We start from the raw sequence: 144179 nt of genomic DNA on the forward strand, positions 1-144179 counted from the left end.
TGAACTGCACAAGCTGGGGAGACTGCAAATCCAGAAGCCAGAAAGGGAGGGGGCAGCACCCTGGAGACACAGAGGACTCGCCATAGGCGTTCGTGTGATGTAAACAGCCCTCCATTTGCTATGAGGGAGGTAGAAGAGGTAGAAGAGGTAGAAGAAGGAGGGCAGGAGGACGGCTCAGTTGGACTTCAGGCTGAGAGTCCTCCTCTCTGCTCTGAATAATTCTCCTTTCCCAACTGCAACTCAAGGAAACTTGCAGGATGGCTGCCAGCGTGCAAAGACACTTTGAGTACTATGTCTGACACGGGCATTTTGACAAATGGTTATCCTTTAAAAATGACCCCCAAATACTCTTCTAATAGAATCAAAGAGATCAATAGATATATAATAGATTTCTTTCTTTTTCTTTTTCTTTTTCTTTTTCTTTTTTTGTTTTTGTTTTTTCAAGACAGGGTTTCTCTGTGTAGCTTTGCGTCTGTCCTAGAACTCGCTTTGAAGACCAGGCTGGCCTCGAACTCACAGAGATCTGCCTGGCTCTGCCTCCCGAGTGCTGGGATTAAAGGCGTGTGCCACCACCACCCAGCTAGATTTTTTTTGCAAGTGTGTGTGTGTGTGTTGGCCCAGAGTAGAGTACAGACTGGAGGTACGAAGCAGTGTTCTGTGGGTTGTCAGCCAAGACCATCGTCACCCCATTTGATGTTGGTAGTTGAAGTTCCACAGTTTCTGAAACAGAAGCCCCAAGATTCTCTGTCCTCTTGCTTACGTTCCTTCATTTGAAGAGCCGCTGAGACCTTGAGGTTTCAGTCATGAGGCAATGCAGTAGTTCTGGAGCTGGAGGAGATTTTGTTGGCGTTTTATCAATGGAAACACAGTCAAGTACAGCTTGCCAGTGTGCAGACATCATTTATGGAAGTCAGAAGACTATTGTTGACCTATCACCATGAAAACTTTCTCTAAAAACGATGTGCGTTCCGTATTCCAGAGACTGGGTCATTTCAGGCAGACATATTTTAGGCACCAACGATGACTCTGAATCATGTTAGACAGAATGGTGTCAAATGGCGTTTTTCCTGGAACTTACATTTGGAGTCTCTGGAGAACCAAGTCTTTTGTGGGGTTTTACACAAGTAACTTTAAGATCCTCTAAGTTCAAGGTTGCTTTGATTCTGATGGCATGAGGGGACAGGTGTGTTCACTCATCTTGCCAAGCATGGAGGAAGGGAAAACAAGGTGTTCTTCTGAGGTGGAATCACCAAATTTGATGACTTAGCCTCAGTAATTCAATGGGCATCTACTGAATTTGTGCTGAATACAACATTTTCAATTAAAAGCATACCTTTTCAATTTTTTCCCCATATTATGAGCTCTTGATCTATTTACTGGAATACTTCACTCGGATCTGCATTTGGACTAAAACAAAACAAAGAAGAAGAGGAGGAGGAAGAGGAGGAAGGAGAAAAGGAAGAAGAAAAACCCAGTTGACAAGAAGTGTCAACAAAACTGTTTATAGGCCACATGAAGGACCTCTCTAAGTATATTCCACAGAAAAGTCAATTCTCAGTTATCTATGGAGTGATTTCCAAACCCAGACTCAAAAGTAGGGCAAGTGCACGGTTCACAGTAAACACCAAATATTTGTTTGGCGTTACCTACGGACTGGATTAATGGGAGCCTTGGCAGAACATAAGAACTTGCTGACAGTGCAGAACCAGCTCTTACTGTTCCTGGGAAACGTGACAAATTTTGTTTTCTCCTCAAACAAAACAAAACAACCAAGTTCAAATCTGTTCCTAGAGGAATTTTTAGTGTTTTAGAAATGAGTGCTTCTTTTGAAAATGAATTATTTACAAGAGTTTTAAATGTTCTGATGTCTCAACTTTATTGCAGTGGGATTTGATTCTTCCCTTTCAGAAACAAATTTGTTGCTATGGAAGTTGCTCCTAAAAATACAACTAAGGGAGAAATGTCATTGGGGTCCACATTGTAAATCTGGCTGTCTATGGACAGATACGAGAGCTACTGCTAAAATGCCAGGCTTGATTGCTGTCCCCTCCCCCAACACTGGTTATGATCAACCATTTCAATGTTTGCTCTGTCTGGAAGATTTTTGCAAACTCTGGCTATTCTTTTGGGAGATCTGAGCCTTGAATCCACCAGGCACCAGAATTTAGTTCATTTTAAACCGATTATTGAAGGCTTGCTTACACGTCTCTGCTAAGTGTCCTTCAGCTACAGAAGGACTGACTCAGTTTCCAGAGTTTGCCTCCTAGCGTGCAGCACAACCCCCAGCATAGGGTCAATCCCAGTGAATCAGGAAGTTCAGCGTGACTCAGTGGCCAGATTTAGTTCCAACTTCTAGAGTCTGACACAGGACAGTTTATCTTAGGTATGCTTAAGTACAATACCATTTGGTAAAAAGTTTTCTGGTATAACACAATCCCATGTGCACAATAAAGCTTAAGGCATACTTACATCGAAACTCTTTTCAAAGTCCATGCCACCTCTGCCATGAAGATGGGTTCTATAGGTAGATTACATGTGTGATCTAAAGGACATGGAGGAGGATCTGGTATGGTCTCAGTCATACTGATAGTGCAAAGGTCACCAGGCTAGTAACTACCTCTGGTTCTGTTTGTCAGGGTCTGGGGAACAAGGGCAGGTATGGCCTGGCTCTACAGATAGCGCAGAGGTCACCTAGGCTATTAATCACCTATCGTCCTATTTATGGGAGCCTTGGAGAGCCAGATGTGGCCTGATCCAACAGACAGCACAGAGGTCACCAGGCTATTAACTACCTCCATTCTGGGCAGAAAACACATTATACATTTCTTCCTTTTAAGAGACAACCCTGTGTGTTTAACATCCTTGGTTTCTCTAGTGCTTATCAGTGAGCACAAGGACCTCTGTGTCCCCGACACATGCTGAGTCCCCAGTCTTCCTCAGAATTCCCTGTTCTTTTTCTCATGTCTACATCCTTGTGTCTATTAACCCTCCCCCACCCCGCTGCCTTTCAAGGCTGGAGATGTAGCTCAGGGGTAGAGTGCTTGCTCCCATGCACAAGGCCTTGGGTTCAGTCCTGAGCCCTACAAGAATAAATAAAAACCAAATAAATAAACAAACAAACAAAAATTAAACTCCTCCATAACTGCCAAGAGCCACCCGACATAGACTCTGTCCTGTAACCCTTCCCACCTATGACTCCCCCAAGCTACTGACAATATGGAGGCACTCTCTATATATAATTTTTGTGCTATCCTTAGAGCTAGTACTATCCGTGAGGGCAATGACCTTTGGCACTGACCAACTGTCCTTGTTCTTGATGCAAAAGATACCTTCAAAAAGTATTTTTAGAACACTAAGTCATTTTCAATATAGTCCAGCAAATTCAGTCAATAACCCAAATCCAATCTTTCTCAGGCATGTCCCACCTGCACCCCAGGATAGACATGGATGTGGCCTAATAAAAGATTATAAACTTACTTAAACAATTATGAGATTTTTTTTGGTGGGTGTAGTTTTCTTTTCTTTTGTAACTTACTACACAGTTCTTGAGGGTGAAGTTGGTAGATCATGCTGTGTCACAGTGTCCAAGGTTTAGATGTACCTAAAACCTGGAGTGAGGGATATGTGATGGTACTTAATACACATAAGTGGCATGGCGAGCCTACACTGGCCCACACAGGGAAACTGAACCACTGTGTTCGGCAGTGGGTGCATTCAGAGCCCTACGATGCAGCCAAAATGCAAAAGACAGCACATGGTGCCCAGTGCTTGCTTCTTCTGTTACCCTTCTTTCTGTGTTCCTGCCTCACTCCCCGTGACTTTACACCCACAGCGTCACCTGCAGATGTCCCCTGGAGAGCCAGCGCTTTCTTATTATAGCATATACTAACCATATAGGAGAGTTTCTCCTTTTCCATGTCAGTCAACTCCCATGACATGGGAGGAACCAATTAGACCCCATAACTTAAGTAGGTGATAGATAGTTGAGCAGGAATGAGCTCAGCCTTCTAAATAAATGTCTTTCAAATATTACTAATTAATGTAAACTCTAGCCACTGGAATATGCTAAAGCGAGATTCTTACTGGTAGACCTCCTAGAAGTCACTTGATCCTCTGGGGTCACAAGATACTCCCAGTCATAGACGGCACAATGAAGACGAAAGTGTCAATGACGTGTCCCTGCTTTTCTGAAAGGTGCCGATGGCAGGCCTCTGCAGGGATTTCCCATGGTGCCTTCCCTGAGGGATCAGTGCTCGGGTCCTAGTCGCCTAGTACATACTGAAACAAAATCACCAAAAGACACAAAAAGCAGGCGAAGGGGAATAAAATGCTGAGACCAAGTTGGTAGATAAGAAAGGATGCTACTTCACCATAGAAGATTCCGCCCTCAGGATGGCACTTGACCCTGGTACAGAAAGGTCTGCAGAAAGAATCAGAAGAGCACTCATCCCGGCAACTTTTCCATTAAAATGGCTCCACTGAAAGCTGCGTACGCCACACCACACTTGCCAGAAAGTGAAAACAGTTTAAAAACCACACAGGAGTGAGCGGGTCGGAGCACTGCAGGCACTTGGCCTGGGGAAATGACAAAAGCCGAGATGAGTCTGCTCTGCTCTGCATTAGTTCCCATCCTCAATTTGATCTCATTTCCAGGGCGGCCACCATTCCTCTGACAGCCGCATGTGCTGAGATCAAAGGGGGCGGCAGTGACCGCACACAGGAGTGCCTTAGGAGAGGGAGTGGAGAGGGCGCAGACTTCACTGTACCAGAGGGTAATTTTGAGAAATAAAAACCACTTTTCAGAGGAAGCTGAAACCCAAAATAGTTGCAACCTTAAACTTCATCTTAAGAGTTTGGGGGATGTTACATTCTTCCACGTGGTTGCCTAGGGAACAGGATTCATTTATCACTCGCTGTCCGATAATTTCTAAGAAGTCGCTATCTACATTCTATCTCTGGATGTTAAATTCACTCTAAGTGGAAAGAGCTTTCCAAAATATGCAGTTTAAATTATAGTAAAGAAATTGTCAGGGAAAAAAAATGTCACAGAAAGCCTAATCTCCTTTAATATATTTTGCTATCTCAATAAATTAGCATTCTTCCATCTTGATTAAAAGTACTTAGCACATAAAAAGACCCACATAAGGATATTCTAGCTGAACTAGACTTATTATTCTGAATTTCCTCCAAACACTCAAGAAAGAATACCACTGATAACAGAATGTGGAAGAAGCAAGAGAAAGAATTCAACATCCTTCCCATGACACATTTTCTTTAACTCTTGCCTGTGATAAACCCAGTCATGAGGAAAGAGTTCAGGTGACTCTTGGAGGGAAGGTACCCAGATGCGCTGTCAGTGACATTAGCATGCTTGGGCATGCATGTCCACACATGTGCGTGTGTGTTCCAGTGTGTGTGAGCATGTGTGCGCGTGGTGTGTATGCGTGGTGTGTGTGTGTGTGTATGTGTGTGTGTGTGTGTGTGTGTGTGTGTACATGTTGATTAAGAACAGCACCGCTAGCCAACTTCCTATCTTTCCTGCTTCCTGTGACTTTTTTCAGCCAAGGTAATGATTTCATGAGCATGCTAAGTCTTTCATCTCTGGCTCCCTTGTGCTTAAAGAGTGCAGGGCACCCCAAGGGCCAGCTCTTTGGCAGGTAGAATATTCTTTTGCTTCTGTTCCTTGCTGGTCCTTTTGGCTTTTCTACACTGTATAACTCTTTACAAGGAAGCTGGGAGGTGCTAAACTTGATCTCTGTATGTTCCTCTTAGAAACATCATGTGCTAAAACCTACGTGATGGAAAGACTGGGAACTATCTAGGGAGTCGCAGTGGTTGGTGCCTTTAATTTCTGTGAAATGTTAAGAGCTTGGACTATGCCTGAGACCACTTTGTCCCTCAAACTCATGTCCTCGACAGACCATCTGTCAGTCTCAGTTAACTAGAATACAACCATAAGAGAAAAATTCCTACTTGTTATAAAACACTGTCCTGGGTACTGGGGGACTTTTTAAAAATGCCAAAATATTTTCTTCTGGAAAGTTTCTGGGCCAGTGAGATGGCTCAGAGGGTGAAGACACATGCTACCAAGCCTGATGACCCGAGCTTGATCCTTACTACTCAGGTGAAAGAAGTGAACTATCTCCCCAGGACCTCCACATGAGCCTCTAGACAGGCCATGACACTCACAAACCCTAACACACACACACACACACACACACACACACACACACACACACACACGCATGCACATACACACACATGTAACTTTAAAAGTAAAATGTTTGCAAAGCAGGACCTCATTTAGGCACATGGCATGTTTGTCTTGGGTGACTCTTAAGTCACCATAAGCACGAAGCTCAGGATGACTGTTCAGGGTTGTGGAATACTTCACTCTCTTCACCTTTTTATTCACGACAACGTATGGATGATTGCCTTTGGCTTCCACAAAGACTGCAAAGAGGTGTTTGTTTGAACACAGAAGTGGTTAACGGTGAAAAAGAAGTTACTCTACACAGTTTTATCAGTGTTTTAAACTGTAGGAAGTGGCCACTTATTTATTTAAGAATATTTAGTTCTACAGAAGACAGAGACAGCAAATGGAAAATACAAAGTTTACAACTTATGTCTTGTATAGTCAACAAGTAACTTAAGAGCCATTTGTTAGGGCTACAGCCTGGGCCTTGTCAGCCAGGACAAGTCAGCCTGGACCACCCGTGGCCATGTTGGGGAAAGGAAGAGAAGCCCAGTGACCCCTTCAAGCTCGTCTTCAGAGTCCTGGCATAAGGCTTCGGTTTAAACAGAAGTAAAGAGGCATGCACAGCTAAACAGTCCTAGTCCAGTGTGGTCCTATTTTTGTCTGTGCTCCAGTCTCCCACAATTTTCTGACAAGTTATGAATCTTTCTGGGAGACCGCTCTGCTCTGCTCTGGTAGGCACCAGGCTCCTCCCAGGCTTTCCCCTCTCCCAGCAAGAGATTCCTGGGAGAATTACCGTTCCTTTGGGGTCCGTTGTCTCAACAGTCTGGTAGGCAAAGGGAAGGGTACAAGTGTCCTGTTAGAACATCCTCACACTACCAAGCTGGTTACAGAATGTATGTGTGCTAAGAATTAGAAAGGGACCGAAATGTTCATTAAACATTCAGGTGGATAATAAGCATTAAGTGTGCGTGAGTCGATCAGTATTCATGAAGTCATCAATTACCAACTAAATAAGTGAGCTCACGGCTGTGACAAAAAACACCTCTGCCTGCATCTCTGTGAAGGAGTCTCCTTGCTCCCAACCTTAATTCTGGTCCTCACTCCTCCACCATTGCAGGGAAGGCTGATGAGAGAGAGCTCAGGGAGGGGAGAAGGTACAGGGAGGGAGAGGGAAGGGGAAGAGGGAGGCTGGCGGCTGATTAGGATTCATGCAGAATGGTTCTTCTACATGAATGTACTCCACCTCCCTCCCCTTACTTCCCACTGTGTGTTTTTAATTGATTCAATAAACCATGTAACTCAGGCCTCTTAATTTGTGATCCATAACCTCTGGGATAGCTCACCTCGCTCATGGTCTATGCAGAGGCTATTTACATCAAGGTAATTTCCCACATGACAAAATTCATCAGTGTTTCTTACCTCCGCATTGACTGCTAATTGTCTGCCGCCAGGAGCCAAGAGAAGAAAAATAAATGACAAGTGGCAACTAATTATTAATGAGGAAGCCAGAAACAGTCAACATTGCTCAGTTCTGCAACTTGGTTACCCAACTTTATGATATATACTTATGTATAAGTACTTTTATATATGTGTAAAATTGCCTTAGCTCAATTATTAGACGTTGGTATTTCATGAGGGTCTACAGAGTGTAGTTTATAGTGATCTACAAACAGAGCTATCTCAGGACATTCAGCTGGATAGATTGCATTACCATCATTTTAGAAAGATGTTCACTCACTGTGTGAAATGATTCACTGCAGCTCTGTGTTGAAGCAGAGAAAGGAAGCAAGTACAACAGTCACTGTCTCTGACACTGCGAAGTGTCTAATGTGTATACATTATCATTTATATAGCTAGAGATGCAATAAGGACTCAGGGATGTAAGATGGGCCTCTACTGCTCTTCTCTGATGGTGGAAGAAACCCCAGCTAGCTTTCATATCATAGATATGCAAATGAAGTTGCATGGGAATCCAAAGTCATAAACAATCACATTCACTGGAAGATCTCAGTCAAAAAAAAAAAAAAAAAATAGTGCAAAATCTCTTGAGGGTAATTTTAGTGAGATCTACAAAAAGGCTACTACTATAAGGTGTATGGTAGCCCAAAACTTGAAGTAGCCTATCTCCACATCAATTGAGAAGTGATCCCATACATTATAGTGCAATTATTCACTAGAATATATGTAGCCATCAAAGATTATACTGTAGATAAATAAATATTTAGTACCATTATATGGAAATGTCCATAAAACACAGATTTTAAAATGTCCAAACCCCTCAAAATGTCAATGAAATATCTTTTTCCTACCCCAGAGTCCCCCCTATCTTCATGCTAAATACTCAAAATATCCATTTATCCAAGGGTATCCAAAGGCAGTACCTTTACCTAAAGAATCCCCAATATGCTTACATAAAGGCCTCTGTTTAAAAGCACATATGCAAGCATGGAACTGTTGCAGACTTATTTTTATTCAAGTTGTGGGTGTCTCAGTATACCCCCACATCTGGCACTTTGCTTTCAATTTTTAACAATTTGGCTCAGATATTTTCCACATTAGCAAAGCACAGATATATGGTAGTTATTTTAATAGTCACTGAATATTTATCATATGGGCTTTGGCAACTTTTGTTTATTCCATCCTTCAACAAGGTAATTGTGTTGTTTCCAGATTTTTGCTATTACCCATGATACTACCATATCCCTAAATGAAATACTTAATGAACACGGAAATGTTCAAGGTATTTTAAGTGCAAAGAAAATTGGTTATAAAATAACATATATAGTAGGATAGTGGTCATTTTGTTAAAATGCGTAACTATAGGAAAGAAAAATCTGGAATGAAGGACTGCATATCTCAGTAGCAGGTGTCACAGTGGCAGAATTAACTGTAACTTCAATAGTACCCCTTTTCCCTCCTGTGTTCTCTGTCACCTACATTTGTGACAGTGAACATGCATCGTTCATGCAGCAAAAGCTACATGGCTGGAAGAAAGGCTTTGTGGGAGAAATGACATTTGGAATAGGATCTGAAAGATGAGTGAAGTGATTTTTCATTGTTCAAACACAGGAATAAATATTAGAAAGAGAAGAAATCATCATCAACGCTGCATAGAATGGAAGGATCTGGGCAAATTGGAAGCAAAGCCATCCAGTCAGGCGATGGGACATCTGGGGCCAGAGTAGTTCAGTTAGTAGGATGTTTGCCTAGCATGGACAAGGTCCTGGGTCCACCCCAGCACTACATAGATTATACATTGTAGTGTACACCCAAAAAGCTCAAGGTCATCCTTGTAGCCAAACACAGTGAGTTCAAGGCCAGCTTGTAACATGTGAGACCCTGCTTCAAAAGAAAAAAAAAGTCTAAGTATCTGTAAGGATATAGTAGGGAAATTTAACAGGTTAGGGATTGAATTCAGAGTCTGGAAAGATGGCTCAGTGGGCAAAGCACTTGCCACACAAGCAGCACAGGATCTGAGTTCGGATCCCCAGCCAGGCAAGGTGGTGCATGCTGGGACGGGTAGAGACAGGCAACCCAGAGGCTCGACTGCCAGCCCGTCCAGTCGATCTTCAAACTCCAGGCTTCGTGAAAGATTCTGCTTCAAAAAAATAAAATGGTGATAGATATCAGATATCAATCTCTGGTACACACACACACACACACACACACACATACACACACACACATACAATGAATTCAGACCTTTCCTATCACGTGAGATGTTTTTATTTAACACAGCTAAGTGGCACAGCATGGGAATGATGATAGGGATACCAAACTCTCTGATTCAGTCAGATAATTCAAGCTATCCTGAGAATTCCAGAATTCTAAATTTAGTACTATACTTGATATAGCTCTCAAAAGGTGTCAAAGTTCTGTAACAGGGGACTTCAGACAGGTTACAAAGACAGAGAATGGGTGGTGGAGGGGACTAGAGGAAATGAATGGCGTGGGGCAAGAACAGTGGCAAGTACAGCCCCCTGCTGTGTTAAACACCATCAAAGATGTCAATAGAACCCAGACCATTTCGCATCAGTGTTCCAGGAGATGCCCAAGGGAAGCTCATGGTTACAAGATTTCTTCCAACATCATGAAGCAGACAGCTGATCCAGAGCACACACCAATTATGCCTATATCACCACAGCAAAATCAGTCTCAAGGATACTGAAGGGATGCTTGGACCTCAGATCTGCACTGTTTCTGTTCCAAATACTTCCAAGATCCAATCTAGAATACCAATCCACCTCCCCCTTTAATAGTATCTGAGTAAATGACCTAAAAGCAATCCTCCATGATCATTAAGAAGTAAAAGAGCCAGGTGGTGGTGATGCACACCTGTAATCCCAGCACTCGGGAGGCAGAGCCAGGCAGATCTCTGTGAGTTCGAGGCCAGCCTGGTCTACAGAGCTAGTCCAGGACAGGCTCCAAAGCTACAGAGAAATCCTGTCTCAAAAAAACAAAAAAGTAAAAGAGCAATGAAATGCACTGTCAGGCACACCATAACATGCCATCTCAACATTAGAGCAGGGTCCGAAGGGCGTTATATCAATCTAAACCAGTGGACAGTCCTACAGGGGGCAAACGGTGCTGTGACCACGCTTTACAGACTTCTGTCTTTAATCCCTCAGCTGTCTTGCCTGGAAAGAGTTGTCCTCATTCTGCAGAAATGATGCAATGTGGCCCTGAGGGCTTCATTTGTGCTCATCACACAGCTGATAGCTGGTTGGGGCCTCTCTGGGGGTTTTGTGTTGTTGTTTATTTTAGCTGCAGGGGTGGGGAGGTACTAGAGATCAAACCCAGGGCCTCAAGCACACTAGGAAAGTGTTCTAGTGCTGAGCTGAAGCCCAAGCCTACATTTTGGTCCCCTTGATTGAAAGGCAGCAGCATCTTTACAGGTACTGTGTGGTCCACCTTGTGCTAACTGTTCCAGAGGCGTCCTGACAACATCATCAATGTGACTCTCTCATGTCAATATCAAGACCAGAGCAACCTGGAAGAATTCAGAAGCCCCATTAGATAGATAACCAATATATTCAGGTAATTGGAATGGCAACAGCGTGGTAAATGCATAGAATAAAATTTTCTAAGGAAAGAGCTGAGCCAAATGTTTCTGTGACCAGCCTCTTTCTTTGTCTCTATTGCTAACAACGATGACAAAATTTAGAATATTAACTGCATCCTCTACTACCTTTGGAAGCAAAGAAACATGATTCTTTTATAAAACTAAGAACAAGAAGTTAAGTCTCTACTATAATGTCTATATATTCTTAATATGTGAAGTTCTCTTGATGTCTCAAGACTGAAGCTTCAATTTAAAATAGCTATAAACAGCATGTAATTAAGCAAACTATTACTGATGTAAGCCAAATGAGAAAATAACCAACAGGCCTCTCTGCTCTTCATAGAGCAATTCCTTAGGGAGCTGGAGAGTGGAGGCAATTTTCCAAGAAAAGAAAGAGCAGTCTCTCCCTGCTATCCCCTCGCTTCTTAACATCATCTCACATCTACAAGCAGCTTCCTCCTCACGCCCGCAAGGCAAGGGAGGGGCTTCACTGGTAGAAATAGCTCTACGTCTAAATATTCGATGAAGCATAGAATAAGAAAAAGAACCTAACTGAAAACAGGTTAGAGCTACAGAGATCTATAGGAATGACCACGGGAAAGGCGGGGCCCCTTAGTAACCTCTCCAACCATTCTCTGGCACTATTCCTGGATAGCAGGAAGGAGACGCTCCAAAGAGGCTGAATCACCAAAGGTGGGGATGGCCCCTTTACCCACCCATACTTACCCAGTTCTTACTGTGGCCTGGCCACCTGGAGCACAAGAGAGTCTACACAGAGAGTTCCAGGACAGTCAGGGCTACATAGAAAGACACTATCTCAAAAAAATTTTTAAATAAACAAATAAAAAAGGAAGGACATTTTGATAATGTAAAGCATGTCAATCTACAATGTGAAGGAACCCTGAGAATGTATGTGGTGTTTTAAGTGAGAAATGTATACCTCATAGGCATTGAATACTTGCCCGCAGCTGATGGTGTGTTGTTTGGGGGAGGTGTAGGAAGTCTGGCCTAGCTGGAAGAAGTACATCCCTTGAGCTGGCCTCACAAGTCCACAGCTGTGCTGTACTCCAGTTTGCTCTCTTTGCTTTGTCCGTGGGGCTGAAGAGTCGAGCTTTCGGCTTTCTGTTCCTGCTGCCATGCCTGCTGCTGGCTGCCAGGCTTCCCTGCATGACGGACTCTTATCCCTCTGGAACCATAAGCCTAAATAAACTCCTTCTTACACAGTCATTTGTGGTCATGGTGTTTGATCGCAGCAACAGAGAAGTAACTAATATAACAAACATGTTAAGTGAAATAAGCCAGATACAAATGAGGACAGACATTGTGAGAGGGTCCACTTGTGTGAGCTGCCTAGAATAGGCGATTCACAAAGACAGCGAGTAGATGAACAGTTACTACTGGGAGTCAGGACATGGAGGAAAGGGGAGCTATTGCCTAATGGGCATCGGCTTTCTGATTTGCATTATAAAAAGTTTGGAGAGCAGACACACGGCATCATTGGGCTTAGCACTACTGAGCCAGTTAGGATGGTTAAACTAGCAAGTCTTATTCTTGAACACAATTGAAAATAGCAAGGCTAGGCATAGCTGCACGTGGCTGCAATCCCAGCACCCTAGAGGAACTGGCAGTAAGACTGTTATGAGTTCAAGGCCAGCCTGGCCTATGCTACAGGCCAGCAGGGCTAGAATATGAAACCCTGTCTTGAAAATCCAAAAATAGAAAATAATAAACTAAATACTAAAAGATGACCTATTTATTAGTACCTATTATTTAAATTAATTCTCTCTATAAACACACAATTCTCTCTCTTGTTTTCTTTTTCTCTTACATCATACCAAAATCCAACCTATCTTTTGGCTTAGATGATATTAAAATGGAGAAAAGCTACTTTCAGTCACCTCTGCCCCTTCATCTGACAGGATGTAGACTTCCGTTTACACTGACAGTGTCAGCCGCCAAGCAGGGTGAGTTGCACGCTCACTAAGCAGCCCCCTCTGGAGCACTGCTCACCAAGGCTGCGGTGTGCAATAAACAGCAGGCCGAGAGGAAAACCTCCATTCTCTGGCTCTGAAATGTAGGCATGTGCTATAAAACTAAATTGACATCTGTTAGCAGGCTTGTCACATGGGCGTTTTTTTCCTACAGAATCTGGAATAAATTAAATCTTAAAATAAAACTTGGAACAGGAAGGCTGCTTTGCATAATTCCTCCTAATGGTGTGCTGTGTACCCATCACACTGATTTTAAAGAGAAGTTCTAGTGAGAAAAGTTTCATTATCATTTTAATTGCAAAACTGTTGAATGCCACTCCATGCTGGGAAATCTGTGGGTTGTTTTTTTTTTAAGGGTCTTTATGTTTTTAACTAAATCGTAGCAAATAAAACTTCCTTTCCTGGTATTTTCACTGGGTGAAAAAGAAACCAGATTTTATGTTCAAATACAACTTTTCCCACCCCTTCTCAAACACCTGGAGCCTAGCTCATGGGCCCTGCTCTGCCCTGGCTGAGCTCCAGAGGCAAAAGAGGGCAGTACAGGTGTGACCTGGAAGAATTTGCTCAGGACCCAGGGCAGGCTCAGCAGTGAACTTGCTCATCAAGTCAGCCTGGCTACCAGTGTTTCATCCCCAAAACTCACTTGAATGTGGAAAGAGAAAACCATCCCCAAACAGCTGTCCTCTGACCTCCTACACACACACACACACACACACACACACACACACACACACACACACACACTCATACATGCATGCACACACACACTCACATGCACGCATGCACACACACACATACACACATGTACACACACAGACATGAATACATGCATGCACACTCACACACACAGGAGCACACTAACAACAAAGAAATAAGTAAATAAATAAAATGTAAAACCTTAGCACTTGCTCAGGGGTACACGCCCTCAGAGGATTTGCAAACGCTCTGCTTTCTACTGTCAAAGGCTGTATGCTTTTATTAAAGACACATAAAGCAAGTGCAGAGTCACATGACTCTCCACGTTGAAGCTGCACAGCGGACCCATCGTCTCTCTCAGAAGCGGACAGCATACAAAGGGAACTTCTGGAGCACCTCTAATCCCTCCAGGTGCATTTGGTTCCCACTCTGCAAACCATGTCAAAACGGCAAGACGGAGACAAATCCACCCACTCCTGGAACACAGAAACACAGGAGAACAAGGAGGACACACCTGGAGGCTCACTCCCACCACACATGAAATCTTTCTTTTGTAAGAAGACTGGACCCCTCCACATTCCCAGAGCCTTGGTCCTTACTCTCCATGAAGAGTAATCTCAGTGTGTCTCAGACTCCCCCGGGTTCCATGTTCTCCCTAGTGTGAGTTCATTTGCTACACCACATTCTCCAGTGGTGTCTATCTCCTAAGACATAGGATGACAGGATCTGTCTTACAATAGGGAAACTGAGGCACAGCTGACTCAGCGACTCAGTGAGGAAGCAGAGGGGATGCTGCAGGAGCTGACTGGCAGGTTCCTGATCTTCCTGCTTCCAGGGCCTTCTTCACAGCAGGCAGTGGGAAGCTACAGGTAAAAGCCTGAGACTCTCAAGTGCTCTCTGTACACAGAGGCTGCTCCAAGGGTCACAAACATGCTCTGTGCTGGGACAAAATACTGGACATGATCGAGTTAAAAGGAAAAAAAAAAAAGGATTGATTTTGGCTCAGAGGTCTGTGACAGGGTTTACAGAGTGGGACCCAAATGAACCTGGAGGGATTACAGGCGCTCCAGAAGTTTCCCTCATTTCTCTTTGTATGCCATTCGCTTCTGAGGGAGATTCAGCTTATAGTGGAATTTACTTACTCTGTGGTGGCTGGGGAAAGAGAGCATTGCAATAACCCCTTCAAGGTATTCCCAGGGACCCAACTTCCTTCCCCTCTCTAGGGTTGGTCCTGGCTTGCCATTTCAGTCCAGTGCCTTGGGGGAGGGGGAGTTGGGATTATTTGATTACTATGTACTTTGCTACTGTTTGGGCTGATTTCCTGCTATGTCCGATTATGACAGTAGAATCTGTAGACCTCTTGGCCCCATACAGGTGGCAGCAAATCCCCAGATCCACACAAGCTTGTCTGTCAGCTTCTGCTCCCAGAACACAGTCAGGGGAACACAGTCAAGCCAGCCACAGCTTAATCCAATGCCCTTAGTCCTGTCCCTGGAGGCTCTTCTAGTCTTTTGTAAGTCTGTGTCATGAGTTAAACACAGGATGGTCTGAAAACAGTAAAAGGCAAGGCATTGTGCCCACAGGGAAGAACTCGTGATTATAGATGAGTGAGCAAAACTAAAGAAAAAGAAAAGGAAAGGAAAGAAAAAAGAAAAAACTCCTTTATGTGAAATCCAAAGTTCTGGACTCCTGTTCCAAGATGCCTTTTCCACGGGGTCCACTGCAGACCGATGGAAATGGAAAGACAGTTCTGTTTTCCAATTGCAATTCAGAGCCTGGAATGACTCATTACTGCTAAATCACCACCGGCTGATTTCACAGAAACACAGACCCTTCATGATTAAATAGTAATTCCACAAGCTGAAGCTGCCTTCAAACGTACTGAATGATAAATGACATGCAGCTCCCTTTGAAAAAGGAATGTAAGAGAATTTAGATCGAAGATTGCATTTGAGCCTAAAATAGCCTTTACAGCACCATGCCTGGCTTTCGGTAAGCTCTCTCGCCAAAAGCTCATCTGAGACATTAGTAATCTCCATAGAGACCCGCATGCTTGCGCCCAGTGCTTATCAATGCTGTACTTGCTAGGACTGCACTAGGTTGTGTCAAAAGATAAGGTATTGAAGTCCTAGTGCCCTACACATCCGGCTTAGCAATGGTGCTGGGGAGAACACAGGTTGGCAAGCTTCCTAGGCTTTCCACAGTGCTTTGTCAGGTATGTGGAGTGGGGGATCCTAAGATAAGGGTTCTACTGGTCCGCAGCATGGCTCACTTGGGAAGATATGTCTCAGACCAAGGTTTTAGCTCAAGGGTAAATCAATAGTCACCTAGAACTCAGGTGTGCCTGGGTCTTGAGCTGATGTGGAAGGCCAACTGGGGAGAATTTATCCCAGGATGGCAGCTTAAATAGAAACCTGGTGTCAAAAGCTACAGGTAGAAAAAATGACCTATGGCACAGCATCTGTCCTTCGTCCCACCTTGACAAGAACTTTCACTGAGTCTGGAAGAAGACATGAACAGGGCTATGTGGCTCAGTGCTCAGGCTCTGGAGAACATCATTCAGGTTGAAGTCCCAGGATTGTCCATTACTATTAAGGATCCTCAGGTCCTGTGTTTTGCTAAGTGTGCTACAGACCTTGCTACAGAAAGTAGACTTTCCCAACTAGGAGCCCCAGCATCATCTCAGAACATGCTAGAAATATAGACCTCAGGCCCTCCTCTGATCTCCTCCACCATCATCATTTTAATTAGATTCCAGGCAGTTAGCACATACATTACGTTGAGAAAGCATGATATGGAATATGATTTGTAGGCAATGTAAACTGCTGTTCAGCTTTCTACTATCTCATGTTGGGTGCCAAAATGTTGTTGATTTTCTTTTTCCTTTGACTCTCTTGGGGACCCACCACCCAGCTCCCAAATAAATCACACACAGAGGCCTAGTCTTAGTTATAAATGCCCAGCCTCAGCTTGGCTTGTTTTTTGCCAGCTTTACTTAACTTTAAATTATCTCATCTACCTTTTGCTGCTGGGCTTTTACTTTTATCTTTATTCTCTTGATCCTTTTGTTTTCTCCTCCTAGATTTCTCCTTCTATTTATTCACTCTGCATGCCAGCCCCACTTATCATTCCTCCTGCCTTGCTCTTGGCCATTCAGTTCTTTATCAGACCATCAGGTATTTTAGACAGGCACAGTACCACAGATTCACAGAGTTAAACAAATGCAACATAAAGGAATGCAACACATCTTTTCATCAGTAAACAAATGTTTCACAGCATAAACAAAAGTAACACATCTTAAAATAATATTCTACAACAGTAAACATCTCAAAATCATTCATTCCTGGTATTTTAAATATGTGTTAGGAAAAATAACCAGTGAAGCTGATCCATGGGCATAATCTAGATGACTCCAAGAAGGTTGAATTTATTTAAAGCACACTTGAATGAAAATATAAAAGTGAAATATACTCCTGCCCCATGCCATTCACAAAGCAAAAAGGAGTGAGATACTTGAAGAAGAGAAAAGGAAAGAACAAATGAGAGTTTGAAACCAAGAAGAGCATCTCTTTGACTCCTTCCGGTCTCATCTCACTGACGTCATAAGCAGGACTGAGGGAAGGGTCTGTTGCCTTCCAGGCTCATCTCACTGACATCATAAGCAGGACTGAGGGCAGGGTCCGCTGCCTTCTGGTCTCATCTCACTGACGTCATAAGCAGGACTGAGGGCAGAGTCTACTGCCTTCCGTTTTCAAGCAGTGGTGTTGGGGCTGCATCTTCTATGCAGAGTAGGAGCCAAGGCAGGGCCTCCAAGACAAAAGCCAGAGCCTCTGACACTGATTAAAGCCAGGGCTAGGGTGGAGCTCCCCAACTACAGAAAAGAGTCTGAAATAAATTTCCAAATACCGCTGGCTGAAGATCTGCCTTAAAGCTAACCATTGCCCTAAGGAGAACTGAGGAGAAGAAAGACACCCTAGTAAACCGCAAATGAGGTGGACTTCAGATGGTTCAGGGATGGAATATTCCCAGCATCCCTGAGGGGAGCAGAAGCCCCTCAATGTTTACAAAAGACCAGGTCCTGGAAGCCGCTCCAAAAGCACTAGGCAGAGAAGGGTGAGCCAATAAGGAAAGAAAAAGGGAAAGCCGAACCAAAAACCTTCCACTGAAAATGAGTCAGCAAATCAAAATTCCAAATTACACACAAGAGTCAAAGGATAAGAGCAAAGCCAACCTCAACAACAAATGGATTGTTATTCGTTCCAAGATTAATTGTATTGAACAGCCTGGCTATAATTGGTGTCTTTAGGATGCTTAGAGGACTTGAAAATAAGATCTGCTTTCACAAGCTGTAGGCAGTGGCAATACATTTTTAAATAAAACATGCACAACTAAAAAAGAACAGATGGACAGGAAAGATCCCAATTAAAATCTTGAAAATAAAAAGTTATTTTTCCTAGTTAAAAAAAAAAACATTAATAAATGGTGTAAACTTTGCACAGGACACAGTTTCAAAAGAAAGAGTTGGAAGCTAAGACTAAGGAATTCACTCAAGGCATGCTAATAAATGACATTTTAAAATATGAAAAAGCAACCAAGGGAGAAAGAGAGTAGACTGGAAGTCTCCAGAATGCTATAATCTCTGTGAGTAGCTCCAGAGGTAGAACTAAAGGAAATGCAGAAGTACGTTAGTTATCATTCTGGGACAAAACTCCCAAGACAAAAGACTGAGAACGAGGAGAGGCTGTTTGAGCTCACAGTTTCAAGAGTTCTCATGTATGGTTGGTTGATTCCATTGCTTTTAGGCCTATAGTAAGACAGAACTTCATGGAAAACCATGGAGCTGAAAAGGCTGCCTTGTGATAGCCAGAGAAAGAAACGGACAAGGGTCCTAATAGACCTTCAAGAGACAGGTCCTATAGTGATATTTTATTTGTATTGGAATGTGATTTTATTTTGTATGTTAATGAAGTTGCCTTGAGGTCAGAGCAAGCCAGAGCAGAAGCTGGGCAGTAGTGGTGCATGCCTTTAATCCCAGCACTTGGGAGGCAGAGCTAGGTAGATCTCTGTGTGTTCAAGGACACAGCCAGCATGGCAGACACACGCCTTTAATCTCAATACCAACCATAGAAGACCTGGAGGTCTGACAGACAGGCAGTGACGAGGAGGTCATGTGGCTGGGTTTACAACCAATGAGAAAACAGAACAGAAAGTCTTTAAATAGACAGGACACACAGAGGTAGGTCTCTTGTGGAGAGGAAGGACAGCAGAAGCAGAGAAGGGTAAGGTTTTCCCCTCTTGCTCTGACCTCGTGGCTTTTAACTCTGCAATTGGTTCTGTGTTTCTTATTTAACAAGACAGTTACATCTACAAGGTCCCAGTGGTTTAACTTCCTTCTACTAGGCAGCACCTCTCAAAGTTCAAGCTGAGGATCAAGCAGTAAGGACACGCCCCAGTAGTGTCCTGCTGAGGACCAAGGCTTCAGTACATGAGTCTTTGGGACAACATCAAGATCTAAACCACAGCAAGAAGCAATTGAATGTATTTTAACGTCTTAAATATTCACAAGGTACAAAATCCAAAGGTTGCAGCATAGAGCCTCTTCCTCAGTGATCTATTCTACCTGGAGGCAAAATACCTCCCCAGGTTTTCATTTCTTTCATGGGAAGGCTAGAAAAACAAAACCTACTGTGTGAACAGTGGAATGGTGAAAACCTACAAATTTTTCTGTACTTTTCCTTTCTTAGGGTATAATTAATATAAAATAAAGTCATACATTTCAAGTGTACAACCCGAAGACTTGTGACATTCATGAATAACCAAGTAAGCCATCAACACACTCCAACACAGAGCATTCACACACCCCAGAGTCCCCTATCATCCCCTCTGCCCATCTCTGGTCCTTTATCAATGGCTCTAGGACATGGCTGGTCAGCTTTCTACCAATAGCTAATAAGGGTTTTCTTTTCTTAAATCCGAATGAATAGGCATAGTGTACCCTTTTATCCAGTATGGAGTCTGCAAAATGGATTCATGTTCTACAAACTACTAAGCTTATTCCTTTGTTTATTTCTGAGCTGTAGTCAGCCTATATGGATGGTATGGCATATGCCATATTTTAATGTATTCAAATTGTAACCTATTTATTCAGAAGTTGTATTAGTTGCTTTTCTTGTTGCTGTTATGAAATATCTACCAAGAGGGAACTTCATAGAGAAAGTGTTTCTGGCTTATAGTAGTAGCAAGTTCAGTCCATCGTGGTAGGGAGGGCATGATGGTGGAACCGTAGGCTGCTTGCTCATATCTGGGACAGGTCAGAAAGAGAGCGGCATGCTTGCGTTCATTTGGCTTCCTACTTTATCTGCTTGTATTCCATCTGGGTCTCCATCACATGGGATGGTGCCACCCACATCAGGGTAGGCCTTTCCTCCTGAAAAGATGTCAAAGGTATGTCTACTACATGACTTTAAATCAACTCAGATTTATAATAAAGATTAAACACCACCCCTGTTAATACACATCTGAACTGCCTCAGTTAGGGGTTATTATGAATACAGCTGACATGGGCTTTCAAGCACAAGTCATCGTGTGGACATATGTGCTCACTTCTCTTGCATCAACACCTAGCAGGGGGCTTCTAGGTCTATTAGTAAATATATGCTCAACCGTGTCATCAGCTTTCCATGACTGTTACAAACATCGGAGATAGTCACCTTTATAAAGAAGAAAGGTTTGTTTCATGCAGTGTTGATTGGCCTCTTTGGGGCCTGTAGTTAGCATATCATTGGCAGGTGAGGCTGCTTACTTCACAGCCAGAGCATGAAAGAGGAAGAAGAGTCTGGGGTTCCAGCAGCACCTCCAAACACCCTAGAGACCTCCCACTAGGCATCATCTTCTAATAGTACCACGGGCTGAAGGCCAAGTCGTAATACCTGGACCTTGGGGTAACATTCCAGATGTAAGCTGTAGCACTAACACGAAACTGCCAAAGTCTTCCAAAGCGGTCACATTTCCACCAAGAATGCCTGAGAGTTTCACTTATCTCAAACCCTCATTACTGCTTCTTGCCAATCTCTTCCTTTTGTAACTTTTGGTGGCTGTTTGGTGGTTGGTAGATGTTAAAGTAACATCTATTTTAACTCTGACTCTCATTCCCCTGGGGGCTAATGGTGTTGAGCATCGTCTGTGTTTTTCCCCCTCCATATCGTCTTTGGGAAAGTGTCTGTTCAGATCTTTTGCCCCGCTCTGCACTGAGCTGCTGCCCACTCCCACCCCACCCCGACTTTCAGTGTAAAAATTCTTTGTACATTCTGGATGAAAGTTTTTAAAACTGACATATTGTACGGAATATTTTATCTCAGGTTTAATATTCTTAACCACATCATTGGATGAGTAGAATATTTTATCTTGATGAAGTACTATCTTTTTTAAGTGTCTTATTGGTTTTCTTTTTTTTAAATCTTAAGAAATATTTACCTGAGATGGCTCAGTGTTTAAGAGAACTGGATGCTCTCTAGAGGATGTAGGTTCAATTCCCAGCACCCACATGGCCTATCATAACCACCAACCCTAGGGATCTGACACCTTCTCCACGGTGCACAGACATACACGCAGGCAAAAACACAGACACAAAAATCTTTTAAAGAAATATTTGCCTAGCTAAACATGGTAGTGCATGCCTTTAATCCCAATATTCAAGAGACAAAGGCAAGCAGATTTCCATGAGTTCAAGGCCCGCCTGATCTACAAAGAGACAGCTACACAGAGAAACTCTATCATGAAAAACCATAAATAAATAAATAAATAAATAAATAAATAAATAAATAAATAAAAGACAAGAAAGGCCTTGAACATTTCCTTCAAAATTTTCATAAGTTTTCCTTCCACATTTAGGGCTATCTTATTTTAATTAATGTCTCAACTTTGGCTAGAGAAACCTCCTTTCACAATAGGTGAAGGCTAATACAGACCCATAATTGGTCAGAGTGTCAAGTATAAGCAACTAATGAGTGCTTGGCTGAGGATGAATCATCTCCATTAACCTCCCTGCATCCAAGGCTCAGGGAACATCATGGACGTGCAGACACGGAACAGCTGGCTGATGAGGAGCAGAGCTGTGAAATCCTGACTTCTGCGCATGACATCGCTTTGTACCCTCAACTCACAGCAATTGTGGCTAGCTGCGTAGTATCAAGCCAGTCAAGATTCTAACTCAAGGGAGGGAGGGTCCACCAAGGCTCTACTCCTGGTAGACAATCTATGGAGAGTGGATGGCTGCTGAGGAGGGAAAAGTCACTCTCCTTTGGGGACATGCTTGCCAGTGGTTTGCCCATGCTTCTGTGAGTGGCCCCACACTGTGTGATGGGCAGCATTAGTGGGACTCAGGAGGTTACCAACAATTAAAAATATAGTTGGAAGAAATATCCAGATTTGCTGTAAATATTATCATTTCACTGTTGGTATGTTAGCACTTTACCAAAGTTCGTGTGTGTGTGTGTGTGTGTGTGTGTGTGTGTGTGTGTGTGCACGTGCATTTATTTGCAAGTTCTCTTGACATTCCAATTATATTTATCCATCTATCCTTAAATCAATACAATACTATTTTGATGGAAACAACTTAAATTTTAGAATTGACTAGTGTAATCCCTTTAAATTTGCTCTTTTCCAAAACTGGCGGTTTCTTTGCTTTGTGACATATATATATACACATACATACATATACATATATATCAGTCACATAAAGATTTGCTCTGTCCTTTTTCACTGGGCCATCATAAGGAGTCCATGAAAAGATATACAGCATTTCACTAAACCACTCCCACAGGGTGGAATTGCCCATACACAATGCGGCAGTTGACCTTGCTCATGCATGTGATTTCACACATGTGGGAAAGGAGTACAGAGACTCACAGAGCATCGCAGGCTCCCTCTTGCCAATCTCAGTGCAGAAAGGCTGAACCAATTCATGCTCCTGCTGCTTTTTAGCTGGTGACCTGATCACACACACACATAGGTGTGGTTGTGTTTTGCATTTCTCTTACTATGAACAAGCTTGAGTAGTTTTTCATGAATCTTCTGAACCTTTTCTTTCCTGTGAACTGTTTCTCATCAGCTGTTTTCTGTATTATTTTTTGTTTTTATGCCCACCCACCAATGGATTGAATCTGGAGCCTTAAACATACTTGGTAAGCTCTTCACACTACCTATACTAACCCTTCAAATGTTTCTTTATCTCATTTTTTAAATCTAAAAAATATTACACACCAACAAAGTCCAGGTCCAAGGTCTATTTACATCACTGAACCTCGACACAGTCCTTGCAGCCATTCAGAAGCTGAGTACAGAGCACAAAGGAAAACAGGAGAATTACTGTTAGGTTTCAGAGCCCATATTCTCTCAAACAGCACAAAGCATCAGAAGAAACTGATGTTCTAGAGTGAATAACAAGCTCCTAGTTCAGGGGGGCAGAAACTAAAATTCTCTTTAGTCCAAGAGGACACTGAGCCAGAGGAATCGTGGTGTGTGGAGCAAGGGCAGAGACCTGAGCGGACAGAGAGGAAGCTGAGTCCCTCAGAGCCATCTGACCAGGCAGCCCAGCCTGGAGGTGGACATCTGCTCATGTGAAACAGATTCCAATTACTTCTCGGCGGTTTGTTTATTCTCTCTGCGGTGTAGCATTTACGTTCTACTCAGTCACCAGCAAAGCTGTTCAGTGCCCCAAGGCAGCAAACACTCATAATTCTCTTTCAACCATGTCTGAAGGACCAAGTGCCCTTTAGTTTCACACAAAGCTTTCATGATCAACTCTTGCCTGAAATTAGTTATAGTTAGTAATATCCAGATGAATCTATGATATATTCTCCCTGAAAACAAAGAAAGCAAAACAGGCATTTTCTGTAGTATTTTGTAAAAAAGTTGCAGGCAATATGGATCACGAGTCTTTAAATTCACTGAAAGAGATTAAGTGGTGAACTCATGTCAGGCTTCCGGCTGGAGACTTCCACACGGTGCTCTCAGATCTAATTCTCCAAAGAAGCCACACTTTATTAATGCTGTTGTTTTTTTTACAGACGGCCAAACTGAGTGCCGGAGCGGTCAAGGTGACTTTTCCAGAGCCAAATGCTAAGAAGCTAAACTTGCGATTCAAGTCTTGATTAAGGCCTTCGTGGAGGTAAGCACCCCGGAAGCTGTCTTTTCATGCAACCCTCAGTGGGGTCAAGACTGAAAGTCATAACAAGAAAGAAGCAGATCGGGAGAACCCATCCTACCCTTGGCCACCAGTTAGGGGTTATGTATTGTTGCATAGAGTGCCAAAGAATGAAATTGCATGTTGGAGCTTCGTTGTAAGCTTGATTTGTTTGCTTGTTTTCTTTTCAAATGACTGAAGTTGTCAGGGGTGAGCTGACCAGCTGCGTGACTGACAGCTGTCAGGCAACCTCTGGCTGTGCTACAGCAGTTGCTAAGGAGCCCAGCCAGGGGATGAGTCCAGGACCACTGCTGCTGTCTCTATGGTTCTCAGATCCTGTGGCACTGGGAATGGTATTGGCATTACCCCTCAGGAATGGCAGCAACTACAGCTTCAGCCCCTTTTGTCACAGCGATCCTGGGGGCTGATCAGTCAGCTGGCTATTGCTTGTGTAATGTTTCCAGCTCTGTTTGGACCATCTCATGGCTTCTCAGGGAGGCTCCTGTCCAGGCACAGGTGCTGGGAGGAGGTCTCCTTCCAACAATATAAACCATCAGTCGCTTTCATGGCCACTACCCCAACCGTAGCTTTTGCTCTGAAACCGACTTAATTTATTAAGAGCCACTCCAGGCACCCTGAATCAACTCTTGAAAATGTTGTTTCAGCCGTGACAGCATCAGACGATCTGTCACAGCCACTCCAGAAGTCACCCAAAACTTGCAGTCAAGTTGGGCACTGACTGCATCTGTGACAGGCCCAGTAACATCTTCACAGGCTGTGTGACTATGTGTGTGGTTATAGACAGACGGCTGTGCGCATGGGTGACAGACTGTGTTAGCCACCTGCCTCTCACTGTTCTGATCAGATCTCCCCTACCCCACCCCACCCCGTGCCGTTCTACCATGCTGCAATACTAGGCACTTACAGAGCCTCTTCTGAGCTGTCACATTGCTTACCTTGTGGTCTTTATCATGGCGAGTTTGAGCTGGTAGCATGAAAAGTGGCAACTCTCTGGGCTACCAGCCTTAGGCACCCCCAGGAGTAGCTAGAGGACAGCAGATGAGTTCCAGGGAATGGCCCTGAACAGAGACTGGCACAGACTGAGGCTGTGAAGGGCTGTGGAAGTGTCTCTGTGGAGAACTGAGACTCTGGGGGCCACCGAAAGCAAAGGCTGCAAAGATACAAGGTGATGCAAGGGGGAGACCATGGAAAATGGAGAGCTGGAAGTACTACAAGCCCCGGGCACTGCAGCCCAAGGCCAACCGAGGAGTACGGGAGTACCTCTCATTGCTGCAGAGAAGCAAAGAGCAGAGGCTCCTGATCCCCTGAGCTCAGAGCTGCTGGCGCTAAGGGAGCTGCTGTTCAACAGCCACATTTTCCACCCAAACATGGCGGAAGAAGCCTGAGCTGGCTGGTAACAATAACGATCATAATTTATCATTACCAAGCCTAGTTCAGGTGGGAAACACTGAATATGCAATAAAGAGTTTGAGAGAGGAAAAAAAAAAACCACACAATAAAATTAATAAAAGCAGAATCCTCGGTTCTAATCTTCATCCATTCTTGAAAAATTCATAGACTTAGTTAACAGCAACAACCACTGCAGCATGGACTAGACAGTAAATCATCCCCAGCAAGGCTGGACCCAGGTGCTATTACCCCCTGGCAGACAGGGCTTCTGGTCCATGCGGCTTTGCTGATGCAGCTGCTTCTGCGTGATGCTCTGTAAAGGTTTTTTTTTTTTTTTTTTTGATTTATAGTTTGAAGTTAAAATTAGCAAAGAGTTTTTACAGCCTCACAAGAACCATATGCATCTTTCTGTCCCTGTCTCCAAATACCGCCGACATTTTGATCTTTCACCTTCCTCGCTTGGCTAGAAACTAGGTTTGGATGCAGAGAAGAAAAGAAAAAGAAAGAAACAAACAAAAAAGAGCCAATCATGGAAATGATTACAAAACTATATGAGACATCTTAAAGTCTTCAAAGCCTTGTTCGGCTTCTACCGCCACTTTCAGAATCAACACACAAAGAGGTGGAAATACTGATCCAAATGTTCTGCCTCCCTTGCCGCAGCCAAGTCCCATTAATCAACGTCTGAATACACACACGGAGAAACAAAAACAGACCACGAATGAGGCTTCCTGTCATCTGGCACTGCCTAGCCCTCGAAGTGTGTTTCTTAGGGAAGCAGTCACTCACTGGTGGCTCAGTTTTTGTTGTTTCTGTTCGGAAGTACTCATCCAAAGAATCTCTGTGAAGGAGACTGTCCGCTCTTCCATTCTTGAACCATGAATTTTCCTTTAAATGCCAAGTACATACCCGAGGCAGACCACTTTCATTGTTATTAATGTTTTTAAGAAAAATAAGTCACCTTAGGAACAAAAGCAACCCTTTAAATCATCTCTCGTCTTTAAGAATCCTTGTAAATGCTTCTGCTAACTAGGGGCAGAATGCTCCACACTACCCCCAGCATAAAGGTTGGCCCACTGTAGCTCTCAGGGAGCTGAATGCGTGCAATTCAGCTCTATGCCTCATTATCCTAAAACATACTCTCTACATGAAATGTGCTTGATAAATTCTGTACACACATCACTTCTTCAAAGCCTCATTTTATCCTCAAATCTTTTGCTAAAACCTACTGGAAAAAAAAAATGCTCCAGGGCATTGACTTTAACCTCTTTTGCCTGTCCATTGTCTCAGGAGAGTGAGGGTGGACAGCACCAGGAAGTAACGCACACAGAGAAGAAGCAAGACTCTTTAATGAAGACAAAGAGTTTTCACTCTACAAATAATCCAGACTTGACCTATTAGGGAATTTATTTGTAATTTTCATCGAGAAAGAAAAGCCGGTTTGCAAAAGTAGGAGTGGTAAATAGAATAAACCGGAATAAAATTCTGAAAAATGACCCCACTTCTCACATTTATAAAAAATTTAGTAGCACATGAAAAAGAAAGTCCTATTCAGAGATTTCTCCCAAAATATTGTAGTTAGGAAGCATTAAGGTCCCTAACGGTTGGGTGCTGGCTACTCTTAGTGGCAGAAACAAAGTACAAATGGCTAGTCCTATGTTAGAAGAGCAATACATTCTTTAAGGCTGTTCTTGAAAAGTGTTCTACACTTGGCTGCATGTTGTGCTTTGGCCTTGAAAGGGGGAAGTCTTTTGCCTCTCCCCTTGGTAGTGTATAAAAAGCCAATTAGAATAAATCTCAAGGAGGCTGGGTATTGACCCAGGGCCCTCCCAAAGCTATCCTCAGTCTCTTTCTTATTATCTCCTTCTATCTTTTTATCTAACACTTCCTCATCCCTCTCTCCTCCTCACAAGAACCCTTCATCAGGTTGGAGCTGGACTCTTACAGACTCTCACACAGGCTCCTGCCTTGAGTTCCTACTCTGACTTCCCTGAATGATGAAGCTATAAGAGGAAATAAACCCCCTTCCCAACTTGTTTTTCGTCACTGTGTTTCATCACAGCAATTGAAACCCTAAGACAAGGATTTTTTTACAAAGAGGAGGGGGTAGAGGAAGAGGAGAGGAAAGGGAATAATGCACAGAGAAAGTCCTTTTATTAAAGATCAAGAAGCCAGTTCAAGCTTAAAGTCCCCCACACCTTGTCTCACAGATGGAACCCTATTCTGACATGTTTTGAATTACATGGCACTTCAGGTTGGGAACCATGGGCTAGGACAAGCCAGACTCACTCAAGGGGAGAGGGAGACCAAAAAAGGCAATTGTACCCAGAACCACCCTTTAGCATCTGCTTAGAAAATGCATTAGCTGGGGTATCCAATGCTAAAACTTGGGTTCAAGGAACATTGTTCAAAGATTGAGTTCCTTTATGCTGTTCTTTCACAATGGAGTATTTGTATATATTTTACAACCTTTGACATAATTATATAAATTGCAATGTACATGATGTCCATTCATTTTACAAAGTAGATTTTACTCAGAGCTACATGTATTTCCTGTACTTTAAGAGCCAAAGTCTCAAAATAGCAACATGAGAAATAATATGTAAAATCAGTGTCTTACCAAACAAACATAGGAAGGATTAGTTTTGTACATTCAAGATTGAAATAAGGAGTTTAGCTTTCTGGAAATTTTAGATAAACTCCCAAGCAGGAGTAGTGTGCTGAGTCTCTGTCAGAAGTAGCTTGTTAGTCTCTTGTCTCATCTTGGCCATTCTTAGCATTCCTTGGGAGCAACTAAAACCCACAATTCAGTGTAAACAGCTCTAGCATTACCAAACATCATGTCTACAAGTCAACTCTATAAAAAACACATGCAGTGACCAGCAAGATTGAAAAAGCAAGCCTTCAGTTTCTACTCTGTTTCCTCCAGTGCTCATTTTCTTAATTGATGGGTCTACTCACTTTGTTGTGAATTCAAACGAGAAGTCTCACCTTGTGATGCCCAAATTCATTCAAAATGCTTCCCAGTTTTCTGGTGTTGCTGTGTAGCTTTTGAGCAGCCACAGCCGGATGTGGATCCCGCCAGTCAATGGACAAGCGGTGATGCCAGAGGCGCTGGCTCTCCAGAATGTGGGCTGATTTGACACTAGGATCGAAACGATGCACTTCACATCCGTCATTGGCCATGCTCACCTCAAAGTGTGTGTCATCATTGCCCAGCCTAGAGACCAGAGGAAGAAAATCAAAACAACAACAAAAAATACAATAAAGCAAAATTAGATGAATAAATTGACAGCTCTAATGCCAGTGTTCCTAGTGGTATTACGCTTCCTGTTTTAAAACATGTCTAATGTACACATTCAGTGAACTTCACATACACGTGCCCTACACACATATACACATGCCCTACACATATATACACATGCCCTATACACACATACACACACTCTATACACATATACAAATGTTTAACACACACATACACATGCTCTATACACATACACATACACATACTCTATACACATGTAAAATGTTCTACATACATGCTCATGCTGTATACACACATACACTCATACATTATAGGCCAAAGCCTCCTTGCACACACATTCACATGCACTACACATCTACACATACATACACTCATACACTATAGACCAAGCCTCTGGATAAAAGAAAACTAATCTGCTAAATACAGATCACAGAATCACTAGCTAAACATGTAGGCTCATGTGAGAGTGGTTTGATTAAGTTGTAAATTCGATTAGCAAGGGAACAAATAAGAATACCCGCTAGCTTTAATAGGCATGCTACGATCTATGTAGTCACAGAGACTAGGGATAGAGTAAGGGACTGGGGAAGGTCTCCCAAGGAAGGAGAAACAGAACAGAGAGTTATGGAGAAACTGGAACAGGATTAAACAGAGAAGGGGAGGGAAGAGGAGCATAAGGAGGGAATATGGAGAGGGACAACTAACACTAAGGGCTATTTGAGGGGTCATGTGAAAGCCTACTACCGAAGAAGCTTCAAGAAAACATATACATATGTGAATGAATTTAAATGGAGTCACCAAATAATGGAGGAGACCCCGGCTAGTCATCATTTGCCTTCAAGTACAACCTCCAGTGCCAGGAATGGGTTACATCTAATTGAACTGTTGGCCAAAGCGGCTCCATGGAAACCCCAAACAGCTTGGCTATTGCCCAGACCATTAGCTGCTCTCCACAAACTGATTGTGAGGCTGAAGACAACCCTTACATATTTCTTAAATGTGTTCATTGCACACAGAGAAGTCCAGCTGATGCCTCACAAGCACCTCCACCCCTTCCAACTATATTCATGGTACTAGAATGTTCTCTGCATGCTACTATGGGAGAAACATAAGCAGCGACCCAGCTACAAACCATGTGATCTACCATGGTGACCTGTCTGCGTGATATGCCTGTGCAGTCGTGGCACACATGTTGTGAGAGTAACCAACCACTATCTCTTTGGATTTAAGACCCACTCCTTGAGATGGAACCCATTCCCAACATCACTTAGGTGGCCTAGAACCTGAAACTAGATAGGCCATGGACCCAGAGGAAAACCAAATGCTCTTGTTCTGCTAAAGGAATGGAGCAATGCCGGGTGGTGGTGGCGGTAGCGGTGGCGGCGCACGCCTTTAATCCCAGCACTCAGGAGGCAGAGCCAGGCAGATTTTTGTGAGTTCGAGGCCAGCCTGGTCTACAGACCGAGATCCAGGAAAGGTGCAAAGCTACACAGAGAAACCCTGTCTCGAAAAACAAAACAAACAAACAAAAAGCCAAAAAAAAAAAGTAAAGAAATGGAGCATTAAAATGACTCCTACTGACATTCTGCTATACCCAAAGGTCCTCACTCAGCCATCACCAGAGAAGCTTCCTTCTGTAGTAGACAGAAATCGATACAGAAAGCTACCACTAGACAATGTGTGCAGAGTGGGATACATCCCCTTAGGGCTCAGGGAACTGTACAGAAGAGGAGGTGGAAAGATTGATTGTAAGACCCAGAGGAGAAGGAGGGCACCAAAGAAACAGTGTCTTCCGGACTCTACAAGACTGACATACAGATGAACTCACAGAGACTATGGCAGCATGCACAGGGTTTGCACAGGTCTAGGACAGATGGGACCCCAGCACTGAAATGAGGAGTGGACATGCGGTCCCACCCCGTAACCCAGAGCTATGTCCAACTGACAACCACTTCCAAAGGAAAATTAGTTTTCTCCAACGGAGGCTCACTGGGTGTATAAATCACACTTAATGGAAGGCCTCATGCCCAGTGGTACATGATCAACACAGAACCAACTCAATGATATTTTTGGAGGTTTTGTTGTTGTTGTTGTTGTTGTTGTTCATATTGCTTTGTTTGGGAATTTTTTTCCAATCTTACTGGTCCTTTCCTTGTATAATACGGCTTTCGATTTTGTGTTTTTATGGGTTTTGTTTTTGTGTTGTGTCTCTGTGCTTCTGTTGTTTTTTTCTTTGTTGTTGTTATTATCATTATTATCACTATTATCATTATTATTGTTTGTTCTTTGCCTGTTTCTTTTCTGAAGAGAAAGAAAGAAAGAAGGTACGGAACTGGATGGGTGGGGAGGTGGGGAAGATCTAGGAGGAGCTGGGGGAAGAGAAATTGTGACTAGAATATATTGTCTGAAACAAAATTTATTTTCAATAAAAATAAGAATATCCACTAGTCTTAAAAGAATTTTCTCAACAAAGGCCAAAAAAAGATAAGCCTAGGATTCATTCCCTTGAGAGGAGCAGCTTTCTAATGAGGCGCTGATTCGTCTCTATGGTACTAAGCATGATGGTGGACTTGTGGGAAGCCGCTGTGTTCTTTTAAATGGAGTGTATTGTAAAGTAGCCCAGGTAAAGGGAAAAGGGCAAATGTATGCGCTTCTACTAGATCCAGAGCTCAAGGAAAGAGTCTATACCTAAGTTCACAACAATAAGGGGAAGAAATTATGAATACATTGTACCTAAGTACCCAGTAGGTAGAATGTCATGTAGACAGTTCATATACTTACAAACACTGAGCTACTAAGAAAAATCTCTTATTTAGTGTAAGAATCACCATGTTGATCAAAGTGCCAATTTGAATGGGAAACATGAAAAAACATAAAAAGAGTCATTTTTTCATGGTAATTAAGACTTCTCTGCCAAAAATTCTTTCCTTTTTAGAGAGGGGATGGAGGGAAAGAAGGAGGGAGGGAGGAGACACACACACACACACACACAGAGAGAGACAGAGAGACAGACAGACAGAGACAGACAGACAGAGACAGAGACAGAGAGAGCCTTGCTATGCAGCCCATGGTCTTGAACTCATAATCCTGCCTCAGCTTCCTACTGCATGGAATACAAGCATGTATAACCATGCTTAGTTCCAAAATCCTACGATTACTAGTGATTTAGGACAACAAAATCCCACTATAGAATGTCTATAACCCAGTGGCCAAACCCAAACTAGTAGAGGAGAACTTGACTCTCTTAGGTTATTATTCTAGACTGCTGCACAGCTTGGGCACACACAAACAGGAGCTAACAATCACCCTGCAGTTTTCATTAACTAAAACAAGCTTCCATCTACCTAAACTTCAAGGTAGTCCTATCAGCTTTAATGTCGCCCTTCACCCCACTATATGGCTCTCTTCATCACTAGATAACTTGACATGTCCTTCAACCCACAGTAAACCTCAACCAGATCTCATCAACCCACTTTAGTGAGAACACTCAGCATTCCCACTTCTTCTACCTGAGCAGTCTTGTTGCCTAGTTTCTGCTTTCTATAAAACCCACTTTCGGAACCCTCCCTCCCTTCCTCCCCACCTTCCTCCCTCCCTCCCTCCCTCCTCATCCTCTCCTCCTTCATTATGCTGGGGATCAGGCACAGAACCTTATGCATATTAGGTAAGCACTCTGCCCACTGACTTCCAACCTGACCCCTTAAACTAGTTTCTTACAATTCTAGCTTCTACACAGAAAAAAAAAATCAAAAAGAAAGAAGCAGAAAAAAACGAAAAGTAAGATTTTTTCAATCCTAGAAATTGCAACCATTAACTTCTAGAGATTAATGTTTAGTAGTTTTTCTGTATCTTTCCAGAATTTTTCTGCACATACACAAGGGATGGTCTCTATTATAAATTATTAGAAATGCATGCCTATACATGGAAATTAATCAGTACATAACAGATATACTTTATATGATACAGCAGATGACCAGAAACTGCTTGTTAATTTGTCATTTTTATTTTCTGAGGTTACTTTTGTTCAGTCTACTAAACCCTCTTCTCAGCAGTAGGTTAGTCTAGCCATGGAAAAATAACAGTTATAGGAATAACTTGAAGAAGAAAGTACTAATTCCGGCTCCTGGTTTCACCCCATCACAGAGGGGAAGGTATTGGTGGAAGAGCACACAGCATGGCAGGCAGGAAGCAGAGGAGGGCAGTAATACAAAGGACCAGGGCAAGGCAGAGCTCCAGGACACCCCACTCAAGCACTTATTTCCCCCAACTGGGTCCTACCTTCCACAGCTCTAACCCCTCCCGACACTTTATTCACATCTTGAGTTCATCACAGCTTAAGCCACTCAGGACAGAGACGTTATGATCTAAAAACACCCCTACAGATACCCCTAAAGATGTGCTGTGCTAACCCCCCAGGCATGTTTCAGCCCACTCAAGCTACCCAGATTAACATTACAATCAGTGTATATGGACTATGGAATCATGGGGTTTCACTATGACATCCCCACACCATTTAATTTAAATATATAAATATGTACTGTGTTGGGAAGCAATAAGCTATGCTCATTTACCTAGTGTGTGCAATCCCGCCTTTTGTAGATTTAAAATAATGATCTTTCCAGGCTTGGTTTACATTTATCAAGTTTCGTGGCAGACGTAAAAAGCAAGAGGAAGGAATTAAGATACTGCACCACACATCCCAAGGTAACAGAACCAGTAGAGTCCACATCTGGCACCTCTAATGCACGCATGCACGCACGCGCACACACGCACGCACGCACGCACGCACGCACGGGTGCACTCTCCACACACTCCTTCACAGCAGGTGACCTGGGACACCGGGCTCTGGAGGAACATTCCTCTCAAAGTCTGCAAAGTTGTCACTTTTGGGAGAGTGAGACTGTTGACCTTGCTTGCTCCTCACTCTCCTGTGCCCCAGACGGTGGTGACAGATAGACCTGCAATGTTGCCCTCAGTGACAAAAAAAAGCTTGCTGTAAGGTCTGCCACTCCCAGGACATATCACAGCACACAGCAAGCTTCAATTCCCCATCTCACTACTGTACGTAAACGAGTATGTAGAGGATGCTGCACCAGGGCAAGGCATCCGTTGGGCGTGAGGACAAAGGGAGCACACGTGTCCTCGAGCTGAGGGAGCTCATAAGGTAGTGATGAGCAAAGAACATTTTGAACAAATAATTATAATAAAACCTATTATTAATACAAAAAAATCTAAACGTAAACCATCGTCTACTGTTAACTCACTTCAGAGAGAATTTGCTATAGAAAAGTTTACTTGATAGAAATATTTCCTTTAGGTGTAGTCCGTGGAGCTAGCAGCACAGATCACATATGTGGTCACATGTGTGTCTTCCTTGGCAAGGTCTGAGGTGACTGTCCATTCTCCCTTTCTCCTGTCTGTGTTGCAGTCACCCAGGAAGACAGAGAGAGACGCAGTGGCTACATTCATTTCTTGTGAGGCCACATCCTGAAAGCTGCACACGTCTCTCCCACTCACAGCCATTGCTCATGGCTAGTCACATGGCCAGGGCAGCTCCAGGGAAAGCCAGGGAATCTGGGAATCCAGCGTGGCCACGTGTCTTGCTAACTTCAGGAATTATGTTACCAAAAGAAGACCAGGAGAATGGATGGTAGGGGACAATTAGCAGCTTAGACAGTTCCCCTCTAAACACTCCAGCAGTTAGGATGCACATTCGAAGGCTTCTAGTTAGGACGGCCACCTCCCTCCGTAATAGGGGGGTGAAGCTAGAAGAGTCACTAATAAACATCACATCAGGGCTGAGGTTTTAGGGCACAACAAATTTGTCTCCATAGCAAGACAATCAAATCTAAAAGGTTTCGAAGAACTAAGAAGGGAAAGACAGAGCTATTTCCAAAAGTAGACTAGACTAGAATATCAGGACAATCACTGGGCCTTCTCTGATGTCTCAGAGTAAAGCAACCAGGTGGCCTGCACGCAGCTGTGTGGAACGTACACTAAACATCTATGGGATGTGCTTTTCCCAGGGAATGACCATCATGATGAAGTCCTGGTAGAGAGCACTAAGAGTTCTTGAGAGAGGAGTGCTTGTTTTCGACATTGTACGCAAGTGTTCTTTGGATGAACTGCAGTTGTACCTTAAGCATGTGAACCATGTATCTTGGCAGCCATGTGCTCTTCCAGACCACTGAAAGGTAAAAGTGGATTGCAGCAGGCCTTTGGTTAGCCTTTTCCTAAGCAGGCTGGAGGCTCTCATGGTAAGTGGGTTTTGCGTCCCCTGGGGATTAAAAGCTTGGGGCATAGTATATGAAAAGACACTCAGGAACCATTACTCCATAAGGAAATAATTTGAAGCCACAATGAGATACCCCATCCAACTACCAGGAGGTGTTTAATTGAAAAGGCCAATATGGTGTTGACAGGATGACAGTCATAGATTATTAGTAGGGATGTGAAATGGTCTATATTCAAAATAAATGAAAAGACATAGGCTCAAAATTTACCCATCAATGATCATCTCAACCTTGATAATAACTAAAAAGGGGGAAATAATGTGCTGTCCATCAACTGATGTGCCAAGAAACAGAATGTGGTATTTCCATACAGTGGGTTATGCCTCAGACCTAAAGAGTAATGGAGTGCTGGTATATCTACACTGTAGATGAACTACGAAAACATTGTGTTAGAGTCAACAGTCACAAAACGTTATATATGATTCTATTTACATGAAAAGTTCAGAAAGAGTGCCTCTATAATCAGAAAGTCAAGTTAGTGTTTGCTTAGGGCTGGGGGTAGGCAGGGGGAGGCTGAACCGTCAGGGAGCTAAAGAGTGGAGGGAAAAGGGGAGAAACGTGTATCGGCTCCAGGGCTGTGGGGAAGGGAAGGGTGATAAAAATGTCTTCAATTTAAGTGGTGTGATTAAAAGAAACCTCTGATTGGTGTATTTAAGTATGTGAGTCTATTTATACACAGTGTAGAAGTATATTCACATGTAGCTAAAACTGTTAAGAAGCTAAAAACAATGAAAATAAATCCAGAGTACAGATCAGAAGTTTTCAGCCCTCATCACTGAGAGAAGAGGTCTAGAAACGGTGAGAAGCGTTTTCCTCCAGAGTGTGAGCACACCAGCAGTATTAAGGAAGGCACTCTGGTCTGGTGGCAGGCTAGATCTGTAAATTGCCAACTACATGTGGGGGGGGGTCTTAAAGCTGGTGATAGATAATAAAATATTTTATAATGATTGATTCTTGTGTTAGTAGCATTGCATGAAATTCCAAAGTTTCATTTAAAACATGAAAACAAGCATGATGGTATATGCCTTTAATCTCAGTACTCAAGAGGTTGAGGCAGGAGAATCTCTGTGAGTTTGAGGCTAACTTGGTTTGCATAGGGTGCTCCAGAAGAGACAGGGCTATATAGTGAAACCCTATCTTAAAGACAAACCAAACTCATATATTTTCAGGACAGTATCAATTCCAAAGGAAGGAAATAGACTTTAGGGAACACACACACACACACACACACACACACACACACACACACACATCCTCTTATTACAAATAAAGCATAGATATTATACATTGCACGAACAGCTATACAGTGAGTCTATGGTATTGCCAGACCACAGCTGGGTTATCAGGGAGAAAATATCTAGAAGCATTGAGGACCACAATCTTCTTCCCCATTCACATATCCTATGCTAACACTGATCCTGCTGGCTCCATTCAAGCTCTGGGAAACAAATGTATTTGTCTATGAGGCCCATTCATTCTTCTTGAAATGCTCCCAGCCACATTGCCGGTTTTCTGTCTAAAACACTGGCTCGAGTTGCCTCACCATGTGTGACTTAGAAAATCTTCTGTCTTACACCAAGAAATCACATCTTGAAACCAAATAGTATAATTTAACCCAGAGCAGGAGGAGATGAAGACGGCGGGCCTCTGCCTTGATTCTCCCCTCTTCCTATCCACTCAGTTCTACCCCTAAAACACAGCTGCTGCCATGAGAGTACACTAGGCAACTTCTCTCTCTGCTCCACTCCTCCTCTGTCTCCCCCACCCCCACCACATCTGGACAATCCCCTCACCGCTGTCTGTACTGGAAGACTTACTGGGAAAAGCCTGTCTGAAATGGTTAAGGTATATTATATACTCTCCTCCGAAGCCTCGGCCTTTCCCTGTTTTTCAGTTCCTCTTCTCTTTCTTCCCTTCATCATTTCCCTCCTTTTCTTGCCCCTTCCAGAGTGTCCACTGGTCTACTCTACATCATTTGAAAAGTGAAAAACTGAGTCTAAGTTTTGATAGAACACACTGTACCAGACAAGCGTCTTTTTACATCTACTGTGGAATATGAAATTTTGACTCCCAGCAGAGAAACGTCAGCCCTGGGAGAGACGGTCAAGGCAGCGCCTGCTTCAGTGATAAGGGTGGAGGAGAAAGCATGGGGTAGAGGAGACACAGGCCTATCGCCCTTGTCTTCTGACTCCTGGATTCTCATGCCAGGTTCCCCCCAGGTTGCATCTGCATCTTTGGTTGGCCTGGGATCACTGGGCCCAGCAGAGGCATGGTTTTGCTATTGCCCTTGTCAGGAGCTCATCCGCACACTTGTATGCTGAGACCACAGAGTCCCCAGCCACTCCCCACTGTCACAGAACTGTCCCAGCACTCCCAGACCCTGGTAACACAGGGCCAATGTCCCCTGCGGTCCCTCATTTCAGAACCACTGCTTGTGTGTCCCTCAGCATTGCTTGAGATGCCAAGCAGCAGTCTACTCGTCCTCAGCAAGCAGCTCACCAGAACAGGGGGACGGCTAGACCCCAGGCCCCAAGTCACGGCACAGCCACCATTCTTGCCCACTGCCCACAATCCAAGTGCCATTTTTTTTTTCTATCACAAATGCTTTCTTTGGATTCACGTTTTCTATCTTTCTTTTCTTTTTCCCTGTTTCTTTGTGGGTTTTTGTTTTGTTTTGGGTTTTTGTTTGGGGGTTGTTTGTTTGTTTTGTTTTGGAGGACAGGACTGACTGGCTGAGTTCACAAAGATCCACCTGCCTCTGCCCCTTGAGTGCTTGGATTAAAGGTGTGTGCCACCATGCTCAGCTAGATTGCAGTTTGTAATAAAAAACTTCCATGTTTTTCATCAAATATTGACCCTTATAATATATTCATTTGTTTCCACTATAATTCAGAAGTTCTTATTTGCTTTTTGCAAAGCTGATTTTGAATGTAAATGAAAGAAAATAATTTTTTTCTCTATGTAATGATCTGGAATCTTGCTGCAGAATCATCTTACCTAACAGCTTGGAAGCATAAGGGGGGCGGTGGTGGAGAATTTCCAAACACCACCTAAATAACTTCCCGAGTTTTATCTTATTCAGTTATATTCTTAAATGAATTTATTGTGGAATGTAAAATGTTAAGCAGAACGTAAAGTTTGGAACCAGGAGATAGGATTGAGACGACATTGCCAATTTGCATGCTATACTATACAATTATTTTTTGACCTACTTTCACAGATTTTTAATGTGACATAAAACAAACTCGGCTGTCACCATGTTCCGTGCTTCTTATGGCCTTGAAGCATAGCTTCCAGGAGGAACTCAGTTCTAACCAACAGACCACACTGCTCCTGTCTGGCTTAAGTACCATTTAACACACAGCCTGTGTGCCCCTCCTAAGCAGCCCTTTACATACCCAATACCATCATGCCAAGTCCCACCCAGAGACACCTGCAGCAGTTCTTTGATCCATTTGTGAATGTATGAATTAACTTCACACTTCTATTTGAATTGTTTCTTGTTTTTATAAAAATCCACAATGACTTGTAATCCTTTATTTTGGACCCAGGACCTCATGTTTTCCCAGGTTGGCCTTGACCTCATTTATATAGTGGAGGGTGACTTTGAACTTCCGATTCTCCTGCCAACCTCCTGAGTGGTGGGATTCTAAGTATGGATGCCTTAGTTTTGCAGTGCTGAGAATCAAAGCCAATGCCACAGACATGCCAGGCAAACACTCTACCAACTGAGCTGTACCCCTGCCCACAAACTGCTTGTAACAGTTTGATAGCAAAGATGGTCTCCTCCTAACCGGCTCCTTTGGGGAGGTCTCCACAACACCCAGATGTCTGCGCCCACCCACGACCACAGAGTCCGGCAGATGTCTAAATGTGGGCTGTGGAATGAAGAAATGAAACCTGTAGTCAAGGAGCAGGGATGTGTGATGTTGTTTAGGGTCTTCTTAACTGCTTTAAAAAACACTACAGTGGTCTAGCCTGAGGACCTGCGTGGCTTCTATAAATAGTCTCCTAAGCAGAATGTTCCAAATAGAAATGGTTCTTGCCCGCTTTGAGACTTGTATCATGTTGTCCTGGTTGTTTGTTTTGTTGTTTTTGTGTGAGCGTTGTTTTGTTTTTTGTCAACTTGGCACAAGCTGGAGTCATGCAAGAGGAGGGACCCACAACTGAGAAAATGCCTCCGTAAGATCAGGCTGTGGAGGCCTGTGAGCATTTTCTTGAGTAATGATTGACGTGGGAGGGTCCAGCCCACTGTGGGTGGGGCCACCCCTGGGCTATGGTCCTGGGTTCCCTAGGAAAGCAGGCTGGGCAAGCCCCAGCAGCACAGTGAAGGCTCCCTCCATGGTCTCTGCTTCCGTTCCTGCCTCCAGCTCCTGCCCTGACTTTTCTGGGTGAACTGTGACGTGGCACTGTAAGCTTAAATAAACCCTTTCTTTCCCAAGTTGCTTTTGGTCATAGTGTTCCATCACAGTGACAGAAACCTAAGACACACTTGTAAGTTCAGGACGGTTTACAAAATTGCTGATAGACTTGGTGAAATATTCTCACACTAATTTATATCCATCATTTAACAGAATCTCAAAATCTGTTTGCATATGGAGGTCATTTTCAACCTGTATAACCAAGTCAGTTTTTTGGCAAAAATTTCATGTTCTTTTAAAGAATTTCCTTTACTTTCCTTTTACCTAAATACAAAGCTACACATAGATTGATCACAGATACACACACACACACACACACACACACACACACACACACACACACAGTAGTGGTTGTTATCTGTCTTGGGTCATTCATGACTATGTGTAACATTCCGGGCACACTCTTTCCTCAATACAGCCATTGATATTTTTCTCTCTCTAACAAAGGTGCTCTAATTCACGCTGGAAGCCTCTTGTTTCTTCAAGGGGCTCCTCCTCAGGCTGAAAACCAAAGCTGCTACCTTATTACCAGCAGGACGGGAGGAAAGGTGGCTCCTATCAAGATGACCTCAGTCCTTACTCTACCAGTACCTGTCCTGCACAGCAGGTCAGCCTGAAGCCCAGGCATGAGACAAATCACATTGCCTTCACACACTGCGCTAGCCACCCCCTGTCATCACTGAAAAGGCCTTGGCTGCCTGCATGAATGTCTGTGTTCTCCTCTGCTATTAAAAAATGTCTTACCCTAAGGAGTAGAGGCGGCACCGCTTGCTGCGGATTTGATGAGCTAAGCCAAACCTGTCATCAAGACACACCAGCCAGGGCTTCGTTGCAGGGCTGGAGTCAGCAGCCAAGCTGTTTGTACCCATGTGATCACATGCAATCTGTAAGGATTGGAAATCAATATGAATAATTTAACATGCTAGATGATGGATGGCAGGTAGAGACTTAACTGCTCCCCTCCTCCTGGAAACAGTCGGGGGTGGGGGGGGAGAGTTATGTCCTCCACTGCTAACTACTCTCCTCCCCAGGGAACCACAAGACCGCTGTAAAATGTTCAGAGGAATTTCAATTGCATGCCAGATAAGAAGTAACCTCATGAAGACCCAGGGAGGGTGTGAAGGGAAATGGGCTGCAGTAGCCATCTGCCCAGATTGCAGATTGGGAACCAGGATGGGAGCGAAGAGGGGTCGGGAGGTTGTGCGTCTAGGGGATGAGCAGAAGTTGACAGAGGAGCAGGTTAAGAAGGATGTCTGGACAGAGAACTGGGCAGTGTGTCTACTGTAACACAATGCCGAGCAAGGTGTTCGTTCACAAGGCCACCTGTGCCTTATGAGGTGGGGCCACCGAGGCCAGAAAAGGAATCTGTGCTGTCCAGGGCGATAGCCAATCCTGGGACAAGTGAAGTGTCTGCTGAGAAGACAGGATTCTTGGTGGTAATCTCTAATGAGCTAATTATTCTAATGAGAATCTCTAATGAGCTGCTTCCTGGGGGAGAAGGGCGAGCCCCGGAGCAGAAAGTGCTGCCTGGCTAACCCAAGCACTTCTCCTAACTCATGCATCACAATTAGATAAGAAAACCAAAGGGAGCGTGCATGGAAGTTATGCAGAAAGAAGTCTAATTCCAGCACACAGTAAGCAAATGAACTTCCTGAGGAAGGATGGCTTGAGTCGGAGGCTCATACTGTGCGCGGCCAAGGCTAATGGAATAAATAGAAGACAACAGTTATGAGTCCCAGACATTGGCCTTACTGAGTGACCAAAAGTTCCCCTCCTCCTCATCCCTCAAAACTCTCCGAGCCATACACAGGTTACAAAAGAGTCTTCCTGATACAAAGGCGCTCCAGGGCTCACTACTTTTGTTCATTGGAAAACAGCAGCATCTGATTTTTTTTCTTAAGATATTGTAGAGCTGGCAAGACAGCTCAGTGTGTAAAGCAATTGCTGCAGTCCTCAGTTGTGTCTTGGGTCATTTATAACTTCAATATTGTCTGTCACGCAGGCACTCATGTGGGTCCTGGGGGCTCCATGGCCAGTCTGGCTGCATTGTGAGCTCCAAGTTCAATGAAAGACCCTGTCTCAATAAATAAATAAAATTAAAAGATGGAAAGCAATGGAAGAAAGCACTAAATGTCAACCTCTGGCTTCCACATGAACACATACAAGCAAACATGCAGAGTGCACAAGTGTGCACACACATGCATGCACACACACACATTAAAACTAAAAACAGGACTAGAGTGCAGGCTCAGTTGCTCTTTCAGAGGACCAGGGCTCAATTCCCAGCATCCTCATGGTAGCTCATAATTGTAACTCCAGTCCCAGAGGACCCAGTGCTCTCTTCTGACCTTGGTGGGTACTGTATGCACACAGTACACAAACATATATTTAAGCAAACATTGTAAAAACAGCCAGGTGTGGTGGCACATGCTTGTAATTCCAGCACTGAGAAGGAAGATCGAGAGTTCAAGGCTTCCTCAGCTACATAGGAATTTGAGGCCAGCCTAAGCTGCATGAGATCTGGTCTCAAAAAAGCAACAAGAAAAACACAAGAAAGCATTCACTTTTCTTTCCTTTTGACCCAGGGTCTTTCCACCCACCTCTCTGTGTCTAACCTGTGTTTGAAGGGGAAATTAGTCACTGGAAATGGAATTGAATCCTCTCTCAAGTAACAGCTACAGAACACATGTATTGACATAGTACATCAGTACACTAGCTTGTAAATTTCATCTTCTACTGCTTGGCCAGAGGGGAAATGGAAATTGTGCCTCTGTCTGCCCACCTGCTCTTCTTCACCCACACAAGGGCAGGGACATTGCCAATCTAATTGGCCAGAGCTGGTCTACTAATAGGAAAACTGCTGTGTCTTGAACCCTGGGCACTCAGCCCTCTGCCCTGTGCCTCCCTCCCTGGGAGGCGCTTTAGACCAAGGCACTTCTGCGGTCCCGGGCTGCCTCCACCTGAGCCTTCTGCTCCAGGGCAGTGCCTAGCTCTGAAGCCTGGACACTTCTGAACACTTCTTCCTAAGACTTTTCATAATGACTCATGGGATATGTTCCTATTACCCTTCTGGTGGCATCAAAACTTCACTCTGGCCTCTTCCACAGAGCTGCTTAATTAAGGTGTGGCTCCCCGGCCTCAGAATCACCTAGAGATTGGTTCGAAGGAAAAAGGCAGATTCTGTGTCCCAACTCCAGATACACAGGTATCATGATCCCAGGGAACAAGCAGTCTAAGGAGCCCCCGAGGGGCCCTTAGGCAAGCGCTCCTTTGCACTTACTGGAGGGTCTGGACTTTTATAAAGTCCCAGAAAAAAACGACCCAACTTGGTCTTCTCACCTGTCCCTTAGAAAGTGAAGGAAAGAGACTGGACCTGGGCCATAGCTTTCAACCGAAAATAGCATTGGCTTTGACCCCTAACAAAGAACAGAGAAGTTGGCACTAACAATTAACCAGAGGCCTCTCAAAGGAAGGAACTCAGGACCACACATCAGGCTTACTGTCCAGTTGCTCCTCCAGAGCCATAGCCATGGTCTAGGGTCTGCTCTATTGTGATTGCACTTGACCTAATTACAGTTTCTTTCTTATTCAAAGATTTCATCTTGCACAGATATTTTCCTATCAGAGAGACACTCTTTCCCACCCCTCTTCCTCTCTCAACCAAAAAATACAGTGCAGGAATTATCCAATTTTAACCATCTATTAACCGTCTTACAGACATTATTTTTGGGGGGGGCGAAGGGGGAAATAACTAGAAGTCATCCATAAAATTCTGCTCTTAAAATTAATTAAATATTGATTTTTTTTCAAGCTTTCTGGTTAAGATTTATAGCCAAGGTTTCAATAAACTCTCTTGCAAGCAAAATCAGTGAGGACAGCAACTTCAAGCTAAGCTCCAGCTGAAGTAATTACACTCTCTGACTGCCTAATTCCCCTTATAATTTTAGCCATATAAAGCAAATTAGGTCTGGACAAAGGCAAATAGACTCGCGGGGGATGGGGGGAATGTTTTGTGAAATGTTTTTTATTTATTTAGCATAAAGGGATCTAACTCATTTTCATTTCATTTTGCATCCCAAAAGCTTGAACAGCAATTCTACCAACCCATGAGTGGAATGTGGCAAAAAAAAAAAGTCCTTAGAATTTGAGGGGTTTGGGCAAGAATCCCTGAAAAATTAAATGTATATTTATATGGTTACATTATTTTTGAAAGGCTCAAAGGCAGAACTGAGTATTTTGTTATCCCCCTATCCCTGCCCTGTGAGTGTGGGGGGGGGGGAGAGACAGACAGACAGACAGAAAGACAGAGAAGGGAAGGAGGAGGGAGGGAGGGAGGGAAAAGGGGGGGGGAGAGAGAGAGAGAGAGAGCGCAAATACAATACATACTATTGATATAATGCTGCAAAGTTCTAATTTGTCTCTCCAGGTCTCCAGAGCCTGACTTCTTAGGTATTTCCCCAAGTAGATGTATAGATAGTTAGATAAATAACAGATTATAGATGGGCAGTAAAAGATAGAAAAATAGACTTGAAAACATTTTTTTAGAACAGCCATTGCTGCTTAGAACTCCTTACTGAGAGGCTTGCTTCCTGGAGGCATATGGTAGGGGGTTGCCATAAAAAGCTGGCTCTGGAGTCTTCCATTAGCACAGGCAAGAGTTTCTGAGTTAACCATTTCCTGTTAGCAGCTCACTCTATTATTGACTGCAGAACTCTGTGTTGTCATCAGGGGCTCCCATATGAAGAAAAACAATATTGCTAATCAAACTAGACTTGATGTTCTGCACACTCTGATCAAATATCATATCCTCTGGTATTCAAAAAAAATTCAGGGCCCTATCATGCCACTGAGGTCATCACTACACCCATGACAGTCTAATGCCCTTCCATGTGCTCGCCCTCAGTTAGATCCCTTTCACATCCTACTTACATTAAACTGAGGCATTTTATTAAGATTTGAGATCCCAGAGACCAGATCCTGCCAGCCCCTGGGCGGGTGATCAACAAACACCTTTTGTCCTGACATGTGAAAAACTCAACCATGAACTTGTCAAACGCTGTGCCTGGCTGTATGAGTCTGAACATAAATTTGAGGGATTTTTTTTAAGCAGCCTAAGAGGCTGGGGGTGGAATTCACTTAGTGAGTCACTGCTGCTGACTGAAAATTTTAGGTAAATGGTGATTTTAATATTCTGCAAGTTTTTGCAGGCTTCCATTGTTGAGATGATTTCTGAAGGAGGCATAAGCCACAAAAGCATCCCCAAAGATCCTGGTTGCACAGAGGAGGGGCGGGAGCAATGGTTAGTCAAAGAACCTGATGAAGAATCAGTGTCATCCATGACAGCTCCCAGCTGGAGTAAACGTCTCCTGATTACAAAACCATCGTGAGGTCTACAGTCTGTCACCTTTTCTGAAGGACAGCAAGCCTTCCACTGAGTCTGGAAGGAACTCAGGACATATCATTTCAAAATATTCCAAACTAGTACAATCATTACCTCAAGCTGCAGTCACTCAGGGTCTGTGACTTCAGAGAGAGCCATTGGCCTGACTCTTCCCATGTGGAATAAGCTATACAGGTTCTTTTGGGTAGGGTGGCCTTCCCATACAGAGGCTGGGAAGCAGCACTGATCCCTCTGGGCCACGGGAATTGCAATAAGACTGAATAAACAAAGTTCAAAGTCACCTCCATCATCCACTAGCTCTCAGGTTCACTGCTCCCACCCCGTCCCACCCCACCCCCTCTCCACCCCACCCCTGCTGCCGAGGTCCTCACCGCAGACCCTCTGAACCTGTGCTAGAATTTGCTGCCTGAGTCTAGAGGTCTGTTTGTCCTACTGTTCCTTCACAGGTTCATATTTCTTCATCTAAAAAGTGTGAAAGCATCCTGCTCTGGCCATTTCTCAGGACGTCACTGACTTCCCAGGAAGACAGGAAGTTTAGCAGAAACACTGTGGCTTTTCTCTTGACACTCATGTTAATTAGGATCCTGGAACCAGATAAAGAGCCCACATCACACTGTGGTGGGAAGAGTCTTCTCCTACAGCTTCAAACACCAGGTCTCAATTATGGCACATCTCAAACTGGCTAATGATTATATAGCCACTCATTTATGGGTTCCTTGAGGCCAAGATTGCAAGCCCAATGCCTTCTAAATTCCCTGACCATACAGGTGCTCAGAAATACTTGGCTAGTAACAGCCCTAGCCACAGGGGAGATCTTAGAGGCATTTGGTCTAACCTCAAGCCTTTCGGGATCAGAACAGTGACAATCATAGAAGCAAAATCAACTGTCCAGGTTCCAAGGTTAGCCCATATCACATCAGAACATGCTTCCTTTTTCTTTTTCTATACTTTTTCCCCCTCTCAAATCATGGCTCATGAGAAAAACACAAGAGAAGTCTAAAATGACATCTGAGTGTCCCAATGCATCTTGTAAGTAAGGACCCCTTATATAAGTTATAGAACATTAACCTAAATACATGTAAGATGGAATTTGGAGGCTCACACTCAATAAATTAATTTTGGAGGATGGAGCTCATCATTTTCAAATTCAGTTTATATATTAAACACCTCTAATTTTTCTCCAGGCCATTAAGGACGTTTTTAAGTTACAATTAAGAGATCTGATCTCCTATCCTCCATGTAAAGCCAAATGATAAAATTAAAATTTCTATATTTTAATTAAGCCTGGGTAAGTCCACCCAATTAATTTGAAGCAGCCAAATAAGATAATTTTCTTTGAATCACAGGGACTGGTTTATCATTCTATCAACCACAATTAACTCTACAGGCTTTTATTTCCATATTTGGGTGGCAAGTATTAAAATTCCTATGACTGTCTGACTGCATCATGTCAGAAATAAGATACTGAAGTTGAACTAGTCTCCCTACAGCTCTGAAAATGAGCCAGACACATGGCATACACCTGTGATCTCCGCACTGAGGAGGAGTTAGAGGCTAGCCTGGGCTACATAGCAAAAGCTTCTCTCAAAGTAAGGGGAGGGAAATGAGACTACATTTTTTTTCTCGTCCTTTATAATGGGCTTTGCTGCCAGTGAGGCTCAGTACAGTGCCAAAGGCCAGTGGACTTAAGGATACAGGCATCCAAGGCCCGCCCTCTCTAGGCCACTCCTGCCCAGGGAACGTCCTGTTGTGAGTCTGTGCTCAGTCCCCAGGCTCAAAATGTCCTTCCTTCTGCCCCATGTCAGTCCAGGGCTAAGCATCCCTCAGGCTTCAGTTTCCTCTTCCACTTACTTTTTCCCTAGGATCAGGCAACATGACAATGTACCTTCTGATTAATGTGTCCAGCGCCCTAGAGTCTCTGTAACAAACATTCTCTTGCCTTTTCAGGGTCTGACTCCACCTCACCCCTGAAACTGGGCAGGAGCTGCCACTGTGTGTTAAGCCCCGAATAAAGGCCATGCTCAGTAATGACTTAGGGTGCTCCACAGAGAAAGAAGAGAGCACTGGGGTCATTAACTTCTCAAAGTGCTCCTCAGAGTCTCTGGCTTCCTGGACCATCATGGCCTGGCTGCCAAGTGCCGGTGGCTGGGAAGCACACGGGCGAGTGCTCCCAAATTGGAAAGGGGCTGTACCTCCAGATGATGGCTTTGTTTTGTGACACACTTGACTGCCTACTCACAGGAACAAATCTGTCTCTTCAACTGGCTTTCCAAAATGATTTTCTAAAGTGACTCTTTGAAACACTTGGGGATGAATCATTAGAACATTCCATGCTGATGAGAATCTGGGAAGGAAGAAATGATAAGCAAATGGGAGCCATCTTCTCCCACGGAGCGGGGGGAAATGAAGTAGCAGCACTTCAGAACCCGGGTCCCTGTCCTGTTCCCATCAAGAGCTTTGTGGGGGACCCACCCCTACCTTTGCCCCTGGGATACTCTTGAGGAGTAAAGGTTAAGAGATTTAGATAGAAATATAGAGGGGCGAGAAAGACAGAAACACAGGAAAGCCTCGGGAGGGCCTGGATCCTTATCCACCAGCCCCTTCGGTCTCTTCTGAAGGGCTGTTTATAGGAATACCAAGGGGTGGGGCAAAAGACCTCCCCCTTGCCAGATCAAAGCACACCACACATCCAAGTGCAGACCCTTCCACACACCTGGTAACCACGCCCGTGGTCAATCCACCCCCTTATGCAGCCCTGCTAGGTAAAGCAAGCTTGGATCTCACTAGGAAACCTCTGTGGGTTCCCACAGAGTTCCTCTCATAAGCCTCCTGGCCCCAAGGGCAACTCTTGCAGTGGTTGGTCAGTACCTTGGACATTATTCCCCAACCCATTTCAGCTTGAAACACAACCTGAGTGGTGCTGATGTAGCTCAGGAACCTCGAGGCTTCTTCATCCAGGGACTGAGCAGGGCCTGCCCAAGGCTGGAGCTCTATATGCCACCGGGGACCCTGGAAGGGACAGAGAACACAGTCAGTGTATAAAGACTGAGGATCTGGGCCGGGCAGGAGGAATATCAGATTGGGCCAAGGCTACCAGCATGTGTGCCCAGAGATGCTGCCACTTAAGACCACCGAAATCACAGGAGGGCACTGTAAGAAAGTCCAGTATCCAAGTTAAGAAGCTGATGACAATGACCCCTAGGGACTGTCTGGTCATAGACAAATTCCTCCTGACTCCATCTGACAGTGCCCTAACTGTGGCTGGATACGCATGCTACCATTTCACATTCCGAGGGAAAAGGTCTTTAGCGCTTACTGTTTTCTAAGGTTAGAGCTTTAAGAATCTGCTCCCTAAAGGGCAGTTCCAGGATTCACAGCACCATAAAGCTGAAGTGCTAACTTCATGGGGAAGAAACACACAGGCATTTGGTCATCTTCCTTAGCACTGGAAGAGATGGGCAATAACATCTACTCCTGAGCTTGTGTTGCGGGGACAAGGATGCTGAGCAGTGGAGCATGGCTTTGTAGTACTGGGAGGCAGCCCACACCTGTCAGCAGACAGTCTGAGGTACTTCAGTACTAGATGGCTGGTGGTGGCAGAAAGGCTAGTAGGGAAAGCAGAGGTCAGAGAGAGGCATAAATGGGAACACCTGTGCAAAAATGAAAGCTTTGGTCGGGAAGTCTTTGCTAGACCTCATAGTTCCTCTTCTAGAGGGTCACCATTTGAAGACCTCCCAAAGACTCAGTGATTCCGAACAGAGACAAGGGCCCACCCAGCCTACAGGACGAGAGAGCAATGAAGGACAGGGGACCGTCCAGGGCCTGGCATGATAAATGACTAGCTTCAGGAAGACCTCAAGGGTCATAACATAGGAGCTCCTGCAAGGTAGTCAGATTGGCCCCGAGCTCAATGTACGGCCAGGACGGGGTCATAGGAAGGCTCTGGGACCAGAGAAGAAGCCATCATGTACATACATTATTCTCCAGGCAGGGATTGTGGCCAGGGCTGTCACTACTATCACCCCAACCAGGAGATACATTTGAACAAGCTGATCGTGAGACACATTAACACAAATGTGATTGTTTTCCCTTAGATGGGTGGCCTAAGGGACTCTAGATTAAATTGAAGAGGAGGAGCAGGACAAGCAGAGTGGGCACTGTGAAGCTGGTTTCTGGGTTTAGAAGAGCAGTCTCCTTCTGCATGAGGATCTGAGATACATGCAAACACTTTGGAAGTGATGAAATATTGGGCAGTGTTAAATGCCTATCATTGCATAGCCCACAGGCTCAGCAGCTCCCCATCAGACTGTACAGTCCTGAAGCTTAAGATCATGAAGTTGCTCAAGATTGAACTAGCTTCTCTGATCTCCTACAGGCTGCCTCTTTCTTGGGTATCCATTCAAGGGACTTGGGCCTCCAAAGGCTTAGTAGAGTCTTGCTCAGTTTATCATCCTGCTGACTTTATCCTGAAATTCTTCGTGATTTTTGACCAAGAGTTCTCACCAATTATGTATCCAGTCAACAGGGCACGGCCCATGCTGAGGCAGGAGGATAGCAAGTTCAAAGCCATCCCAGACTACTGTGATGGCTAATTTCAATTGTCAACTTGATGAGCTCTAGAACCATAGTTGATGGGCTTCCAGGCATACCTGTGGGTGGTTATCTTGATTAGATTGATGGAGATGGAAGGACCTGCCCACTGTGTACAGCACTACTCCCAAGGCGAGGATCACAGATTGCATAAGAAGAAAGGTGAACTGAGCACAGCGTTCATGGCCATCTGCTCCTTGACTATGAACACTGTGTGAGCACTGCTTCCATCTCCTGCTGCCATGGTTTTTCTGCCGTGATGGACCGTAATCTCAAACTGTGAGCCAAAACAAACCCGTAAGCTGCTCTCGGCAGGCTGTCTTACCAGAGCACCGGGAAAGACACTAGGGCAGCTGCTTAGCCAGTCTGCACTGCCAGGCGCCTTTGCTGAGGACAGCCCTGTCTGATAGCTGTCATTGTCCTGTGAAGGTAGAGCAGAGAGCGGCAAGGAATACTAGCTAAGCTGCCTTCGCCCTTCGTTGATTTTCTTCTTCTCTTATTAGACGCTGATAACCATTCAGTCAATCAACATTTATCAAGAACCATCATTGATCAGGCAAGGATAAATGTTGCCTGGTCACATTCATTTCTGAATCGAGGGGACAGAGCACTTTCACGAGTCTCTTCTAGAGCATTCACTTGCAATAATGCAAGAAAGACACCAACTTTGTCAACTAGGTGGCTTGGGCAAATATCAGTCAGGGAGTCAATGGGAACCTTCATACTGACAACAGAAGAGAATTTCAAAAGAAGACTGTTTACCATGGTGTGGGCAGGATTTAAGGATGCATAGGAAGAATGATGTGATACCCATGACTAGTGTGCTGTGGACCAATCTTGTACACTGTAACTATGTGTTGCTCTCATTGTTATTAAAAAACTGATTGGTTGATAGCTAGACAGCATTTTCAGGGCAGAGAGATGCTGGGAAGAAGACAAAGGGTAGAGTCTGAGGAATCTCAAGCCAGATTCGGAAGCCACGTGGGAAGTTCATAGAGGAGGTAAACAAGCCTCAGAGCAGCACATAGATTAATAGAAACGGGTTAATTTAAGTTGTAAGAGCTGGCTGGAGACAGGCCTAAACTATAGGCCGAGCATTTATAATTAACAATAACTCTCTGAATGGTTATTTGGGGGTGGCTGCTGAGACACAGCCTGCACTGGTGACATCAGAGAACCCCCTGGGGAAATGGTCTGGAGAGGGTCTGTAAGAAGGAAACAAAGCCGATCCTATTTCAGATACCACCTTATCTACCCCATCTGCCCATCTCCTGCCTCCAAATCCACAGGGAGGAAAACCTAGACAGCCCCTGCAGTGAGCCTCCACTGTCCCTACTAAGGGGTCCAAGCTGGTGGAGAAGAGTGGAGGTAACATGGAAGAAAGCTTTGACCAGAGTCACTCATTCATTCACTCATTCATTCTGTGAGCATTTGTGCCTCGGGCCAGGCTCTTTGTTTCAATTTAATATAGGGCACAGCTGTGTCACAAAACAACTGTAAGGAATCTTTTTAGGGTCCCTGGTGGAATTCTCTATGGTGGACAATAGGGGCGCAAGGAGACGGGGTTCTTGAGGTTGATTCCACAACCAACACACAAAAACGCAGATACAGATCATGGGGAAGGGTTTCCCTGGCTAAAACCCCCCAAACAAAGCAATGTCTTTCCAGAACTATTAAAGAAACACACTCAACCCAGCAGCAGCGTCGACCCCAGGCCAGCACACGGAAGTGACTTCACATATCAGTAATTGTGAATCCCCCTGGTTAAATGTAGGATTATCTTTCTGCAACCTGATATTTCTCATTTTCAGCTGAGTGCTGACCACAAAAAAAGCTAAACACAGCTGTGCTGGTGGATAATGTAAGTCGAGGAATCTCAGATGGAGGTCTAGTAGAAACTCACAGACAGTGTGATAAATGGCCTCAGAAGTGCTCTGGCTTACTGCTTTGGTTTAGCTGTTTAAAAAACATTTCACATAAAGCAATGTTCTTATTGGAATCAATCTGACAGCAGGTCATGATTATTTCCCCCATGGAAACCACTAGCTTTTATCATCCCTTTCAATTATCATTTGTCTTAATTCTCCACTGCACACGTCAACATAATGTCCTTCCCAAATTCCCACAAACAGAATTCTATGAGCACCTTCAAATACCCAGGCAAGTTTAACAGAAAAGAGTAAAACCCATAATTTTCTTAAAAAAAAATTATGAAGATGGTTTTGCTCCACACAATTTCCTAAATGCCAGGGTGCACTGTACGCCTATTATCCATGTGCTTCAAATATCAAGTGACCATAACAACATCACCCCCATCACTCCCAGGCGGCAGCGGGGGCTGTGGATCCCCAGACCCATCTGCCCATCAGACGACTTCTGAGGCAGGTAGAGCAGTCGCTTAGCAGCAGGTGGCCGCAAGCAGGATGGCTTTGTATTGGTTTGTCTGTTTGTTCCCCATTGGCCCCTGTGGAAATGTCAAGTGCAGCATCACAATGAGTTATCACACAGAGGAGCGCCACACACACACACACACACACACACACACACACACACACACACTCACAGAAACAAACACCAAAGGAGGGAAACCCATCTAGGCCTTTGAAATCCACACAGTTGCTTTGTAAGACCCCAGGCATTCACGGCGCAGGGGGTGGGGTGGTCTGGAGGGTGTCGCCTCCCATCCCATGGCTGGAGCCTCTCTCAGAAGGGCTTTTCTTCAGAAAAAGGACCCATTCTTGTTGTATAAGAGCTTGCCTAGCACTTACTCTGGGGTCTGTATCTTTTAAGGGAAGCAGAAGGCTTCTTTTAAAAAAAAAAAAAAAAAAAAACATAGAATCCAAACATTAAGGCCGAGGACAGCAGGAGCTCCTCCATCGCCTCTGCTATTTTGCAGACATTTGAGGTTCTGCTTTCCAAAGGGTAAAAGCCGACCCCATGGAAGAGGACTGACTGATGATAGGCACCAAGCCCAGATGTGAGGTTTGGGGATATTTTTATCATTTATTGTCTCCGCATTACATTTTGTCTCTTTAAAAAAGAAAAAGGAACTGGGTCTCTCAAAGTCAGGAAGCCGGATTCTAAGATTTTATTCCTAAAAGATAATGAAAAAAATTAAAGCAATGTTTTAAAATTCCTCTTTGCCTGCCAGCCCAGACTCATTAATTCAAGGCAGAAGCCTGGAGCTAAACGGGTGGTAATCAAAAATAATTTTTTTTTTTCCGGCAGGCCCGCCCATGACCTAGAAAAAAGCCATCAACACTGGCTGGAAATTTAGAATAACAGTGTCCTTCTTCACAAGCGGTTTCCTCATCATCATAAAACAATCTCGTGCAGCCCAGGAGGAAATTGTCAAACTAAATCCAGGGGCACTGTGAGCTTTGAGATAAGGCTGCACCATGAGCTTTACAGAGTGGCTTCACACTGTTGCCCAGGCTACTCCTAACTCACTAGCTCATCCTGACCTCCAACTTGACATCCTCCTGCCTCGGCTTCCCAAGTGACAGGATTTATAAGCAAGTGCCACCAGGCATGGCAGCATAAACAAGGTATCTACAAGCCTTTTTTTGCACTAGGACAGGTAGGGGAAAGAAAATTTTAAGATAAACCAAAAGAGCATCTTTTCTATAGGCCTATTATTTCATGTTTCAGTGACTCTGGAAAGTCACATGAATGGGTGATTCAAACGATCAGGTTTTTTGGCCATGATAGACTATTTGGAGTCATTTTTATCAGTGTGCTCCCCAAAGCACATTCCCAAGCCCCTGAAGGTCATAGAGCTAGCCATTTTCCACCAGGAGAATTGGCTAACAACGGGTCCTCTGACCCTTGGCTGTGCTCCAGGAAAGGGACACAGTTGTGCATCCTTGAATCAAACTGAACAAGACACAGAGCTGAGTGTGTGTTGATGTGTTGATCAGGGAAGCCAAGGCTTTCTGGGAGAAACAAACCAAAACAAGTGAAAAAGATTTATTTAGCAATTTTGTGGTAATTGAGAGCATCTGTTGGTGGACAGAGACCAGGGACTGAAGGAAGCTGTTCATTCCTCTTTGGAGAGAGAAGAGGGAGGTGGGAGTTGTTGGGGGAGGGGAGGCACACAGTGGTGTCTGGACAGATTATAAATCCAGCCTCACCTGAGGGGTTGAGGGCGTCAGCCCCCCACATCCTACGCTGCCCTCAGATGCCAGTTTCCAGGCCTCTATTACTGTCATGGTGCTCAGACTCAGCCCTGACTTAGAAAGAGCAAGGATCAGTCATGTGTGATTCCTCAAATGCTGGTACCTTATTAAAAATTTTGTTGAAATGAGTGAAAAGTTTAAATCCCCCAGTGGTGAGTAACACCACTGATGTGATAAATCAGATTAGGCCAAATTAATAAATCTAGGTTTAAACTTTTCAATGAGGGTTGAGTCTCAGGTCTGAGTCAGATGGCTGAGCACATCCTCATGACCCGTGAACACAGCAGTGAAACCTGAATGGAAAGCAGAGAAGCAGAGAGTTGCCCTTTAAAAATCAGACAAGGAAATCCTTGCAGGCAGATGGGGGAGGAGGGAGCCTAGACTAGTACCATGGAGTCAAATGCAACCTCTTTCATTCTTTGCCATGGCGCTGTCCCCACTCAGGGCTGCCAGCACAGACAGAAAGCCCAGTGCAGACCTCCCATTCAGTCTCAGTGAAGGAAGGCAACTGCTGTTCCCCAGAGAGAGCAGGAAGACCTCCCATCCCCAGCATTTCCTGTTCTCCATTCTTGTACCCCAACTCCAAGGCAATCCCACTAAACTACTGAAAGTGAAAGGGGATCCCGAAGGACACCTAACTTCCGGAGGAAAAGGCAACTTGTGGTCTGATCTGAGGCTGTAGCTCCATGAGCATGGTATGTCTGTCTCCTCACCCTGTTGGCTTTGGTCTGAGCCCCAGCCAGAGGAAATGTGCACCAAAGCATGGGCAGAATGTGGCGTCTTAATACCCAAACCTCTGTCCAGAGACTTAGAAGCCATGGAGAAGCAATGAGGCCACTGGGAAGAAACAGCAGCTGAGGAAAAGCCACAGTCGGTTTATGAAGTCCAGCCCACTCCCAGACTACGCACACTCAAATCTGACTCTGCCTGGCCTTTCAGCCCAGACAGACCTCCTGCCCTGGTTCCAGACTAGCTGCTGAGGCACATACCTAGGAGCAGACCTGAAACACACTACAAACACGTTCCAAACATGACACACAGGTTCTCATCCTGGCAGCAATTGCCCGAGAGAGAAACAGTTTAGGAGAATGAAGACTTGCCTTCTTAGCTCATGGGTCTCAGGCTTGTGTTTCTGAGCCTGTTGTGTGGTGAGGCAGAACACAATGGTAGAGAGGCCAGAGTGCTCACCTCATGGTGGCCAAGAAGCAGAGCAACAGGAAGGGCCAGGTCAAGATAGCCTTCAAAGACTTGCACCCAGTGATGATCTACTTCCTCCAACCAGGCCCCACCTCAAAAATAAGAGCCACCTGTAGCTGGAAGGTTTCTCCAGTCCCTCCAGGCACCCACAGTTGAGTGACACACTTATAAATATAATCACTCAGAAGCTTATATTATTTATAACTGCTGGGCCATTAGCTCAGGCTTATTACTGACTAGCTCTTACACTTAAATTAACCCATTCTTCTTATTTATGATCAGCCTTGTGGCTTGGTACCTATTCTCAGCTCTGCCTTGTCATCTTGCTTCCTCTGTGTCTGACTGGCAATTTCAGACCCAGCCTTCTTCCTCTTCCCAGAATTCTCCTCTCTGCTTACCCCATCTATACTTCCTGCCTGGCTACTGGCCAATCAGCATTTTATTTATCAACCAATCAGAACAACACATATTCATAGCATACAGAATGACATCCCATAGCACTTTCCCTTTTCTGGCTAATCAAAAAGGAAAGTTTTAACTTTAACATAGTAAAATCACATATAATAGAACAGTTATCAAGTAAGAATTACAGTTACAATATCTAGTCTATTTATATTTGGCAAAATTTAAGAAAATATTCTATCTATCCTATATTTGTGAATCTAAAGTTTCATAGCTAATTTATCTTTTATCAGAACTAAGCAAAATTATAACTATCTAGTCTTCAACTACATCAAAGACCTCAGAAGGAAATAATATTACCTAAGTAAACAGGAAGTACATTGTAAGCAACTTCCAAAATCTAGAATGACAGAGACAGCTGGATGCCTGGACAGTCACACAAAATTCATCTGCAATGTTGGGGCATCCATTTTCAGCCTTTTGAGCCTTGAGCTTTTTAAATTGCTTCTCCATGTGTCCTGTAGAATATCTGGCAGACTCCTCTGTGAAGCAGGAACATGAAGGACCATCTTTCTTGCAAAGTTCAGTGATCCTATGGGTCCTGCATGTCTAGTTGATACAACATTTTGTCAAGCAGTCGAGGCAAGAACAGTTTCTTGCCCAAATGGCTATTTTCCCCAAGAAGAAGATAAACTCCATAGAGAGTGTCTTCAATGCCCATCTTCCTTGAAGTAAATTGGTGCTGCCAGGAGCAGATGTGTCTCACTGTCCAGAAAAGTCTAAGATTTTAAAACATTTGAAATGCCATATTTGGTAGGTTTTTGAAGTGTTTGAAGATTACCTACCTAATTGAAATATATCTATGTACACCTAGAAAACTTAACTAACATGACTATAAGTTTGATTAGCATAGATGATTAACTATTAATCTGTATTTCTTAATTATACATTACAATTTTAAATGAGTTGCATAAACATAATACCTTAAACAAGAGTAGAAATATATATATATACAGTATAACAAAATTAACTTTAAATTTGTACCAATCTATAGCAATTTAAAACAAGTTGCTTTTTAAAAGTAGACTCAATAATCTATCCTTTCATCCTATCATATCTATATCATATATTTTATATCATATCTCCCTTTCTTCTTTTAGAAAGAGATTGACTATGACCAATACAATTTGTAACCAACAACCTAAACAAAGACAAACATTTATAATCCATTTTTTGGAAATGTGGGCATAAGTGTTCTAGACTACTTTCTGCTGATAGGGGATGCTGGTAGTCTTATGGTGATCCTGAGAAAATTAAGAATTATGGTCATGTCCTGACTGGAATAGTCTGTAATGCTGTATTCTCTGAGCCAGTTTCCTTGAAGCTGTTCTGGATGTTAGATCATCTGGAGACCTCTCAGGGAGTCTTCCTTGATCAAACTGCCACCAGCTTAGGACCTTCAAATATCAGCTTAGGGGATGCATTCCATAGTTAAACCATAACACCATAGAAAGCTGGCTATAACTTCATGCCTGAGCCCAGTGAGAGGCATCCCATATTATAACAATATCACTATTATCCATAGTACTTATAATGCAGAGGCTCCTAAATTATACTCAACACGTCCAGGATGCAATCCCTAACTACTAAGCATGTGAAGAACTAGAAAACCCCCAGCTGGGATGAGAAAAGACAATCAATGGAATCCAACAAAGCCACAAAACACAAGGAAGGGTTTTGACCAAGACTGACAAGCAACTGTTATAAAAATCCTTTGCACAAAGCAAGATCATACACCTCTGAAACCAAGGAGGAGGGGAAAAAAAAGACTCAGCCAAGACCTGGGCACTAAAAAGAGCCAAATGGACATTTTGGAACAGAAAAATATAGTCACTAACATGAAGTCTCAGTGGATGGATACAGTAGCAGAGGGAATATAACGTAAGAGTCGGTGGATGCAGATGGAGTGATAGAAAGTAAGACTGAGAGGAAGAAAATGACTGGGGCATGGGGGTGAAAAGAGCTTGAGGAGGGGGCACCGGATCACCAGTTAAGAGTTTGTACTGCTCTTGCAGAGGACCCAAGTTCTGTTCCCAGCACCCATAATGGGCAGCTTGCAACTGCCTGCATTTCCCAGCTCCAGGGAATCCCATGCCTTGAGGACACTGGCACTCACAACACACACACACACACACACACACACACACACACACACACACACACACACAAACTTAAAAGTATATATTTTAAAAAGAGTTTTGGGGACCTGTAGGACAATACCAAGAGGTCTAACATTCATGGCCCTGACTCCCCAGGAGGGGAGGAAAAGGACAGTGTAGGAAAATGGCATTCAAAGAAATCATAGTTGAAAGACTACCAATTTTGACAAAATACATAAATCTGAAGCAACAAGGGGCTCAGCATACCCTTAGGAGAAATACTCACAGAACTCCACATGTGGGGCCTGAGGATACAGCTCCATGGTAAAGCTTGCCTAGCATGGGTAGAGATTTAGTTTCAACCCCCCACATCACTATAAAATTATGAAATGAATGATTTTACTTCCATACATATCGTAATCAAACTACTAACAGTGAAGATAACAGCAAGAAAAGGCTGAGTCTGTGTTATCGTTGTAACCAGCAGAGCTGGATGAGAAATAACAGAAGCAAACCAGGTCCATGGGTACCTCTTCCTTGGGATGCTCTCTGTCAAGGTCCAGGCCCACCTCACCTCCACCAAGTCCATCTGCCAGCTGTCTCCGGTGGCGGCGGCAGCAGCAGCAGCAGCAGCAGCCATGCTGAAAGCCACAGCCAGAGAGGCGTTTTGAACCCTCTCCCCATCAATCTGCCACCCCAGCGTTGTTGTACAGAGTGTGGGCTGGAAGGCTAGGGGCGAAGGAACTAGAAATCAAATCATCTCTGACAGGAAAAAAACGCACGATAATTCAAGCGGGCCCTGATAACATTTAGGAAGGATGGAGGGAAGGACAAGGAGGAATAAACACTCTAGATTTATTTCCAAAGTTCTTCTGCTAAGTTGGAAAGAGAAGCCAAGAAAATCAGAGTAGGGTTTCTGTTCTTAAATTGACATCTTTAAATTCCCCACATTTTCTGTGCATGTCGAAATGGCTCTAATCTGGGTGAGATTGAACATCCCGAGGGAGAGTAAGAGAATAAAATGCCATGTATTTTTGGATTTTATCGCAGGCAATAAAAAGAGAAGCCAGATACCTGGAATAGATCCAGAGAGAGCCAGAGGTTTCCATTAGTTTGCATAATGCAGATGCTACACAGTATCTGCATATACAATGGGGATCCAAATGTCAAATCAGGGATTTCACTGAGGCCACATACCAACTAGGAAAGGAGAGGCATTTCATTACTTTTAGAAGTAAGTTAATATGAAAAATGTTTGCCTAGGAAAACAAATAAAAATTCAGGAATGTATTAACCATAGGATTAATTGTTTTTGATTGTTTTTGATTTCTGTCTCTCGCACACATATAGACATAAACATACTCTTCTATATGCATACATAAACTCTTCATAACATGTCAGGTACCAGGATTCTAGGAGCTTAACATCATCTAAAACAACATCCATTTGCTATGTCCATGGACTTGCCTCAGTCAGAAAAAAACAAAAACAAAAACAAAAACAAAAAAACCATCAGCATCCCCCAAACAGCGACCTTTCCTGAAAGCGCGGGCATCCTGAGACAGCACCCTATAAAACCATTTCCAAGATATCCAAGTAGCAGACAAGTGAGCAGGCAAGGGGGCAGAGCAGGAAAGCCACTGTGTGGGGTGAGCATGGAGGCAGAAACTGGAAGGGATATGAGCAGAGAAGGAAGTGGGGCTTTCTCTCAACCCCTGCACCTCCCCCACAGGTCCAGTGAGGACCCATAGTGGTCCACAGGGATTTCCAGGGTCTCTTTGTTGGCTCTCAACTACATAAGTCCTCAACCTCATCCAAACCAGGAGTGTTGACATTTTAGACTCTGTACAAGGAGCAAGCTTCACCATAGCCCCAGGTATAGGGGATGCAGCAGAAAGAATGCATCCTAGCATATACAGAACACCCAAACACAGTGGTAGTGTCACCCAATAACCACTGCCGCAGCTAAGTGGGGCATGAGCATATACCGAGGGGAAGCAAAGCCTTCACTACAAGTCACCTGGAGCGATGCTTGAGCAATCTTCCACAAGGAAGGACGTGATGGGACAGCTCAGGCAGGTATGGAGAATAGAACCAATATACCCAGGACCCCAGCCAAGCCCCATGCCATTGACCACATGGTTAGGAGTATCACTAGTTTCCTGACAAAGCTGTCACATCTTATTGAAATTGTCATCAAATACACAAAGTTGTGTATGTACACATGCGTGCTTTTCTCAGTGTTAAATGTGCACACATTCACATTAACTTTCGTTTTACATTGTCCACATTTCATAGCATTGATATCATCATTCTCTGGCCCCTAGATACTGATAGAGTATTTGGGAGCCTCGGGAAATCCTACCTGACAATTAGAGATAAGACTCTGGTTCCAGGACGTTCTTTGCATGATTCTATATTTGTAGGACATTTTTCTTCCTGGATGCACTATAAATTATAGTGCCTGACAGGTTAGAAAAAGCCGAGGGAAGGTTTTCTGCAGGCAACTGCCACCAGTGTGAAGCAAGGCAGGCGGGCTGGCAGGATGCCTCGGGAACCCACAGACAGCACTTAGCTCCAACTGAAATGGAAAGAAAAACCCACCACCTTCTCACTAAGCGCTCCTCTTCTGACCAGGAGGAATCACCAAAGGAAGCAGACCTTTCTGGGGTCAGCTATTATTAGCTTGCTGCTGTGTAGCTCTATAGATTTGGGGTTCTTTGCTGCGAGAGAAGGAGAGTCTCCAAAGTTGGAAGTGAAGCCGCCAGTGGCAATAACCTCCCCAGGCCCTTTCCCCATTGCAGACTAAACAGGGCAGATAAACAGCTCAGATCCAAGCCAACACGGCTCTGTAAACAGTTTTAATAGTGTCATCTGCTGCAAGATTGTGTCTTCCCTGTAAGACAGGGAAGCTGCACCCTCGACCTCCCAACAATCTGGTTGCCCGAACAAGACAAATGGAACGATAATACTAGTTGACACGCCTACATGGACAGGGAAGTTCCACATGGTCCCACATCTAGAGGAAGAATTACTTCCACTAGATGAAGTGGTCGATGCTTGCTGGGAGAGCAAGAACTAGTCTCTTCCAGGAGCTCCCACATAGGATGTCCAATCCCAAGTGCTCAGCCCTAGACACATGTACATATGAGCAAAGCTAAATGGAGTCAGTAGGTTATATAAACATGTGTGTGTGCGCGCACACACACACACACACACACATATAAGTAGTAATAATAAAGAAGTGATCATGAATTTGGGAGGAGAGGAAACTGGGGGAATTGGAGAAGGGAGGAAAGGGCGATTCATGCACAAGGTTCTCAAAAATTAAATTATTAAAAAAAGAAAACAACAACTTTCTTTCACAAGGAAGAATCTCAAACCCAGGCATATATATCTAGAAAGCACAGTCTACTTCTGGCTTTAAATCTTACTTGTGTTCTACCTGTAGAGAACAATTGTCTTGAAAAGAGCCTCACATATAACCTAGACCAACTCCTTCATATTAGAATCAAAGAAAATGAGTTCAAAGATGTGACATGGCAAACCAAAGCCACGCGTAGGAGGTGGCAGGGTGACCCTTGGATGGCTAACACCTCACTTGTTCTCTAGGCCACGCTGCCCCCATTCCAGCTCTGCCTCTCTTCCCCACGTGTGGTTTTCTTGATTCTATAGATAGAACGTGCTGATAGCAATTCCAGAAGGCCTCTCAAGTAAAACCACAATGGCTAGCCTGCCCTGATAGATTACTTGACGCAATGGGAACGGATCTATAAAACTGTTTATCCATAAGATATGGGGCACACTAAGAAACTCACTCATGGACCTGACAATGTCATGGATATGAATGATCAGTAGTGAAGAAGAAGGGTTAAACTGTTCCCTTAAAGTACCCAGGTAGTGCTGATGAGTGGTGATATCAGGGTCACATGAGCCCCTGTATCACAGCCACAAGCAAGGCTTTGCTCTTCACCACCTCCACCAAACCACTCTTGGGGATATAGCAAGAGTGAGAAATAAAAATTAATTACCTTAATCTTCTCAAATTGGAGATCCATATGAATGTTTGTTATTGCAGCCTCACCTCACCTGTCCTGACTGACACAGGCACTGAACAGGCAAGTCAAAGACGTTATGACCACATCTTCACAGTATCTTCCTAATGCCGTATCTTAGTTAGGGCTTCTTTTGCTGTGAAGAGACACTATGACCATGGCAACTCTTACAAAGGAAAGCATTTAATTGTGGTGGCTCACTTACAGCTCAGAGTAAACTTTTAGTCCATTATCGTCATGGCAGGGAGCAAGGCGGTATGCAGACAGGCATGGTGTTGGCTACATCTTAACCAGAAGGCAACAGGAAGTGGATTGTGACACTGGGTATCTTGAGCATTGGAAACCTCAAAGCCCAACCCCACAGTGACACACTTCCTCCAAACAAGGCTCTACCTACTCCAACAAAGCCACACCTCCTAATGGTGCCACTTCTTATGAGCTTATGGGGCCAATTTCATTCAAACTGCCACACCTCACCTTCAGAGATTGAATAGAGGGTAAAGGTAGCAAACAATTGTCTGTATAGAGATTCTTGGATAGAGAAAGAAAAGAAAGACAAACAAAGACAATTCAGTGTCAAGACTCAGGAGAGCTAGGGATCACTCAGAATAAACCCATAAGGAAATTTGGATGATAAAACCAATCCTACTGTCTGGTCTGTTTTCTAGGTGCATCTGGCCTGTACCACAGTGAGCCAGACTTTTTCCCCTTCTGTCCAGAATCCTCTCTCTTATTCACGAGTCAGTTCAAATCCTGCTTATCCTTCCAGGTCAAGTGGTAGTCATTACTACTCTTGAAAGTCCTAGCCCCACAAGCCTCTGCTGTGTGTCAGATAGACAACTTGGAGCAGGTGCTTTGCAGCCCTTCCTCTGGCCTCTCACTTCGTACTTACCGTTTGGTAGGATCTGATGCAGGGAGTCAGCACAACCAGATTACGAGCCTTATGAAGATACCACATGTCTTGCTTCCCGTGAATCCCCCACAAAACTGGTTCCAAGGGACATTTTTACATTGGTTTAAATGCCAGAGAGAAAAGAACATGATACATCTCTTGGAGTCAAGAATAGCTTTTTTTTATTAATTTGGAGGGTAAGTAGGAAAATTCACTAAGTAGGCTTTGTAGGAATACCTTAAAGTAGCTAAATATAACTGTTCTTTACTCAGACAGAAATAAGTTGTTATGAATTCTGGAAGTCTCTGATTCAGTTCTGTTCACATCAAAATAAAAATCAGTGGCTGGAGAGGTGGCTCAGCAGTTATAAAGAGCACTGGCTGCTCTTCCAGAAAACGCTGGTCCAATTCCCAGCACCCATGTGGTGGATCACAATCATCTGTAACTCCAGAACCAGGGGATCTAACACCATCTTCTAGCCTCCTCAGGCACCAGGCAGGAGTGTAGTGCCCAGACATACATGTATGCAAAACATCCATGCATGCAAAATAAATAAACAAATAATAAATAAATAAATAATTTTAAAGAATTCAAGGATGACAAGTAGATTAGTGCAAACCTTGAAGAAACTTCAGGAAAGCAACACGGAGAACTTAAAACACATCATGAGAGATGAGCATTTGTGGACTGAGGAGACAGCTCAGTGATGGAAATGCTCACTGTTTGGCAGCCAAGCATGAAGATTGCTGTTCAAATTCCCAGGACACAAAGAAACGGCAAGTGGGTGTGGCAGCTGCTCTGTCCAGAGCATCCCAGAAGCAAGCTCGCTAGCTAAACTAGCCATATTGTCAAGCTCTGAACTCAGGGAGAGACCCAGCCTCAATGAACAAGGTGGAGAGCAGCCAAGAAAGACTCCTGATGCCAACCTCGGACCTCCACATCGGTGCATACACATATGCACACACACACACCACACACACACACACACAAACATGCACACACATGAATAACAAGAAGGTAGTTGTGGTTCTGGGGACCTAGCTCAGTGGGACAGTGATTTTTTTTAGAATGCTAAAGGCCCTGGACTTGATCCCCCAGTATCACCAAAACCAGAAATCAGTTCCATAAAAATTTTAAAGGTTAGATATTTATATATACTAGTCATTATATATTATGGTAGGAATGCTTTTGGAGGATGAGTCAGGGAGGCTGAGACTATGTCTCAGCTGTGTTATGTGTAGTTGAAGGCTGGCCTCCAATCCTTCTGCCTTGGCCTCCAGAGTGCTGGAGCTTATAATGCAGAAACACTCTAGCCTGTCTCCACAAAGTCAGTTAACTGACATTTGTAGTCTCTCTGCTGTGAGCTCCTGCTGCGAACAGCAATTTTCTCTAGCAATCATTTGGTTCCTTCCCAGACCAGTTCATATCAGTTTTACAAGTTTCTGAAGTGACAACTTAATCGATCATTAGGCAAGGCCACGTGTGCATGGAAAAGAACAGGTTCTGTCTTACAGAAAGGAAGTCTGTGAAGGGTAGGTACTTATGGTTTCCGAGATGTCCCCACAGGCTCCTGTGTTTGAACATGTGGCTTCCAGTCTGAGGTGCTGTTTGGGGAGGTGTGGAAAACCTTTAAGAGGTGGGTCCTAACTGGAGGAAGTGGGTCACTGGGATATTGCCTTGCAGGTTGTAGCCGCCGCCGGCACTAACCCAGCCAGCTCTCTGCTTCCTGGCCTGTGCCTGGTAAGCAGCATCGCCAGTAGGCTCCCACCGCCATGGACCTCCCTCGTGCCTTCCCCCACTACGATGGGCTGCAAACCCCGAGGCACAAGCCAAGATAACCCTTTCCTTCCTTCAGCCGCTCCTGGCAGATCTTCTCTCACAGTGACTGCTTTAAAATGCTGCGTTAGGGACATTTTCATTCCCACAGTCACAACGCCTTCTGCACTTAAATCGCTTCACACGCGCCAAGCCATTGCCCCATTGGAAAAAACCCACTGGAAACGCTGGGAGATGAAGTTTCAGTGGGTTTTTGCAAGGAAGGTTGTAAAGCAATATTGGCGAATGAGTGTATGTGCACACTTCCGGTTACTTGACCTTGCACACGTGTGCTTGGTGCTTTCTCCACCTTTTCTGTAACTGACCTAATTATTGCCAGTGGGTGGTTGCGGATACAAGGCTGTGACTCGGCTTTGTTAACAGGATAGCCGTGGAGACTGCCCAAATGCCAGTCAGAGATGGTGCTGCTATTGCCCCGTCCAGACAGATGCCAGCCGAATGTGATGGCATGGACGGAGAAAGAGAAGCATAACTCAAAACGTAGGCAAGATGGAAGAGATGGCCCGTGACTTGCTTTATTTATTTTCACAAGAAACTGAAATTTTCAACTTTTAAAAATTCGCTTAGCATTGACTAGTTTTATAGCATAGGGCAAGCAGCGCTTGTTTACAAATGAAATGCTACAAAAATCAATGGGGGGGCAGGGGAAGGTGAGGGTGGGGAGGGGGGTGTGGAGCACCGGCTTCTGTTCTGACAAGAAAAAGGAATACAGCTCTTCATCCTGGAATTGCTCCCAGAGGCCAAGGCAAACAGACGTGGCCATCCGTAGGAGGCCTATCACAGGGTCAGGACCCAGTTAGCTGGGCCCAGCCTGCCCGGAAATGGTCCCCACTCTACACCTGTGCTCCACCTCTCTGGAGTTTCGCTCTGCTCAGCCTGCCACGAAGAGATTCCTGAAGAGAAGTACCCGTTGACTGGGGCCACTCTGAGTGAAGGGAACCGGCCATCGGAACCCTGTCTGTCCATGTCTTAGCCTGGTCCTCACCTCCCTGAAGAGTGACCCTTCACAGAAATCCCTGACTGGGTGAAACATCTATGCTCTGGAAGTCCCATGAGCCATTCTGAACCACTCCACATGAAGAGTTTGCAGGTTCAAGAGGGTCACAGAGCCCTTCACCCCTGCACCACGAAATTAATTGCTTCACCTAGTCAGAGATTTCTGTGAAGGGTCACTCCTCAGGGAGGTGAGTGTTGTTAAGACATGGACAGTCAAGGTTGAACATGCATGAATATATCTGCGGGTGAATGTGTGTGTGTGTGTGTGTGTGTGTGTGTGTGTGTGTGTGTGTGGTTGTGCATGTGAGTTATACATAAGAGAATATGTGTGTATGAATGTGTATTTGAGTGTGTGAGACTGTGGAGTGTGGTCATGCATGTGTGTGTGAGAGTGTGTATGCTTGTGAGTGTGTGTGCATGTAAATGTATATGAGTGTGTGTGTGTGTGTGTGCATTCGTGTGAGTATGTGAGTTGTATGTGAGTTAGGTATATATATATATATGTATATGTGAATGCGTGTAAGTTTGTGGGTGACTTCAATATTCTGCCATGCTTTCCATAGCTTCCATGAAATTTGTGTCTTCATCACATTTTTAGAACTCAAAAAAAAAAAAACCAAAAAACAGTCAGCGCCACTGCTGTGGACTCAGCCCTGTCTTCACTACCTGTGCACTGGCCCCACCCTGAGGACACCTGAGGACTAAACACAAGTGTCCCCTGGCAGTTCCCAGCTCCACTGTTCCTTTTCACTCTGTTTTTTTTTTTTTTTTTTTTTTCAGACTGCAATCTGTTCCTATTTCTTCACTTCTATTTTTAACTTGAAAGTTTTTGGTTTCAAAATAGCTATAACCTAAGAATTCCTTGGATAAAAGACATAGAAAATTGAATTTTCCAAAGTCCCTTACCCACCCCTTCCATGTCTGTATGGTTTTGTTATTAAAGCATTTAAAAAAAACAAAAAACAAAACAAAACAAAACAAACAAACAACAAAAAAAAAAACAGTACTTCCTGGTTTTACTGTGAAGTTAATGACCGCACCAAACACATGTGACATTTTAACTGTCACTACTGTGTCTTACCTATATTTCAAAAATAAAATTCACACGTGTAGACAGTATATTCTTTCATGGTTCTTGTCTCCGTGCATCACCATAAGAAGGGACTTGGTGCTGTGTATGTTGAATAATGCCAGTCTTCACTGGCTCTGTTTTTATAAATAAGAACATTCCTTGTCCAAGAGCAAGAGCAGGCGTCAGGTTTTCCAAAACGATCTCGGTATCCAGGGTACCCAAATAAATTCAAGCCATTTCAGTTTCAAAGCTCATGGAACTGTCTGCTCCTGACTGAGGGTCCTCGAAGTGCACATTAGTTAAATAAGCTTGTTTTTACTATTTTTGTGCAAAATGAATATTCACCACTCAAAAGAACATTCTCTATCATAATTACATAATCAGTTCAAATTTGTTTTTAAGCAACGAAAGGCATACTTGAAATTCTACCTAACAGAAATAGCTAAAGCCAAAGTCTAAAATGTGTTAGTTGACTTGGAAAATATCTCAGATGCCCCACTCCAGTACAGAACCTGAAATCTACAGGAATCAACATATTTTTCTGCAGTCGAGATTTCAATAGTATTAACTGGCAGCAGAGAGCAGAAATGATGCTGTCCTGCCTCAGCCGACCTGGTCTCATGCTCATTTCATCTTGAACCAGGCATGCAACCAGGCTCCCTGTTGATGGAAGGGGAACAATGCCCACCACACGCACAAGGTTACGTCAGCTCCAGTGGGGAAACAACAGAGCAAACCTCTGTAAGGTAGGAAGGGCTGCCTGGACCTCAACACAAAAACCATGGCCAACATGAGAACTCATTTGGGTGAGAATAATGACGAGCGGATAGAGCCAGTGTAGCAGAAACCCTAAGCCGGTGTAAGCCGAGTAAGAAGTCGCTGGTCTAAGACCTGCAACGGGCAGACAGAAGTGCAGGCGTTTCTTTTTGTCTTTAAAAACCTTGGTGCTCTGCATCATCCTTTCTGCCAAAACTGAGTACATCAGTGCCAACAAGCTCATAACAACGGTACCTGGAGGTTCTCCTTCATCTCCAAACACGGGCTGGGTGTGCCAGACTCTGCAATGTGTTTCTAGGCCTGAAGAGCTGTGGGAAACTCCGAGAGGCCATGCCAGGAGCCATGTAGATAGGCAAACACAGGGACTGCTCATCCCTGCTGAATTTGGCCATGCCGATTAGTGAGTACCAGCAGGCTGGGGTGCCAGGGCCTGCTCACGGTTCACCTATCTTTATTTGAACAGAGCAGAGCATGGAACTTCACATCTGTTATTTACTAATGGGCTTCTAGGAATCTTTCCAAGTCACATACCACAAAACGTGCAATTTTGAAGCATACACAAGTTGTACAACCACTACCACCGTCACTTCCAGAATATTTTCATCATCCCCAAAAGAAACTATTCCCAAGAGCCATCATGTCTATCCCTCCCTACACCTGCCTTCTGACTCTGCATTTGTCATAGGATGGGATATGTGATCTGTTTGTGACTGCTTTCTTTCACTTAACACAGTTTCAAGGTCTATCTGCATTATAGCGTACATCAACACTGATAATACTGATCGGCTAAACCACATTTTACTTATTCATTCATCAGCTGAGAGACACTTGAGCGGTTTCTTATTTATGGATATTATAATATTTCTCTAAACATTCCTGCACAAGTTTTGTGTGGAAAAAATAATATGTTTTATAGGGCTAGGAGACTGATCAGTGGGCAGAACGTTTGCTGTGCAAGCATAGGACCGGTGTTCAAAGCCTCAGAACCCGTGTAAAGCCAGGCATGGTAGCATACATCTGTAATCCCTGTGCTCCTGTGGAGACATGGGAGGTGCGCACAGGAGGATCCCTGGGAGTCCATAGGCCAGCAAGCCCAGCATATGCAGAGGTAAACAAGAGACTCTGTCTCAAACAAAATGAAAAGCAAGGCTGAGCACAGGAGGATTTCCTCTAGCCTCCACTGCATGCTAGAATAGGGAGTCTAGTTCAACAGTAGAACCCTGGTCTAGCACACACCAAGTTCTGGGTTGGGTCCCCATTACCACGAAAGGAAAAACACAGTTCTGCCTGCTACCAGTGTGGCAGCCTAACTCACCACTAGGCCGGACCAGCAAGGGAAGGGAAGCAGGGAGATAAATCACTCAAGCTTAATAAAAAATAAAAAGGGCATGTGTCAGAAATTTGTTTGTTAGAAGCTCAAGAGGGTAGAGAGGGATGGGAGAGACTGAAAGCTCAACAATGGAGGAAAAGCATCTGTGGGTATCTAAGAGAAGGCAAGGACTGTGGAGTAGGAGCCTGAGAAGAAAGGACAGCCACTAAGACCCCTCAGCCAGGAAAACTTGGAAGAATTGATTTTAGAATGGTATTTGGTTTGAACGGATTGATCTCTGTAGGCCTGCATTGGTGTAAGAAGTGGGCAGTGCAGGCCAGAGAAGAGACACTGGCCACAGGAATTAGAGACATGGCCAGAAAATGTAAGCCAGACATTATCAGAATATTGTAGAGAAGACACCAACCTCCCACTGCATATAAGTATTAAGGGAAAAGTGACCCCAGACTCTGTCCAACAACCCTACAGTTATGTTAGAAGAAGTCAAGAGCAGGCCCTAGTAGGCCAAAGCAGCTGTAAACCACCAAACTGCTCACTATGTGGCTATGGCCATATGGCAAAGACCTTCAAGAATTTACAGAGGTGGTCTCATGGATTCTCCACATCTTGTAGGAAGTCTGGGGTCAGTCCTCTCATTTGGCAGATGAAACAGCTCCAGGATGAGCATCTCCAAGACTTGATGGCCCCCCTGAAGCTCTGTTTATATTCCCACACCAAACTGTCATACTTAGATGGCATGTGGCCACTACCACAGCAGAGGTTGGCAAAATTGTTCTTTAAAAATCAGGTATAAACACTTCATGAGCCAAAATTAAGGCTATTACTTGGGTGCTTATTAGACAATAAAAGAACAATGTTACACTTCTAGTGAAGAATCCAAGCCACAACAGTCATTAGACACAATCTTTAGTAATGTAGACCTACTAATAAAAAGACTGAAAATTTCATCATTTCTTGTGTCTCATTGGTGTTCAGGACTGATGTTTCTGACATTAAATTGACGGCAAATGCCCACCTGTAAAAGTAATTCTAAGTGCACAGGCCACACAAGGACAGCTGCAGGGTGAATGTGGCTCCCAGCCTGATCCTGCAGTCCGAAGCAAAGTAAATGCTGGTTGCTTTGTGCCAGGATCTGTAACGTTTCACTCTGCCTTGGAAATGAGCGACCTCAAAGGGAATGCAGCATGGCACTTCACAGATTCCGGTGGTTTCCAACCCATTGGCTAGTGCCAGGAGCAATAAAGAGAAGCGTTCTCCAGCCGGTATTACTGAGTGCCCACTATGCGCTAGTACTATCAGTCAGTTCATAGAGCTGTGAGCAAGCCAGAGGAGGCCTCTACAATCATAGGGATAAAACTTCAAACAAGAATGAGAGAGGGGGAGAGAGGGAGAGAGGGAGAGAGGGAGAGAGAGAGAGAGAGAGAGAGAGAGAGAGAGAGAGAGAGAGAGAGAGAGAGAGAGAGAGAGAGAGAGAGAGAGAACACTTAGTGATGTTGTGGAGATAATAATTATTAAAGAGAGGGAGTTGGGAGCAACTCTGAATAAAGTAGAGTGATACAATAAGCTTTTCTCCACATGATCATTGGTCCAGGCTTTTATCAGACATGTTGTATTTTTTTTCCAATTAGATGGGGGTGATGCACCTCTGTAAATTCTTGAAGGTCTTTGCCATATGGCCATGGCCATGTGGTGAGCAATTCAGTGGTTTACAGCTGCTTTGGCCTACTAGGGCCTGCTCTTGACTTCTTCTAACATAACTGTAGGGTTGTTGGACAGAGTCTGGGGTCACTTTTCCCTTAAATGTGCATGCAAACAGCACGAGCCATGCAGTAGGAGGTTGGTATTCTTGTGTTTTGATCTGCCTGCCCTGCACACTAGTAGCTACGTGTCCATTGTTTTCTGTCTTTTCATTCTTTTGGAATTTACTTTTGGAATATTTTTTGTGATGATGAAATCTTTCTGGCCAAGCTGGGGCCTTGCTTGCCCTGGGTAAGCCCGCAGCCCCTGAGCTGCATCCCCAGCCATGTCTTCTAGTGCTAACTCCTGCTAAGCCCTTGCTTCTCATGCTTCCTTTCTCCTTTTTCCTTCTGTAGACACAAACCTGACTTTGCATCACTGCACCCAAGAGCTGACCAAAGCTACTGCAGGGTTGATTTCCCTGGGGCTCCTGGTTTCAAAGGTGTGGCTGGATAGAGCAGTTCCCATCATGGCATCAGAATGCAGAGAAAAGGGAGAGATGGGAAGAGGCCAAGGCAAAATACAGGCCCCTGGGACCCCCAGTGATCTGTCCTCTAACTAGCCTTGGCTTCCTTGTGTACAGAATGAAGACAGTTCCTACCTAGCACAGTGGGTTCTTCCCAGTTCGTTCAAATTATGTGCTGCTTGAAGGAAGTGTATTCGCCATAAGACCAGGCACAGCATTCATGTGTACATGTTGTTTGATGTGTTAGACTGAGCTTATCTTTAAAAGTCATATAAAGTACTGAGTATAATAATATTCACTCAGCATGGCTAAAATGTGGATGATAAGACCAGCAAAACAATTTACCAATTAACTCTTTAACCCATGAGCACGCCAGCTGGCCTCCCTTGCGCTAATGGAGTAATAGAGTGCTTATATAGCAGCTAATAGATTTGTAAACTTTTTTTTTTTTGAGGAAAAAATACACTGTCAAAGCTTGGAATTGCATTACAACACTAATACATACCAAAATTATTCAACAGCATTGTTGTAAGTTTTAAAAAAACATATAATTAGTTTTGAGGAAACAAATTTACAGTAAATACTGTGCTGGGGATGCTGGGAATGTGTTATTCTGACTGATTGATAAATAAAATGCTGATTGGCCAGTAGACAGTCGGGAAATATAGTGTAGGCAGGATAAGGAGAGAGAAGAATTCTGGGAAGTGGAAGGCTGAGTCAGGAAACGCTGCCAGCCACCGCCATGAGGAGCAGGATGTAAAGTGCCCTAGTAAGCCACAACACATGGCAAGGTATAGATTTATAGGAATGGGTTAATTTAAGATATAAGAACTAGATAGCAAGAAGCCTGAGCCATATGACCATACAGTTTATAAATAATATAAGCATGTGTGTGTTTATTTGGGTCCAAACAGCTGCAGGATTGGCAGGTGAGAGAGATCTGTCCTGACCGTGGGCCAGGCAGGACCAGGAGATAACCCCGGCTGCAATACTGGGCTTCACACTCCTCAGACACCACACCTGTAACTTTCTGACATTGAAAACATGGCCATTTAAGAAGTATGTCCCTGTGCCATGGCACCTTCTGGTGGTTTTACCTCTAGGTTCTCATTTTATCTTCACAGGAGCCCTGTGAGGTATGTACTGTTGCCGAATATTCCTTTACAACATGTGATGATGTGTCACTGTGACTGGTTTAATAAAGAGCTGAATGGCCAGTAGCTAGGCACTAAGAAGTTAGGTGGGACTTCTGGGGACAGAGAGGAAGAAAGGTGGAGTCCCGGCTGGATGCAGAGGAAGCAGGACATGTAGGAGGACAGGTAAAAGCCATGAGCCAAGTGACAGCATATAGATTAATAGAAATGAGTTAATTTAAGTTATAAGAGCTAGTTAGAAACAAGCCTAAGCTAAGACCAAGCTTTCACAATTAATAATAAGTTTCTGTGTTCTTTTTTTTTTTTTGGTGTGTGTGTGTGTGTGTGTGTGTGTGTGTGTGCTAGCAGACAAAATCAAAATCCAGCTACAATGTACTACCGATTTAGTTTTGCAGAGGAAGAAAGCAGGGGCTGGAGAAGTGGCTCAGCAGCAGTTCAGAGTGTTTGCTGCTCTGACAGGGGACTTGAGCTCCTCCTTCAGTTCCTAGCACCCACATTTGGGAAGCTCACAGTCACCAGCACTTGTGACTCCAGGGGCTCCACTGCCCCTGGCCTTGGAGGGCACCAGCACTCACAGGCACATGCCCACAGTCAGACATGCACACCCACATGTCATTAAAACTATTAATTTCCAATCTTTTTGTAAAGAAAAGAAATTGAAGTTCAGGAAATGTATCACTTGTTCAATGTATGTTTATATGCCTGTTCCAATACATTCAACATATATGGGAGCAGAATTTACCCTTCTGACTTCAAGCATAAAAATAAGACCCCTAGTCCCTAACAGGGCCCTGGGTTTGACTCCTAACACAGAAAAGAAGACCAGGGTAACCAGAAGCCCATCTCAGAGGCAAGCTACATATATCAGAGTATTTGGATAACATTTGAGTAAATCTATGAGGCAGGTATCCTTGGATCTCATGTATTATTATTATTATTATTATTATTATTATTATTATTATTAATACTCCACTCCCAAGACAGCTAACAGAAAAGGCCACATCTACAGCCTCATCACTCTGAGCTCGGAGAGGCCACGCGTTTTACTAAGCATGTGTAAATTGTAAGCGATCCCTTGTTCTACACTCAAACTAGACGAGAAATAAACCACACTGCTTGCTGTTGTGTTGTGCACACCGGCCTCAAGTATGGCCACTGACCTGTGGCCCCATTCTAGAAGTCCATTTGGAAGACTTTTACTTAACTCCATGTGAAAATGAGAAAATGATCACTATGCGTGTGGTTTAGACATGGTGTGTGGCTCCTCTTATCGGAAGCCCTCCACTCTCTACACCCATGGCTTTTTATTTTAAAGCTTCAGTGTGTGTGTGTATCTGTGTGTGTGTGTCTGTGTGTGTGCCTGTGTCTGGTTGTGTGTGTGTCTATGTGTGTGTGTGTGTGTGTGTGTGTGTGTGTGTGTGTGTCTATGTGTGTGTGTGTCTATGTGTGTGTGTGTTTATGTGTGTGTGTGTGTGTGTGTGTGTGTGTGTTTATGTGTGTGTGTGTGTCTGTGTGTGTGCCTGTGTCTGGTTGTGTGTGTGTCTATGTGTGTGTGCGTGTGTGTGTATTTGTGTGTGTATGTTTATGTGTGTGAGTGTCTGTGTGTGACTATGAGCACATGCATGCTAATACGCTTGGAGGCCAGAAGAAAGAGTCAGACCACCCTGGAGCTGGAGTCACAGGCAGCTGTGAGCTGGCTGACGTGGGTGCTGGGGACCAAACTCCGGTCCTCCAGAAGAGCAGCAAGCACTGCTCTCTGCTGAGCCATCTCCCCAGCCCTTTACTTTCATGGTTTATTGGTAAGTCTCTTCATCCATCTGCCCTGAGCAGAGTCGAACATGAACCACGTCCACAAGAACCACGGTGTCTAATAGATTCCAGCTCTAGCCCCAGCTCTGCTGTTACTGCAGAGTACTGCTAAATTTAGACAGTTCCTTCATCTCAGAGCTCAGCCCCTGAAAACAACCATGCTTTCTTCAATACTGTCAAACATGTAAATCAGTAAGCAGCTTAAAACATAGACACAAAACATGACCTAGACAGTGTCCACATAGACCCGCAGATTGAAAAGTTACATTTTGTGACCACATTGTCCTGCTCACCAAACACTCCAGCTGTCTTCTGGTACATGGCAGGATGGTACTGCTGGTGTTGGGTGGCTCTGGACACTGTATTATGTGCAAGACAGAAATAATGTCACTTCATGACTTAGTTATGTGTATAATACATGCGTGCATATGTTTATGTGCACTGTGTGCATGCAGGAGCCCAGGGAAGCCAGAACATCAGAAACCCTAGAACGGAAGTCTCTAGCAATTGTGAACTGCCTTGTGACTCCTTGGGAACTGCAGAACAGCTGGTTACTAACTGCTGAGCCAGCTTTCCAAGCCCCAAGCTGGGGCTTTTAATGAAGCCAGGCAAGACCCACCAGAGTACCCCACCCTCTGCTCAGGTGAATGGAGAGGCGGGGGCTGCACTTTTAGCCTGGAGTCCAGGAGTAGGACAATTACAGAATGACGCATACCCATCCAACCCACAGGAATGTATGGCCCAGCCGGAAATGAACCTACAGTAGTGTGAGCCCCGAGCCCAGAGTGCTCTTGGTGACAGCAGCATGCACTTGTCCCCTCCTTTCTGCTCCCCAGGCAAATGGCACTATGAAACACAGTTTGGTGTCTCTAGAGACGAGCAGCAGATCTGTGTAATTTAGTATCTGAAACTAAATGTTATCATCTTGTCAGGGAGAGATCCCTCAGCCCACCATTCATTCACACACACACACACACACACACACACACACACACCCCGCAATCATTATGTCCCAAAACCTGAATTAAACAGACGCAGGCAAAACTGAAAAGGGAAAGTTATAGCTGTAACCCTCCAAAGAGCCAGCTCTAACTTACTGTCCTGTCAAGGTTCTTCGTTGTAAACAACAGAAACCACTCTAGCTAGTTAAGCAGAAAGGGAATTGATTAAAGATTTATTGGCTTACAGACACCCAAGGGCAAGAACACCATGCCAGACACACTAGTGTAGACTGCATCACTATACCCAGTGGTGCAGTGGTATGTAGCGGTGCAGTCTACACTAGGGTAGACTGTTGTATAGACACCACGAAATTTCCACTTCCCCATCGCTAGACCCCTGGCCTCAGAGCTACACTTCATGTCATCTGCTTTGCTACATCTGTAAGTTACAATCCAAACCCCCTTGCACGTGTCTGAAAGGTGACACCAAGGACCAGTAAAGGAACATCAGGTGCATGGAAAAATAGGGAAACATTTTCTTAGAAAAGTAGATAGTTCTGCAAACACAGGAGGAGGAAGAAAAGATACAACCCAAACAAACAGTTGGTACCCACTGTGTCTATGATATGGGATCATCCAGATAGCTGAGGCATGCAGGCTTGCTTTAGCGCTCGTGTATGTGTGTGTGTGTGTGTGTGTGTGTGTGTGTGTGTGTGTGTGTACCTATTGGTCAAAAAAATCTTGTGCACCAGATGCCAGCTTCTGCCAATACTACCTGGAAATATAATTAGAATAGACAGGGGCTGGGGAGATGGTTCAGTAGGTAAAATGCTTGATACTCAAGCATAAGGACCAAGTTCATATGCCCCACACCCATGTAAAAAGCTGAGCATCACATACCCATAATTCCAGCACAGGGAGACAGAGAATGAGGGATCCCTGGACCTTCATGTCTAGCCAGTCTAGGCAATAGGTTTAGTGAGAGATCCTGCATCAAAACTGAGGTGGGGGGCAGGGAGAGAAAAGTGGCTCAGTGGTTAAGAACACTCACTGCTCTTCTAGAGGACCCTGGTTCAATTCCCAGCACCCACAACCTAGCAGCTCACAACTGCTTTTAACCCCAGTTCCAGAGGATCTGATGCCTTTGTCTGGCTTTCTCAGGCACCAGGCCTGCACATGGTGCAAACATACATGCAGGCAAAACACACACACACACACACATGGGGGGGGGGAGGGAGAAAATAAAAATAAATAAATCTTTATTTTTAAAAAAGGCAACCCAATAGAGGAAGACATAGGACATCAACTTCTGGCGTCCACATGGGAACATACAATGCATACATGACAAAGAATACCATTAACAGGTAAATAATTAAGCAGTGAAGATAGCTAGAGATATTCATAACTATATAAACTCACACATATAGAGGATAGGGTCTGGGATCAGTAAATCTCACCCGAGGTCCCAGATCCAAGATTTTCAAAATGGGTCAATTGAAATAATATAAAATGTGAGGAACAAATAGTCTAGGGAAACTGCAAAAATAATACTGAGTAGTTAGGGAGCAGCCAGGGCTTAGCCATTTAAAGGAACATACTCTAAGAACAGCATCCAGGACAGGAGAGAACCTTGTGCTGTGTTCAGAGCAGGCCAATTCAAAGTAGACATCAGAAAGCTATCCCCAGAGTGGAGCAAGGAGAACCTTATGGTGTCCCTTCAGAAAGACAGACAATGGGCTCTGAAAACATGTCTTCTGAATAGCCCCCTCCTCCAAAAGGAAGTGACTAAACTCCTCCAGCTCAGTGAGAAATCTCCAGCCTTTCCCAACATACTTCTTAAATTCTTCTTTTGTTTCCCATCCTGCTCTAAGTTAAGCCAGCGTGCAATTTCCTTTTTAAAAACCCCAAACTGGGTTTGTTTGGGTTTTGTTGTTATTGTTGTTGTTGTTGTTGTTATAAAACCAAAACAGTGCTACATTGACTAAATATATTTCCTTATAAACACCCTCCCCAATATCCACTTCTGGACCTGGATGATTCATCCTTCCTGGGGCAAAATAACAAGAGAGGCAAGTTAACATAAGAAGTATTCACTCTGGCTCATGGTTTCAGAGGGTACCATCCATCGTGGGTGTCATCCATCATAGGTACCATCTATCATGGGTACCACCCATCGTGAGTACGGATTTCTTGGGTACCATCCTCACAGGTATCACCCATTGTGGTGAGAAAAGCATAGAGGAAGGCATGGCAAGGAGGTGTTTATGGTGACAGGATCATGCACTTGGATCTCCTCTCATCTCTGAAAATCAGGATCAGGAAACAGAGAGCAGGGAATGCTGGCCCTCAGAATCTTGGGCATTCAAAGCCTTGGTCCCCAGTGGGTGGTGCTGTTTGGGGAAGGTTAGGAGGTAAGGCCTGGCTGAAGGAAGTTTGTTTCTGGGGCAGGCTTTGAGAGTAAGAAGCCTCATTTCCCTGTACCTTGTCTCTCTGCTTAGTGCTTACAGTCATGGAGGTGGGTTCCCAGCATTCTCCTCCAGCCACCATGTCTCTGTTTCCTGCAATGGCCTCCCTTCCTAGATGGACTGTTACCCCCAGAACCATAATCTCAAATCAACCCTTTCTTCTATAAACTGCCTTGGTTGTGGCGTTATATCTCAGCAACAGAAAGGTAATTAGTGTACTTGATTTGTCTGGTTTTCTCCATTCCCAGCCTATGAGATGGTGTCCCCCACATTCAGAGTGGGTCTTCCCACCTCAATAAATCCCCTGTGGCAATGCCCTTACAGATATGTCCCACTGTGTCTCCTACATAACTCGAAATCCAGTCAAGTTGACTTTGAAGGGGAACCATCACATCATTTTTCTTAAAAGCAACCGTACAAAGAGACGTGTCATTTGTTGTGTATGGTAGGGATATGCCATACTGTCATTGAGCTAACAAGTATGAACTTTGCTTGTCACTTTTTAGGAAAAACAACTGCTCCTTTTGAAAGTCTTTGGCTCAGGGTTGTAACTTCAAATGCTTTCTGAGATTATAAAGGTAAAGTGAAAGAGAGAATGTTAAGTCGGATCCCACAGAATACCCCATCTAAAGATGTTTACGTTAGGATATAGGTGGGGCTCAGTCATTTATGAGGGTGTAGGTGGAGCTCAGTAGTAGGGCACTTGCCTATAATGTATGAGCTCTGAGTTCAATTCCCACTACTAGAAAAAAAAATTCTATGTGATTCAAATTTATTGGCTAGATTTACCTCCTGAGTAACTAACAGCCTCGCTTGCAGTTTAAATTACATATGCTCCTAGATTGTGAGGCTTCTAAAACTCAATTTTCTTTCAGTCACTTGAGTAGGATAAAAATGCTTGTTGGAAAGCAAAATTTCCCACCCTCCTTTTCCAGAAACCTCCACAGGACACTAATGGGTCCACCGTGACATATCCAAGGGACCCAGGTGCTGTTTGAAAAGACGCTTATCACTGCTGGCAGACTGCTATGCTGAGACTTGTCTCATGTAAATGAGGCAGGCTCCTGTTACTTCCCCAGTATCACAGAACAAAGAAGCCAACTTCTCAGAAACAGAAGGCCCCACAAAGCTATCATTGCACAGATGGAAAAACTCAAGGGCCCTCCACCCTTGACAGTCTCCTGTTTAACTATGAGGCCCTGATTCTCTTCACAGACAGAAAAAGGAAATCCAATTCTATTCGAGAAAACTGGCAGGTAATTTTTCTCCTTAGAGAAAATGGACCGCACAAATTATACACAAAAACTCAATATCTACAGCCCTGGTTGTTGAAAAACAATAGAGCCTCCATTAGCAGCCTTCTGCCCACAGAACACTCTCCAAGAAACTAACTGCAGGATTAGGGTGGAAGCAGAGCCCTGGTCCCCACTGAAGGCACATCAAAATTGTAATAAAAACCTGCTTTTTGAAACGAAACTAAGCAACTGTTATTTCACACCCACATGCTGCTGGAGCTCATTCAAACTCTGCTGACTTTGTTTCAAATGAAAATGTTCAGCTTCCTGGGCGGTGGGAGAGGGCTGATTCACGCTGCTCCCTGTACGTCAGAAGTATGGGTACATATGCAAAACCGAAGAGGCTGGACATGACTGCTGAGTTCGAAGATTGTCACAATCAAAAGAGCTGGCACATACCCACCACCTGTCATCTGTCCTCATCTCCCAGTGCTCAAAGATTAGAGCTCCATATTGCAAGAGAACTCCATATTCAGAGTTCGTTCTATACAGCTTGGTAAAAAGGGATAGAGGAAGAGGGGGCAAATTGCAGGAGGACTGTGCCTTCTCTTGGTGTCACAGGGGACCCAACCTACCCTTCAAGGAATCTAAAAACAATAAGAGCTCTCAAGGTGATTAGGTAGACCAGAGGGCTACTTCCCCATCTTCTCAATGACAGCTACAGAATTAGAAAACTAAGAGGAGACAAGAAGTAAGCCCACACTTGCCATATGGTTTCTCATAAGAGGAAACAGCCCTCCCCTACACACACACACACACACACACACACACACACACACACACACACACACAGTGTTCCAAAGGATCTGTAACTCAGCAGCCAAGACAGCAGCACATTGCTGTGTTCTGTAGCTCAGTGACTCAGAAGTCACTTTGCTTGCCAGCATATTTAAATGTCAAGTGACATCGCTCTGAAAAGACATTTCTCCTAGAAGCCTGATCCTAAGTTAAATGTCTTCCTGAACAAGCAAGGCCTAGATGTTAAAGAGCAGCTTCCTTGTAGATGGGCTGCCAACCTCTAAGGGGTACCACATATACCTGAGTACATAAGAAGCCTAAGTCACAGAAACCACATCTAATCCTCTGTAAACAAATCCCCCAAAAACTTAACCCACAGGAATCACAAATGCCTACTTTAGAAAGAAAATAACAACAAAAAAACAGCAACACACAGGAAACAGAAAGTAAAGAAAGGGACGTCAGTGATGTTTTGATGAGGGCATACCATGCAAAGTTTTGAGGTTAGGAGCACTGATGAGATGCTCGAGTCTGTAATGTACAGAAATAGACAGGTTCCAAGATTATCACAATCAAAAGAAGCAGTACTCATCCACCCCTGGCCATCCATTCTCATCTCCCAGTGCTCAAAGATTAGAAGCCTGATGTGCAAAAGGACTTCACATTTAGAGTTTGTTCTGTTCAGCTTGGTAAAGGGCGATACAGGAAGAGGGAGCGAATTACAGAGAACTATGTCTTCTCTGTGTGTGTTTCTATCTGTCTCTCGTCTGTCTGTCTCTCCTCTCTCTCTCTCTCTCTCTCTCTCTCTCTCTCTCTCTCTCTCTCTCTCTCTCTCGGTTCTTTCCTTTAAAGGTAGTGTAAGCTCTGATTAAGGTGGCAATGTAATTGCTGAATGTTTACACCTCTCGTTCCTGCAAAGAAAGCTTGGTGGCAAGAACCACTGTGCAACCCAGAGAGTATTCCATGCAGGCTCTCACCACCCAGAAAGCTGTCCACAGAGTGGAATGCACTCTCTTTTTACCAAGAACCATGTGAAATTGTTGATCAGTATTCTCAAGCAATTAAATTAACATAAAACATAAAAGTTCAGCAGGTAGCTTCCAAACTTTTTGTCAGTTCATCGATGGTACATTTACCTTGAATTATACCATTTCTTGTTAGCTCAAAAGAAACAAGATTTATCCCCAGAGGCGTGTAAGATGGTGAACTCCATTCCCAGAAGTCAGAAAACAGACTAAATAACTGGCTTGTCCAATTTTAAGGAATAGTTTAACTCAGTTGTGAAAGGCTAGTAGAATTAAATAAATCCAGAATCCTGTCTAGGAAGTTGGTGAGATGAGCTATACATTCTTAAAACAAGTAAATGACTATGGAGAAGGTAATCTAAGGAAAACATTTCCACAGGAGGCTAATAACTTACTAGTTTTACAATAGTGATAAGCTTTACTTCTTACATAGCTTAACCAAAGACATTTATTTATAATCACCCATGAGAAATTCAAGACATATCAGTATTCATCTTTCTCATGTTAGTGTCTCTGGAGTTTACTAGGGTCACTGTGGGGGATGAAATCCCTCCCAGTTGAGAAAACTTTGTATAGACAAAACTGCTGTGGATATCGCTCTGTAGAAATAAAATGCTGTTTGGCCAGAGGCCAGGCAGGAAGTATAGGCGGGACAAGAGAGAAGAGAATTCTGGGAGGTGGAAGGCTGGGGTAGAGAGACACTATCAGCTACCGCCATGACAAGGAAGATGTAAGGTACAGGTAAGCCACAAACCAAGTGGCAAAGTATAGACTAATAGAAATGGATTAATTTAAGATAGAAGAACTAGATAACAAGAAGCCTGCCACGGCCAAACAGTTTATAAGTAATATAAGCGTCTGAGTGATTATTTTATACATGGGTTGTGGGACCACAGGGGCTTGGTGGCACCTGGAGAGAAGATCTCCAAATACACAAAACATTCAATCTGAGATGGATTCTCGGGTCTCCAAATGTACCAAGTAAATCAAACTCCCAGAAGGCTTTGCTGTTGCCACTGGGGACTACAGGGTGGAAATGGGAGATTCTCAATGAACTTTGACCTGAATGATCATGGATAGAAATGAGCCTTCACCTGAATGTTTGAAGTAGGAAAGGGCAGAAGACTGACAAGATGCAGGATGGGGCCACACAGAACAGGACCCGGGATACGGCAAAGAAATGCAAATAAGCTGTGATAGTTCATAGATGAGGAACAGCTAAGGATGAAGACTCTGGACAACTTACAGAAAACAAAGCCTGTTACGTTGTGTTTATAACATGCTAGACACCATGCTATCATTTTCCTTTTCATTTTCTTTCTAATTTAATTGTAATGACTGGATGCCGGCCAACGGTCAGACCCCTGTCCTGTGAGCTACACTCGCCCCCAGTTGACCTCACACTATCTCATAGTTTTAATGCCTCAAATCACTACTTCAGCCTGGACACTGCCTCCAAGCCCCAGATTCAGCATGCCTGACTGTGTATTTGACATTTCCAGCTGTCTGTCTAAAGGCTCTGTGATAGTTATCTGGAGTCAGAACTTCCTTTCTATAATCCACCGAAGGCAAATAGAATCCACCTGCTTCTCCATGGACCTTCCAAACACACCCATTTCCTCCATTTCTTGACGCCTCCACATCTACCACCATTTTCAGACTGGATCTCTGCTTCAACCTCTTACAGGGGGCAAAGGTGAACTCCCCACACACCCCTGAGCGACCCTCTGAGTCTGTGCATTCCAAACCTTGACATTGCCAAGTAGACTCCAGTTACCAATGACTATGGAGACAAAAGCGTGGGACTCCTGGGACAGCAGAAACAACAGGTGTGGAGGATGGCTCTGAAAGGGAGAAGAGAATCAAAGACAGAGTGTTTGAGGTCATCCGCAGAGGGACAAAGGAAGCCAGGCTCTTCAAACGTCCCCTTTGTTCTCGTTCTGATCTTCCTGCACAGGTTCAAGGCCTGAATCAATTGAACTCCTTAGCTGAGGCCCCCAACCACTTTGAATTCCGTTTGTGCTCGGAGCATTTGACCCAGCATCCAGTGTAAGCCCTTGGCAAGACTTTTGAATGCTTAACACAGCATCATGGGAACGGCATGGGCAGCGTGAGAAGGAAGTGAATCTTTTAGAGTAACTAGCTAAGTCCTTACATAGGAGGCACATTTCAGAGACAGAAACCAGAGCCGTGTTTATCCCAGAAGATGACAGGGTAGCCCATTAAGCCGCTACAGTCCAGTGGGGAGACTGGAGGAAGGCAAGTAGAGGAAGTGGGGGAGAGAAGCACCGGAAGGATGGGGGAGGGTATTAGAACTGGAGAGGGGGCAGCAGCGGTGGGTATAAGGATTTGGCAAGCTAAGACATTCAGTTCTTAATCTTTTCACTCTTAAGTACCATGTAAATGATGAGTTCCCCAAAGAAGGTGGGAGACCCAGGCTTTAACAACCAGAGGTTAAAATTGACCTACTCAATGAAGTGTGAGGCAAGAAGCTAATGAGGCAAGGAAGAGCCTAGCCAGCAATATAAGACAACCCTAGGTCTGGTCCTGGAGGATGAAATTATTTTCTCACTAAGTGGTGCTGGAGACTTGTCTTCTCACCCTGTGCCAGGCCCGACGCGGGACTGGTGGAACCACCACCTGGACCTAGTGGAAGAGCCATTCACAATGTCTACCGATCCGGCCTTGTCCAAGCCTGAGTAGGGAAAACACGAAGCCACCATGCCTCCTTTGCTTTCCCTTCCTGCCATTCAGCCCCCTCCCTTACTGAAATGGGTATGGTTGCTCTGTTCCTAGAAGCCTGCCACAGCGGGCGTTCAGCAAACAGCGGTTGAGTGTAAATGAACTCTGCTCAATTCCACTTCGGTCTGTAGGGGCATTGAACAGCCTAGAGAAAGTTCCAGGGAGAACACAATTAGAAGTGGAAGAGTCTGGAGGTCCCAGTGGGGAGGTCCGCCGGCCTGAGCGGAAGACTCCCCAGCGCCATCTGGGTGCCGGCTCGACACTAAAGTCCAGGTCTGCACAGTTTGCAACTGACCTTCCTGCGGGGAAGCTCGCGTGGGGTGCAACAGCTCGGCTCCAGCGTCGTGCTCCCGCCACCCCGGGGCAATGCACGGCGCCCGCTGCGCACGTAGGTCACCTGCCTCCTTCTGGCGTTGCGCGGAGGGCCGGGTGCGGGCAGCAGGTGCGGCCGGGGCGGCCCCGGGGGATCGCTGCGGCCGGGGGATCCGGAGCCGGCACGGTGCAACTCCATGCAGAGCCGCAGGCCCAGCAGCAGCGCAGCAGCGAGCAGCCACCGGGGCAGGGCTCCGCAGCTGCGCCCGGGAGGCCTGGCCGTGGCCATGGCGGAGACCCCGGCCTCAGGCTGCGCTCTGGGTCCCCACCCTCAGCTCCAGGCCGCGTGCAGAGAAGCGTCCCCACTGGCCCCGGGCTGCCAACTGTGGCAACTCCCTAGCGGGCCGGGTGTCGGCCCGCCTTCCTCTCTGCGACAGAGGAGGCCCCGGCGTAACCTTATCCTGCCCAGCAGGAAGAGCGATGGGCGGTGGGCTAGGCGAGCAACCCAGGCCCCCCGCTGCTGCCTGGCTGGATGTCACTAGGTATGACAGGCCTGCAAAACCTCATGCAGGGGACAGCCACAGAGCCAGCAAGAGCACACTCCTGGGGTCTTGGGCTCTGATTTCATTTGCTGATGTTACTATTAGACACAGTGGAGGAGGAAAGGTGAGCTGCCAGGTTTTTTACCAAAGAAAAAGTTCTGTCAAGCAGCTCTGTGCCATTAAACACGATGTAAAAATAAAGCATACTTATGCTCGGGTTTACAACTTCTCTCCCTCAAGGAAGGAGGGAAAGAGAGAGAATAGCACTCCATGCAGAAGAATCAAATTATAGTTATTCGGTTTCTAAATTCTGCCCGAAGCCAATCCGTGCTTTCTCTGGGTGTTATGAAATGTGTGGGGGAGAAGGAAAGGGAGAGAGGGAACAGAAGTTACCATGGCATGATGTAAATCAAATTAATTTAGCTCCAAACACACACCTCCCCGCTGCCTTGCAGAAATGCAGAGGGACAAATTTATCTCTGGGCAAAAGGCTCCCAGCTGGTATTGCCGTCATCACCTTGACCTTAATTAATAAAACCTAAATGCCCACAGTTGAAGCCCAGGTTTGATGTTCCACTTTGAAGTGTTAGAATTCTTTCCCTCCACCTGTCTGGGGTAAGTTTGATTTCTAGATTTACATTCGGGTTCTTTTGGATCCTTTGTTTTTTAAACTATGGCCAAGTACGCGCGCGCGCACACACACACACACACACACACACACACACACACACACACACACACACACACACGTATGCATTCCCATGCTTCTCTGCAGGCTATCTCTGCTGTTGGTTCTCTCCCCCAGCCTGCAACATGGACAACAGAGACCTAGTATGGAACCTGGCCCCCTCCCCATTTGAATTTTGAGATTTTTCCATAGGGAGCTCTGCTCTCTGAAATGCGCATCCATTTTTGGCTGAAGGCCCAATTTATTCTTTGTGACAGAGCACTTAATCTGTTTTCCTCTAGCCACAAAAGGTCTCAACCCAATCTAGACCATTCCCTGGTCACCACCAGTCCTCAGGCTCCTGAAGGTTCTATTATGCATGAAAATATGCACTCATGATTGGAATATAAATAGATGATAGATAGATAGACAGATAGATAGATAGGCATACAAACAGACATAAATCCATTTGCCCACCTCCAGGGAAATTGCAGATAAAGTCTGTATTAAGGAATATAAACAAATACTTCTTTGTTCACACAAACTGTAGGAGACGGCCTCACATCCTGTAATTATTTACATGAACTGTGTTTGAATCACAACCCTCCCATTGAGCAATAGGAGACATTAAACAGAGAACTTGGCTTTTCTGAGCTTCTGCTTCCTGTGGGGAGACAGACCAACGTTTAGGGTTACCAATACCACATAACTATTATGTATTTCATGCCTGAGTAATACCTACCCCCAGAAGCTAATTTTTTTTATCATTTATCAATGAAGAAAATTCTGGGTGTTACAAAAAAGTATGCATTTTTTAAACATATGCAAATACATGAAAAAAAAAAAAAGGTGATCTATAAACATCTTACCAATGACTTAGGATTTATAAATACCTTCTCTTGATTTAGGAGCTCCCAACTAATATGATAAAAATACCTTCTATGTGTGTATGAAAACGCCATATGACACCCATTGTTCTATATAACAAGCATACATTATGTATTATGGTTGGTTTTAATGTCAACCTGCCACAGGTTAAAATCACTATGGTAGGGAGCCTCACCTGAAGAACTCTGATTGTCTTGATTGATGAGGAACGGCCCACTCAGACTGTGGGTGACACCTTTGGGAAGCGGCCCACAATAGATGATGGTATTTCAAAGGGGGTTAGTTCTTACCTTTTGCTCCCTTGACCTTGTTCTTGTCCTCCAAGGTGATTTACCTGTCTGGTCACTGCTCCTGGTGTGGAAGGGATGATTTCTCCGCCATAGCAGAACCAGCATTTCCAGGCTTTCATCATGGAATAGGGACCAGTACTCTCCAGGAACTTTGCAAGCCTCCAATACCTGACAGATACCAGTGAGGCACCGCCCTGTGGACTGGGTAACTACAGTCATCACTCCTGGTGAGAGACTGCTATTCTGGGATGATTCCAACTGTTAAGGCACCCAGTCTCAAGAACCGAGTACCAGGTTCTCAGCATCTCAGATGTGACTTGACTATCACTGTTCTAAAGCTTGCTTGATAATATATCCATCCACTTGGTCTGTTCCTCCAGAGAACCCGACTAAAACACCAGCAGTCTCAAGAACATGTAAGACTCGTGTTCCCAGGGCTGGGGCTGTAGCTCAGTGGAAGAGCACCTGCCGAGCATGTACAAGGCCCTGAGCTCCATCCCCAGACTCAAGATTCTGCACGTGCTCTTTAATGAGTTATAGACCTACAAAGCATTATTTAGAACAACATGTGTACTGTTTGCTAACCCTACTTCAGTAATATCTGATGTAGACTTTGCTAGAAGTTGGTTAGTTTAGTTTAGTAGCTTTTTAGTCCCGCTAAGTACAGAAGCAATCTTCTCAGATGATGGTCCCATTAATGCATGTCCTCTGAGAGTTTCTCTACAGAGAGGAAGCAAGAAGACTTCTCTATATTACTAGAATGGGGGTATTTAATAAGACTCTGGACCGGGAGGAGAGCATTGTACAGGCATGGATACATGCAGAACAGTGTAGCCCTTGAAGAACATGGGCAAGATGATCTCATATTTTCCCTTATATCATTTTATGCTTCTCTAATTAAATGTTTCCATTATTGGGAGGGGAACCCTCCAAATTATATGCAATGTTTAAATACCCTTTTCCTTTATGTTTTGCAACCATGTTTATGTGTTAATTACTAATCAAAAGACATATTGGTATGTATGTAACATCATTAATTTTCTAGGCAGAAATCTCCCACTTTTCACTTCCACACAATGTTTCCCTGTGTTGTGGATGATAATGAACTGGCTTGATGGTAAGCTGGAGACACCACTGTCACAGCTGACAAGGGATCTTTCATTCACGACCTTTGCTTTTCTCAGAGCTGACCTTGTCAAGGTTGTTCTTGGCTATGTCTCAAATATGTAGATTATCATTAGCCATTGCGTCATAGGTTTGTTAATTAAATATGGGGTCAGGAAAACACAATAGCAACTTTTTTCAGGTCACAAATTATATTCTCCATGAGGTTTTAGCCAATAAAATGAATGAAAAGGGGTTTTTATTGCTGATCTCCAACACTATGTATTTTAATTCATAGATGTATTATACACACACACACACACTATATATATATATATATACATATATATATATATGTATATATATATATACATATACATATACAGATATGTATATATGCCGGGATGCTACTAAACACTCTCCACTGGAAAAGACAACCTTCCACAGTAGAAAAAAGATGTCAGGAGAGCCATGATAAACCATGCTGTCATAATAGATGCTGATATCAAATTTTAAACTGGCATGTCAAGGAGAAAAGAGAGACCAACAGAAATGATCCTCGCCTTTGAGAGTGGTTGTGCCTCCTCTGCCGTATAAAGCACCCACGCTGAACCAAAGCAATCAGATTTTCAAGAAGAATATAGCTGGAGTGTTGGTATCAAAATCTTCCTCCAACTGCTATCATCTTTTCTCCACATGTACACTGTGAGAAATATATCCAAGCCAAAGAAGATGCAAGCAGTCATTTTTTATTCAGAGGTAAGCTTCCTGACAGACTCTTCCCTGTTTACCAAAGGGAAACCATGCATATCCTACTGTGATCTACTTTTGTAACATTATATTTATGTTATTACATACTCAAATTATTATATATACCAAAAGAAGACAAAATCACCACCTTGTAAATAATACATATGAGATTTGCTTTAAAATAGTCCTGTGGAGGGAGGTGGGGGATGAGTTGGGGAGTTGGGGTAAAGCCGTAAGTTGATCATGGTTATAACTGGGCATGTTTAAAATTATGTGCAATAAATATGTTTTAAATTATGAGCTATTCAACCTCTTTAGCCATCAGTGAAATGCAAATCAAAATGACTCTGAGATCTTACACTTGTCAGAATGTCTAAGATCAAAAACACTGATGACAGCTTATGTTGGAGAGGACGTGGAGTAAGGGGAACACTCCTCCATTGCTGGTGGGAGTGAAAACTTGTACAGCCACTCTGGAAATCAGTTTGGCAGTTTCTTAGAAAAGTGAGAATCAATCTACCTCATGATCCAGCAATACCACTGTAGTGGGTAGCCATTCCCTGAAGCACTGCCCCCTAATGAGGTAGCAGGTAACTGTTCCACCTCCCTATAATCTTGAGGTACATGCCCCTGGGGCATGGCTGCTGAGGCAGGGACAGGGCAGAGGGAAACCCTTCAGACCTGGGATGCACTACTCTACTCAGCTCTCTTTGCTACCTCATGGCTTTGGATGCTGGGACAGAGTAGGGCAGAGATCGTGCCTCACCCTTCCAGGATCCTGTGACAAATTCCTTTATTCTGTCTTGTGAGTTCACCCCCAAATAAATTCCTTTGATCATACCCAAAGGATGTCCAATCATACCACAAGGACATTTGTTCAACTATGTTTATAACAGCATTATTCATAATATCCAGAACTTGGAAACAACCTAGATGCCCCTCAACTGAAGAAGGGATAAAGAGAAAGTGGTAATATACACACTGGAGTATTACTCAGCTATAAAAAAAAAAAAAAGTCATCATGAAATTTGCAGGCAAATGGACGGAACTAGAAAAAAACATCCTGAGTGAGGTAATCCAGACTCAGAAAGACAAGTACAGTATGTACTCACTCATAAGTGAATATTAGATATAAAGCAAAGGATAACCAGGCTACAATCCACAACCTCAGAGAAGCTAGGTAACAAGGAGGACCCTAAAAGAATGTGCATGGATCCCCTTAGGAAAGGGAAATAGAAAAGATCTCCTGAGTAAATTTGGAGCATTGTGGGGAGAAAGGAGGAGGAGAAGGGGAGGTGGGAAGAGAACATGAGGAAACGGTCGAGTTGGGGGAAAGACAGAGAGGGAGAGCAAGGAAAGAGATATCTTGATAGAAGGAACCATTATAGGGTTAGGAAGAAACCTGGTGCTAGGGAAATTCCCAGGAATCTACAAGAATGAACCCAGCTAAGACTCCAAGCAATCGTGGAGAGGGTGCCTAAACGCTGTAATCAGATTGGTGACTACCCTAACTGTCATCATAGAACTTTCATCCAATAACTGATGGAAGCAGATGATCAGCTAGGCCCTAGACTGAGCTCCTGGAGTCCAGTCGAAGAGAGGGAGGAGGAGGATTATATGAGCAAAGGGGTCAAGGCCATGATGGAAAACTCACACAGACAGCTGACCCGAGCTAGTTGAAGCTCACATACTCTGGACTGACAGCTGGGGAACTTGCATGGGACTGAACTAGGCCCTCTGAATGTGGGTGACAGTTGTGTGGCCTGGGCAGTTTATGGGGCTACTGGCAGTGGGGCCAGGATTTATCCCTAGTGCATGAACTGGATTTTTGAAGCCCATTCCCTATGGAGGGATCTCTTGCTCAGCCTTGATACAGGGCAGGAGGGGCTTGGTCCTGCCTGAACCTGATATGCCAGGCTTTATTGACTCCCCATGGGAGGCCTTACCCTCTCTGAGCAGTGGATGGGGGTGGGCTGGGGAGAAGGTGACAGGTGAGAGGGAGGAAGAGAGGGAGGGGGAACTGTGGTTGGTATGTAAAACGAAAAAAGAACTTTTAAATTAAAAAAAATTGTGAGCTATTAGCTACATCTTTAAAAAATAAAATTGACAGTTCACATTAGTTTATAACACTAATATAGAGGATTTGGAGGGCATTGTCGTCGCTATAGTAAAGAAGACTGACATGTCTGTAATCGCTCATAGTTCCTATATTGGGAGAGCAAGAGTATCTAAACTACAGTAGCCCAGATGCCCTTCATGCACAGAAGACCTGCTCCGAAGACCCGCAATGGATATCTCAAACTGCACAGTCTCAAACTCTATACATACAAACACTGCTGTAGCACAACGGTTAGTCTGATAACTGAGACATCTACATGGTTAGTGAGCAGAGTATTCAGCATGGGTGTGCCAACGTGATGACCAATTTATTGTGCTTCCAACACAGCATGCAATTTATCTCTGGATTTTCTATTTAATATTTTCCCACCTAAGTTATCTTCAGGAAACTGAAACTGTAGAAATCAAACGTCAGGTAAGGAAGGAATAATATATTTAATCTAGCAAGAATACCTAACAGAAGGCAATGCAAATCCATTAATTGGTTTTCACATTGGACATTAGGTCTCTAAAGCTGGTCATGCTACATCTCTGTATTTTATGTCTTTTGACCTGCTTCTCTCCACTTTCTTTCTTCTCTTCTTCCATTAATGGTAACCACTATTTTATTATCTGTGTACTTGAACTCTACTGTAATAAAAATCAGGTAACATTTTTATGACTGCCTGTGGCTTATTTTACTTAGCATAATGTCCTTTGATCCATCCATGCTGTAGGAAATAACAGAATCTCCTCCTTCATTAAGAGTGATATTATCCTATCAAATAAATATACTGCATTTTCTTTATACATGTCTGTTGGTGGGCATTTGTATTCCTTGACTACTAGAAGGATACACTAGAGAACATGGGGATAGAAGTACCTTTACAAGGTGGTGGTTTTGTCTTCTTTAGGTATATAAACCAGAAGAGGGATTGTGGCTAGTATGGTATCTCTGATTTTAATTTCTGCAGAATTTTTTGCCATAGTTTTCATAATAAATGTACCAGCTACACAGCAACAATAGCCTCAGATTCCCACATCATTGCCAACAGTTGCTATCAACAGATGTTATCTCTTTTCATTTTTGTTACAGTATCTTTGTGGATCACACAGCACCCTATTGGGTTATTAGTTATTGCAATATCATTTTAACGGCTTGAAGTACCATGATCTATCTACCCATTCTTCCACTGTTGTGGAAGATATATCATTTTCAAGTTTCTACATTTTAAGACAACATGATGGTGAATACCTTTGTAGCTAAATCTGAAGAATCAGATATAGAGTATGAGATAAAGAAATCAAGAGTGATTCCAAGATTTTTCTTGAGAAACAATAAAAATAAAGTTGCCATTGACTAAAAGGGGAAAGACTCCTGGAGAAGAAAACCAAGAGGTTGACTCTGATGATTGCTCAATTTGGAAAGCCTATCTAGACATCCAAGTGAAAAAGCTCAGTAAGCAGTTGGATTTGAAATTTAAATTCCTAGAAGTGGTAAGTGTGCTTGAAATATGACTTTATACCATCAGCACAGAGAACAAAAGAGGTAAGATGTTTTTGAAAAACTTAGCTCTGATTTTCACTAATTTAAAGGCAGAAACATAAAGAGAGTTCAATAAAGGGCTAAGATAGCAGCATGGCGAGCATTATAGTAAGAGAAGGTGGGTCCAGGAGCCAGTGTCTTTGTTACTTTGCTGTGATAAGACACCACGACCATGGCAGCGTACAAAAGAAAGAGCCTATTAAGGGCTTACAGTTTCAGAGTTAAAGTCTAGGACCATGATGGTGGGGAGCGTGACACTGGGAAGTAGCTGAGACCTTACATCTTGATCCACAAGCACAAGGCAGAGATAACTGGAATTGACATGGACTTTTGAAACCTCAGAGGCTGCCCCCAGAGACACAAAGTGAAAACTGTCTTCCAGAGTGACGAAGCTGAGGGGTGTATTGGGATGTTGACCAAAAAACTGACCATGAGAACTGACAATGTGACACTTTGACTCTGTCTTCCCAAACCAGAGTATAAGCTCCGTGAACTCAAGGACTTTATTTTAGTTATTGCTATAACACCAAGAGTTAGAAAAACTTCTTGGTAACTTGAGAAATAATTGCTGAAATAAAAAGCAAAGAGAGCACCAAGTCTGCAGGCATTCATAATTATTTTGTCATATTTAAATCCTGAGAGTAGAGTGCTAATTTAGGGAAATTTTGTCCTTTGATGAAATATGTTTTATTAATTTTTAAGCATACCACAAAAAGGCTGGACTAATCCTATTTAAAGACCATAAAATATTTTTGTTAGGACTGGGAAACATCAAAGAGTAGCCTTGAGCCAGCTCCCAACAGAAGAATGACCTCAGCAAAGCTGGTTTCCTACTTCCTCTGATTCTTCCCTTAAACTCCCTTCAAATGCTTCCCCAAAGCCATATCCCAGAGGGGATTTGTGTTCGCTGCTCATCAATTAATTTCCCCCTCACTACATCTCCAAGAGTCATAGTTACATATTAAGAGGCTAGCTTAACATGACTTACATGTGCATCAGAAGCATCCATGTTCAAGGTCAAACTCACAAAGTTAAAAGCTCTTAAGACCAGAACTAAAGTTCTAACATATTGACTGTCACTGGACCTATTTGAGACCCAGAGCCCTGCCTAGTATCTGACCACAGCCTAGGCTTCAACCTAAGGAAGCTGACTATGGGCTGGCCATAGGAAAATGCCTGGGTGGTGTGTCTGGGTGACCCACTCTGCTTGGCAAGAACCTGCTTGTCTCTTTTGCAAGCTCTTACACTATGTTCTCACATTGTTGGTGTCAATCTAACACCTGTAGACTTGCTGTATCTTTCCTCTGAGATGTTTCTCAAACTTAGGGATGGAGATTTTATCCCCCAACCCCCTAACGTCTCAATGCCTTCCATGGGATTGGTCACAACCACATCCAGGTTGTTGAGGAACACCAGGAATCACACCCCCATCTAATGGAGTGGTCAGGTGCAAGATACATTTCTTCCCACAGATCACGTTGCTTGTCTATCTCAGCCAAGTAGGAATCCCAGCCACTCCTCGACTGCCCACTCACAGACTGCATTTCCAGTCCACTCCCTCTTGCACTGCAGAACCTGGAGAAGAATCAGGGACATCCTCACAGAAGTCACTGGGAGGAAGGCAGACAAAGACCAAAGAAACAGTTGTGGAAACAACAGTGCTCAGGAAGGATGGAAGCCATGGTGGCCAGTGGCTCTGAAGTCAGCCCTAGGTCCTGAGTTTCTGACAGGAAGTTTTACTGACAAAGATGCAGCACACACACACACACACACACACACACACACACACACACTTTCTAGACTCAATCTAGAAACAAATCTCAAGCATTCCTAGAAAAACTAGATTATATGAATTAGCTTCCACAATGAAACATTCCCAGATTTTGATAAAAGGACTTGAGTTAAGAATGATCCAAACACATGCCTTTCTCATAGGACCAGTTAGGGAGCACTTCCCTCCTGCATTCTCCACAAATCGTATCATTGTGACACATACCAAAAATAATCTCCCAGCTATAGATCACTTTGAAGTAAAAAACATTCCTGATTTAAACTTTCCCAAACTCAAGGGCTTACAAAACCTTTCAAGGTCAGAAAAGATCACCAGGGAACCTGCAGGATAAAGTGAGGCGCAGCTTGCTCCAAGGCAAAAATCGCAGGGCTCTGTCATTTCAGCTCAGCTTGTGAAGATATTAAAACTCCTGAGGTCAAAGGCCATTGTGACTCCCCTCCCCCCCATTAAGGCAATGGCCCTAGGGAAAACGTAAGAACTGTATTATATTCAGATCGGAATGCACAGGCTCTCAACCCAAGTGTCCTTAAGAATCATGCTGGGGCGTTGCTCAACTGCAGCTTCAAAAGACCCACCTCAGGGGAGTTTCAGTCAGAGGCAAGTCCCCTGGAGTCATCCTTTTAAGAAGCTGCACTTGGCCCAGGGTCAAATGGATAGATGCCTCTGTACCCTGTTTCCCACTGTGGAGGCAGAGGGTGTGGGAGGAATGTTTTTTACAAGGTACCTTTCTTTGTATCCATGGGTACAAATGTTCTCCATCGAGTCCCCTAATACAAACGCTAACAAAGTTTCCCAGCATTGACAAGGCGTCTTTGTGTCTGAAAGTTCTGGAGCTCACAAGGCAGCTCTTCCCCCATTACTTCTCACAGGGAGCTGAAGAGAATGCAAAACAGCGAACTCCCTCCCTCTGTCCTTATCTCCCTTCCCTGCCTCCATCCCTCCTTCCCCAATTCCCCCAGAGCTGTGGCATAGGTATCTCTGTGACAGTCTGTCCATTTTGCTTCCTCCGTGTCTCCTCACCCCCCCTTCCCTCCTTCATCTTCCCTCCCTGTCTCCCCTTCTCCCCCTACTTTTCTCCCTCTCCTAGATTCCTCCTCCTACTTCCTCTTTCCTCCGGAAGTCCCACCTATACCTCCTGTCTAGCCATTGGTTGTTCAGCTTTCTATTATACCAATCACAGCAATACACCTTCACACCTTGTACAAATAACCCACAGCAGTTGCACAGGACATCGGCACACCCTGGCTGAGTGAGATGTGATGCCCTGCTGTTGTTGGGGGGTTTTGCTCTTTTCTGGAGGGGCCCTGCCACCCAGCTCCCAAATAAATCAGACACAGAGGTTTATTCTTAATTATGAATGCCTAGCTTTAGCTTGGCTTAGTTTCTAGCCAGCTTTCCTTATCTTAAATTATCCTGTCTACCTCTGGCCTCTGGGTTTTTCCCATTCTCTGACTTCTGTAAATCTTTCTCTTACTCCGAGGCTCCTAGATCCTAGAACTCCTATCCCAGATTTCTCCTTCTGTATATCTCCCTGCCTGCCCGCTCCACCTATCCTTTCTCCTGCCTTGCTATTGGCCAGTTCTTTATTAGACCATAAGGTGTTTTACACAGGAACAGTAACACAGCTTCACAGAGTTAATCAAATGCAGCATAAACAGAAGTAACACACTTTCAAATATTCTCCTACACCTTGCAGCTAAGAAGTTGCCTTCCTCCAGCTGCCTGATCACACTCGTCTAGAAAAGAAGTATGTTAAAAATGACGTCTTCATGGGGTTGTTGTGGTGGTTAGATGAGCTCCTATCTTGACTGGGCAGCTGCTATAAGCTCCTGAGCCTCATAATGTCATATATTTAAAGAGCTTTCAGGAATATCCCTGGCCCGAAGTGTTAGTGTTGTGTAATTTGTTACTACCATTGTTCTCTGTGAATCGGGAAGAGTATTTGCTTCCATTTTGGGTTTTGCAACAATTTATGTTTTCCCATCCCTTGCCTTCAGTTGAATTATTTGGAGCTTGGGCTCCAACCGGCCTGAAATAAGAAGAGGGTGTTGCCCCGGCCCTGGAGCCTGTGGTCCTCCTCCTCAGCGCCTTGCCCTCTGCCAGGGATGGCTCGCCCAAGTTCCCGCTACTTCTGAGAAAGTATATTGATCCGACTTAACTGGCAGGTCTGTCCTCCCCTTTGATCTGCACCGTGGCAGCGGGGCCTCCTTTCATTTCTGCCTCTTGGGCTGTTGTGTGCCGCACAGCTACACCGCCTCTCTCCTTGCCTCTCCTGCTCCTGTCCTCACTTTGAAGCGCGCTCTCCGGACACTTCCCACTTCCGGCCCCATCACCTCTGTGTCCTTCCACCTGCAGCCCAGAGCAGCCTTGGCGAGGATCACTTGACTAGAGCTTATGTCTTCGTTATCAGATGCAAACCCACTCCCAGAGCACATCCTGCAATCCTTCCCTCTGCAATGTTCCCAATCTTAAGGGTGCCGAGAGGCGCTCCCACCAAGAGGGAGCAGGAGGCCTGGAGCTTTCCCGCCCCCCTCCTCCACCTTCCCCCACCACTGAGCCAGTTGCTCAGAAAAACAGACAAATGCCTTCCAATGGGATGCTGCTGTTGCTAGGAGAGAGGAGAAATCACTCCTTGTCACAAATGATAGCCAGGAGAAAAGCCACCCGGGCTGGAGGACAAAGCGAAAGGAGAAATAAGTGTGTGTGTGTGTGTGTGTGTGTGTGTGTGTGTGTGTGCGCGCGCTGCTGCTTCAGCCATTAAAGTGTAGGTCACTTCTAAGTTTCGAATAGCCAAGGATCTTATTTAAGGTCTTTGTGGTTTTTAAATCCTGCCATACTGTGTATGTATGTATACATTAAATGTGTGTACACATTTAATATGCATATATGTATTTTTGAACAAGAAAACAGTCCCTATCATTGCTAAGAGCATGACCTGAGCAGATATCAAAATTGTTAACTGCGTCTGTGCTGACTGGTCACCAGCCCTAAACCCACAGCATATGCAGGGCTGAGCCTGGGGATGGTAGATTAATCAGTTTTGCTTCCCTGTCTCTGGCAGTAAGTCAGTACAAAACATGCTACAGAGAATTTCAGGGGCCTTTCAATGCCACACATGACACAAGGACCCAATCTTTCATTCATTGTATCACAATACCCACTGTGATTCCCTGCCTCTAAGCCTTTGCTCTGGTCACTGTATGTGCCTACAACACTGGAAGCCCCGTGACAAGTGAGACAGTCACAGTTGGTTTGGAAAAGAGTGGACTGAGGGGTTTGGGTTTACTATGGGCCCAGGAGTTACTGACGGTTGTGTGTGGGGGGGTAACTTTTATTTTGTGTGTATGAATGCATGGGAGCCAGATGAGCTTCAGATCCCCTGAGACTGGAGTTACAGATGGTCATGTGAGATACCATGTGGGTGCTGGGAACCAAACCCAGGTCCTCTGAGAGAGCAGCAAGTGATATTAGCTTCAGAGCCATCTTTCCAGCCCCAAGCCACTGATGGTTTTTAAGCAGAATACATTGGCATGACTTGGAATAGGCTGTGGCTCTTCCAAAGCTCTGTCTTATAGACTGCAAAATAGCAACAGCACCAGACTGCTGAGGACACAAAATATTAGCTGTGATGGCCATTGGGAGAACAAGAACTTGATTCTAGATCCTCTGGAAAAAAATTATGGCTGTAAACAAAGACTTATCCTTAGCACCCAAGGCTGGATTGGTTCTTTACCACAGAGCATCCGGCCATAAATACATAAAGTTTGATCATAAAGATTTAACAAAACAGTGTGGTCACTGCCCAACTATTCAGCACAAAGTTAGATAATCATATAGTGTGATTATTCCCACATAAATCCTCTCAGTTTTTCAACATCCACAAAGAACGTACCGATAGCTTCACCACCACACTGCTGCCCATCCAAAGGCTCCTCCCCAAATCCCTCTATGCACTAATGGAATATTTTTTCTACTGATGAAATTTTAATGTGAGTCTCATGTGTGCATAATTACTATATTAGATTACTTACTTGCTAAGTTTTGTGGACAATACCAAAAAAATTGTTTGGAAGCCACATCAACCTTTTCCAGAATTCAATTTCAGCTGAAGTGAGAAGCTGGCAAACATTGGACATTATTCACGACCTCTCAAGTCCTTCTTTTTGCCAGTTCTAGATTAAAGGCAAAGAAGTAATTGACTTCACAAGGGGACTCCAGCCTCAAGCTCATTTCAGCAATTAAATATGAAAAGGAGATGCCTTAAGCATTCATTGATAAGAAATAAAATCAAAACTAAATATATAACCCATTGCAATCTGATCTCTTTAAAACAGAAATTGGATTTCACACAAAGGTCAGTCTCTTCTTGGCTGCCTGCTTTCGTGAAATATGGCTATTTCCATGGAGCCTCTTTCAAATCCTGAGTTATACAAGGAGAAGCAGCCCCACTCTCTCTGGCCTGGCCAGTCTCAGACACACTGACTGTGTCTGCGCTTCACCACAAGCATTAGGAATGTTGTTTAAAGTTTGTTAGAAATGCTGTCAGCTTTTCTTGCTAACAGGAGTACAACAGTTGAGCAGAGCAACAGAATTATTTCTTTCCTCAGACAATAAAAGTAAGAAGACAATTTAAAAAAAATGTCATTTTTTAAAAATCTGCCTTTCTTGAGCAGTTCACACTCCAAGAAAGCCTTTCTGAGTTGCCCAACAAAGACTACCCGAAAGGGTCCAGAGTTTCATGTCTCAAAACTTTTTATCTGCAACTCTGAGACCTCTAAATGCCTAGTGAGAGAGAGCATACTCTATGCACAGACCATGGCCAGTGCCATGGGAAGGTCTTCATCATTAACGTCCCTAGGGTTCACCGTCGGTGGGTGCCAAGCCCTGTGTGACCACACTGAAGGTCGGTGGTGGCCCAGGGGTCGGGATGGAAAGAGGAAAACACAGAGTAAACCCATCTCCAGCAGCAAGAATCACAGCTTCGCAGTGAGAAGACCAACTGCTGGCTAGCTTCACACTTTGGCCCCACGTGCTTTCTTTGAGAAATACTTGTTATGAAATTTTATGAACTGTTAAAAAAAAAAAGTGTAAGTAGGATTCTTACCTACCTCACAAGACTGTCGGGAAAATTAAAATTAGATAGTTGTGAAATTGCCCCCAAAATCTCCTAGGAAAGACTGAAGAAAAGCTTTGTGAATAAGCATGTCATTGTAACCTTAAAATAATTCTAATGATTCCATCTCGGCCATTAAAAGTTCTCGGTTTGCTACTTCCCTGGTCTCTAAATAGCTCTTTAAAATCGTCCCACCCATAGCCCAGGAGAATTAAACACATGTGACAGACAACAAGGGTGGGAGCGGGGGGTCGCACCATCTCTCCAAAGCCCAGATTCGTCAGAAAAGCATCTCCACCAGCCTTGCCTTGACTGGGAGGAAATTAGTCCCTTCCACCCCTTCATTCCTGTTCTCAAAATGCATGTCCCTTTGTCTCCTCCTGGCAAAATGCACTGCCCACCATCCATACCCCCTCTCCACATCTGTACGTATCAGCTTTTTCTACTCTGTCACTTAAGCCTTACTTAATAGTGGTGTGGCCCACCTTCAGCTAAACCTGTCTTCATACACCTCCATGTCCCAAGTACCATCACCCTTGGCAACAAACACTGCCAGCTCCAGCAGATATTCCATACATGTGAGTTTCCTGAGCCTTTACGCCTTTTACCCTGAAGCCCTTCCTGCTCCCAATTTCACACTATCTAAAACAACTTCCAGCGGAAACCTACAACACATTCACTGGAAATTGGAAATGGCCGGTGTCCCTTTGAGAAACTACAGCTTCCAAAATATGCTAAGAAGTCAGTCCATAGAGGTGTATGGCACTTTGGCTAAGCTGATTAGAAATCTGAGACTTCAGGTGAAGCTTGAGGACAGAGAAGTCACCAACAGAGAGCAATCCAATCTCAGAAGTCACTGGATTTGGGTGCAGCTTGGTCGGCTGACAAACTAGCTGGCAGCATGGTGTGAGGCCCTAAAAACTAAGTAGGCAGATGGGATTGACAACTTCTCAGACATCTGGCATGCGGGGCACCCACTGTAGGCAGCAGAAGCTGGGCTAGAGTCCATCCAATCCAATGATAGTAGTTAGGTAGTTGCTCTGTGGCTTGCTAAATCGCAGCAAGGTAAGAGTCAGGGGTCAACACTCCTTGATGCCTCTGCCCCTGCTAGGAAAGCTCCTTCAAGGCTTAAGGATGCAACAGAACCAGGAAGTGGCTGAGGCTGGACAATGGTCTCCTTCCCCCTTCCTCATCAGCAGGGGTCAATGCTTCTAGCCCTGCCTCTCTCTACACTTCACTTAGTTCCAAATAGCAGCTTCAGGCTAAGGCATCAGTCTAAGGGAACCTAAGTCATAAATGGAATCCTAGCCAAAAGGAAGCTTAGGAAACGTTTTGGTTTTCAAGACTCTACAGAAAACGCCCATAATACAGAGTTTGAAATAGTGTCGTACAATTCACAGGATCTCCTATGCAGTATTTCTAATTAGTGAAGTTTCAATTAAACTGAAGACCAATCAAAGTGTTCAACATTTTAACTGAACTATTTCAAGTTTCTTCTACTTCTTCCAGATTCATTTAAGAAAGCAAAGACAGTATAATCTGCTCCCTTGATAATCCCATATCACATCTATAAACATCAGATATTTCACTGTGGTACAAAATCGCCAGCCATACCCTTGATAACCATTGAGATATGGAGGGACAGAGTCTCCTCAACTGAACAACCTGCAGGTGTTGGATCAGTTTTCTCTCTCTTCCCTCATATATTGTTGACTACCCAGTGTTTCTCTGAAGACTGTAAGTCAGTTGTCTATCAAAATTTCCTCATTAAAAAGGAAACAAAGATAGGCTGGGAATGTAGCTCAGTCATAGAGCACTAGTCTGGTATGCCAAAGGCCCTGGGTTTGATCCCCAGCAGACAGTCAGGAGGAGAAGGAGCAAAGAGGAAGGCACAGATGTCTAATCGGTCCCCCCCTTCTCCCCACCCCTGCTCTCTCCTCCTTCCTACCTCTCCTGATCCTCTCCCAGGGTTTCCCAATGTTCATACTATTTTTCTCCGAGTGCCAACCAACTCAGATCTCTCTCTTTGGGCTTTCTTGGTGTAGCTTTACTAACCTGTTGTTTTCAGTATCATTAACAGAAAACTAAGGTAGATTAAAGAGTAGATATAGCACAAAAATGTCTAGTTTGCAAATGACAGGAGTCTGGTTTTAAAATAAATAAGTAAAGGTAACATTTCAGTCAGGGTTCTCTAGAGGAACAGAACTGATAAGATGAGAGAGAGACAGAGACAGAGGGGGTACTTTTTAGAGTGGCTTATAAGCTGTGGTCCAGCTAGTCCAATAATGGATGTCTTCCAACAGAAAGTCCAAGAATCCAGTAGCCGTTCAGTCTACAAGGCTGGATGTCTCAGGTGGTCTTTGGTATATGTCGGCATCCCGAAGAAGCAAGCTCTAACACCCATGAAGGAACGCCTCAGCAGCAGGATGGATGAACCTGCCAGTGAAAATGAGGATAAGCAGGCAAAAACTTTGTTCCTCCCTACCCTGAATAGAGGCTGCCACGAGAAGTTGTGGGCCAGATTTTAGGCAGATTTTAGGCAGATCTTCCAACCTCAAATGACTAAGATTGAAGGTGGTTCTTCAAAGCTCAAGAGATGGCTCAGTGGTTGAGAGCACTGCCTGCTCTTTCAGAGGACCCAGGTTCAATTCCCAGCATGCACATGGCAACTTAGAATTGTCTGTAACTCCTGTTGCAGGGGATCCAACACCTTCACACAGATATACATGCAGGCAAAAACACCAATGTACATAAATAAGAAAGTTGTATACAAATAGGTAAATTATTAAAAAGAAAGGAAGGAAGGAAGGAAGGAAGGAAGGAAGGAAGGAAGGAAGGAAGGAAGGAAGAAAATGGGTCTTCAGACTCAAATGATCCAATTAACTACAACCCTTCACAGATGTGCCCAACTGCTTGCATTCTTAGTTTCAGATGAAGTCAAGATGACATCCAAGAACAGTCATCACAGGAAAGATCTTGTGAGTTTCAAACTTTCTTAACCTAGAAAATTACAGTCTAGCCCCAAGGGATGAACATCATAGTCACCCCGTTTCCCTTCTCCTCTCACAGTTGAATGTTTCCCACTCAATCACTAGAGTGTATGGCTACAAGCTTATATCTCGCCTGCCAGAAGTGGGCATCAGAGCCCTTAGAAAACACAGAAGACTTTCCTTCATAAAATATCAAGAGATCTTCTCATTCCAGTCCAACACAGAGACCCCGTTTGTATTTTGTTTAGCATACCAGAAGATCAGTGGGAAGAGCTTGAGTTCCAGGCCAGCCTTCCTGCTCAGAGGGCTCAATCCACATCAGGTGTAAGATAGGATAGCTAGTTCCTGTGCTTGTCTTGCTCCCACACAATAGGAAGTAATATCACACACACACACACACACACACACACACACACACACACACACACACACTTGAAAGGTTCATGGTGAAGCAGTTTCTACATCATGCTTGTAATACTTAGAAGCCAGATTTGGTGGCACAAGCTTAAAATCCCAACTATTAAGGAAGCTGAGGCAGAAAGCTCATGAGTTCAAGGCCAGCCTGGCCAAACTTAGACCCACTCTCAAGATAAAAAGCCGACTGGAACTAGAGCTCAGTAGTCAAGCTCTTGCCTAAAATGTGTGAAGTCCTGGGTTCAAATTCCATTAGTATAACTGAAGAGAGAGAGAGAAAGAGAGAGAAAGAGAGAGAGAGAGAGAGAGAGAGAGAGAGAAGTGGGGAGATGCTTTTGCTCTGTCCAAAAAAAGGGGGGCTAGAGATAATGGATGGAAAGAGAAATAGCATAACTCTCTCTCTCCCTTCCTTCCCCCCTCCCCCTCCCCTCCCCTCCCCCTCTCTCTTTTGCTCCGGTATATTGTGTTCTTACTCTTCTGTCTTATGCATTCCCTGTGCATGGATCACAGTATATTATAGTAACTAAAAAACTTCCTAAAGGACAACCGGTAAGGCCTGTAGGAGCTTTAAAGCCTGAAGAGTGGGAAGCTGGATTCCAGACAAAAGGGAAACTCCTCGGAGATTTTCTTCCCCTGGAAACATTTGTTGATTTGGTGTGTTGGTTAAGACAGGGGATTTAAGTGACATTTCCAGAATCCTCTGAGACTGACAGAAACAACTGATGACAGCCCCAGTGGTGGCTGGTTTCCCCTGCAAGATATTTCCTGTGTACTAGAGTTGTGCTCAGGAGGCTAGGCAGAGAGCTACAGTGTGAACTCTGCTGTAATCTTGGTCCTTAGGTCCTAAGTCAAAGGCTTACAGCTGAAGGGCGGCTCCTCAAGTGTGCAGTCTTCCTCCCAAGAGATTTGCCAGAATCTTAAGCTGTGAGGGAATGAAGACAAATGTATAAGCCCCAAACTTCGCAAACCTCCAACATCTAACAGCCCCACAGGGCAGAATCTGGCATAGGCCATCGGCACTTGATTCACTACGCCACCAGGCTGTCACTCAGAACTCCAGAGCATGCACATTTCAAGAAACTAAAGTAGGCTAAGTTGTACAAAAACAATGACCTGTCTTTGTTTCCCATCATCCCCTCCTCCAAGGACCACAGCCTCCCCTGCTTGGCCATCCAACCTACTCCTTAGGGCCCCAATTTAGCTACTCTGAGCAGTGCCCCAGATGGTTTTACACACACACACACACACACACACACACACACACTGTACTCACTCTATAACTACCCAGTCATGAGCCACCCTAGTACCACCTTCCACATCCTTCATGTTGGGAAACGGCTCACTGGCTCTCTACGCTACCTCTTCAGGATGATGGTTTTTCTCTCTGTCCCTGGTCATTGCAAAACCCCTTTAGGAATTGTCTCATATTTGGTATTTCCACTTCCTCTCTCCTCACTCTCCCTTAAACCCACTCCAGTCAGAATCTCGCCCTAACACTTGAGAGAAATAGTTCTCATGACCAGGGATTTCCCCCACCAAAGCCCTCGGCCTCACTTGCCAATAGCGCTCCGCACAGATGGCCACACCTTTCTTCACTCAGCTCCAGAGAACCAACTCCCAGGCTTTTTTCTACCCATGGAAGAGTCTTCTTCAGGTTCCTATTCTGTTGCCTCCTCCTCCTCCCACCATCTAAATGCTGCCTGGCCTCAGCATCTTCTTCTCCCGCTATATTGTACTTCCCGAGTGGTCCCATAAAAATCTCATAATTTCAAATACTCTGACAGCTCCAAAATGTGTACCTCTACCCTGCCCCTGACTCAGAACCATCTGTCTACCTGCACGTTGCACATATCCACTGACTCTCAAATCTAGCCTGCCGCAAGCTTCTGATTAGCCATTATCCCTGCCTGCAGCTGCTCGACCAAACTCCTTGGAGTCAGCATTACCTTTTTGAAATGGCACACTCCACATCCAATCCATAGCAAATCCTGTACTATCTTCAAAACAGATGCAGAGTCCCACGACTCCTCACCACTTCTGCCTCTCTTCCCTCTGCATCATTGCAACGGGTTCCTTGCCCTGTGTTTCTTTTTTGCTTTCTTGTCCCTTCTTCAGTTTAATCTCCAAATATAAACCAGATTAATGCAAGGCATTCCACCACAGTCCCAACCCTAACAGCTTCCCACTGCATTTAACGGCATTATTCTCACATGGTCTAAGCTGGATCTGGATCATGGCTCGGTCTTCTCCCATCTCCTGTGTATATTAAACACACTCCACCCTCTCTTGGGCCTTTGCACTTACGTTTCTCTCTGCCTGAACTGTCTTTCATTCAGTTCTTCACATGGATCATCGTCCCCAGGAGCTAGTGATCCCTCACTTAAAAGAACATCTGTTTTCTTCACAGCACACACTATATAACTTTAGAGTGCACACTTATGCACTACATACCCTACAATCCTATGTAAGCTTCACGCAGACAACTCTTGTTCAGCATGCCTCTGTTTGAAACTTCACCTTGTACACCACTGGAATTTAGTAAGTGTGCATTGTTAATTAACTAATTAATTCTCAGAGTCAGAGCATTGACTTTAGGGTCATTAACCTCCAGGCATCACTTAGTGAGCAATAACATGAGCCCATAGTCTGAGTTTGTACTTCATTTGTCAACTTGACACATTCTGGAATCACCTGGGATGAGAATCTCAACGATTGTCTAGACTAGGTTGTTCTATGGGCTTGTCTGTGGGGGACTGATATCTCCATGGCTTTAACTGAGGTAGGAGGGCCTCAGTTGTGGTTGGCGTCATTCCCTAGGCAGGAGATGTTGGACTGTATAAGAGTGAAAAGTGTATTCTGAGCACAGACGTGCGGACAGTGGTCACTCTCTTCTGACTGTGAATGTAATGTGACCAGCTGCTTCAAGCTCCTGCCAAAGTGGTCTCCCCACTGTGGAACTGTGAGCTAATAAACCTTCCTCCTCTGGGTTGCTTTTCTCATGCAGTTTTTTTTTTCACAGCACCAGAAACATACTACAACAGAGTTCACAGAAGTCTCTTCTTACTGATGCTACAGTTTCTCACTCATTAGCAGCAAAAGATGTGGTTCCCCACTGTACAGGGAGTGGTCAAGAACATCCAGTGGTAACACCAGCAGACCATTACCCACACCTATTTCCCTTTGCTGGCTGTCTCGGTGGAATATTATATGTCTCTGCCATTCTCTCCCGATGCCTCCTCTGTTTTACCAGTTGCTAGGATCAGAACTGTAGCCCTGACAGCTGAACAAGCTAAACTAGGCTACCTATCCTCAATAGACAAACTGAACAGACAAGTACTAATCAAACACAGAAATGGAATAGTTAATGTGGCTGCGTTGGGAAGAGAAACAAAGAGGTCCTGTGACCATCTAACTCTACCTTTAGGGTCCTGACTTGAGATTAGGTTTAACTAGAGGGCAAGAAGTACAAAGAACCACAAAGTCCTGACCAAGATGTGGACCCCACTCATCATCATCTGGGCTCCAGTGTCTCCTGCAAGGTGGTTTAAAAGTTGTCAGAACTTTGTGAAATCTCTGCCTGGGAGACAAGTTCCTCCTCTGGCTGGTACCAGGATTCAGCCATTTCTTTCTCACAGCATGAGATTCTGGGAGAAAATCTCAATTTCCTGGGGACCAGTTTTAACAGTCTGACTGTCACAAGGAATTTCTCTTTAGACTAACTTCATTTCTGCCAGGAAGGTGACACCGGTGACAGGCACACCAGTTTTACACGTGTACACTCTAGCTTGGTTTTTCACACCTGTTTCTAAGGACTGTTATCTTCAGCATCTGATAGTCTAGGATCTCTCTAAAAGCTTGTGTCTTTCATCCTATAGAAACTAACAGACAAGCATCTCTCAAGAAAGTTAACTTCACCTGCTATGTCCATTTCCATCTGCTGTGTCCATTTCCATACAAGGGATTCACTCCTCAGTCCTCTGCCTGATGCTTTGCTCATATAATCCCTACTAAAATTGCTCTTCATAAAGTCCCCCTAAATACTCAGAACTGTGAGTTCTCTTCTTTTCTATATTTTTTTGAGAAATATGTGGTTAACCTACCTTTACAAAACAAAATATAATTATTATAGATTTGTCCATAGTAGAAAATAAACATGTCTCACAATTCTCCCCTAATACAATTAAAGCTAACGTTTTTGTAAATATATCTCCAAGGAGAAATAGAATGGGGAAAGAAATTTCTGAAAATTTCCTAGATTAATAGAGACATAAAAACCTCAGATTGAAGGATCAAAAAAGGGACTAAGCTATATGTAGTGCATTATTCTAAAACAAACTGCAGCATGAGCAAAAACAGAGAAGAAAAGCCAGTTACCACAAAAAGCCAACAAAAAGACCTACATCACACTTCTCTATGGCAACAATGGGGACCAGAAGATAATGGAATAGTATCTTCAAGATGCTGAAAGAAGAAAATTTAAACCTAGAATTCACTGTAGAACTAATTAATCTGTCATCAGGAATGGGATCAAAACTGTGTTACCTTGGCATGTGCTTTGCCTGACCAAACACTGTTACTGGCCCTGGTGGCCCATCAGAAAGTCCTAGAGCTTTAAGAAAGATGCATGCAAGGTGCCACACCCTGTGACACTCTGACTTTGAGGGCAGGAAAAGATCTCAAGCATCCATGCATCTATTAAAACAAACAGATCAATGGTTCTAACCAGGACTAGAAATCTAGAACAGTGGTTCGCCATCCTGGAAGTACATTCTGATCATCTAGAAGAGGTAAAAAAAAAAAAAATATTGATATCTTCCATTGCCAACCAACAGATTCCAGTCTTGTTGGTTTGGGTGGGCCTACATACCAATCCTAGATACAGGTTTTTTATTTATAAGACATTTAGAAATGGGGCTGGAGAGGTGGCTCAGAGGTTAAAAGCACTGGCTGTTCTTCCAGAGGTCCCGAGTTCAATCCCCAGAAACCACATGGTGGCTCACAACCATCTGTAATGAGATCTGACTCACTCTTCTGGCATGTAGACAGAACACTGTATGTGTAATAAATAAATAAATCTTAAAAAAGAAAAAAAAAGAAAAGGAAAAAGAAATTCAAACAACATCTGGAGTCCAACTTTTGGGGCATGAACTCATGAAAAAGCCACTTGTCTGTGACTTTGCAGCCAGCTCAAGCCCAGACTCAGGCCAAGACTTGTGCTCCAAAAATGCTGGAATTAGCCAGTTTTGCATTCCCCTGTGCATATGGCTGGATTTTTTACTTCTTTCTTCTCCTGGTGGGTTTTGGCTTTCACTTGGCACCCACACTAAGTAGCTACCTCACTTCACAGTCATCTGAATCATCATCATCAGAGATTTGGTGAGTCGATTAAGAATTCTTTTTTTTTCCCTTTCTTTTTTTTTTTTTTTTTTTTGGAGCTGAGGATCGAACCCAGAGCCTTGCGCTTGCCAGGCAAGTGCTCTACCACTGAGCTAAGTCCCCAACAAAAAATAGTTTAGGGTTTCTTTTGTTGTTGTTGTTTTGTTTTGTTTTTTGGTTGTTTTTGTTTTTAGCTGAGGATCAAACCCAGGGCCTTGTGCTTGCTAGGCGAGTGCTCTACCACTGAGCTAAATCCCCAACCCAAGAATTCTTAAAGTGAGGAATTAGTTAAAAGAAAGTTTTTCCCACATTAAAAACTGGGAAACATTTTTACAATGGATGGCATTTGGTCTCTGTTTGACTATATATTAAATGGTCTGAAAATGGAACAATTAAATGAGAGGATAATTAATGTTGATGGGATAGATGTAATGTCAATTATAAATATTATTTCTTTGATTGTTTTTGTTTTATCATTTAAAAAAAGTTGGTTAATATGAGTGCCAAGATAAAACTTTTAGAAAAACTTGTTAAAACAGACCATAGAAATATTCAGACTCAGACAGAGAAATTTAAAGAAGAACCAATCTCAGCATTGCATTATAAGGTTACAGAGAAACAGCCTAAGGCTTTCAAACAGCCAACCTTAACCTATCCAGTAACCTTACAGGAATTACCCAGTGATAGATATCCTCAAGACTATGTAAGAGCTGACAGGACTCATGTGCAAATGTTAGATTTGAGGAGATTCAGAAAAGCAATAATCTCATATGGCATCCACTCATCTTTCATGAAGCAGATGTTAAACTTGTAGTCAACTTATAATAGAATTATCACTCAAGACTGGAGAGATTTGGTTACAATAGTTTTAAAGGCTGGTCCCAATTACAGTGAAGGACCTGATGGAAAGATAAGTCTAAGACCATTGAACAACAGAGTAGGGTGAAAGGTATTGAAATTTGCCAAGATCAATTTCTTGGAGAAGGTGATTATGATGATATACAAGGACAGTCTTAATATGATGACCACACCCTGGCTTTATGTTGAATGGAAGCCTTGAATGTTTGGGAAAGAATTGAAGAAGTAGAAAAGAAATTTGAGTCATTTACAAAAGTTGTACAGGGCCCAAAAGAAACTATCACTGATTTCTTATAAATATTTACTACAACAGTAAATAGAATGATACCAAATTCAGAAGGTAGACAGATAATAATTGAATCTCTGGCTTTTGAAAATGCTAATTCACAATGCGAAAGGATAATTAGGCCATTAAAGGCTAGATCAGCACCCTTAGAGGAATGGATCCGAGATACAATTAATATTGAATCTCATGATCATGATGATGCTTGAATAGGAGAGGTGATTTCCAGAGATTTGAAGAAAAATGGAAACATCAAATGTTTCAATTGCGGTAAACAAGGTCACCTAAAACGGGTCTATAAACAGGGTATTCCTAGTAACAATGTTTTTTTCTAGGAAGAATCCCAATAGAATGTCCCTCCCTTCTGGATTATGCAGAAGGTGTGGTAAAGGCAGACATTGGACTAATAAGTATAGATCAACAAGGGACAGTCAAGGTAATCTTTTGCCATTGGGAAACTCCATGACCTCCTCTTGAAGGTCCTCATATCAAATTTGGTTCAGTCTTTTCCTCTCACCATGGAAGAAACTTCTTCCCAGAGCAATTAAAGAACCTAATGCCTATTATAAAAAAAAAAAAAAGAAAGAAAAGAAAAGAAAAGAAAAAAAAACTGCTCAGGGTGAGAAAAAATTTGGGAGAAACCATAAAGTGAATTTTTTGGCAAACTTCTATAAATGGACAAAATCCAAAATTAAAAAGATGAATAAATGACATTCACATTGAAGGTCTTGTAGACACAGGTGCAGATGTGACAAGAGTTGCATCAGAATCTTGGCATCCAAATTGGCCTCTTCAAGAGGTAAATGTTCAGCTGTTAGGGATTAGAACATTATCTCAAGTGAAACATAGCACTAGATGGGTCAAAGGTATAGGGCAAGAAGAACAGAGAAGAAAATTAAAGCCATATGTGGATAATAGAGCTATGAATCTATGGGAACATAGTTTATTACCACAATGGAATACCCAGATTAACATTCCTCCAATCTCAGAAACAAACCATAAACTAACATATGTTTCTTATAAAGAACAGTCACTAACCATCCAGATTGTACAAGAACAAGACACAACAGCTGCTGATCTTTCAAAGACACCAACAGCTCTACCTTTAAAATGGTTAACAGACAAGCCTGTATGGGTTCAGCAATGGCCTTAACAACAGAGAAACTGCAGGCCTTAGAACAGCTGGTACAAGAGCAGTTAAATGCTCAACATATTGAAGAATCAACCAGCCCTTGGAATTCTCTTGTATTTGTTATTAAAAAGAAATTTGACAAGTAGAGAATGGTAACAGATCTAAGAGCTGTTAACAATGTAATTCAGCCAGTGGACTCTCTACAATCTGGAATTCCTTTGCCTACTCTGTAACCTAAAGGATGGCCTCTTATAGTTATCAATTTAAAAGACTGTTTTTTCTCAATACCCTTACAAGTAAAAGACAGAGAAAGATTTGCCTTTATAGTGCCTACTTACAATAATTCTCAGCCTGTTAAGAGTTATCAATGAAAGGTTTTCCCACATGGAATGTTAAGTAGCCCAACCTTGTGCCAATATTTTGTATGATAGCCATTGGAAGTAATACACAAACAATTTCCTCAATCTATAGTTTATTATTACATAGATGACATTTTACTAGCTGATTCCAATGTAGATGCTTTAGAAAGAATGTTTGAAGAAATAAAGAAAAATTTGCCTTGTTAGGGATTACAAATTGCTCCTGAAAAGATACAAAGAGAAATCCTATTAATATTTAGGATATAAAATATGTCTACAAAAAATTATACCCCAAGAGGTGTAAATTAGGGGAGATCAATTATGAACACTTACTGACTTTCAGAGATTGTTCAGAGACATTTCCAATTTATTGACTACTATTGGGGTAAAAATTTATAAACTAAGAAATTTGCTCAAACTTTAGAGGGTGACAAGGACTTAAATAACTGAAGATAATTATCAGCTAAAGCTGAGAGAGAATTGGCTTTGGTGGAAAAGAAAATACAGGATGCACATGTGGATCATTTAGATCCAAAGCTTGGTTATTTTACCCTCTAAGCATTCTCCTACAGGAATTTTAATGCAGACAGAAGATATTATATTGGAATAGATATTTCTACCAAATAAACAGAGTAAAAAAATCAAAATGTATATGGAAAAGATCTCTGAGTTGATTTTAAAAAGAAAATTGAAACTTTGTCAATTTGCAGGAATAGGCCCAGCAGAAATTATAGTACTCTTAAATAATGATGAAATTGACAAATTATGGACAGAAAGTGAACCTTGGCAAAGAGCTTGAAGTTATTTTTTTGGGAGAGATTAACAACAAATATCCCAAAAGCAACAGAATTAAACTTATAAAGAGAACTAACTGGATCCTACCTCACATTGTAAGGAAAACACCAATATCTGGAGCGGAGTGTGTACATTTTATACTGATGCAAACCAAAAAGGAAAGTCAGGTTGCAAATCAGAAAATTTAAGTAAAGTGGTTCAAAGTCCTTATAATTCTGTCCAAAAATCAGAATTACATGCCATTCCAATGATCTTAATGGATTTTTTTTGGAACCTCTAAACATAGTTACTGAATCTCAGTATACAGAAAGCATGGTCTTAAACATTGAAACTGCTGAATTTATCTATGATGAGTCAGAATTAACTTTGTTACTTATTCAGTTACAAGAAATAATGAGGAATAGAAACCATTCCTTATATATAAGTCACATCCAATCCCATAAGAGTCTGCCTATCAATCAACTACTGATAGGAAATGTGCTGGAGGCCTCAGAATTGCATTTTAAAAAAAAGGTCAAGTCAATAGTAAGGGTTTAAAAAGGGGGTTTTCCATAACCTGGAAGCAAGCCAAAGAAATTATAAGGAAATATCCTACTTTTTCTTTTTACAATCAAACTCTACTACCAGCAGGATGTAACCCAAAGGATACTCAGAAGGATGAAATTTGGTAGATGGATGTGTTTCCTTTTGTAGAATTTGGAAAATTAAAATATGTACACCATACCACTGATACTTATTCAGGATTTCAATGGACAGCTGCTCTGAGTTCCAAAAAAGGCTGATTCTGTGATCACACATTTACTAGAAGTTATGGCCATCATGGGTATACCTGTACAAATTAAAACTCACAATGCTCAAGCATGTGTCTCTGGTAAAATGAAACAGTTTTTTGCTTATTACAATATAAAACATATTACAGGTATACCACATAATCCTACAGACCAAGCAGTCATAGAAAGATCAAATCAAATTCTAAAGGATATGCTAAATAAACAGAAAAGGGTAACAAAAACCCCCAGAAATATATTACATAATGCTCTATTAACTTTGAATTTTCTCAATGCTAATGAGAAATGAACAGCAGCTGGGGAGAGACATTGGATAATAGAAAAATACAGAATTAAATCAGCCTGTATACTTTAAAGATGTGCTGACCTCAAAATGGAAACCAGGATATGTGTTACATTGGGGATGAGGTTTTGCTTTTGTTTCTACAGGAGAAGATAAGCTGTGGGTAACATCAACATTGATAAAGGTTTGATTTGAACAAGACAGACCTCTTAATTAGAAGAGGTGATAGTTCATCAACCAGTGTGACCATTCAATTTAAATTAACTTATACCACTAATAAAAGTTTTTTATTTGATCAGATATAATTTGCCAAAATGGAACATCCCCAAAGTTAGGTTTAGGGAAGGGTTTTGCTTTTGTCTTTCAGGAGAATGAAGGCTAAGACATCTGAAGAACACTGGACAAATGAGACATTTGAAGAAAAAGGACAAATCATCCAGAAAAAAAAAAAATGTCCCAAGAAAAAAAGAGTAAATTGGCCTATTGGTATATCACATATATAAAAGGATGAAATTTTATAAGTTTCATAAGTTTCCAAATGTTTGTTTCTGCTGTACTCTACAGACACATAATGCAAATGGTCTTTATGTCCCAGTTCAATTAAAAATTAAAGCTGGCATTGGAGTTGGAGTGTGACTCTCTCCTTCTCTAAACCCAAGCATACTTGTTAAAAGAAAATGCAAAATCTCTGTATCATGTCAGAAAAGCCACCAGATATGGAACAGAATAAAAACCAAAATTAAAGGACTATTCTATTGCTATTAATCTCATGATGCTTTGGTTTTACCTTTACTCTTTATAATTTTTCTTAAGGTATGAATTTTATATAAACATTTATAAGACTAATATATATATTAAACTTTTGTCATGGTATTAATGGTCATATAGAGTACTAACTAATTCTAGAAAAAGGCTTCATCTAGCTTCCTGTACATGATTTCAGGTTTGAGTCTCTATCCGTTTTATGTAGTGAACCATGACCATTCACCTAACAGCAACTTTGAAGTCTCCAAAAAGATGATGGGACCCCACAACAATGATTCCACATGGACTATGATATACCAACAAGCTGACATATACCACCCAAAGATTGGCTTTGGACTACATACTGCTCAGAACAATATCAAGATGGCTAGCTGAGATGATACAGCCTCACAGACTACTCCAATCAGGATTTGACTGTAATCCTAAAGTTTCTTTGTGTCTCTATAAGACTACCAGTGCCCCCAAGCAGCAGGAAGTAGCCTAGAAAACTACATCCACATTCCCCAAAAATTGATTATTGATGTCTGTCTTTGTTTAGGGGTCAGTTAAAAATTGTTATTGGTCATAGTGGAGGACTCAACTGCTTCCATGTCGCAGCAATCCACTCATTTTTAATAAACCATGTTCATTAAGCTGCTAAATAAAAGGTGAAAAAAAATAACAAGAAACCAGAACACAAACCAGGTCCCATAAACATTTCTGGCATTTCTGACTTCTGGCCAGGACAAAATGTCATAGAACCAAAGACATTATGGCTTCTGAACAAGACAGAGCTTATTGTCAAGGACAAGAAACAGATCTGCTCATTTTCCAGGTCCCTGCCCTAAACTGACTGACAGGTTTCCTTGAGTTTTATCACCCACAGGAGCAAGCAAGCCCTCTACTGCTGAACTGCATGCCCTGCCCAAAACAGAATCAACATTGCTCAAGTTACTTTTGGTTGTAAGATTCCAACCAAGAAGTTAACATGCTCAGGGGAAGTGCTGTAGAGCAAACACTGTTGCCTGAGCATCCTGAGGGCTTTATTTGGGTAGCTGTGCCTTGGTTTACCCTAGGGGTGAGTGATGATCGATGCAGATGAGACAAGAGTTTATCAGTGAGCTCTTTCTGGTCATAGGAAGTGATGGACCAAAGATCTTCAGAGCGAGCCATGTGTCACCAAACGCCAAGTTTGCACTGTGATGTGTAGGTTTTACTTTTGAGCTAGCTGGTGTTAAAAGACAAACTTACAACAACTCAGTTAAATGGTTTTTATTGGTGCCTTAGTCAGTATTCTATTGCTATGAAAAGACACCGTGACCACAGCAACTCTTAGAAAAGAAAGCATTTAATTGGGGGCTTGCTTGTAGTTTCAGAGTCCATTACTGTTATGTCCAGATTGCAGGGACCCTCCACAGAAACCAAATTCCGTATGTAAAAGCAAAGAGCCTTTATTTTCAAGCTCAGAGCTTGGACTCTCTGTCCAATACAGCGGTGAGAGCAGAGAGCCCTGAGCTCAGGCAGGGTGGGGTTTTTTATCATAGCTGAGATTGGGGTGAGGGGATTTCCAGGGTTCAGGACCCTGATTGGCTGACATTTGTCTAGGGGTATAGGGAATGTTTAGAATGTCAGGTATTTCCTCTTAGATGCAAGCCCCACTTGGAAGGGTCAGCTTATGGCTTTTCCTGGGTCCAGGTGTTGCCTGCTAGAAGCTGTGTCTGGGCCTCTAAGCCTGTCCTGGCAAGCTGTTTTGAGTCCCCCATCACATTACCATCATGGCAGGGAGCATGGCAACACACATGTTGCTAGATCAGTAGCTGAGAGGTACATCCTGATCTGCAGGGGGAGAGAGAGAGACACAGAGAGAGAGACAGAGAGAGACAGAGAGAGACTGGGGCTGGCATGGGCTTTCAAAATCTCAAAGCCCACCCTCAGTGGCACACTTCCTCCAACAAGGCCACACCTCCTAATCCTTCAAACAATTTCATTCCCTAGTGACTAAGCATTCAAATGTATGAGTCTGTGGCGTCATTCCTACTCACACAATTGGCTTTCATTCCCTTCTAGACTTAGGCAGATCTTCATTCTGTGAAATAGATGAAGTGTTTTGATGGCCTAAGCAGAAGATGTTGATTTTATCAACTGAAAAATATCAGAAGCAAAAGAACTTACTGGTCATTCAAGACAACAGAAACATAATGAATTGGTTAACAGGGGCTTACTTTCCATTACCTGTTTCCTCTTAGGAGTTGCAGCTTGGAGAGTTTCATTATCATATCAATTGACACAGGCTTGTCTGGAAAGTTTGGCCTTGGCTTCTGTGACCCCAATTTCTTGGAAGGTCAGATAAACCGCTTAGTTTCGTCTTTCCTGCATGTGATTTCATTTTTTTAGTTTAGTCTGATCTGTACTGCAGGAGCTTAGACAGAAACAATGGCATCCTGTAATTTTCATGTAACACCATAAAAAAGCATCCATATTGCCAGGTGGAAGTGGTGCATGTCTTTAATCCCAGCACTTGGTGGGAGGGGGCAGGAGGATCTCTGTGGTTTGAGGCCAGCCTGGTCTACAGAGTGAGTTCCAGGACAGAGAGAAACCCTGTCTCGATAAACAAAAACAAAAGGCAAACAAAACAAACAAGGCATCCGTTTTACTGAAATTACTGCAGAAAACAAAAGGTTTTGTGTTTTGTATGTGTATGGGTGTAGGCATGTGTGGTGTGAGTGTGTGTATTCACACGTGTGTGCAGGTACACGTGCACGTGCTTATAGTGTTCAATGTCTTTTTAGAAGGTTCTTAACATTACATTTTGAGGCAAGGTCTCTTGCTGAACTTGGAGCTCATCAATTCTGGCTAGTCTAGCCAGCCAGCTTGCTCCAGGGTTGCTTTGTCTGTGCCTGAGGTACACAGCTGGCCACCGTGCCTGCCTGGTGTGACGTGGGTTCTGGGAACTGGAACGCCTGTCCTCACATTTGCAGGGCAAGCGTCTCCCCAAGCCCCAAGAAAAGCAGCTTCTTTTTTTGTAAGATGTGTTTTAGTTTTAATTATCTGTGTGTGTGTGTGTGTGTGTGTGTGTGTGTGTGTGTGTGTGTCTGTGTCTGTGTCTGTGTGTGTATGTGTGTGTCTGTGTCTGTGTGTGTGTGTGTGTCTGTGTCTGTGTGTCTGTGTGTCTGTGTCTGTGTGTGTATGTGTGTCTGTGTGTGTCTGTGTGTGTCTGTGTGTGTGTGTGTGTGTGTCTGTGTGTGTATGTGTGTGTCTGTGTGTGTGTGTGTGTGTGTCTCTGTGTGTGTGTCTGTGTGTGTCTGTGTCTGTGTGTGTGTCTGTGTGTGTGTGTGTGTGTGTGTGTGTGTGTGTGTATGTGTGTGTATGTGTGTGTCTCTGTGTCTGTGTATGTGTGTGTGTGTGTGTGTGTGTGTGTGTGTGTCTGTGTGTGTGTGTCTGTGTGTGTGTGTGTCTGTGTGTGTGTGTGTCTGTGTGTGTCTCTGTGTCTGTGTATGTGTGTGTCTGTGTCTGTGTGTGTATGTGTATGTGTGTGTGTGTATGTGTGTGTATGTGTGTGTCTCTGTGTCTGTGTATGTGTGTGTGTATGTGTGTCTGTGTCTGTGTGTGTGTGTCTGTGTGTGTCTCTGTGTGTGTGTGTGTGTGTGTGTGTGTGTGTGTGTGTGTGTGTGTGTGTGTGTGTGTGTCTGTGTGTGTGTGTCTGTGTGTGTGTCTGTGTGTGTGTGTCTCTGTGTGTGTGTGTGTGTGTGTGTGTGTGTGTGTCTGTGTGTGTGTGTGTCTCTGTGTGTGTGTGTGTCTGTGTCTGTGTGTGTGTGTGTGTGTGTGTCTGTGTGTGTGTGTGTCTGTGTGTGTGTCTGTGTGTGTGTGTCTGTGTGTGTGTGTCTGTGTGTGTGTGTCTCTGTGTGTGTGTGGTGTGTGTGTGTGTGTGTGTCTCTGTGTGTGTGTGTGTCTCTGTGTGTGGTGTGTGTCTGTGTGTGTCTGTGTGTGTGTCTGTGTCTGTGTGTGTGTGTGTGTCTGTGTGTGTGTGTGTGTGTGGTGTGTGTGTGTGTGTCTGTGTGTGTCTGTGTGTGTGTCTGTGTGTGTGTGTGTGTGTGTGTGTGTGTGTGTGTGTCTGTGTGTGTGTGTGTGTCTGTGTGTGTGCATGAACATATGACTGCAAGTGCCCATGAGAACCAGCGCTGAGTGCCGATCCTCTGAAGCTGGAGTTACAGGCAATTGTGAGCTGCTTGGGTGTTGGGAACCAAACTCTGGTCCTCTACAAGATCAGTGTGTGTTCCTAACCACTGAGCTATCACAGGCTCTAGTCCAGACACCTCTTCACTTCTTAGGAAATTTGAAATTCTCTCTCTCTCTCTCTCTCTCTCTCTCTCTCTCTCTCTCTCTCTCTCTCTCTCCACCCCCCTGGCCCTCTCTCCCTCCCTCCTTCCCTCCCTCCCTCCCCCTCCTCTGCTCTCCCTCGCTCATTTTCTGCAGTGTATAGTTTCTGAGGAATGTAGAATTAACTGTGTGTATTCAGACTTCACAGGGGGCCGGGTCTGAAACCATTCCTCCTGCCTCCTCAGACCCACACAGCCCTGGTCAAGCTTCCATCTCTGCTCTTCTCTGTTTCTTCTCTCTTGTTTTCTTCCACATAAATATAAATAACCTGGTTATCAGCTAGAGCTGACATGTTTCTAGAACTTGCAGTCAGCAGGAAATCATTACAGAACTCTTTAGAACATTTTTTTTTCAAGACAGTCTTTCTCGGTGTAGCCCTGGCTGTCCTGGAACTCACCCTGTAGACCAGGTTGGCCTTGAACTCACAGAGATCCACCTGCCCCTGCCTCCTGAGTGCTGGGATTAAAGGTGTGCACCACCACCACCTGTCTCAAACTTTTATTATTAGTATTTTCTGTGTATGGATGTTTTGCCTACATGTATGTCTGTGCATCATATGAGTACTCGATGTCCGTGGAAGCCAGAAAAGGCAGTCAAATTCCCTAGAACTGGAGTTGCAGATTGTAGTGAGCAACCTGTGGGTGCTGGGAGTCTGACCCTGGGCCTCCAGAAGAGCACCAGTTCTCTTAACTGCTGAGCCAGCTCTCCAGCCTCTACTTAGTACAAATTCTTAATTCAGCTGGTGAAACTCGATTTACAGTTTGATAAATTAAGCAGAGCTGAGAGCTTGACCTTTACATTGCCACCAACTTGCCACATTTCCTTAAATCTCAGTGGAACCCTTGGGTTAAAGCCTATGCAAACATATGGAGGCAAAATGTTATGTGAGCCTTCTGGGGCATTTCCTTGCAGGAGGAAGGAATGATGTGGTAGCCGCAGCGTCTCCTGTCATGAGTGCAGGGCCACAGCCGAGGAGCTTGGGTTGCTAACGACCGCAGAGTCCCCACGCCAGCCCTGAACTACCTACATTCTTGTCTCCTTACTCATGCAAATATTTGGAGGCTTTCTCTTCCTTGCAACTGATACCTGATGTTCTTGTTCTCACAAAAAGGCCCAGGACACAGGTGAATCTGCTGAGATGGGTCCCTGAAGGTTTCCAGAAAGGGGCCTGGGCAGAGCCTGCAGAGCACTCAGAGGATGTGCATGACGCTAGATGATCTGGGTCTGAATGAAGGGAAATACTAGGGCCCACAGGGAAACGGAGTGGGCAGATACCCTGCAACGCATGCAGAAAGAAGTTTAACTCGAGGGCAAGGGCTGTGTGAGATGGACTGAGAGTAACATGGGGGCAGGCCAGGTCTTCAGGCGCCCTGAGCTGACGGAAGTCAATTGCTCTGCTAACGATTGGAAAAGCCTTGGTTATATTTTGAAGAGATCTGGTTAACATGTTCCCTTTGGCTGCTTAGGGATGTGATTTATAGACAGCAAAGTCACTTAGGATAATAAAACCCCCAGGCCTGGTTGCAAACTGCGGAGATTTTTCAAGAAGAAAGGCGCCATTTAAACATCTCAATCAGCTTTTCTCCAGTGAGTGATATCCTGAGGAAACAGGCTTCAAACGTGTCTCCATCCTTCACACATTCAAGAAGAAAGATAAGAGAAATTGAGAAAGAAATACTAGAATGGCTGCATTCATTTCAAATATTTGACATTAGGAGAGTCTTGGAGCAGGTTTGTAAGAACTACAACTCCCAGCACGCAGGGGTCCACTGTCATCTTCTTCCTCATTTCTAAAAGCTCTTAATTGACTGAGAAAATTTGGGTTAAATATAAATTGGTGTTTCAGGCCAGCCTGGGCTGTGTAGCAGAGTCTGTTTCAAAAAAGAAAAGAAAAGGCTGGCTGTGGTGGCGCACGCCTTTAATCCCAGCACTCGGGAGGCAGAGGCAGGTGGATCTCTGTGAGTTCGAGGCCAGCCTGGTCTACATGGTGACTTCCAAGACAGTTAGGGCTACATAGTGAGACCCTGTCTCAAAAAACTAAAATTAGGAGGAGGAAGAGAGGAGAGGAGGGGAAGCATAGAAAAGGGAGGTCAAAGAAGAGAAGGAAGGGAGGGAAGAGGAAAGGAAAAGGGAGGGAGGGAGGGAGGGAGGGAGGGGAAAGGGAGAACGGAGGAGAGGAAAAGGAAAAGAAGCAAAGAGAAACGGGGAAGTGGAGAGAGAGCCCATTTGAATGAAGGTGTCTATCCTGTAATAAGAATATGTGTCGTTTTAAAAATAGCTTATCTTCTATACATTACACCCAGCTGGGCTATGGCCTTTCTGTTCAACATCTTTTCTTTCCAAGTGAATAAAATCTTCAACTCTGAACATAACCTTTGTCTGTAGAAGCACCACACTGACAATGACCGTGCCTCAAAGTAGCCTCGTTCCCCTGGGTCACCACGCAGCAGGCACACACTCAACCACAAAGGCTCCATACTTGAAAGACAGAAACCAGTTGTTCCCTATGTCTACAAAGCTCTAAAAACCATAAATGATGTTCTGAAATTGGAAACAAGGAAATAAAACAAGTGGTCCATTTTCAGGCAGTAGCACGCTCCAATAAAAACACTCTACTTACATAAACATGAAATCTTCATAGAAACTACATGATGGTTAGTTTCATGTGCCAACTTGCCTGGGTTAAGGAATGCCCAAATAGCTGGTCACATGCTATCCATGGACATGGATGTGGATGTGGGGATGTCTCCAGCAGAGATGAGCATCAGGAGCTCCCTGCTTCTACCACAGGCTCTACTAGAGGTTCTGGGAGTTGAACCAGGTTGTCAGGTTTTTGCACAGCAAGCCATCTTGCTGGCCCGAGATGAGGAACTGACTCAGAAGGCTGACTTCAGACTGAGTTCATCGACCTCACAAATGTGGCATGTGCAACCCAGCGCAGGCCTGATTGGATAGAAGGTAAGGAAGGATGAGTCTGTTTTCTACCTGAACTTGGCTGTTCATCTTCTCCTGCCCCCTCTCCCCCCTTCTCCTTCTCGTCCCCCCACCCCACACACACACCAGCACTCCTGACCTTCACATCAGATGAGCTACCCAGGTTCTCAGGCTTCAGGCTTGGATGGAGCTGTACCCCTAGCTTTCCCAGGCCTCCATCTTGCAGACATCTGCTCAACCTCCACAGTCATGTGATCTGACCTGACCCCTTGTGCTAGATCTCTACATAGCTGGGTGTTGGCTTTATTTCTCTGAGGAATGCTGACTGATATGCCAGCTGAAAGAAAAGTGGTGGCTAGTTCTTCAGTGCTTGTGTGGGAGTCAGCCTGAATCCCTTGCATTTGGCAGGTACTCAGAGGCCGGCCGAGGAGTTAGACATCTTTAAAGCACAAAAGGAGGAAGGGCCCAGTGATGCCCTGGTTGAAGACCTTCCGCATGGGAAACAGCAAGCAGGTTGACAAAGGAAAGACATCCCTGTCACTGGATTTCTCTGGTTGCTCCAAAGTTAGAAGGAGAGGCAAAATTGGGGAAGACATTGGTTATTAATCGTGCCCTGAGCATTTTGTGTCAACTGTTACAGAGGGTGACTGATCTGGGTTCTGGATTGGCACTAGAGACAGGCATCTATCTGGCCTGGTGTCCCGCAAGTCTGACACACAGCAGGCTGGCTTCCTGCGCCGTGCTTGCACATAAGGGGATGGTTTCCTGGACTGAAGACTGCAGGTCATGGCTCAGAGCTCTGTTGTCTTATGTGCTCATGTCCGCGTGCATAGTTTATCTCCCATCTCTCAGACAGAAATTTCCAGCATACCTAGGGAGCCAATTGGGGAGACAGTTAATTCGCATAGGCCACTTTGTCCACAGTGCCTGAGATGTACCTGCTTAAACCAGCACACTCTCCTAGCTCTGCCCCATGACAGCAAGGAGAGGCGGGAGGCAATGATTACAGCAGCGGAGGGCTCTAAGAGAAAAAGAAGATGGTACTGTGGTTCTCAGCCAAGGCTTAGAGCCTCGTGGACAGCTCTGAGCTCGTACTAATCCTACAGTGCCTCCCACCCATCCCCCATCCCACCCCCTTGTCTTAAAGATTCTGCTGTAACAAAGCAAGGCTGAGCATTGGGGATTCCCCCCTCCCAAACTTCCCTTGTGATTTTAAGATGCAGCCCGCATCGGCAGCTCATGACCAACATGAATAATGACCTTTGAGAGACACCATGGAAGCGGTGAGCAATTAGTGACAATGGAGGAATCGGGGCAGGTAGCCAGGAAGCCTTGATCTTTCAGTCCTGCGATGTTGAGCTTTAGAAATAAGATGAGTGGGGAGCTAAGCCAGAATAGCAAATAGGTAGAGGTCATGGTGTGTGAGAGACTCAGGATGCAATATGAGAATGCTGCAGCATGGAGTGTGCATAAAACACGTTCAAGCCAGATGGGTCTCAGCACTGAGAGGCGGATGTGGTCTCCGGGTTCCACCTCTACATAAGAAGCTATTTACAACTGGCATCTGCTGGCAGAGGGAAAGCCAGTTTTCTCTGTTGGAGTGTCCCTGGGCTCATCACCCACACTCCAAGGAAGGCCTTGTGCCCAGGAGTAGTTGGACAACACAAAAGAACCCCCAGCATTTTGTTTGAACATTTTGTTTTGGTCTATTTTATTTTAGTTGGTTGGTTTTGTTTGTTTGTTTGTTTGTTTTGGCATGGTTGGTTTTGGGGGGGTTTTGTTTGTTTTATTTTTCATTTTTGAGTTTTTATGAGTTTATTTTATTTTATTATTATGTTTTTGGAGGCAGAGAGAACAAAGTTGTGTGGGTAGGGAAATAAGGGGGACCTTGGGGTATTTGGGGGAGGTGGAAAACATAACCAAATATATTGTATGAAAACTATTTTAATAGCCCTGTGACAAGACATCACCTGTGCTGAGCTGCAACCTTTGTTTTTATTTTTACCATTAAAAATGTTATCTTTTCATGTTAAAATGCCCATTTATCATGATATAGTTTCCATGTGATGCATACGTTTTTTGATGTAAGGCATCTCTTGCCTACTTTAATAGAATTCAGAATAATTGAATTTTGGCAATAGAATCTAAAGTCTACACACACACACACACACACACACACACACACACACACACACACACACACACACACTTACTCATCTACTTTTTATTTCTTGTCATTTCTAAATTTCCCCGTCTGGTTTATTTGAGTTTGATACAACATCACCCCCTAGTGGAAATTACTAGTAATGAACCAGCTTGATGTAAGAATCTTAGCTCATCAAAATACCGTTGCCTCTTAAGCCTCAGCATGACGCTCTCTTCAAACAAAATTGCAATCAAAACCTCAACAGAAAAGTGAAAATGAGCTATTCTGGAAATTTTCTCCTCTCTGCATTTTAAAATAATTGTAAAGATGTATTTAATGGCCGGGCGGTGGTGGCGCACGCCTTTAATCCCAGCACTCTGGGAGGCAGAGCCAAGCAGATCTCTGTGAGTTCGAGGCCAGCCTGGGCTATCAAGTGAGTTCCAGGAAAAAGGCACAAAGCGACACAGGGAAACCCTGTCTCAAAACAAAAACAAAAACAAAGATGTATTTAATGTGTATGTATGTATATCTATGTGTATTATGTGAGATTGAATAAGAATGGCCACCAGAGGCTCATATATTTGAATGCTTGATCACTAGAGAGTGGCACTACCTGGGAGGGACTGGGGGTATGGCCTTGTTGGAGTAGGTGTAGCCTTACTAGAGTGGGTGTGGCTTTGTTGGAGGAAGTGTGGGGTGGGCTTGGAAGTTTCAAGGGCCCAAGCCAGGCCCAGTGGCTCTCTGTCTTCCTGATGTCTATGGATCCAGATGTAGAACTCTCAGGACCTTCTCCAGCACCACGTCTGCCTGCATGCCGCCATGCTTCCATCCTTGATGATAATGGACTAAACCTGGAAACCATCCCCAATTAAATCTTTTCCTGTCTTAGAGTTGCCGTTGTCATGGTGTCTCTCCACACAAACAGAACACTGACTAAAGTGTGTGTGTGCCTACAAAAACCAGAAGAGGGTGTTGGTCCCCCTGAAGCTGTAGTTATAGGAGGTTGTGAGCAATCTTAACTGCTGAGCTGTCTCTCAGCCTTGTCGCTGTATTTATGACCAATCTCTCTCTCTCTCTCTCTCTCTCTCTCTCTCTCTCTCTCTCTCTCTCTCTCACACACACACACACACACACACACACACACACACACACACACACACAAATACCTTCAAGATAGACCTTATTATTCAGAAAAAGGTAACTTCCTCCAGAATTAAATGGCATCCCTGCCCCAAGATTGCTTATCTCAGTGAATGGATACATCTTCTCCCAAGCCAAGAGCACTCCCAAGGGTCTTCAATGCACAGGGATAAGCTAAAGGCTCTAAATAGATCTAAGTTAGGGAATTACACTAAATTACTCAGCTCAGTAATTCTCAAACTTGTTTTATCAGAAGACATATTCCTTTCCTCCCCAATACTCTTTAACATGAAGAATACTTTGCATTGTATGTCATTTAAAACGACTGTTCCGTCTCCATTAGCAAATTAGCTTTTTGGTTGCATAGATTACTCAATCTCCAACAATGCTCATCACCATGCAGTCAGCCAGCTCTCGATCATTTGTGGTAATGAAAGATGCAGCCTAGGTGACTGTCATGGTAAATCCCTGTTGTCAGCTTGACAAGATGGGAGACTGCTTAGGCGAGGACTAAACCACCCCTTTGGGTGGGGCTGAGGGAAGATACAGATGACCTAATCAATAACTTAACCCATTGACGAATTCAAGAATGAACTATTGGGATAAGTTTAGGAAGTGGGGGCTGGCTGGAGGGTTAGATACCTGGGGTGGGGGGAGAGGCTGCATCTGGCCCTGACCCTTCCTGCTGCCTCTCCACTCTGCTTTCTTGGAGGCGTAAGTGGAAGAGCTTGTTCTGAAGGACCCTCCCGATGAACCAAAACAAAACAATAAACAAAGTATTTCTTTAGGTTGTTTCTGCTAAGCGTTTGGTCCCAGAAACAACAAAACATACACAGTGACAGGCATGCAGTGCTCCTGAACTGGGGTACCACTTTCATAGACCCTCCACACCCATCTTCTGCTATCATGACCTGCAGAGGGGAGGGAGGGGCTGCCGCCAGGGCTGCCAATAACCATGCTTTGCCTTCAGCTAAACACAGGAGGTCTGAACCATGTGCTCTTGTCTAGAGGGATGGTAATACTTACTTGGCTGGCTCTATGACCTAAGAGGATCGTGCACAGCTCTACAACTGACAGGGATACAAGTGTTTCCAACACCTTGTCTCTCCTTAGGAGTTTATGAGCTAAAGATACAAAAATCCCTATCATTTACATCATTCATATAAATTGGCATTAGATCCTTCCCAAACATTCCCCTATATAACAAGTGTTTTTAATAACACATAGTTTGACAAAAACGGAGCTTTGTGCCCTGCATCATTCGTGGCAAGCTTTCTGAGATTACTGCTGTGTGTTGCATGATTTCTAATTTTGAAAATAAAGTCAAATTCAGCTTTCAAGCAGTGGAAACTTGATGAGGACCGTTATGGACCTTACACTGTGCGTTGACCAATGTCACCTGGGGTTATTTGCTGTCCTTTGGTGTCAGCTACAGTTTTGACATAGTAGCTGGGGTCCTGAGAGTATGGATCCATTCCATCACCAGCCTGGTGGCTTCCAGAGCAGAGCCCCAGTGCACCGAGACGCCCCCACTCCCATGGCCATAGTTATGGACCACAGGCAGCCTCTGCCCTCCTCGGACTAGCATCTCCTTCTGCAGACGCACACCCGGCCGGCTGGGCCTCAGGCCCACTTTCTCTTCTATGTTACAGGCTCTGCGGAGGGAGGGCTCGAGAGCACAGCACCGAGAGAAAATCTCTCTGCTAAGTCCCGCATCTGGGGATAGATTCCAGTCTCCTTTGTGTCTGGTGCCTCCCAGGGTGACGTAGGATGTACCAGGATAAATGTACGTCAGACCGCTCCCATCTCGGATGAAATGCTTCACCCAGGGGGCCTGTGCCCGGAGCACTTGGCCCCTTACAGGGGAAATCATGGCGTCGCCCGCAAGCTGTCGGCTTCCCAGGCCTGAACAATTGACCACGATGTCAAAAGATGGCTGCAGCTCCCACAGGTCTTCTATTCTCCTGGTGAGTAGCAGACCTCCATGTTCCTTTACCCTGGGAAAGAAAGACAGGGGTGAGCTATAGCCATCCCCTACCCACTTTCCAAAAAGGAAGGTCAGGACCACAGAAACAGCAACAAGCTCTCAGGAGGTCCCCGGCTCACAGCACCACAGTCTAGCTCCATCCTCGGCCAATGGAGACTCCTAAGGTTAATCCTAAATGAAAACCTACTTTGGAAATCCAAAATAAAGAAAATCATATGTCTTGTTCTTAAAACATTTCGCAGAGTTCCTTTATCTAGATGAGAAATAAATACCAAACTGACCTGTATTTTAAACACCCAAGCACTTCCTGTTCAGATACTACTGCCTCCACATCGCCTCACACCCTGTTAATTTTTGCATGCGCCTTTGTATAAGTCAGCTTGCTCTGGTAGACAGTTGCTGTCTCTGTCTCTGTCACACACACACACACACACACACACACACACACACACACGAGAGAGAGAGAGAGAGAGAGAGAGAGAGAGAGAGAGAGAGAGAGTTTTCACAAAAGGAAGAAAACAAATAGCTGGTGGATTAAATGACAGCTTGGTGGAGGCAAATACTTCAATAATGCGAAGGAATGGCTTATCAAGCTTTGTAATCATTGTTGAATTGTAGAATGATATATACAGCATAAAACCTCACCACTCGGGCCATGTTTAAGTGGACAGCTCAGTAGCATATTGTGAGTGGTAATAGGTAAGCTCACATTGTCGTACAACCACTCATCCCAGCAACTCTCTTTGTCGTGAATGTGGAAATTCTGCAGCCATTAAAAAAAAAATAACTCTGGTAATCTTGTCATCTTAATCCTATAATCTTGTAATCCTATCATCGTATTCCTAGGTTCCTTATAGGATACAGGGGATTTAACATAAGAGACTCCTGGCAGTTCTGTCCAACAGATGCAGGTTGGTCATCTAGAGGCAGAACATTGCTAAGAGGGACGAAAATATTGTAAGACACAGTGCCCTTCCTCAAGGGCCAGAAAAAGAGCTGGAGACAGTGTAGATGGCTGGCAGGGTAAAGCTTTAACATACAGATACAGATGTGCGCGTGCACGCACATAAGCACGCACGCATGCGCGCGCGTGCACACACACACACACACACACACACACACACACACACACACACAGGTTCCATCTCAGGGGAACTCTGACAAATAGAGTGACACCCCAAAGGTGTCCATCTCTTTGCCTACCGTCACTCAGGCACATCCCAGCGAGAATATGGCGAAGACAAGACTGACAACAGAAGCAGGTTTGGGCGCCTGTGCGCCCCCTCCCACACACACCTCTGCCTCAGAGAGAGGAAGTGCCCGCGCTAGTTCTCAGCACGCCTCCCTTCCATGCCAGATGAACAAAGGTTTCGTAAGAAGGAAAACACAAGGAAAGTCAGAAACTTCTGGACATAGGACAAAGACGTGGCCGGGAGGTACACCGGTGGCAGAGTTCCACCACTGATTTTAACTCCGCCGGAAAACACTCGGACATTCTACCCCACTTCCTAGCTGGGAAGTTCAGCTGAAACTTGCTTTGAGATCTGGGAGGAACTGGCCTTTGGACATTGGTCCCCAGTTCTAGAAAACGCCACAAGTAGAGGAGAGTACAAGAGAAGAGCATCACTGCTTGCAGCATCGCAGGCCCAAGAGCAGCTCGGCTTTTGTGAGTGGAGTTTTGTCTTCTCCAAGCTCAGCAGATGGGGACTGCTGTCCGAGGCCCAGGCCCTTGCTCACCCAACCCCCCCTACTGGAGGGTCGGCTCCCATATTATCTCTGAGCAATGTGAAGGACAGCCAGAAACCTCTGGCTTGGATTCATGTATTATATATTAAATATTTACAGAAGGCCCAGCTGTGCTAAGCCCTCAATAATTTGAACCTGGAGTGTACTTTCCATTCAGTCCAAGAGGTTGTTTCAAGCACTAATTTTCGCTTTACGTATCCTTGCTTGTTATTCAGAAAACCAGTGGAAGGCTGTGGCATTTACCTGCAGCAAGAAAATCAAAGACTCTGGCAACATCTATCTAGACAGGGCCACAAATAACCAATGAAACATCTAGTGTAACAGAGAAACTAAAAGGAATGAGAACGTAAGTTTCCACTCTCTCCATGGAACAATTGGATCACTGGATGACACTAACAATCACTGGATGACACTAACAATCACTGGATGACACTAACAATCACTGGATGACACTAACAATCACTGGAGGTACACTAACAATCACTGGAGGTACACTAACAATCGCTGGAGGTACACTAACAATCACTGGAGGTACACTAACAATCACTGGATGTACACTAACAATCACTGGATGTACACTAACAATCACTGGATGTACACTAACAATCACTGGATGTACACTAACAATCACTGGAGGTACACTAACAATCAGTGGATGTACACTAACAATCACTGGAGGAACACTAACAATCACTGGAGGTACACTAACAACAATCACTGGAGGTACACTAACAATCACTGGAGGTACACTAACAATCAGTGGATGTACACTAACAATCACTGGAGGAACACTAACAATCACTGGAGGTACACTAACAATCACTGGAGGTACTCTAACAATCACTGGAGGTACACTAACAATCAGTGGATGTACACTAACAATCGCTGGATGTACACTAACAATCAGTGGAGGAACACTAACAATCACTGGAGGAACACTAACAATCACTGGATGTACACTAACAATCACTGGATGTACACTAACAATCACTGGAGGTACACTAACAATCACTGGAGGTACACCAACAATCACTGGATGTATACTAACACTCTTTGGAGGTACACTAACAATCATTGGATGTACACTAACAATCACTGGATGTACACTAACAAACAATCACTGGATGTACACTAACAATCACTGGATGTACACTAACAATCACTGGATGTACACTAACAATCACTGGAGGAACACTAACAATCACTGGATGTACACTAACAATCACTGGATGTACACTAACAATCACTGGAGGTACACTAACAATCACTGGAGGTACACTAACAATCACTGGAGGTACACTAACAATCAGTGGATGTACACTAACAATCACTGGAGGAACACTAACAATCACTGGAGGTACACTAACAACAATCACTGGAGGTACACTAACAATCACTGGAGGTACACTAACAATCAGTGGATGTACACTAACAATCACTGGAGGAACACTAACAATCACTGGAGGTACACTAACAATCACTGGAGGTACACTAACAATCACTGGAGGTACACTAACAATCAGTGGATGTACACTAACAATCGCTGGATGTACACTAACAATCAGTGGAGGAACACTAACAATCACTGGAGGAACACTAACAATCACTGGAGGTACACTAACAATCACTGGAGGTACACTAACAATCACTGGAGGTACACTAACAATCACTGGAGGTACACCAACAATCACTGGATGTATACTAACACTCTTTGGAGGTACACTAACAATCATTGGATGTACACTAACAATCACTGGATGTACACTAACAAACAATCACTGGATGTACACTAACAATCACTGGATGTACACTAACAATCACTGGATGTACACTAACAATCACTGGAGGAACACTAACAATCACTGGATGTACACTAACAATCACTGGAAGTACACTAACAATCATTGGGTGTATACTAACAATCATTGGATGTACACTAACAATCATTGGATGTATACTAACACTCATTGGAGGTACACTAACAATCACTGGATGTACACTAACAATCATTGCATGTACACTAACAATCACTGGATGTATACTAACAATCATTGGAGGTACACTAACAATCATTGGATGTACACTAACAATTGCTGGATGTACACTAACAATCGCTGGATGTATACTAACAATCATTGGAGGTACACTAGCAATCATTGCATGTACACTAACAATCGCTGGATGTACACTAACAATCATTGCATGTACACTAACAATTGCTGGATGTACACTAACAATCATTGCATGTACACTAACAATTGCTGGATGTATACTAACAATCATTGGAGGTACACTAACAATCACTGGAGGTACACTAACAATCATTGCATGTACACTAACAATCATTGGATTTATACTAACAATCATTGGAGGTACACTAGCAATCATTAGATGTATACTAGCAATTATTGGATGTACACTAACAATCACTGGAGGTACACTAACCATCACTGGATGTATACTAACATTTAATAGTAATATCTCTGCCCATGACCTTGGGCTATATGGCCCAAAGGAGGCAATGCTTCCTGCCATTGTATGTGACCTCTTATAAGGGAAGGGAGAAGCTCCTGGCTGAGAGGTGGATTCGTTCCCAGTCAGATCAGAGGATGACTTCAGCTGTCTACTCCGTTCTGTATTTGTGAGTGTATTTCCTCAATTTATATCTTAATAAATTCTGCTGCCCATTTAATAGACTCACATGGATTGATCATAATTCTAACAGACCGTGTTTTTAAAGGTGAAATAATTCTCTCTGGCTGAACGCTGCCAAAAGAGGAAATTGGCGTTTTGTGGCAGCACTAACCAGCACTCTGTTCTGGGTTTGTGATGTTTAGGAAATAAACACCACCACAGAAAGACAGAGTGAAAAGAATCTAAGACTCATGAGGTGTGGCGGGGAGTGCTGGGAGAAATGTCTACTGAACACTACACAGCTGTTGCTATCCTGAACTCCCAGCAGCCATTGTGAACTGCACAAGCTTGGGCCCATCAACATTTCCCCATGGCTGAGGAGGGCCCAGGAGACTCCACCCTTCCCTCTGAAGCTGCTGGAGGAGGGGGTGCTGTTTATTGCAGTGGTGTAGCCACTGGTGATTTTCCCGTTTTCTAGAAAGTAAATAACCCCCAACCCAGGTTCTGCAAGTAACCCTAATAAAACTCAGTGGGTCACAGAAAAGAAAAAAGGAAAATACACAAAAGTAGGACAGGAGCTGTCTGGAAAGAAGGATGTTTGGGTTCTGTTTGCTTGTTTTAGCTCTTGTTGACTGGACACAAGCTGGAGTCATCTGAAAAGAGCAAACCTCAGTAGAGAAAATGCCCCCATTAGATTGGCCAGTTGGCAAGCCTGTGGGGCACTTTCTTGAGTGATGTGGGAAGGCCCAGCCCACTGTGGTTGGGGCCATCCCCCCACAGGTGGTCCTGGGTTGTATAAGAAAGCAGGCTGAGTAAGCCATGGGGAGCAAGCCAGTGAGCAGCACTCCTCCATGGCCTCTGGCTCCAGGTTCCTGCCTCCAGGTTCCTGCCCTGCTTGAGTTCCTGTCTTAACTTTCCTTCATGATAGATTGTGGTCAGAACATGGAAACCAAAAACCTCTTTCCAGCCCGAGTCGCTTTGATCTCGGTCATGTGGTTTTACCAGAGCAATAGAAGGCAAACGGGAGGAAAGGGTTTCAACAGAGGAGGGAGGGAGGTGAGAGAGTAATAAGGGCTGAAAACAACTAAAATTCATTTTATACACACACAAAACTGTCAACGAAGAAAAGAAAGCAAAGCAAGCACCAAGGGGAGACCTCTGGGAGGTGGGGTCGTCTTCCCCTCATTTTCCCCATAACCTTGTCATGCTAGTCAATGTCTCCAAGCGTTTACCCTTCCTTCCCTTCCTCCATATTGCCGCCCTCGCCAGCTCATTGTGGAAATGAAAGGAAACAACATCTGGACCAGGGCTGACAAATGAGTGACACACCACAACATGTGGACCAGGGCTGACAAATGAATGAAACACCACAGCTGCCGTTGCTCATTTTCCTAGAAAACTAAGAAGGATCAAGGGTTTGTCACACGTCTATAGAACACAAGTCCTGCTCTGTGACCTGCGGGTAGGTGTGCTCCACATCTGCATGTCGCTTGCTTTTAACTGTGACCACTTAGACTCTTTAGAGACTTTAACTGTCTCTTCTCCTGAACACTGTCTTGGTTTTGTTTTTCTTTTGATAGACCGCAGGTTCCACGTGCTAGTCTTTGAACACTATGTCCTGTGCTCGGCCGTTCTAATTGGAACTCATGGTTATTCTTTCTAATTCATGGAAATAAGTGAACTTACTAGCCTTAAGATTCATGCAAATTTCTTAAATTCACTGAACTTATTTCCTTAACTATAGCCTAGGGATAAGAGCGTGCCCGGCTCAAAGAATAGTTAGTTCTCTGTGCGAGAATTCAATAAACGCAAATGTTCTTTTCTACTTCAACAGCCCTCGCTGGGAGCTGGGAGAAAAGCCAACATGTCACTGGAGATGAGGTGGGTGATGTACGGCTGGGCTTTGGGAAGGTCCAGCCAGGATTGCTGTGCCGGGTCCCTCTTAGACCTCTTTCCCAGGAAGAAACCTGCTGCGCATGCCCAGAGACAGGTCACCCAGTGCTGTTTCAGCATGAGTTTCTGGTACTGCTCACCCATCACTTTATATCTCAGGCAGTACATCAAGCCTGACCCCTGTGTAAAGGAGGAAACAGTATCCAGATATTAACTCAGATGACCGGGTGCCTAGAAGTTTGCTTTTACAACCATAGGAAGCTGCTATTGCAGCAGCTGGGGAGACCAGCTAGGGATAGACAATGCTCAGTCACTTTCCTCTAAAGATTCTGGCAGACAGCGAGACCCCATTTTGCAAGGAGAGCGCACCACAGGCCCATAATCCATGAGGAGTAGGGAGCTCCGTTAACTAAAAAGCACTTAGCAGGAAGAAAAGGCTCTGCTGGAGAAATACTGCTGTGGGTAGCAGGGACCTTTGGGTGGGGGAACAGGGCAGGAGGGAGGGCACAGGCCAGGGAAGAGGCAAGCTAACCCCATAGAGCTATGCCCTGGGACCCACTCACCTGGAATCAGCTCCCTGAAACACAGTCTAATGGTTTGAGAGGAATTTAATGAATAGAAAATGAGGAACAATAGACATTTTTTTCACATTTTGTTTGGTTTTTTCAAGACAGAGTTTCCATGTGTAGTTTTGGTGCCTGTCCTGGATCTCTCTCTGTAGACCAGGCTGGTCTCAAACTCAGAGATCCTCCTGGCTCTGCTTCCTGAGTGCTGGGATTAAAGGCATGCGCCACTGCCGCCCGGCCAAAAATAGACATTTTTAATCATTTAAAATTCTGATGGTTTCTAAGCTGTCAATCATGCCTTTGAGACACATGATCCATTATTTTGAGAATGTTATCCAAATGTTACCCTCTGCTTTGCAGAGCTACAAAGTGAAAACTCCTATTGCGGATGTACGTCTACTCTGAAGAGAAGCTAAAAGACTTGGGGCTACACCTCTGCAGACTTATGCCCTGGAAACTTCTGTGCCTTGGCCAAGAGGAAGGACGCTGTGACTGTGTCCAGGCCCAACTGGCATCTCAGGCATCTGAGCATCTTCCCTAAGGGTGTGGGCACCAATTCCAAAAACGTGGAGGAGGCCGGAAGCAGAGCAGGGCTGCCTAGAGTTGGGGTTCAGAATTGGATGTGCCCATCCTTGCAGGGGTGAAGATAATCTAGGGGCATTTGTGCCTCTCAATTTAGCTATCAGACTAATGAAAAATGGACCCCCAAGAAATTGAGATTTCCCCAGGAATCCCATGCTGGGAGAAGGCTGAGGCCCCGGTGTCAGACATGGGGTGGGGATGTCTCCTGGAAAGAGGTTCTATGCAGCAGCCCTGACTGGTTAGCCCACCTTGCAGTGAAGACCAGAGCTGGACACAGTGGAAGGAGGCAGACCACACCCTGACAAGAGCTGTTCGGCTATACATACCTTTGGCCTTCTATTTAAACCAAACCCTAATTTTAGCACCCTGGAGGTGGATCTGGTTCTGGGAGGTGGACTAGACCTCTTTGATTTTCCTCACAATGTGGCTAGCCTGAATAATGCTCCTTTTCCTGCTTCTCACTGTCACCTGTGTGTGTCATTGGCTATGGAGGACAGGGTCAAACCTGGTTTACTAGGGCCTTCCAGGAGCTCTGATCCTAACAGCTCTGGTATCTGAAGGAGGACATCTCTCTTGGTATGGAGTCAGCTCTCCTCTTACCTTAGAATGTATAGAGGTGACGCTGGTGGCGGGTCTCCAAAGTCAATCAAAATGAGTTTTTAGTCACCGTGCGAAAACAGATTGGAGTAGAGAGGTGAGACCCAGAAAGGGGCTTGGAAGCCATGTTGAAAATGAAGAGCGTCTGAAATGGAGAGATGTAGGAATGGCCAGGACTGGGATCATGGACAGGAATTCCACTAGAGAGTTATATTGGAATTATTATATATGCATTGCTAGGTAACCTTCAAATGGAATCCCTGCTCTTAACCCAAAGAATGACACCTTACCATCAGAGGTCAAAAAATCAACTTTGTTCAGTCAGTTTGCTCAAAAACAACAAGAAGAAAAAGAAGACTAGTTTAAATTTCACTTGGCAAGTCATATGCATACGATTTACAGGGGAAACCTAGTTTCTTCATAGCAACGCTTCCTGTCGCTATGCCCAACGTAAGTTCCCATAGTTAGAGCTTTAAAATGGATTTTAGGTTTCCAAAGCCACCAAACGCATATGGTCTAATTCTGCCCTGACCACATCTCTTGTCTGCTGACTGTTGCCCTCACAAACACCCTCACAATGAACTGCATGCTTCTGCACACTTCTCTGAGTGTCCACTCTTGGCTGGTCCTACTCCGTGAATGCATAAGAATCACTCCAGGACACACCAGGCATCATATATAAGACAGCTTCTGGTCCCTTGGAGGAGCGTATACAGATGTGGTCCAGGGCTTTTATAGGCACACGGTCCTGAAGGGGAGCAGCTATGCTCCCTTAGTCCATAAAGGAGGTGTTGAGGAAGAAAATCCAGCCAGAAAGATGCCTTAGAGCATCTTAATAAGAAGCCACCACTGCCATTGCACCCCACACACCCTTCATCCGTCCCATACAAGCCTTACCAACAGGAAACACAGGCAGCACCTTCTTCCCACCTTTGACAGTGTCCTCTCACTTTGTCCTTGCCCACCCATGAAGAAACCAACAGTGAACACACTCAACTCTGTGCTGGAGCCTACAGTCTCCCACTCCTCTGACCAGGCACTGGGGAACAGATGCAGGACAGGAAGGCAACCCCTAAAGCAGTGGTTTCCTAATAGCATGACCCTTTAATACAGTTCCTCATGGTGTGGTCACCCCCAACCATAGCATTAGTTCATTGGCTACTTCATAACTGTCATTTTGCTCCTGTTACAAATCATAATGCAAATATCTGATGTGCAGGATATCTGATACAAGACCCCCAAGGGTTGAGAACCACTGCCCTGAAGGATACATCAGAGGGGAGGCGATGTTCCAGTAGGCCCACTGTGTGCTGGACAGGAGGAGCAAGACTCTGTTCCACACAAGAAGAGGCCCTTGCAAGTTGGACAAGCATAAAAGTTGGGAGAGCCTGTCCCCTGGGTGATGTGCAATGCAGGAGAGCCTGGCCCCTGGATGATGTGCCATGCAGGAGAGCCTGTCCCCTGGGTGATATGCAATGCAGGAGAGCCTATCCCCTGGGTGATGGGCAATGCAGGAGAGCCCGTGCCCTGGGTGATGTGCCATGCAGGAGAGCCAATCCCCTGGGTGATGTGCCATGCAGGAGAGCCCATGCCCTGGGTGATGTGCCATGCAGGAGAGCATTTCTATCTAACTTCCTAGGAAATCACAAGAGTCTGGCAGGAGGAGAACACAAAGAACATGAGCAAAACTAGGGAATGCAAGGCCTGTCCAGAAAAAGCAACAGATGCGTCTCAGCGTGGGCAGGGAGGTCCATGCTGTGTTCTGTGGGGGCCTCGTCGGGGCCAATGGATAAGGCCTGGCATCCTGGAAAGGAATCAGCCATCTAATTTATAGGCCTCTAGCTTTAAAAAGAATCACCAGGCTTTCTAGACGTCATCAAATGCAGGGTGGCTCTGGCCCCTTCAGGATAATTTATTTAGGTAGACTGCTTGGCAGGAGACCTATTGCCTCTATGATTCACTTCCTGGGATGGCAAGCCAAAAAGCAGCCAAGTGTGTGGCTTTGCTAACTGACAATATAATATATTACCTGCATGGGTGATTAAACCTCTCAGGGCTTTTTGTGTGTTGGGTCATTTTAGACATTATGGGCAATGTTTGAGAAGGAGATGATCTTTTCTGTTCTTGGAAAAATAGTTAACGGTCTAAGTTGTAATAAAATGATATATTTCTCCTGGGTTGATGTAACATCCTAGCAGGTGCTGAGGCTGAGGCCATTGCTACATGGTACGCTGGGAGAAATGTTCCCTTCTGAATGAGGACACAGAAGGCTGAGCGCTCGGCACTGTGGGGAAGAGGCGTAGGAGGAAACAGAACAGGCCCAAGTAGAAGGCACAGCAGAGATTGTGTGGCTGCCCATCTGGGTCTGCCCAGCCCACAGAGTGAGCCCCAGATGTCTTATTCCCTCATATGACACCGTCCTGCCTCCCACCAGCCTGAAGGGCTCCTCCTGGGCTGCAACAAGGCTTTGCCCAAGCCTTTCATGGAAGAAAACGGGGTAGGTAGCCTTCGTCATCCACCATATTGGCCATCTGGCCAGATGCCAGGCTCATTAAGTAGATTAAAAAACTATATATATATATAGTCCCAAACATTTCCGATAAAGGTTACTGACCCTGTACCCAGATTTGGCGATGGACAGGGCTTGGGTTTCACAAGCCCTCAACCTCATGCAATGGATGAGCAAACCTGCAAGAGATGTACTGATGTGTCTCAAGCCAAGACACTCTTGCCATGTATTCTAACAGGCTGGGAACAGGAAGTGCTGAAAACCAAGCCAAATGAAAGGTGCAAAGACTGAATTTTAAGAAGCAATTACGTACTTTAGATAAGCCCTCAATTTTAATGTTCTTATTCATAATCAAATTAATAATAATCATAGTAATAATAATAAGTTAAAAATAATAATGAAGTTATTTTTACTAAAAATAAGAAAAAATAAAAAATAATTTATGATAAATATAAAATTTTTCTCTTCCAAAGAACTAAAGCTGTAAATGCATTATCTCAATGCCTCCATTTTCCAAATGAGGAAGCTAAGATTTCAGTAACTGGCTTTTCTTGGAGGGAATGGGGACAAATGAGACACGTAGTTACCGTGAGTGTGGTGCAGGCTTAGTCCCTTGCCACACATACACTCTCCAGAGGCTTCCACAGAGCCCTGGCCATACATTTGTGAGCAGCAAGACAATACAAGAGAACCCTGAGGAGCTCCAGAGAGCGTGCAGTGAGTTTTATGAACAGCTGTGCAATAATTTATCACCATGTCAAACAGGAAGACAAGGACATTTCAACCAACCTTTTCTCCAGCCATGGGAGGTAGGCAGAAGTCTCACACTTCAGAGTTGTAAAAGCTTGACCAAACACATATTGAGGGAATCGCTTCAGCTCAGCCTCTGTCATCTTTCGAAATCCCAGAACGACATCAGCCCAGAAAGGCACCTCTTCTGTAGGGACATTCCGAAATACCTGCCAACTGGTGTACGGGAAGCAGAAGAGGCTCCTTAAATGTTGGGAAATCTTGTATTTTTCATAAAGTCCATATAAAATTCCCTAAAGCATTTTAAAACTTCACTTCCTATAAACACAGAAGAAAAGATCGATTCTTCCACTCTCTTGGGTTCAGATAACCTGAGTAGCCAGAGTTCAGATGTTTACGGCTGAAGGATTCAGACATGTAAAGTATTCGCAGGGTTGGGAGTTTGCTCAGTGGTAGAGCTCCCAGCTGGCATGGACCAGGTCAATTTTCAGTCCATAGCATGACAAAAGATAGTGTGTCTTTTTAAATCTCAATTTAATTTAATTTTATCTGAAATGTTTTTGCCATGATTTCCTTTTTACATGTTGACTATGAATTTTACCTAAATAAATAGATTTAATTGACTTTTCTGAAATGTTTTTTCCATGATTTCCTATTTTCACGTGACTACATATTTTTGAGGAAAGTTTTTAATGTTTTACACAATACTTCATATAAAGAAAAAAGGAAAAATATAAGAAATTCAAAGGTTAGCCTTGATTTTGAACATGATATCTTAATTGGTAGGATTTTGCTTGCTTGCTTTTGAGACAGTCACTTGGCTGTCCTGGAACTCACTATATAACCCAGGCTTCAACTCACAATGATCCTCCTGCCTCAGCCTCTTGAGTGCTGGCATTAAAAGTGTGCGCCATCATACCTAGATAATTGGAAGGAAGAAGATGTGTGACTTTTAAGTCAAGTTCCAGGATATTAAGTAAGGAATCACCAGAAAAACCTGTTGGGGGCCACAGCACAGTGGGGGTGATGAGTCTTTGGGGGCACAGCACAGTGGGGGTGATGAGTCTTTGGGGGCCACAGCACAGTGGGGGTGATGAGTCTTTGGGGGCACAGCACAGTGGGGGTGGATGAGTCTGGGGGCCACAGCACAATGGGGGAAGATAAGCCTGCAGTGGTATTGGTGATCAATGCCTATCATGCTGGATGAATTTTATCAAAGTACATTGCATGAAATTTTCAAAGAATTGATAAAATGATTTAAAAAAAAAAAAAACTTTAGATATATAAAAGGAGAAGAAGGAGCCTGGAACAGACTGCCAATAGCGGCTACACATTTGGACTTTTTAAGTACTGGGTCGCTTCCATTCGCAATGGGCAATCATCCTTACTCTAACGCATCAAGACAGAAATCTGCATGCTGAAAATGTGGTTGCTAATATACCAGAGTTTGTGTCTCTAAGTAGAACAATTCACCCAAAGCAGACCCTGGGAAGGTAGAAGTGTTGTTTGGGCGCGTCAAGTCTCCCTCCTCATCATTATGCATACCCTGCCTGGGCTATGTGGCCCTCCTCCACAGCTTTGCCCCCTCACATGCCCCTCCAGCAGTACCCAACTCTAAAATGTTAACTGAGAAGCCTCCTTGATCCCTACTTCCCTATACCAGTAATTTTTTTCCCATTTTTTGAGATGGGGTCTCTCTATGTAGCCCTAGCTGTCCTGGAACTCACTACATAGACCAGGCTGGCATAGAACTCATTGAGATCCACCTGCCTCTGCATCCCAAGTGCTGGGATCAAGGGTGTGTGCCACCACCACCCAGTTTAACTATTAAACCCCATCAAATCTCCTTTTAACCATTTCTCAAATCCACCCACTCTGTCTCCACACTATCCACGTATATATTCTCATCCCTTTCCGCCAGTTTCGTCTCTACACTACAGAAAAAAATGCCTTTGCTATGCAATTCTGAACAGTTGCCTCACTGTGTAAAATACCCCAGTGGCTGCTCAGTACTGTGGGTTTCAATACACCACAGTCACCTGAGACTGGCCAGTGTATGGGCTGTCCTCTCTATCTGGGTTTGTGTCCTCTGAGTCCACCCTATCTCTGTCCCTTTACCTGTACTAACTTACACTCATATTGAGGGCCTCAAAGAAATCACTTTTTGCTACATGGATTCTGATAAGTTTCTGGAGCAAGTTTCTTCCCCAGACACATGTCTCCACAGCTCTCTATACTCCAACCTCTGGTAACAGATGCCCCATTAGTAGCTTGTAAGATTTAGGACATTCCCAACAGGCCACAAACACTTGTCTTCTGTAAAATTCACTTAACACATATTTATTAAGCATTTACTATATGTAAAAGTCTTCATTGCCATATCTCCAAGACCTAGAAGACCAGGTATAGAGAATGCTACCAAAGTTCATTTTGAAGGAATTAGTTGAAGATTAAAGTTATATCAAAGATACACAAGATATTTGTAAAGCCTTAATTTTGAAATGAAAGAATACTAAAACATGTCTGTTTCTAAAAATTACTTAGAGATAACACTGATGAATTCCTATTGGTTTTGGAACAAGTTCAGCACGACCATAACATGAACACTGTACTTCAATATGGCTCAGCAGCTAACCTTGGAGAGAAAGACTAGGCCTTGCCATTAAAAAAAAAAAGAAGTCCATGGCTTGATGGTTAAGCAAAACCTGCTTCTTTGGGTAGGAGCTTTGGAAAAGTAAGAATGTCACCATCCACCCTGGTGATTACATGGTGAGGGATTACATGATTAGTTAGGATTTCTGTTGCTGTGAAAAGACAAAATGACCACAGCAACTCTTATAAGGGAAAGCATTTAATTGGGGCTTGCTTACAGTTTCAGAGGTTAAGTCCATTATCATCATGGTAGAAATCATGGCAGCCTGCAGGCAGACATGATGCTGGAGAAGGAGCTGAAAGTTTGACATCCAGTTCCTCAGGAAGCAGGAAGAGAGAGAGACACCAGGTCTGGCTTGAGCTTCTGAGACCTCAAAGCCCACCCCAGTGTCACGCTTCCTCCAAAAAGACCACACCTACCCCAACAAGGCCACACCTCCTAATAGTGCCACTCCTTATGGGCCTCTGGGGGCCATTTTGATTCAAACCACCACAGAAGGCAAGAAGACAAAGATCAGAAATCTGATATTAAGTATGCACTTAGAAGAGGTGTCCATGGAGCCTGGAGCATTTTTTTTCTTCTGCTGCTTTTTGAAAAATGTTTGTTTACTTATTTATTATATGTATATGCATATGTGTCTGCATGCCTTTCTGTGCACTACATTCAGGCAAGAGCCCACAGGGGCCAGAGGGGACACCAGATCTCCTCCAACTAGAGTTACAGGTGGCTATGAGTCATCATGTGGGTTCCGGAAGCTGAACCCAGGTCCTCTGTGAGAACAGAAAATGTCCTTAACCACTGAGCCATCCCTCCAGTTCCAAGACTGGTACTTTTAAAATAGTCTCGATGGCACAAGGATGGAATAGCAGTTGGAAACATCATACAAGGGAAGTGTCACCCGCTCTTCAGAAGGCTGTGTTCCCACATAGGATAGCATTGATGACAAACTACTTTTGTCATTTGGTGCCACCGAGATCCAAATTAAAGATGCTAAAACACTTAGTATTCTCTACTTAAGAGGATGTGGGATGAAATTATTGTGTTTTAAGTGCTGTTTGGGTCAGAAATGTTAAATGGGGCTTGTTCTCAAACCTCACTGAGGTGTGCATTTTCTCTAAATCGGATATTAACATACAGAAAGGCATTAAGCATTTCAGAAACACTATATTCCAAATGGCACTTTAAGAAATGACTTTAGGGCTAGAGACATAGTTCAATCATAGAGCACTTGCCTAGCATGCACAAGGCCCTGGGTTCAATTTCCAACGCTAACCCTCCCCCAAAGCAACTTTAGGATGTACAAAACTTACTTTGGGGGCCATCTCATTTTCTAATAATTCTCAAATAACTAAGGCATCTCCCTGGCTAAGGTCTCTGTGTCCATTCCAGTGTCAGCCACACCTCCCTCCACACACCCAAACTCAGTGTTTATTCACAGCTAAGCATCTTTGCTTGTTTTTCTTCATATTTTCAAACCACTTCACATTCCTTGCACTCAAAAAACTCAAAGAAAAAAATGTGATAAGAAATTGCAATGGTTATCGATTTGAAAAAAATCCTAATTCTGTTAAGTAGTGTTTCCCAAGTTTTCTGAAGAAATCCCCACTTCTTACAACTATATTCTGCTGACCTCTGGGATCTGCCTGTGTTGTTCTAATTCCACAACTTTGGGTGCCCTTTCTTACCCAGACACCAGGTGAACTCCTGCATCTGCAGCTTCTGCAGACTCAGCGATTGTGGACAGGTGCTGGAAGGTCTCTGTAAACCACTGCTTCTGCCTGGTCACAGGCGTGTCTGTGTGGTCACAGAGAGAAGCGAAGGGCACAGAGAGGAAATGGTCATGACACAAACGTTGTCAGGGAAGAACATTCAGACAGAACACACAGAGTTTTCAACATCGATGTGTCTGTCTGACCCACTCTTGTAATGATGTACTGATGGAGAGGCTAGTCAGGGCAGCCTGACACCGAAGCCAGAAGCACACAAGGTATATGCCCAAGATGCCAGCCGGAGCAGGAATGAGTGATTGACTGGGAAATCCAGCCAGGCACATTGTTGGGACAACAGAAAGAACTTAGAGACTCCTTTATTGACCCTAGGTCAATAGAGATGTATTAGTAGCAAGACTTTTAAATTAATCACTGGTTATAAAACCCATAAATATTCCTTTGATAGTGAATAAACATTGTCATCTATGAAAAATGTGCCTGTATGAGTGCAACACTCTTCCAAAATTGCAGACAGGCTGCTTGCTTAGGCAGAGAAGAAATAATAATTGCACTGCAGAATTATGTTAGACCTCAACGAACTGTCCTCCAAGGACCTATGTCAGTGTGGAGAGATGATTGAATACACATCCCCATGCTCCTACCCCTGAACCCTAAACACAGAATAGTGGCTAAGAGCCACATGCTACAGAAATCATCCCCAAATACCAGACAACTCCAATTCAACTGCAGATTGAGCGAGCATGGTGATCTAATTCATATTCAAGTGCCATATCATATTATAGTAGCCAGTGTGGCAGGAATAATTGCAAATGCAGATGGATGGATGGCTCTGTGCAGGGCACTGTTTTGAGCTCTGTGAACATTATCTCACTTAATCCTCACAAGAGCCTACCAGATAGGCATGGAGCATATTTATTACGAGTGCTGGTCTCAACCATGCCCTAGGCAGAAGTCTGGGGAACAGAGTAAAGCCATCCTCCAGCAACAACAGAATGATGGAGAAGCTGATCCAGGACACCAAGGCTCTCAGCCACAGAGAGAGCAGAGGTCCCTGTGATTTGGATGACCTCTCAGAAGAAGTGTCTCCTTTAAAGACGCCCTGGGGACACCAGGCAGCCTTCAGGATCCCTCCCTCACGCCTGGTATAAGCAAGGGAACTCTGAGCAATGGTCACAAGAAAGGCATCTCGTGGAAAACTAGCACTTGCAAATACACCCATCTCTCACCTGGATAAGTGTGAGGAATAAGCATTCCAGCTGCTACATTGCTGGTGGTATCGGGAGTGAACTTGTCTGAGATGACGGTAACAGAGCATCGGGGGGCCAGCTGGGAGATGCACACGGCAGTTGACAGCCCTATCACGCCAGCTCCGACAACAGCAATGCGTACCGTGTCCATGGCCTGAGAGGAGGAAAATGCAAACCAGCCACCTTGTTTAGAGAATCATTCTGCCCAGATGAATTCCAAGCCTGCAATTCTTTCCTTGCGTCAGGCAGCAAGAGTTAAGACTTTCTTCTGAGGTTCCCGTGGGTGAAGCCCAGCAACTCTTTGAACTCATTCCATTAAATAACAGTGTGAACAATAAAGTCTCTATAAACATTAGCGACCAAAACAAAACCAGCCTAGCTTTGCCTGCCACGATCACCACCAGTTAATCACATGGCATTTGGGGGGCAGATTTCTAGTCATTGTGCGCATGCCTGAACTTTTCCCCTGTGGGCACATCCTAGTGAGTGCTGGTGAGGTAATCAAGGCCTGGAAAGCTGCGGGGCTGTGACCTCTGCTCCTAGGACCCGCTGGGGAGCAGACACAGAGGCACCAACTGGCAGCGTTTGTGCACATCTGTTTTGAATGATAGCATCTGGGAGAGCTTGAGGGATGGAAACCATTGCCTCTTTTCTCATCTTCAGGGTCTCTGGAAACCAGCGCCCCCTCCCTTCCCAGCCTCCTGACTCCCATCACTGTCTCCTCCTACGCTCATAACTCTGAGCCTGAACCCCCCTACCCGGACAGCTCCTGGAAACCAGGCATCCTGGACTGTGCCATGGGTGGTTCTGTAACATGAAGGAATGGCATGGTCTTTGAGCCTCCATGCCCTCATCTGCAGACCAAATGAATTCTTATCTCCTTAAGTGGGAAATGAGAGGCTGTGGAGGCTGTCTCCCAAACAGGCCTCTTGTGGGAGGGTATAGGGAAAACGTAGGAGCCAGGTGCCTGTGTCAGGCACCCGGAGGCTGACATCTCGTGTGGGAGGTAAAGAGGGTGGCAAAGATTTCAGCACCCTCCCCTGGAAGCCTCTCTACCTGCCTTCACTTCTTTGTCTTGCCATATCTGCTCCCTGCCCAGCTCCCTCTAACTGGCTCAATTCCAAACTACAGAGAGATTAAAATATATGTGTGTAATTTGTGTGTGTGTGTGTGTGTGTGTGTGTGTGTGTGTGTGTGTACACATATAACAATCATTCTAGTTAGTCATTGCCATTTTGGGGGGCAAAGTTTTAATACCCAGCCAGCTGTTCAGACTGTCAGCATAAAAGCCTGTCCTTGGCACAATCCCTTCTTGCAAAGAGCAATAGCCGGGCATAAGGTCAGGTAGAATCAACCATGACAGATGTCGAGCGGTCTGGCTCTGGATGGTTCTCTGCCTCCTTCCTCACTCCATGTGACTCTGACTCTAAGAGTACCTGAAGCCTTTCAGGGAGTTTGATTGTGTGCTGTTTCTATTACTAAGCTGTGTGTGTGTTTCTGAGCAGGCGAGCTGAGATGCCAGCCGGCCAGAGCTGAGAGAAAACAAGAGGCGCAGGACAGTTCACTGGGAAGGCCGGAGGAGCAAAGTCCTGGACGTGTTCCCAGGGGGTGTAATAGAAGACAGACAGCCATGCCCTACCCAGCCACTATTTCACAGCAGCTTGGCCTGCCCCGCAGCTTTCTGTAACTAATAAGTTAACACAAGGGCGTAAGCAACCTGTGGCTAGGAATAACCAGCTGCCAGATGGGGGAAGGAGAGCCAGAAAGATAAGAATGGATCCCTGGCCCCGATCCCACCAAGACACACCCCCAAACTCCCAGAGTGCAGACAGAATGACCCCTGAGTCAAAAGTGGGGGTTCAGATACCTGTCTCTGAGAAGGCAGTCTTGTATCTCCCCGGCAGAGGGCCCGGCACCAACACTTGTTTCCAGTGACCTGGTTTCCTAAGAGACAGGGAAAACAAAACCCCTTCCCATTGGGGAAATTATGAAGGGCGTTCTCTCTGAGCTTACTCTCCATTGGCCCATTCAACTGTGTCAGCCTCTGCCCAGGAGAGAAGAGCAGGCAAGCTCTGTGGAGCCACCGCTCTGCCAGGCCTGTAAGGGAAGGTTCGTCCTCCGGGGCCTGTCTTTGTCTGGTTTCCAGGCACTTCAGCTTGCCAGCCTGGAGTTTCTCCAGCTGTCCTGTTTGTGTGGTAAATAACGGTGGCCTGTCTGGCTTCCAAAAAGTTCCGGCTAGCACCAAACACCTGTTTTCCCATTGCGCTGTCCAGCGTGGTCTGCCATCTACCATTAGGTGCCTGGCTCTGGTGGGCAGCTGCAGAGGGTGGGATGAGCAGGGCGCAAGGCGGTGAAATGTTGTTGACAGTTGTGATGACAACCTGGTGGTCGCTGAAAACATTCAGAAACTAAGTTAGGAGGACCAAATATTTACAGAAGGGAAGCAGTATTTGCTGAGCATCAACTGTGCACAAAACACTGACCACTTTAAAGTTGCTTGTTTCTAGAGAAGCAATTCAAAGTATCACGGTAGTGAAAATAATATATTTTAAAGATTTATTTTCTATTTAAATTGCTACAGTCTTGGAGGGGTATGGGTCCATGAGTGCAGAGCTCACTGCGGCCAGAAGAGGGCATCAGATCCTCTGGAGCTGGAGTCACTGGTGGTTGTGAGCCACCTGATCTATACAGGTTCTGGCAAATGAACTCTGCTCCACGAGAAGAGCAACAAGTGTTCTTTTTTTTCCCCCAGAGCTAAGGACCGAACCCAGGGTTTTGCACTTGC

General features: G+C 44.2%; 2 protein-coding genes across 5 annotated transcripts; both read right to left on the minus strand.

Moving 5' to 3' along the window:
* Positions 1-14188: 14188 nt before the first annotated feature.
* Mettl24 (methyltransferase like 24) lies at positions 14189-83548 on the minus strand. The gene is made up of 5 exons (XM_036169373.1): positions 83076-83548; positions 47835-47933; positions 40268-40407; positions 28533-28761; positions 14189-14424 (listed from the first exon to the last, which is right to left on the minus strand). The coding sequence occupies exons 1-5, from the start codon at positions 83379-83381 to the stop codon at positions 14347-14349; spliced, it is 852 nt and encodes a 283-aa protein (XP_036025266.1). The 5' UTR covers positions 83382-83548; the 3' UTR covers positions 14189-14346.
* Positions 83549-122485: 38937 nt separating this feature from the next.
* Positions 122486-143501, minus strand: Ddo (D-aspartate oxidase). 4 transcript variants are annotated; one of them, XR_004943198.1, is made up of 6 exons: positions 143262-143501; positions 141374-141548; positions 140103-140211; positions 135804-135980; positions 132509-132650; positions 124437-124497 (listed from the first exon to the last, which is right to left on the minus strand). XR_004943198.1 is itself a non-coding variant. In XM_036169008.1 (5 exons), the coding sequence occupies exons 1-5, from the start codon at positions 143412-143414 to the stop codon at positions 123930-123932; spliced, it is 1182 nt and encodes a 393-aa protein (XP_036024901.1). In that variant the 5' UTR covers positions 143415-143486; the 3' UTR covers positions 122486-123929. The 4 variants fall into 4 exon arrangements, 3 of the variants coding, with proteins under 3 accessions (XP_036024901.1, XP_036024902.1, XP_036024903.1); XM_036169008.1 differs by lacking the exon at positions 132509-132650 and having other exon boundaries at positions 122486-124497; positions 143262-143486; XM_036169009.1 differs by lacking the exons at positions 132509-132650; positions 140103-140211; positions 143262-143501 and having other exon boundaries at positions 122486-124497; positions 141374-141535.
* Positions 143502-144179: the final 678 nt, after the last annotated feature.

Source organism: Onychomys torridus, chromosome 19 (assembly GCF_903995425.1).
Source record: "Onychomys torridus chromosome 19, mOncTor1.1, whole genome shotgun sequence".
NCBI classification, from domain to species: domain Eukaryota; kingdom Metazoa; phylum Chordata; class Mammalia; order Rodentia; family Cricetidae; genus Onychomys; species Onychomys torridus.

Coding starts and splice junctions, on each gene's coding strand:
- Mettl24 (XM_036169373.1), bottom strand. CDS start 83,381: ATGGCCACGGCCAGGCCTCCCGGGCGCAGCTGCGGAGCCCTGCCCCGG. Junction 40,408..47,834: donor GCTACATCAGCACCACTCAG/GTTGTGTTTCAA, acceptor CAATCCTTACAG/ATTGCATGTGATCACATGGG. Junction 14,425..28,532: donor ATGAATTTGGGCATCACAAG/GTGAGACTTCTC, acceptor TCTGTGTTCCAG/GAGTGGGTGGATTTGTCTCC.
- Ddo (XM_036169008.1), bottom strand. CDS start 143,414: ATGGAGAGTAAGCTCAGAGAGAACGCCCTTCATAATTTCCCCAATGGG. Junction 141,549..143,261: donor GACTGCCTTCTCAGAGACAG/GTATCTGAACCC, acceptor TCCTCCTCTCAG/GCCATGGACACGGTACGCAT. Junction 140,212..141,373: donor TATTCCTCACACTTATCCAG/GTGAGAGATGGG, acceptor GTGACCACACAG/ACACGCCTGTGACCAGGCAG.